At 38.5% G+C, this 117,253-nt stretch overlaps 1 protein-coding gene across 1 annotated transcript; it reads right to left on the minus strand.

The window, feature by feature from the left end:
* Window positions 1-252: 252 nt before the first annotated feature.
* CTDP1 (CTD phosphatase subunit 1) lies at window positions 253-114,704 on the minus strand. Its single transcript, XM_075052092.1, has 13 exons — window positions 114,234-114,704; window positions 97,452-97,535; window positions 94,235-94,328; window positions 92,636-92,764; window positions 91,140-91,290; window positions 84,877-84,967; window positions 83,597-83,763; window positions 80,914-81,999; window positions 70,337-70,478; window positions 67,770-68,000; window positions 61,447-61,612; window positions 37,724-37,911; window positions 253-1,282 (listed from the first exon to the last, which is right to left on the minus strand). Exons 1-13 carry the CDS (start codon window positions 114,557-114,559, stop codon window positions 1,141-1,143), a joined length of 2,997 nt encoding a protein of 998 aa, XP_074908193.1. The 5' UTR covers window positions 114,560-114,704; the 3' UTR covers window positions 253-1,140.
* Window positions 114,705-117,253: the final 2,549 nt, after the last annotated feature.

A 117,253-nucleotide genomic window follows, 5' to 3' on the forward strand; every position in this document is an offset into this window, starting at 1 on the left:
ATAACTCTTACAGCACCTTCAGAGGCCAAAGAGACCTGAGAAAATGTCAGAATGTGAGAGTTCACATGCCAAAGAAAAGGGAATCTTCTGAGCCAGTGTTTCTCTTCTCTGCCTCAGTTACTTGCCAAAATCTACAAATTTGCACTTGCTTTCAATGTTTTTCATTATTTTCATGCAGAGTAAAGGGAAGATAATATGGAAAAGTGCTTTGTATTTGATGGAAGCAAATGAACAGGAAAGGGAAACAAAGCGTACAAAATGAATTTTTATTAAATGAAAGAAAATCTGTTTTGTGGGTCAAATATGAAATAGAATATACAAAAACTTTACATCAGATCTCTTGTCAAAGAAATTAAATCCTATCTAGACTGGAGTAGCACTCGTTCTTTCCAAGACAACACGAATGGGTGAATATGCTTCTTATGGCAGTACAGAATCACACAGTATGCTGTGCTAAATTTCCGGTTACAGAGAAGAAAAGTTAAAAATCTAAACGATGTCCCTAAAGAACCCAACTATTCCACAAAGTAACTTAAAAACATGAGTTTTGATCATTATGTATTCTCTTAGAAGCAAATGACAGGTGGGTCAAGTGCAGAATTCACAAAGCTTGCATACCACATTCTCTGTTTCTATACAAATATAAATCGTTCTTTTTTTTATTTTAAAAATCCTTTTATAGCATTTATTTGTGGAAAAGGATGACCAGTTCATCAGGTTCCTGCTGTACTACCCAGACAATTCCATCTCCTTTATCTCCTCCTTTTTTTTGAAGACCGTTACCCATAAACCACAGACTGCAATATTTTTAAAAAGTTGCTGTGTGTTTAATCACAAATCTTTGTATCACTGTCCTGTATATGAAGGTTCTGCAGAGCTCCTAACATGTCTTTGGCATAGCACACCAAGTCCCATTTAATACTTTTTTTGTTTAAAAAAGTATATTTTCCTTTAGTAAAACACCTTAAAAACATCTATTTCCGATTTTGTAAAATAATGTGTCACCTCTTGTGTTGCTTTGCAAAATATACACACACATTTTGGAAAAACATTGAGTACTGACATAAGGGACTCATCTTGAAGTCCGATCTGTTTATGAGAAGTAAAATATAATTACAAATTCCGTCTTCTGCGTGAATGTCACATGAAGTCATTCAATTCGGCTTCAAGCGCTGCTGCCATTTCATCCGCTTCAGAACTGCTTCCTTCCTCATCTTCATTGCTAGATTCTTTACTGGATTCACTGGCAGCATCATCTTCATCCAGTTTGCGCTTGTGACCCCTGGAAGGGTAGACAGAGATAATGCCCATGAATCAAGGCATCTCATTGCTTATTAACACAGAACACTATTTAACACGAGAAAAAAAATGGGGCTAAAGGACTCAACCTTTTTTCAGGTCTAGACAAAAAGTACAGCATTTGCTTTTAAATGAATGAACAGTAGTTAGCTCACACAATTGAATTTTTAGTTGCTGTTATTTACTGTCAGCTGTAGGTGCAAAGAACAAAGTACTGTTAATTTTGTTTCTCCTACTCTTCTGGACAAGGAATGAAAACAAACTATAAGACTGTTTGAAAATAATGAGTTGATTTACTTTCCTCTCGCCTCCCAAAAGAAAGAAGAAATCCATCGTGTGAATGAAGAGATTATCAACATACATTATAAGTTGTTATATGACTTTGAAATATTCAAGTTCCTGCTTTTTTATAAAAATAAAACCTTAACTGATTAACCAAATCTCACTGCACCAGCTTCTACACTTTCACGCTTCCAAACATAGGGGTCTCGTTCTTCTCTCTTATGTCTCTTTGGATTAGTACTGTCAGGCTGAACAACGTATTTCTTAGCATCTCTGGAGAATTAACCAGTTTAAACAGGAAGCTGGTGTGCACCATACCCTGTTGGAAGAATCGTGTTCCTGGTCATAAAAGATCTCCAAGGAAAAATCTAATGTTTCAACTGGGACATAGCCAAAAGCAAAAGAATTTGGATTTGTGGAATCCTAAAATCTCTTTTCCTTGCCAAAAGGGAATTTTATATCAGACATATACTTCTGAGACAAAAATAAAGTTGAGACTTTGCATTGCACAGAATTCATAATGAGCTGTAGAAACACCTTCAAAATCTTTCCTCGATCAGTTGATCCAATTTCAAGCAGAAAAATACATGCAAAGGGGGTATCTCTTAAATAACCGTCCTTTTCATTGCTAGGTGGGGTTTCATTAAGAAAAGGATGCATCCACTTGCAACCATGAACAATTAATAAAGTGATCTTTTATCTTTTAGCAAAAAGCAGTAATTTAACAATGGTCCCTTTACTTCTGAGAGTATAGAGATGTAGCATATAGCAAGAAAGACCTTTGATAAATACTGACTTGAACTATGTATATCCAAAAGAAATAAATACAAAGATTGTCAAACTGGTGAGCTTGTAAGCAACACTGAAATACAAAGCAATTTTTATTTATACGGACATCCTTTTTGCCATTTTCCCCAGAAATATTAACTCTCAGGAGCCCAGACTGCTTGATTCGTAGGCCGGTTGAGTGACACCTGACCTCCCCTTTCTCAGCTTTTCAGGGAGATGGACAAGACGGGGCATGAAGGCAGGAGGGAAGTCTCAATCAAAACGGGAAGGGAGCGGTACTATGTAACCCTCTTTTTTCCTTTCTGCTGCACCAGTGGGACCAAAACATCCACTGCTGCTGCTTAACCAGTGCTTCCCCTCGGCGATGTTGGGTGGGTTTTTCTGTTCGGTATAGGGGGTAGGAGTAGTACTCCAGGGAGGTACGGCTGAAGCCCTGGGATTCCCTAACAAGGAAAAATGGGATGAGGCTAAAGCATTTCCTGAATATTTTGCGACTGAAACTCAAATGTGCCCTGCTGAGGGAGTTACAGGGCACTAAATGCAGCCTAATACACAATAAAAAGCAATTTCTTGGGCGTAACACTGATTTCCGTGCAGCCTACATTAGCACGCAGTTTGGACAAGGAGACACTCAGACAAAATGTGCCCAGTTGGACGAAATCTTAGCACATTTCCATTACAAGCTACACGAATGCATGGAGCTTGAGTTTCACTTGCTCACTTAGTGATGATTTCAAGCCTTCAGAGATACAGCGCTATTTTAGGCATTAATGATACTATTAGCTAGAAAAAAGCTAATCAGGAATTAAAGAAAGCTGAAAGAGTCTTACTCAGCAGCAGAAGAAAAAAGTTGTGCATATTTAACAAGTAGTGGATAAGAAGTATATACGTAATGCTAACCGAGAAATAAAGATAAGACATAAAGACAGACATGGAGGGATCTATAGCACAATGTTCACAGCTGAAAACATTCGCATTCACCTGTTTGTAACACTGCATCTATGGAAACTGATGGTATCTACCAACTGAAAAATAAAATTAACAGCCTGACAGCTATAATTTACACATATGAAACACGTGCACACAACCATTGCAGATGATGTATTAAAGAACATGGCAGGACAAGCAGGTTTTTAGAGCCAGCCCAGATACTCTTGAGTTTGCTGGGACCTAAATCAATAGCAAAGATCCTGTAGAAAAAAGGTCTATGAAGAAACAGTATGTCACTGCCAGCTGATTATTTCTTAAAAGTGAGGAACAGCTCATTTACTAAGTAATTAAGGCAAAGACTAGCAAAATTACTACTTTATGCAACAAAGCCACCTTTTTATTTAAATCTACTCCATAGCAACTAGATTTCAGTGGGGACAATCAACAAAATACAGGGACCTGAAATACTCAGTGTAACTAGTTAAGTAAAGAATGGAGTTCCAGGCTACAAGAAGACTTTCCAGTAAACTTTAAGGACAGTCCTGACATATTTTCAACCCTCATTCGGTTGTTTTAAACAGTACCTTTGGAAATGCAAAAGACTGAACATGATCTATTTTGTCAGCTCTTGTTCTTTTGGCAAGGCTATAGCGACAGCTCTACTCAATCTAGATATGAAAACTTCCTCACTCACTGGGAAGGTAAAAACCATCAAAACCAAAAAAGAAAACATAGCTAAGTATTAGTCCTCTGCTAGAAGAAAGAAAAAAATCTCTCGAGAATGTGAGTATTGTTCCTATTAAGATACAAACACCTTTTGCTATTTGTGTACTGTAAACTGCAGCTTCATAGCTATTCCAAAACATTTAAATGAGTATTATGAAATCAAATGCAAAGCTAACTCTGATAGAAGTACGGAGGAGGAACATCAGTAACATAGTGCTGCATTTTCTATTTGCAAATTCAGAAAAGACAGATAATATCCCATTAATAATTTCTATCTTCAGAGAAAAGCAGTATATCCCCATGGCAGCATATCTATTAACATATCAAACAATTTAAAATGTATATTTTCCTCATTATTTTGTGCCCACTCCTTGTCATTTCCAGTTTCAGAGCCATAGAGCATAACACTTTTGAGTGGAAAAGTTAAGCACATACAGGATTCCTTCTTAATATTTAGAGAAAATGATTCAGCAGTATGTTGCAGGCTTCCATTAGCCTGATTTGCATTTTAAAAAGGAATTTTGCTTGACTGCTATTAAAAAACAAACGTATGGATAACAACTGGATATCTTTAACCTCATAAACGAACAATTAAACTTTCCAAAAGACTGAATGTAGAAATTTAAATATCTGACAACTCTGTGAAAAAACTTGTACAATTCATATTTCCTTTGCCTTTGCATTAAATATTTTTCCTTTGTAATACTCAGTACGAGGAGGCCCACCAGTTGATGTGATGGAGAAATCTTTTTAAAAGGGAACTACATTTTTAAAAACCGACATATTTAAATGAATTATCAAGATATTTAAATAAACTACAAGTGTAATTCATAAGGATAGAAAAATAAAAAAACCCACTATACTTCTGTAAAAGTTATTTTTAGGAAAATTTAATCTACAGAATGCTAATGAGAAATATACTTTGTGATATTCTGAATGAAGAGACAGGAAGAGAAGACATTACAAAGCTGCAATAGAGCATGGTGTATGCATGTGAAAAATAGCACAGGAAAACTTATTGAAAATAAAAATTTATTCAGCTCTTGATCTGTTAAAATGATCACTCAAATAAATATGATTGCAAAGTACAACTGTAGGTTGAATGAAAACTTCATTCTTATATTTTCAATTTAAATTCAGTTCACTGAAAGAGCCATAGGGAACAAAGCAGTGAAAAAAAGTCCAGCATTTGTTGCTTCTATTATCTTAAGGCCTTAATTTATAGTTAGCTGAAAATAAATAATGTTGGAAAAACAATTTTTGCTATTAATTGAAAAGCAGATTGTCTCTGGTCTGCTTTGCATCCCAATGGCGCCCTTGTAAGAAATACAGTACTGCATTAAAATAGAAACATCTAATAAGTGAAGGAACTCAAAGGGCAACATAACCCTTGTTTTAAACAAAGCAAACATAAACCTTTTCCAAACCTTGTTTTAAACTTGCAAAAGAAAACTACAGCAAGTATTTAAATAAACGTTGACGTATACTTCAAACTCCAAATACCCACAATCCCCATCCCTACTCTGATAAGAAGTAAACTTCTAAATTATTGCAAATTGACCTGATTTTTTTCAATAGCTCCTCAAATTGGTACGGTAACAAAGTAGAGCCTGCAGACTAAATGTGTTTAGTCTTTTACAAGCAATCAGCTTACAGCATTGACATCATAAATCAGGACTTAAATTTGGTACCAAATACAGTCAAGTTACTCTCTAATGAGAACACTCACGTAGCAGCCATAAGCAGTTTGGAAGGCAACGGTTTGAAAAGGGCATTCTGAAACAGCTTGCTGCCTTCCAACAGCATTACAGCCCTGCAAGACTGCCTACGCTGCCCCAGGCACACCTCCGAAGTCCGATGTGGAAGGTCTGTTCCAACTTCTGTACACATCTAGCCCACAGCTTTCTGTGAACTCCTTCCATAAGAGAGAGAAGGCGATGCTGAGTTTGGTAATGCAACAGGAATTTGACTCCCTTCCATAGGAATTTGACTATGAGAACAATTTATTTAGATAAAGTACTTCTGTGGCAATATCCTTCAGTTATTATGAATTAGAGCTGGTAAACCAGGAAACCTGTTCGTCAACCAATTTTGAAGATGCCAGCCCAGTACTTGGCTAACAAGGCTAAAGGACGTGAGATCTGAGACAACGCATCGACTGAAAATCAACGTTGTGGGCGTTAACACATTACACAGGACAGACAAGATGATTAAATTTTCAGGGAGATGTTCCAAGTTTTACAGTTATATTTTCTTAACATAGCATACATGGCAACATCTTATGCACGCTTGATACGACACCGAGCAGTTGTCCACAGCAGGCCTGTAAAACTCAGGTGTCTACCCTCCGGCACCTTGTCCCATACGTCTGTGCAGGAACATGGAATTTTCTGTCTTGGTGCTCCTCTCCAGCCCCGGCATAGCACGCTGCCAAGCACACTGCCTTAAGAGCAACAAATAGCACTAGTCCCATATTGGCGAGCCGGAGCATGTGTTTTTACTTTGTGCTCATGTGATGACAACCAGGACAATATTTAGTGTCGCAGGAACAAACGCCAGACACCTCACATATTTCCTCATGAACTCATCCAATGTTGTCTGTGGGATTACAGCGTGATCCAGAAATCTAATATGCAGAAAAATGCACAGGGAATGTTTATTGCACAGCCCCGGCGTGCAGAAAGAGATCCTGCAGTTGGATGAACAGCATGCTTTTAATGCTCTTCACAAAAACGTCTTCGCAGAAATCCACCAATTCCAACTGACAGCTCCAAAATGTATTTTAACTAACACAACGGTAAAGTGAGAATTCTGTATAGCTTCAGTGCCCTTCTGCTTTAAAATTTAGCACACCTGCTGCACACTATTCTAATGGTGAGAAACTATTCTGGAAACTTTGAAAACTACTTTAACAGCAGCTTTATAATCCTCTGAAGTAAACACTCAATGTGTATGTAAATTGAAAGAAAGTTTTTAAAGTCAGGAAGTCATAAAAAATTTAAAATAAATTCAGAAATTACTACAATGTGTCAACAAGGATATTTTGTAAATTTTGCTTAAATCGTCCATTTGGCAAGGCTGTATTTTCCTGATATTTAGACCAACGGGAAAGTTTAATAACAAAAAACCCACCTCAACTCATTGAAAATGGTTATTTCTTAACAAGTAAACATTTGCTTGGGATATTTAAAAAACAAACAGTGTAGCAATAAAGCTTTAAAATGAAAGACTGTGCCCTAAACTAATTTTCTCTGCACTGAACTAATTAGATACAGATAATAATTAAATTGAAAAATGCAAAACTGAAAAATTGAATCTACAATTTTGCTTATTTAATTAAATCACAGATAAATAAAATATGCCTCTAAAATAGTTATTAACTTCAAGTTGTTTAAAAATAATCCACATAGTTGTTATAAAAAGACGTTTATGACACGCAACACCGACTGTTTCTTCAAAAGGCAAATGCGACAGCGGCAGTTTTATATCACATAACAAATACTCTTGTCACTGATTTGTAGAAGACAACAGAAAATTAAATATCCTTTTCAATATGTGGAATGCCAGACTGCTACCTGATGCTTCCATAATGGAAAACGCACAGATGCATTCTGGCATATCATCTCTTAATCCTATTGTAAACAAGCAGAAACACAATGATCTATTCACCTTTCCTGAACAACCTCACCCCTTTCTAGATGACTGCATTTGAATAACCTCCCAACAGGGGAACAAGCCAATATTCAGACAAAAAATACACGTCCATCAACATATCAATATTTTTAAAGCCAAACCAGGCCTCCGTTGTTTGAATCGAGTTCTCTCTGCAGTTTCTTCCAGTTTACAAATATTGCCCATTCTGACAACAAATGGCACACTGCAGATTTATAGCTCTGTAGAGATTCTGGGTAGCTCTGGGAGGCCAGAACAGGAGATACAAAGGATCAGCAGTGAGCAAAGGAAGCTGCAAACCTTCCTTCACCAGTGCCTAATGGGTACGGTACTGAAGTCTACCTGGATTTGGTTTGAAAAAAGTCCTTGGAAAATGGCATCACTCCAATTAATTTTTGTTACAGGAAGCACTGCGGGAGATTGTCTCAGATAATGATGAAGAATAACATTCTTCACCAGACATCGAAATATGAGCTATTGTTTTGAAAAATGGTAGCACGCAATAAAAAAAATTAAGATGGAAAGTGAGCAAAAAATGTAAGATGTATGGACAATTTAGACAATTCAAAACCGTACATCAAAATAAGGAGTTGGAAAAGAAACAGCATCTGATTTCTCTAAGAAAAGTCAAACTACCTTCATTTTTCTCACAGGAGCCTACTGTGTGTGTGGAGGTACCCCGGTGCCAATAGAGTAGAGTACAACTACAACTTAAAGACCCAGTGCTGCAAAGTAACGCTTGGAATTCACCTGCCCCCTCATCCTGGTCGGATTTGGCAGCATCACCAAATCACTGAGAACCTTCTTCATGATGCGTCATTGGGCATCTTAACTAAAAATGTTGAACTTAAGTTTCCTAGAAATCTGGGCTAGAACTTGGTAGGTTTCCATGAGAAACAGAGGAAAGTGGTGTCAAGGCTTTACAGTTAAGAAAAATTTGAATTAAAGTTGTAAGAGTATCTGACAGAACTATGTGACTTTTACATCAGTTTTATAAGGTTTGTGTAAATGATATATACAGCATACCAATACATGCAATACGTTCAAACCAGAATGCTATCCATCTTTCTTTAACTGTGCAATACTAACAAACTCCCTAAAAAGTGGGTCTACATTCATTAAATTTGGATCTCTAAAATACTGGGTCACTGAGCATCACAAATTCAATCTGGATCAAACTGGCATATGCCAGGCTATCTGCCAAATCAAATCACAGTACTTGATCCCATCTACAGTCTGCTCTACATTTTTTTTCTGTCAATATTTCTGGAAAAAATTTGAACCAACAAAGGGAGTTTATACTTGATCTGTACTTTCTGTTGTGCAGTTGCAAATGTTTTTGATGGTGCTGTCCAATAACCAGATTCACTGTATTGTTCAGCTGCAGCCTTTCCCGCACCTCTAATGAAGAAGACATCTGAAGGAGAAGATGCTTCATATCTATTATCAATCCAGAGTAAGAGGTTGCTACTGAGCTTGGTCTTATCGATGCAGTGGTACCAGCTGTAGGATCATATAAAGTATGATTATCACGGTACCTGGATATATGGATGCATGCAAGAGGAATCTGTGAAAAGGTGTTTTCTGGACCCCAAATGACTACTGAGAGAGCCACAGCACTTCAAACATTTAACAAAAACTAAGACGAGTTGTTCTCTTTCTAGTTGCTATCTGAGAGCGAGCGAGCCCCACTAGTGCAGGGACAGGAGCAAGGTCTGACATGCCAGGCAGTGATCACTGCGTGACTTCAGGAATAAAATTACTTTGCAGGCCCTCTCCAAACTGACTAAGCGTGCTCCACAGCTGAACTGTCGAGCAAGGACTTGCTCGGATATACCCCTGCTCCTTGCTAGCCCGCACAGCCAGGTTACCCTCATGGGGGTAATGCATGGGTGCAGCCGTGGCAGAGAGGAGAAGCCCGGCCACGTACCAAGTTTTTGCAGGCAGTTCTGGCCCCCCAGCTCAGGTGCGGTTTACTCACCCTTGTTAACACCTGGAACACTAAAGACCTTGTCAGGCTTTCAGGTATTATACCATTACAGACACAGTGGTCTGAAGTGAACACCAGTGTCAGCTGGGAGACAAGTCTTCTGTATTTCTGTTGATTGCGTCTGCAAGCTCTACAGGTCCTCTGCCTAGTAGGAATGTATTTTGTATGCGCCTTTAACATGATCGGGTTTGTCTGATGGGTTATTTCACTGTAACTGGCAAAACAAATACTGTCATGCATTCAATTTAGTTTTCCAGTAAATATTTCCTGGGATAGCTAAAGGCACACTCAAGCCACGCTGGTAGTTTGAGAAATGGCAAAACGAAGGTCTGAGCAGGAGACGTTCCCTTCAGTGGAGAGGGAACAACACAGCGGCAATATGCTTGGGCCGGCCACGTGGCAAAGGACACCTTTGCTGCTGGGCCATCTACTGTGGGGTGGTGAATTAAAACATCCATATTCTGCTTTTCATGTGCTTGGCTGGTAACGATGCAGGGACAATTCTCCAGTCAGCTTGATACAACAGACTTCTGAAATAAGTTCAAGTTTTCTACAAAATCTGACTTTGTTTTTTTGCAATGGAAGCACGTACTAGGAGTTCATATGATTAACAGACTACTCACAAATGGGGAGATCTACCCATTTTTAATTCCTGTTCCATACCCCCCCCCCCCCCCCCCAATAAGAAGCAGCACTGCTTCTCTTCTAGCAACGTTTTTAGCACATGCTTCGAGCAGGCATTTTAATTGTTGATATACACTGCTGTTTAGCAGCCATTACAGACTCGCAGGAGTCAAGATTAATGCACATTAGTTATTATGTTTAAATTTAAAGTACTTTTAGAATTCATTAGGGAAACTAGAGGGTTGTAATATATCAGCTCTTCTTCCTGATTGGAACAACGTTGCCTTACAGCATTCCTGCTAATGTCCTAAGTCTCAAGAGTGGCATAGAATGAAGGACTAAAAACCTTCGCTAACAATTGTTAATGTACTACTTCGTTTCCTTATCCTCAAGAGATATTTAGATATCCATACATCTTACTGAGGAAAAACCTAAATTGTTTAATAGCTTATAAATTGCACTAAAGCATTCAGCCTGACTAAAGGAAAAAATGCTGCCTAAATTACTTGAGGGCCAACCCTAGGCTATTCTTCAGAGTCTTCATGCCAGCTTTCTCACTGACATGTAAACTGAAGCAGTATGTTACTAATTTTCCTCACCCTGAACTTCTACCTTACGTCTTCCTTACCCCTGTCTGTTCCTTCAAAGCCACAGATGCAAAACAACATTAATATCTATGGACTGCTGAAACGGGGTAGTGGTGGTGGTGGTAATAACAAGTGCTTAAATATTCACCCAGTACTGGGGGAACTGTATCTCTTATGTGAGCGGAAGCAGGATACTGGAGCCTGGTATTGTTAATTGCTCCTGTGGAGAAACAGAAATAAACTCCAAAACAACCTGATGCTTAGGGTTTCTTATCCGAACTCAGATCCCATCAGAGGGAACTGCCCCCTGTGTGTGGCACAAGTGCTCTGAAGTTGAAGACAGAGTGAAATGTTTTCCTACTTCTCCCCTTGTGAGTGAACTCTAGGAGCTCAGGTTTTTCAAATCCATTCAGGTTTCTAGTTCTCCCCTCTTGCTCTGGCAATCATGGGAGCCAAGCAGGAGCTGCTGATTTGACAAGGTGGCAGAACAGGTAACAGACCCTGAAGCAGATCAAGCCAAGAACCCCCAACTTGTTTCCCATTATCCTTGTTTCTTGCAGCCTTAATTTCTTCAAATTTAAATTGTACTCTTGGCATTTTTTGAATCTAAGTAATACCTAAATAAAATGTTTCATGCAATAGCCCCTCTCCCAGCTGGGCTACAGAGCCAGCATTGGATAACTGCCCTTTGGGTGTTATGAAAACTCTCCACTCATATCCGTGAGATTGTTTCGAACAGTCCCACAGCCGACAATCTCGAGGCGTAGTATTACATATCAAGAGTTCTCCCTGTCTGGGAGCTCCTCGGATGGGGTCAACAGCCAGCTCCCATTTCCCTGGGTTGGGGTTAGGCTGGGATCTCATCCGCATAGGCTCTCCTCCTCTTTCACCTCATGCACCTCTGCTGTAGGCTCCTAGGACTTGCCCAGGGCTCTTCTGACTCCCAGGTAGCTTATGCATACTCCTTCCTCCAGCTCTGACCTCAGCAATGCTGATTTTACAGTTCACTTAATGGTGATACGCTAATTAAAGCAAACAAAACACCCATTCTTGATTCTGAGACAAACTCATCTTTACTACAGAAGCACAAGAAAAACAGAGCTTGATAAAAAGGCAAACATCTTCACCCAATTTCTTCCTCTCACTAATCTGGATCACTCCTTAGGTTTCAGGTCAGGGTCCTCAAGGGGTGCCAGGATCCTCCCTGCTGCACATGGACTCTTCTCCAAACTGAAGTGTTCTTTTCCAATGCTTTGCCCTTTCTCCTTCAAGCTGGTCTCACAGTTAAACAAGAATCCTCTGCTAGAAAGCACATCGCTGTTCTTCCTCTCTGATCATGTGAATGCCTCATCACTTTTCAGCCCTCACTCTTTCTAAAGTGATAGTAATACTTGATTTCTGTAGTCTGCTTCTACAAAATCCACCTGTTGTCAACTGGTGCTTCTTGCAGATATATTACAGAAAATTATTTCCCTCAGGCTCTAGTCACTCCATTGTCCCGGGATGGAAGCTATTATTTAATGGCTCTGCAGTAATAAAAGGCAATGACTGCAGAAAGACTTCTGCCACAAATACATTGACACATTAGTGAGAAATCAATTTCATTACTTCACCCAGAACTGGAAGTTATACACAGATTCACTAAATCATTACAAATGGTAGGAGTTAGAGAAGAAAAATGTAAGAATAACAGCAATTCCTGTATATACTTCAGCATTTATTAGTGCATTTCAGGAGACAAGGAGAACAAGATAAATACTTTTATGCCTGACAACCTACATTATGGTTCCAAACTTTTGCTCCTGTATAAACTAGAGAAAAGTAGCATCTTAGATTCTCAGCTCATTTTGCAGATACCAGCACAATTCTTATGGAAAGTGCAAGTGAAGCCTATTTAGTGTTAAAGTAAATTGAGAAAATAAAGATATATTTTAACAGCACTTCCCTAATTCTAGTAACATACAGACTTCTAATTGCCTGTCTATCCTTCCCCTGAAGGATTAGAACCATTAGACCTTAAATGTCATGTAGACTTACACAGTTAAGCCACATATTATTGAAGTAGGAAAACCCATTAAGAAAAAATGGTATTGATGACTTAGTATATAGAGAATTCATTAAAAATGAACTAAGACACACTAGGTTTCAAACCTGTTACTGAAAACACTTACTATAAGCAAAGTTTATGCTGTTTTTCACTTTTCCAAAGACACTTCTCTTCCCGATCTCAAATGCATAATCACTATGTCAATTGATAGGTATAACCTCAATATCATGTGCAATTCAAGTTATGTTAACTGCACACACAGACACACCTGGACTGGATAATATTGTTTTATTGCATCTAAACACCTTCTAGGTATTTTCACAGCAGACAGTAAAAGAAGCTGAAGGCAGATGGTCACTCTAACTAGACTGTATTTCAAAGCATTTTCAAACTTCCCACCTGATGTGGTCTGACACACACCCAGGTATTATAAACCACCACTTTGTGAGAAAAGCAGTCTTGTGCAGTTTACACGCCTTTCAGCAATTTGCAGTGATGTGAATCCTCCATATTGTGGAGGGAAATGTGAAGATATTACAGAATCATATTAAAATATCTCACAGAAGTTCAAAGTACCACTGTTCAGCTATTTAGTGAACAATGAAAAAATATTTATAGAACTAAACCAACTTACATTATTCTTAATGTAAAATTTATTAGATTTAGGTGATAGTTAAAGTGGAGAATACCTCACTTCTTACACCACCAAATGCTAAAGAAACTTGGCAAAAAAGCAACATCATATCCATATGGAGAGAGACTTAGAAAACAATCTCTTGGAAAAAGGAAAGAAAAAAATATTCAACTGCTGTTTATATTTTATAGGTTTGAGTTGAAAAAACCTCATGTTTTGTGGATATGAATGTTACTGAGAAATAATTTATACAAGTTGTTTAGGAACACTGTACAAGAAAAGTAGTTCAGATATTCTCTCCAGAAATAACCATCCCAGGAGAAACCAGCAAAACCCAGTCAGTCCCCTTGAACTTCAGCTATGGCACCTGCCATGTAAGATTTATGAATATTATGAGTATTAGTGATAATATGGAAGTTTATAAGGACAAGATCACCATCACTGACCATTCAACAATAGTCAGCAGCGCAGTTGCGTGCACTCCATTCTGCTGCTGCAGTCGTGAGCAGACCACAAGGAGCCCCTGGAGAGCAAGTAAGCATTGACCCTGCACGCTAGAGAGCAGAGCCAGCTCTCCTAAGACAGGTGCCATGGATATAATAGGTGTAACTACAACTCTTGTCATTTTAGGACAGTGGGAATGGCCCAGCTGCACCTTAAAGAGGTGCCTTGAGGTTAACCCAGGCTCCAGGGCAGTCCACAGTATAATGAAGCTAGCTGCTTTTCGCATTAATTCTGCGACAAGGTTTGCTTGGTTGGGCCAGAGAACTTTTAGATTGTACAGTTGGCTTTCTAAAAGGCTCTAGGAGGATGAGCATCTCCATCTTAAGAGACGAAAAAAAAGCTGCAACTGAAACTTAGCAGCTTGACACTTTCAGCGAACAGGCACAAGCTGTGCACTTGCTCCCTGTAGGAAACACAGAGAAATACAAGACCATTTCAGTCTCATGATCTAAATGCAAACCAGCACCTTGGTTAATTTTAGCTCTAGTTAATAGTCTAAATGTGTGAAAGTTTACACTCTCACTGGTCTCTCCTGTGACTTTTTTTTTCTTATCCAGTTAATGATCTGAAGCTTTCCAAAATGCATGTTACTCTTTAATTAATAGATATTGTATTAGGCCTTGGCAATAAGTCATCAGTTGGCAGCTCAAAGTATTTCAGAGTCTATAAGCAGCAGCTATGAAGTGAATGATATCGTTCTGTGATTTCTCCTGAAGCAGACCCTGCATCTATCGCTTGTGCTACCTATAGCAATGATATACATGTGCCTGGATTCTTAGAACAAGAACCTTCCTCTTCAACAGTTGAATAAGCATACCTTTGTTTCCCTACTGATTTATGCATCTCTGAACAAACAACAGACCTAGTTAGACCTGTTTTTTCTCAGTAATCTTTCAGCAATTTTGAGACTTTCGATTTTCCTGTAAATGGTGATGGAACCAGTTTGACTATCTCAACTTCCCCCTGCACAGTGAAATCCCATTGTCCTTCCCTTGCACATTAGTCATTTTGACACAGGAAAACTATTTTATCAAGGAGAAAGAAAAAATTTAGGATACAGCTCTGACAAAAAGAAAGAAGATAGACCTGTAGAATTTAATGCAAGAATACAGCACACATGTGAGAGAGATATATATAAAATAAAAATTGTTTCTCCATTTTGACATGAATTGTAAGCCTACTGCAGTAACTGGAAAACTGGAATTTCAGAGAATTATATCATATTTGAAAAGCATCACTGAATAATTTTCCATGTTTTTCGATACAGAACTCCCATTCAAACACATCTTCATTGAACTTGAAGTTTCAAAAACAAAAGTGAGGGCCAGGTGTCAAAGATCAGCTCTGGAGTAATCTGTATTTCATGCAACCACTTTCATTGTGGAGCTGTAACTTATACCAGAAGAATAGGATGAAGATGTTACTTCCCTAAAGTTCTACCTACGACAGCCACTTGTCAGAATCCTTAGTCTCTTGCAAAACTGACTTTGTTACTGCAAACTCTGGATGGCAAAAGCAGCTGCTTTTCATCTGTTCATCAAAATAAAGTACTTTCAAAGCTAGACTAGTACTTTAAATACTGCATGTTTTCCATGCCTTTATTCTGGAATTACTATTATGTATGCTACATAACACCAAGGATAAAAAGTTGGTGTTTTGTTTTTTAAACAAAAGGGAACTTGAGAAAAAAACTATGTCATTCTAAGGTCTGTATCACTCCCTGAAAACTAGTTTACTCCATGCTTACATCCTTCCCATTGCAGCATGGACAGTGACATATTAGAGGGCTAGTTGAGCACACACATCATTTCCATTCCTCCACTGATACTGTACCTTCTGGGTAATAACAAATCTACATTTAAAGAGTTTCCAGCTTTCCACAGGATTAAGAGTGTGCTTTATGTGAAGGAGAAAAGAAATGTACAAATACGAGTAGCATCTAGCTCTGCATGAATTGTAGCTTTGCATCTGCAATGTTGTCTTCCTACTTTCATTTAAAAACATTCTATTTCTTCTTTGAAAACTAGCTGGAGAAACCTGAGATGGCTTAAGGGGAAAAAAATATACTCTATTTTGAATTGATTGTGCTTCCTCATACTGGTTCCTCTCTAGTGACCAGTATTCTTTTTGCTACTTTGCTTTTGAAGATCAGTGAAATCTACACAATTTTCCCACTTGTCAAATACATGCTAAGTACCTCCATCTGAAACATGATGCAATACTTCAGTAGGCACAAATGTGCAGTAGGAAAAGGTGAAGTCATCTCCCCTAAGTATTCCGTAAGGAATCCATGAAGAATTTCTTACAGTTTTTACTTCCCTCACAGAAGAATCCTACCATAAATTTATAACACAAGTTATAAAGATACCTAAGGTTAACAGCTGTCAATGTTGTTGTTTAATCTCTTAATTTACCCCATAAATAAGAAAAATGTCACTATCAAGAATCATACTAGAAGAAAACTGAAGTAATGCATGCCTCCCAAATGAAGATGCAAGCACAAAGCTTGCTTAATCATGCAACATACCTTTCTTAAATCCCCTGATTTTCATACTACTGGATCCTTCCATTAGACCCAGGTTTATCCCTCAGAACTGATGCCTGGCTTTTGATGAGAGTTGCCCAGTTCCTTCCCCCCCCCCCCCCCTTTTTTTTTTTAAATAAGTGGTTAAGATAAGAAGAAACTATGACTGTATATATTAAAAGCTGATCTCTTTATATTAATATCTGGTAGTTTCACTATAAAAACTATCTGCTTCAAAATGCTTTATTTTCACCACATAAGACAGCAATCACCTAAAATTTCTTCTTATAGACATTGTTATTTAAATTTTTTGTGCATGGAACATAGCTTTATGTCCACGATGCCCAGGAAATCATGGGTTTCAAGTCCTCCCCTTCGCATATCTTATGATCCCTAGATGGGAACGACAACCGAGACATCCATAAATATACACATATGCAGTAAGGACTGTGATTTTTAAAAGCAAGCCATTTTGAGGGCATAATAGAGTTGACAGTCTCCTTTTAAAATCAAAGTAGGGTTTTATCAATTGTCCTTTCAAAAAAATCTTAAAATTACCACTCATGTAATGGAAACAGCTGACATCTTTCTGAAGCCTAAGGAAACAAGAAAGGTAACAGATGGTATCGAAGGGAGAAAATAAGCGATCAGGAATACAGAGAGTATAGAAGCTTCAGCCAGCCCATGAGAATTCTTCATTCACATTTTTATTTTTAGAAAGATGGTATAGCATTTTCATCTACAGGAGTGGCTTCAGATAATAGGAAGTCTGATCAATACAGGGCTTTGAAATACTACCAGTGGGACTGACAGAGAATATCTAAGACAGGCACTACAGTACTTGAACTTTTAAGACATTAAGAGTACTATTCAGAAACTTCTCTCCTTCAGCTTGGGAGCCACTGAAAGATGTATCTAATAGAAAATGCAATCATCCCATTATCCCTGAAAGGTTTGTACCACCCATAGTAAGGGTGCACCACAGCAGGAAGAAACTCCAGTGATGACTCTGCCATGTGAGATACGTGATGCTTTACAGCCGAAGTACATGATTTTGATTTACAAGAGCATATTTTCCTCTCCGTTGTCTTCAGGATTTGATTTTGCTGTGTTCTCTTTCCTTTGCTCCCTCCAGAACTGTCCTGGAGCTACCATCCCTGGCACTTCACATCTTTTCTATTAGTTTCCCTAAAACTTGTACCTTCTTTTCTTTTTATTGTACCTTTTCTTCTCTAATTGAAATTCTCCCTCATCATCACAAGAGAAACCCGCCTTTTTGCCGAGACATCCAGCCATGTAAAAATTGAGAAGTGATGAAACGGAGAAGGGATCCCAAGCTCAGAAAAAACACATTTATCTTTCAGTTGCTGGAAAGAAAAAGACATTCCTTGATAAGCAATATGGATGTCATAGGCATTACACCTTAATATTCACCTTATAAATTATACTTGTGCCCTCAGCTTCCGGAAAGAAAGCATCAAGTTTAAGCTTATGTATCTTCTTTTATGAACAGTGAAGAAGGTTAAATCCATATGAGGAGCTGGAAGGAGAACTTAATGAACACAGGAGATGGTAAGGGTTTGCGGGGTTGTTTTTAGTATTAAAAACTTAGCAATGCTAAAACTCTGCAGAAGGTGACAGCAAATATCAAAGAAATTTTAATTGGTAGAGTGAAGGAAAACTTTCAAGGGTTGCAAGCAGTTGTGTCACTGTTGTCAACCTCTTTTGGAAGATGAGCCTTTCTACTGAGGAGAATATGACATTTCCCTTCCTTTCTTCCATACTTCGATGAATTATGTCAATAGCACCTAGGGAAACCTATTTTTATTGGGAACAGCTTTTAGTAACTGGCTGCTGTTGATCAAGTATTTTTACAGAAAACTATCCTTTCAGAGAACATATACAACTGCAATGCTCCTTAGTTTTACAGATGTACAAACCAGGGGCAGCCAGACTCTGTGCTGAGGGTCATTTCCCTCCCCTTCCTTCCAGCAAGATATACAAAGATCAGATCAGTATCATGGGATAAGCTGGGTTATCGTTGACAATAGAAACCTCAGGTAATTCAAGTATTATCAGGTGCAGTGGGAGCACAGTGCAAGAAACATCAAGCAAAATTTAGATCCACTGATAGAAGCTGGGGCACTGCAAGACCCCAGATTTCTGTACTGCAATTCCAGAGAATGTTCTCAGATGGATAAAAAAAAACAGTGGAATAAAGAAAAGGAAAAAAACAAAACCCAACCCAACCCAAACCCTTCACAGAGAGAGCACATTGGAAACATCCTCCTGGAAACATCTAAGTTGTACTGCACGGAGCCACCTCAGTTCTGGGGGGTTTATAAGCTATCTAAAAGTGGCTGCCCTGCTGGAAGTTGTGCTGCTTGGAGGACCTGCACCCAAATTCGTACTGTACTAACTCAGCTTCAGCATTTCAGTGTCCGTGATTATGTGTCTAGCTCTTAGTTACATTGCTCAAATACTTACCCCATGTTCCCTACTCTTTCATTGCACAGTGTGGCCCCAAATGCCTACAACAGTACTGCACAGCACTGAACCCAAGCAATGGAGGAGCCAACGAGGAGAGGCGAGATGCTGATGTTATCAAAGACAAGAAAGTCTTGTACCATAAGTGTCAAATGGAGAACTAGGGAAAACATGAGCCTGATGCTAAATGGGGCAGGGGACCCAGTGACACAGGACATGGAAAAGGCTGAGGTACTAACGCCACCTTTGCCTCAGTCTTTACTAGCAAGAATGGCTTTCAGGAGTCCCAGGTCTCAGAGCAGGGGGAAAGGCTGGAGCAAGGAAGATGTACCCTTGGTGGCAGGGGATCAGGTCAGGGAACACTTAAGCAAACTGGATGTACATTAATGCCATGGGCCCTGACGGGATGCACATGCTGCTGTAATGCAACCCTCAATCTTTAAGTGATCATGGTGATTGGAAAAGGTGCCTGAGGACTGGAGGAATGCAAATGTCACTCCTATCTTTAAAAAGGGCAGGAAGGAGGACCCAGGGAACTACAGGCCAGTCAGCCTCACCTCGGTCCCTGGGAAGGTGATGGAGCAGCTAATCCTGGAAGCCATTTCCAGGCACATGAAGGACAAGGTGATCAGGAGTGGTCAGCATGGCTTCACCAAGGGGAAATTGTGCTTGACCAACCTGATAACCTTCTACAATGAAATGACTGGCTTGGGAGATGAGGAGAAAGCAGAGGATACTTCACTAAGGCCTTCGAAACTGTCTCTTGTAAGATCTTCATAGAGAAGCTGTTCGAGTATGGGCTGGATTAACAGTGAGGTGGATTGAAAACTGGCCGTACCCCAAGGGCAGTGACCAGTGGTACAAAGTCTAGTTGGAGGCTGGTAACTAGCAGTGTACCCCAGGGGTCCATACTGGGTCCAGTCCCACTTAACATCTTTGTTAGTGATCTGGATGATGGGGTGGAGCGTACCCTCAGCAAAGCTGCACATGATACAAACCTGGGAGGAGTGGTGGATAGGCCAGGGGGCCATGCTGCCATCCAGAGGGACCTCAACAGGCTGGAGAAAATGGACCAACAGCAACCTCATGAAGTTGAGCAAAGGGAAGTGCAAAGTCCTGCACCCGGGAAGGAATAACCCCATGACCTGTACAAAGGTGGGTGCTGACCGGCTAAAAAGTGGAAAAGGACCTGGGGTTCCTGGTGGACACCAAGTTGACTGCCTGGTTCATGAACCAACAACGTGCCCTTGTGGCAAAGAGGGCTAGTAGCACCCTGGGCTGCAGCAGGAGTGGTGCCAGCAGGATGATGGAGGGAGGTGGTCCCTCCCCCCTACACTCAGCGCTGGTGAGGCTACACCCGGAGTACTACGTCCAGTTCTGGGCTCCTTGGTACAAGAGAGACACTGACACACTGGAGAGAGTCCAATGAAGGGCCACAAAGATGATTAAGGGACCGGAGCATCTCTCCTACGAGGAAAGGCTGAGAGAGCTGGGGTTGTTCAGTCTGGAGAAGAGAAGGCCTTGGGCGGGGTGTGCATCTCATTAACATGTACAAATTCCTGAAGGGATAGCCTGGCTCCATCTTCTTTATGCTCTCTTCAGTGGTGCCCAGTGACTGGACAAGAGGCAGCAAGCACAAACACAGGAGGTGCCATCTGAACATCAGGAAACACTTTCTCACTGTGATGGTGACTAAGCACTGGCAGAGATTACCCAGAAACGTTGTTGAGGCTTCATCCTTGGAGATACTAAAAACCGCAGCACTACCACCTTGCCTCTCTAGCCCTTTTAACTCCTGACTTACACGTAAGTTTCTTAGTCATGAAACACCAGAAACTTTATGATCATGTGAAGGGACTGACGATAAATGCTAGATTAGACCTGCAGATATATGAAATAATTAATCTCCCCTGTTATGGGAGATGCTCCCAGTGCTGAGCACCTTGGCACCCATCTGAGGGCCAGGAGACTTTGAGGAGACAGTATTCACCTCTGGCACTCCGCTGCCCTTGCCTGTTCTCCCTGTCCTCCACCCAAACACATTCCAAATCTTTTGGAAAAAACAGCAGCGTGCTGGTCCTGTCTCCACCACAACACTAGAGCACAGAGATGGGCAGGCAGCTAGATGACTTGCTATAATGATATCTACTTTGCCCATCATTTTCATCCTCCATTGCCTCAAATACCACTCAAACTCATCCATTACATACTTCCCAGATGTGGATATGCCAGTCATAATCAATCATTGCCTAGTCTCTAGTATTTTACAGACTGATGCATCAGCTCTCACAGGGAAGAAAAGGACTACAGCTAAACAAACCTGAGCTATACATTATACAGACAAGATATTAACAGACCTATCTCTGCAAACCCACTGAAAATTTGAATCCCTTCTCCGCCAACAACTTGTGATACCAGAAGACCACGGAAATGACTGAAAACAGGAATGGCTTCCTGTGGCTGGAAAAGTTTCCAGACTATTATCTGTCCTCATTCTGAATTTGGGAGGGGGGTTCCTTGCAAAGTTCTGGAAAAGAGAAAGTTTTCTCAGGGGCTACTCAAAGTTTCTGGAACAACATCCTACAGAATCCAAGGAGCTTGCTTTCCAAGTGAAACATTCCCTTTGTTCATCTGGACTTCTCTTGCAAATATCTAGCTTTGTGCCTACATTTCTGTATGTGGATAAAACACAATTTCAAGCAAGAACACACAACACTTATACCATTGAAAACACTGAATTTATGGTAATTCATGACTAAGACTCTACAGAGAACAGAGTGAATAAATACAGCTTTCTGATTTTCTCAATGCAGCAGCAGCAGCTCACATATCTAGAACTGAAGACAATACAAACTGCCTCTTAGGTTCTTCCCTGACTTTATAACAAAATGTGCTTGTACACATTACAGATAATTAAGCTTTGTCCAAAAGTAAACTTCAAAAAAAAGGCATAACTATAAAAATGTGTCATGTTATAGTAGTCTTTTTCTCATCTCAAGACACAGCCCAGCTGGTTTCTGATACAGAAGATGTCTGGTAACAGGAAGAGTGCAAGGCATTTATTTGAATGAATGAGCAAAGTACTGATTCTCAATTTCTTTGCCATCTCAGACTTAGGTCCAGTTTCATGCCTTACCCAAATTCTAGGATCTTCTACGAGTTCAATGTACAAAAATCACTTATATGGCTACTATTTGCGACAGATATTTCTCTTCTGGAGCAATGCTGTCATCTGCTTAGAAGCCCATCTATGTACAGACAACATGAATTTGATTTCTAGTTTCTGTTGGGTACATCAAAATTCTGGTGGGTTGCTCACCTTCCTAGGTAAGCATCCTAACCAGGAACTAAGGTTATGGAGAACTGACTTTTAATTATTGCAGCTTTTCACCCTTAAGTCTTCCTGCAGACTATAAATACAATTCATACATATAGCCAAGAGAAGACTTTCTAATATAAATTATAATTTTTCAGCGTAACTGGATGACAGTAGATTCTTACAGACAACATATTATAGGAGTAAAGCCAACTGTAAAATTGGAGAGAAAACTTCTTTCAAAAAAACCTGGAGGTGAACTGCAACCACTTCTATCCTCAACTTACTGAATATTCAGATTCATTTTCTCAAGTATTTTTCTTACAGTTTTATTGACACCCATATGCACACTGTGTACCAACAAGACTAATCAGCAGCTGGAAACACAACTGTAATTTAATCTGCAACTTAACTGAAGTTGTAGTAGGTATATTTTTAGTAACAGCTTGAAAATTTAGGCCATTAAATTCATTAACGAGCTTGAAGATATGAATGTCTCATCTACTTAATTGAGTGCTTTTATAAAAAACTAAGCCATGCATTCATTTAGTTATATAGCTGATTTTGCCATTCATCAGTGCCACTCTTATAATTTAAGTAATTTACCACTTGAAATTTTAAAATACAAGCAGCACAAAAAGCAGCGTACTGCCATGTCCCAACATTTAAGTGATCAAGAAGAAATAACACAAAATTGTGGTCACTGTCTAGATAGAAGAGACTATCAAAAGGGATAAAAAAAGGAATCCAATCCTGAAAGCATGCCAAAGTTTAAATAGAATAATATTCCAGATGACTTATTTACTATTGCCCTGTTGACACTGTATCTACCGAGAAAATACATTTGGCATTCATGCACATGGGCCATACAGCTGATTAAAGACAGAAATAGAGTTTTACTTTGGATGAGCTCTAAGGTCAGCCTGTGAGTTGAAGGTGTGCTAGCGGCTGGAGCACAGCAGGAAAGCTCCTGGGAGTTAAATCCCAGCTTAGATTGACCTAAAGGAAAGGGTGAACTCCAGGACCCCTCTGGGAGGCACACCAAAGCATTGCTGCAAAGGCACACTCCTGACCTGGGCTAAAACGCTAATGTAGACACAACCTCTAAGTACCGGAGCGCGTGCCCATTACCACCATTTACTTCTCTGCAGAGAGCTGGGTACCTACTACATACGCAGAGACTGCTTCTTCATTTCTTACAACTTCTTTCAAACATTTACCACTACATGTGCTATAGTTTCTTCTCTGATTTATTTCCGAAGAAATTTAAAAGAAATCATACATCCATTTATTTTATGCTTTTGCTAATTTTGTTTCCTGCACAGCTAGAGTAGTTCAAACTACGCTTTATGGTTTATGAGTTTTTAGACTTGTCCACATTAATTTTTCCATATGAGATCTTAAAGCTTATTTCCTTTAAATTAGGAATAGAATAAAAAACTTCTTTACCACAGCAGCAGAAGAAAACTAAACACAAAAGCTAAAAGTGAAGGACACAGACCAGCTCTGAAGGTTTAAGATATTAATAGAAAGATAACTTCTCTTTAAAAACCAAGCAAATTGGTATAGCTTATATCTCAAAAATCCCCCTGGGGAACAGTTCCCTCAATCAGATAGCATATAGTAGCAAATGAAGAGGAAAAATATTTTCACTGAGATGATAATTTTGAGGTTTTTTTTTTTTTTACTTGTATTAGAGCATGCCATTCAGTCTTCCTAAAAAGAAAACGTTCAGTGCCAACCTCCCTTTCTAACACTGTTGTCCTCTTTTGTGGCAGATCTCCCAGATACTTTTCATTTATGGAAATTAATTATTTTAGGGGTTTTTTTCTCCTTTCTTTTTTAAATAGAAGTGTAATATTCCTTAAACAATCAATTTAATCAGGCATGCTTGACTTTTTTTTTTTAATGTACTATCAAATAAAATAGCTTATTGAAAACAGCACCACACATTTATGTTCCTTAGACCACATCTATGTACCAATAACTTTCAGCATCTTTCCATCAACTTGTGGGTTTACAAGGGTGTAGAAAACCCACTCCTCTGCACCTTCAGCTGCTACTGGCACAACAATGCTGCAAAACCCCAATAAAACTAACACATACCCATTTTCAACCCAACATTTCCACATGGTTTAAAGTTAGTCCCCCAGGCATAACATACCATAGCTACACCTCATAGCTTTGGAGGAGGAGGAACAAAAACCAACCCTCTAGTTTTACAGGGCACTCATTATAGCAGATTTGAGACCTAATTTAATTTAATATTGGAAAAAAAACCCCCTTGAAAATAAAAATTTTGGCACAGAAAGACCTACAGAGACCTTTCCGTTAGTAAAAATGTTCTAGGAAGATTATACAGAACAAAGCAGAGCAAATTGGGTATAATCCTTTCACAGCAATGGAATTTTGAACCCTCTGTGAAAAGCAATCTATGAAACATTATAACTTCTCCTGTGCATCCGACAAAGAAAAAGACAAGTGAACAAGTTAGCTAAAAGACATAATTCAAGCACAGCAAACGAGTAGAATATGGTTGCTATTTTGCAAATACCATTATTTCAAATATTGTCTATGAAAGAGCTACATGATTCAATCTTAAGGTCAAAAAGATTACTCTAAATCTTAAGAAAAGACAACTCAATCAGTAAAGTAGCTTTGAAATAGCATGTTACATTAACACCTTAAACCTTTAACAAAAAACTATTTTCAAACTAAGCTCTCTATGCATGTATTTTGGCCAAATTCAGAAAGCTTCTGATTTTCTCAGCACATATATATTTCAAATAGAAGAATAACATCAATGTAAAGCTGTAAGATCCTTCGTTTTCATGGAGGGGTGTGTGTGTCTATAAATCAGGCATAGAAATATATATTTAACTCCCTAAGTCACCTGAAATGTAGACCTAGAGAGAGAATCCCTTACTGACTTTTACCACATCTGTGTTCCTTGTACTCCCTTAAAAGGAAGCAGTGTTTCTGCCCAGATAAGAAAAAAAACTCCATAACAAAAGCAGACTTCAAACAGAAGTGAACAGTACTCTAAAAAAGGCTGAATACTGTCTGAGGAGGTGGGAGGAATGGCCCAGGGACCGAAGGAGTTAGTGGGACCCTTCACACCATTAACCCTCTTCACTGAGCCTGACAAACCTTGTCGGAGAGCAAAAAGTTATGTTCCAGGTAAACTCTGGTAGCTTTTTTAGAAGGTAGATGTCTTCCCAGTGGAAAAACGTCAGAATATTATGCTGAAAAAGAAAAATCGATTTCTGCAGTCCCTCCCCACAGGACATACTCCCTTCCCCTCATTTAACTGACTTGCCCATAACAACACTTCTCTTGAACACAAGAGAACCCTTAATTTTCTGATACGAGGAGACACTGAAGAGCAGCAAGGGGTCAGCATAGTAACTGGTTTTCTAAGCCATGAGAAACAAACAAGCCTCACCGTTTTGGTTGCTGTAGACGTGAAAAGTAGTTTTACTCTAACAAAATGATCTTGCATGGTGAGGGAAAAAAAACCCAACCCAAACCAAACCCTCTGCCCTGCTCTGCCTTTGCCCTCTGAGAAAACACAGAGACAGGCACTGCCTGCAGCTGACAGCTTCCTCGGGGCAGAAGTCATGCTGGATCTTCCATTTTGCTCTAATAATCAGAAAGAAAAAAGCAAGCAGTTTCTCTGGCAAAACCGCTTAACAACTATATTCTGTAATAGCTTTACATTAACTGCAGAATAACTCAGCATTTTACAAGAAAAACTGATGATGCTTAACCTCATTAATGAGGAGACAGAACTCCCCATATTTCTGGTCACACTGTTACAGTACTTGCACTATCAGGCACAGGCTGAAAGACAGCAGACCAATGACAACTAAAACAACAAAAAAAGCTTCACATAATATAAATACAGTGGAAATTCTTCCTGATTTGTTAAGAAGCCTCCAGGCTTGCTTCTACAATGATTCAAGACTACTGAGCAATATATGGCAAAATTTAAACATCAAATTCTTTCAGGCAGTTGTTTAAGATGATTGCTTTTCTCTGTTTTACACAGGTAAAATGTAACACTCCATATCATCAAAATGAAATTTTAGAGGCAATATTTTGGTGAAAATATGCATGCAAGCTTACAGATTTATATGACATTCAAATAGTTATTTTTTCTATTGTAGAAGTCTTCAAACAGTCCTTCAAGAGAAAGACTGGCTTAGCAAACTGCAATGTTACTTACACTTGCAAATGAAGCACAATCTGTTATATATATTATTTGTGAGGCCATAGCATAAGAATGATTTTAGAAGTGTGTCTACAGTCTAATGATACGATTGGCATCTTTAAAAAGAAAAAAAGAACTCTAGTTTAAAGATAATCAGTGGGGCGATAAACAGAAGCATGCTGGCAAGTAGGTGCAATTTTACAAGTAAAATTTCCAGCTCTCTTGATCCTTCCTTCTGCGTTTTTTAATTCTCCACTGATAAATATAAAATGCTTCCAATATGGCATTATAACAGTTGAGTTTGTCAGTGACTTCTTTAGACATTTGTAATTACATTCTAATACTGTTGAACTTTTCTGCTTAAAAATCCACTTAAATTTTCAAATTTTAGTTAAAGCTCCACAGATCAACAAGTAAAGACACATTTAGAATAACTCACCAGTATAAACTGAAGCTTTATTGTCAAGATTGCTATAGGGAAGGAATCACTTAAGAGCTTGGACAGTATTTCACTTCAGTCAAATCTACTTTTCATGAAACAAAGCTACTCAAACAAAACAAAGCATAGGTTATAACTACATTTTTCAAGTATAGCTATCCTTTGCATGGTTTGCTCTTAAAACCAAATTTTTACCCCTTAAAACAGACAAGAAGTACCAAAGGTGAGATTTACCTTACTAGGTGTAGATATTCAAAGTTGGTGAAATAAACTATCTCCCCAAACTAACTATTTTTCTCTGAGGAGAGGGGGGAGAGAATGACTGGTTCAGATACACATAAATTTGGAGAGGTCAATTTTACCAGGAACTTGAGAAAGACACAAAGATAAAAAGCTGAGAATCAACCATGACAGTATATTTGAAACAAAAGTATCAACTACCAGAAGAAATAATGTTCTTACTACTTAAAGAATGTGGTTAAATGTTGATGGGATGCACTCCAGTTGCCTAAAGCAATCCTAATGAACCTTTGAAGGTGATCACTAATCAGATCCTAATCTAACCAAAGACTACAGTTGAAGGACTCCTGTTTTTTAGGGTACATCTTCACCTTTAGAATCCAAAGTATTCTGGATTACAGTACTTTTAGTTTCTCCAGCAGGAAATACTTGGTACAGAATACTTTACTAATCACATAAAATGTGAATAAGGATGGGTTAACATATGCTTAACAAACTGTTGGGAGAAACACACATACTTGGAACTTTGCCCTATTTGGACAATTTTCAAGAGGGACTGAAAAAGGCACATCCTTGATACACACAGAACCTGCCACCTGAAATCCAGCACTCCAAAAAATCAAGGGTCACCAAGCCACGAACGGTTTTTCTTTTTCCTTTTTTTTTTTTTAAAACTTTCTCCCCCCAGCTTAAATGGCTGATTCTTTTTTTTTTTTTTTTTTTACTTAATTTTTCCAAAAGCAACGAAGTGTGAAGCACAGATCACGTCTGAGAGTATTTTAGCTCTAGCAGTTTGTCTGGCAAAGTTACAAGCCAGTAAAAGGGAGTTATGCAAGAAGGAAGTGTCAGGGAACTTAATGCTACTGATCCCACCTATTAAAATGTTTACCTGAAGACCATTTCTGCAAAGACAAATGCCTTACATCATAACAACTTATCACTTGCCAAAGCCTTTCTGCCCAGTTTGCTTTTTAGCCCTTTTAAGCTAAGTAAGTCCAGAAGGACTTGGAAAGTAATGGGCTCATAGGCACTACAGCAGTGTGATTTCTGGGTGGTACAACAGCAAAAAGTTTGGGTTGAATAAGTATTTTAGATATTTGCCCCACATGAAAAAATCTTTACCAGGCTGCAGTTTAATAATTATGCAGTAACTCTTTGCAGCCTACCTCCTCACACCACTAGAACACATTTTCACAAGATAACTGTGTGCATATCAGCAGTTACTTTTATATCTGTAAGCATTTCATTACAACACTAAATAAAGTTAATTAGGAATATTCTGGGAATATATTCTGATTCTAACATATTAGTCAAACAGTGTGAATAAGTGGGGTGTAGAGGCAGATAGATACAGTATAAATACTTCAATATCAAGTTTTCGTCATGACAAAATGTATATAAGCTCAAAAATATATCTGTGAGAAGAAAAAACCTATAGTATCAACAATCAAACACTAATTTCCTGTATGTTTTTGATTTTATTGTTTAATTTAAGGATCTATCAATGCCTTCTGCTTGTTTTGTTTGTTTGTTTCTATTTATTCAACCCTCTGGAACCAGGATCTACAATTTTCTAGCTGGCAGTTAAAACGAGTTGTTGCTTCAACACAGCACAGACAGTAGAGCATTTGGGACTAGAAACATTTAGGGGGAAAAAAAAAACCCTCCCTCAAAAGCAAGGGGAAAAAAAAAGGCACCTTTGGAAGAAACAAATTTATTTAATTAAAATGGCTTCAAAAAGCTGTTATTGCCCCAGTATTAATTTTGTTGTGTAGAAATCTTGGATAACAGGAGAGCTTTCAATTAAAAATATTCCTAAATGGAAACTTATCTTTAATGTTTACAGTGGACACTCATTCAATAACGATATTTAAGTACAGAAACAAATTATGCTTTGCATGCCCAGAGCCCTCTTCCTTCTTAGAGCCTTCATCAAAATCACTTTCAAACAGAAGTGACATTAAAATTCTGCAGAACAGCTGGCCCATGTGAAAACAGCAAGATGTGCTGCCAACAGGAGCACTTGTCTTTAGAAGCTGATCCTGGATTTCAGTCTGGAGTGTTTCACCATTGCTTCTGGAAAAAACCTAACTGAAGCTGCAGTAATTTTTTAATCGCTTATGTGTACTACAAGCAAATAGTCTGTTTACTTCCAAATGGATAGAAATGCAAGGGAATTCAATCATTTAAACATACACTTAGCTTGTTGTAACTATGAGAACTGTCATTATATCAGGAAAAATTTGTACCACCAGGAAACACCAAAAATGCCCACTTTGGAAGTTGAATTCAATCAACACTTTTGGGAAAAAGGAAGTTGGTAGAAGTTTCAGTTCTTAATGCCTCAAAATACCCCTCTTGAATAGCCACTTATTCACAAGAGTACTACTGTACAGACTTGAAACATACTAGCTAGGTCAGGTCTTGTATTACCCATACGAGTTAAGTTTTAAACTCAAGAAAAAAATACTTGTGGCAACCTTGCAAAATTTTTAATCAGAATTTTCTGTTATATAAAACAAATATTAATCACATCCTCTTATGAACCTGAAGCATGTTTTCTTGTCCCAGATGTTGAATTTAGAATGTTGCATTAGACTGAATTTATAGGAAATTAGGCTAATTGCGGTAATAACTACAGAGACAAATTTGGGCTGTTCTCTGTGAAACAAACTCAAACTTTTCCCAACAACTTGAAATTTCAGAAGCGTAACAATCTATAAAATCGGAGCCATCACATCATCTATATTGAGCTTCCTTTACTTGCTCCGCCTTAAGAACAGGAATTTCCAGAGAAGTACCTTCAAGCTGACAAACGCCACCTAGCACTGCAAATTCTTAAAACAAATCCACTTTTCCCACAGCTAGGAGAGGAGGTGGCTGCCTGTCAAGGATCTTTAATTCTGCAGAGTTTAGGTCTGGTTTTTTTTCCTCTACTCAACGATTATTCATTGTCTTCAAAGGCTGAGTGGGTTTCCTCCTTTGGTGGGGAGATGTACTGGATCATACTAAAATGGAGTGAGATGCTCATTAAAATGTAGTATTCAAGTAGGAAAACTACGTTTACTTACCAAATTACATCAAGGAACAATAATGAGCTGCTGCTCCTATCAAACATATTTTGTTTCATTGGGTATTCATTATCTCATTGCCAATATCAATAAATGGGCTGTATTTGCTTTCTGAAGTCTTCCAGCAATCTTAATTCCACGCAGAGATCTTAAACCACCCAAACAAGCTGCAAGATTTAACGAATTCACCAATGCTTAACTGAAATGCTGTTTCTGCAACTCAAAGATAGATGTCCTAAGTTTCGAGGGAACACAGTCTTTAAGACAAGATGTTTTCCTCTGTATCCCACAGCCATTAACATGGCAGGCCCACAGCCAAAACTACAGTGCAGTTTTAGAAATGGGCTGATACTCCAGTTCAGGCCAATTCCAATAATTAACTCCTGTTCTTATAGAGGGAGATCTGAATGGGAGAATTACAAAAGGACCTAAGCATTATGCATAACTAAATTCTACTGCTTCAGAAACTGAAGTAGTTCAGAATAACCACACATTACAGACATTCAGATTAAATGTCTGAAGCAATTACTTGGAAAAAGATATATCAATGAGAGCAACAAAGTTAAATTTTTCTTCAGACAAACAAATTTTTCCAATTACCTACAATGGCAAGTAATTGTTTACTTTAGGATTTGTTCACTCTGGAATTAAGCATAATGTTTTCTTGAACATCCAAGTGTTGACCACATACAGAAATATTGATCCCCTTTTCATTTTGCAGTTAGCCATCACTAAGTGTCCCTTTAAATACAATCTACTTCAAGGGAGAGGAGCTAATGAAAGATTTAATTCTTAAAATTAACTTCATAGTGTGTTCTGTCTAGGGTGACCTTACAGAGAAGCTCTGTACCAGACAGACTGCTTGACGATTAAGTGAGCTATGCTGATGCAGCAAGTGATCCAGAAGGCAGAAAAAGATGACTTTAAAACCACCAATATTTCCAAATTTAGATCTTCAGCTTTTCTATATTGTAAAGATCAAATCAACAGTATACTTGCACCATTTAGAGAGGAATTCTGAAAGACTATACAGTGCAATAACACTAAGGCTTTACTCAAGAAACAATGCAATGAGTTGCCTGGATAAGAAAACAGAGGATCACTATTCTTTGGCAAAATGCTTGAATTTCTACAATTATTTTGTCAGCTATATTTGAGATGTGCTGTTGACTATTAAGGGTACTTTCAACAAGACTTTTGACCATATACCAGTTAGTTCCTTAATACGTTTTGAATAGATTGTCACTGAAATGGTTTTTGAAAAAATTTCAGGTGACTACGAATAACAAATGCAAGGCTGACAGCCTCGGAAATATTGAGCTGTAAAAACTTAGGTCCCAAGATTCTCAAAGCTGAGTGTCTCAAGACTGGGAACTGGAACAAAGTTATAGTGACAGTGAATACACTGGTTCAATTAGCGTAAAAGCTGTCATCAACAAAATTTTGCACAGGAGTTTGCAGCAGTCTTTTCTGGCAGTAAGAAAGCAAGCAAAACTATAATTTCTGTCTTCTAGCAGAGTGGCTGTTGAAAGAAAGTGCTATTATATTTGAAAGAAAATAAAACACTTAGAAGAATTGAAATACCACTGTTCCTTTTAAAAGTCTAGTAAATGGGTACAGAAAAGACAATTGAGGGATTTCTGAGACTCTGAGCTCAGTTTTCCTTGATTATGAACTAGCAAGCCCTTTCTATAGATAGCTGAAGTTTTACCTACATTGTGAATCACATAACACAACCGTACTTTAAATTAAACCACTATTCTCATTTGTTAAGACAACAAAGAATAGACACATTGACAAAACCTGTTTTGGAAGAACTCAAAGGACAGCTTTAATATGCAGACTCTTTCTGATCAGACAGCCAAAACTAGTAAAATAATTTGCTTTAGTTCAACCAGAGTTCAAAGATTTATTCTATGTAGAGTTTCAAAGACTGGAGGCTCCCTGAAAGACTTCAGATCAATACCACTCTGTGGCAAAATAACTTTAAAAGCTTCCTTCTTGAATTCAGTAAGAAATATGTATCAGAAACTCACAATGTGAATGTACAAAAGCAGAAGGCATTTCAGATGTTCTGAAAATAAGCTTAAGTCCAAGCATAAAGTACCATTTCATATATATCTTTTATAATTTACACATTTGCTCTTAAAATTACAATTGTTCTATGAGTGAAAAATATAATCTACTTGGGATTGATGCAGAAATTATCAGTAAGAAGTTTTGCTAAAGAAAACATTTCACTGAGCTACACTTTTATAAAGGAAGTTTAAATACTGCAAGAAAATTTTGTTGTTAATAGATTAGATATCACTTCTAGTTATTAGATTTCTTCTCACTAGTTATACAGAGGAGAATACTTCCCTTTTAAGCAGAAAAACATGTCTTAACACAAGAACTGAAATTTCCATTCCAAAGTAAAGAAGTTCTCAGCAGAGCAACCATTAGCCCTTACACCAGATTTACACAAGCTGAAATTACCAAGACTGGAACTAAACACTGTAAAAGCACTGGCCTTGGCACTATGAATTGAGAGCATTCAGAAAGAAGTTTATTAAAAAAAAAAACCCAAACAAAAAAGCCCCCCAAAAAACCAAAACAAAACCCAAACCAACCAAAACCAAACTACAGCGCACTGGGAACCTGAACAAAACCTATGAAAATGAAATGAAAAATCCATACAGGTCTTCAGTGCTTCAGGGAGGCCTCGCACACGAGACCTGGAAGCTTTCAGTAGTCCCAACACCCAGATAGTCTTTCCTGCAACCGAGCAGCACTCCTTTACTTCTCCACAACTTCCCACAGTATAACAAGGCCTTAAGGTTATTAGAAGCTGGAGACCTCCAGGGAAGACTCTCCATATCATAGTGACTATTAACAGCAGATAGAATATTGCTACAACAGTTCAGTTTCCTACTTAAAAGTTATTAAAAATTACAACATGTTGATTCTATGAAAACTAATATTATGGCATAGGTAAATGAACTGCACTATTTTTTACTTTAGTGTCACTGCTGGGCTCATTTCCCCTTGTTTAAAGCACTGCTTGCACTCTGCTTGGACTGCAATTCCTCAGGCACAAGTGAGGCATGTAAGAGGTACTGGATACCGGGGTGTTTGCAGCATGAGCTATCCTTCAAAAATCTGAGGATTCTCATCACGTCCTTTCCCTCAAGAATTAGAACCTGACTGCAAAGCCTGTACTAGAACATACAAACACAGAAATGGAAGGGTTCATCTGGACTATCAGTTCAGCCTCTCACATGAACATAAGTACTCGGAAACTAAATTAGTATTATGTGATTTTTTTTTTTCCCCCCTGCTAACTCCCACTCACCACTAAATACTTCCAATATCTTAAAAGAAATTTTAAGTGTATTATAGAAGACCACATGCCACAGCTATATGCCATGCCACTGGAAGACAGCAATCGAGACAGCACATCTCAAATTTCTGTTTTGTTGCCCCAGTTCCTTCAACATTTCAATTTATTAAATGAAGTGCACTCAATTTCCTAGCTTCAGTAATACAACTGAAGGATTTCATTAACTATTTTCAAAGTCTGCTCTGCATCAGAAAATAGGTAAGTCAATAGATGCATAGCACACTTATACAGGGCTTCACATCTCCACTACAAATTTCCAGGATCTACAAACTGAAAGAGGCTAAACCCCAACCTTTGACATACTGCTTGACTGATTTTCTCAACAGCATTATTTGTTTCATGTGCCTGTCCATCCTTCTACCAAATGTATTCTTTTGAATATTTGCCACAGCCTTTCACCTCATTTTTCCTCTTCCTACAAAGACCAGTATTAAAGCATACTAACATGGAATATATTTGTTCAATACATATTATTATGGCAACTACTTCACAATATGCATGTTTAAGATAAGGGGAAATGAGAACTGCAGATGTGTTCACTATCACTCAAGTCTCAGTGGAAACAGTAGAGTGAAATCAAAATACACTTGAAAAATAAAGCAAACCGTGCAGTGACAACTTAAGGCTTGAAATATCCCAACTAATGAGATACCTCTTGTTGCTAGGTATATACCGTGCTATGGAAGCTAAACATGCAGTTTTCTCTTATGAAAAAATTCTACTTGTACTAGTCTCAAAAGGTTTTTCATATTATGCACCATTAATTGTTACTAACACTTTAAAAACCACCTGTGCACTTTCATGATTTATAACTCCTTACTCATAACTTACAGCAATAAATTTAATGTGTGACATGTTTCAACTACGTTAAGTAGAATTTCACTCCAAGTAGAAAATTTTAGTAGAGCTGTGACAGGGCTCAAGTCCAGCTCCTGCTGACGTCAGGCTCCTGTTTGCTTCACCAAAAGCTGGATCAGAGCTCTAAACAGCAATTCTTTTATTTAAAAAAAATTAGATAAGAAGCATCTCAGAAAAATACTAACTACACAAAGATCAAGATTATTTAAGAATAAGAACTTGTTTACCTCCTTCAGATTTTCTAAAGAAAAGTGAGCTGCAAATGTATTTCATTGTTATGCAGGTCATAATCGCAAGAGGCTGATCAAATGTGAATGGTATAAACAACTATTTTTTTTAATTTACTAATTTCTATTTCAACTTTTTACACATTATGAAACTCACATTCATTGTTTGGTCTATGCAGTACCCTTTTAACATGACACTTGTGAGATAAAGGCAAGCATTTTATTAAGTTGCATAAGCAGCTAGGATTTTAAAACATCTCGTGGCTGTCCAATTGCAACCTACCTGCATGGTAGCTACCAAAAGTCATAAAAATAAATGGATGTAGGAAAGATGCTGCATTTCCCCTCCCCTAGTAGCTGTCAGATTTCTCAAAGATTATGTTTTTCTCCATCCATGAGAATTCGAGAAGTAGCACCAACCAGAGAAATGATCACGGGATGCTGTAGATTTCAAGACTGAGGACTAACATTAAACAGAAGTGCTAGATTTCTGAGTGCTATGGTTCCAGTGTCAGTAACTACTGGAAAGGTGTAATGGAGCAATGGAGCATTGCTCACCCGAAAGCTACTGTCTCTGCTGGCCTCATCTCTGCTAAGAATGAGCTGAGCCAGAACATGAGAGTACTGGATTATATTTGGACTGCCTTCCTCTTGTTCGTCTTTTCTTTTCCGGAAACATTAATAACTAAAATATGGACATCAGGGTGACCATAACAAGTTGCAAAATAATGATTTAAACAGCTGGTCCAGGGTGGATTTACATAATGAATAGTTGCGACTGGCCTTTAGAATACAAAGCGTCTGTTTTCTTAATGTGCCAAGAGGTGATGGTGTTCATGGTAACAAATAACTTGTGACTTCAGGCTATATGAGGGAGCAGAAATAATTGAAAATTATTAAATACAATTTCAGCCTCATTATGCTCCTAACACCGCAAAGACTCCAATTTTCAGAATGGAAACTTCAGATCTTGTTGGGACGTATATGCTTGTATAGCACTTATTTTTTAGAAACGTGGCCCTCAGAAACTGTAGCTAGTATTTGTGTTAGAGTGGATTAAGCTCCTGGAGATTTTAATCCTGCTGTTTAGCAACTGTTCTTGCATTACCCCTCTGGTACGGTATCTCTTTAGCGCATACAACACTGACTGACAACAAAAACATCAGTTTAAAACTTCAAACTTAAAATGGAATGAGGATGATGGGTGGAGGCTCCTTTCTATCTATCATGCAGAATTTCCTGCCTGGCAGACACTGGGTCAGCACTTTGTGAATATGTTTTCCAGCACTCCATTCAGGTTCAATCCTGGATGCAATTTAACAAACTGACAGGGAAACTCTCAAGAGGTAGAAAGGTCAAAAATAGAAAAGTTACTTAAGAAGCTGCTCAAAGACTTTATTCTAGCAACAACGTGACTACCTCTACATGGCTTCTGAGAGCAGAAGTATTGCCAAGCTTACTTACGAATGTTCCTATATGAAGCAAAAGTTAATTACAAACGTACTTGCTCTATCGTAACCCTTACGTGGGGAATAGTATTTAGCAATAACCCTAAGCAATATTTCTTCATACAATTATTTTTGCCTTTTGTTTTTCAGAATTTGGTGCATTTTCTACACAACAAAACATCACAGTATTAGGATGAATTAACAGTGACATGCCACCACCATGCCTTGCTGTTTCAAATAGTATTCTAAAAGTATTCATCACTGGTTTGCCCTTCCTCTTCCAAACTTCATTTAGGAGGGACTTTTTCTTCTAGCTATTTGAGAGAGATTAAATTCTCATACCTTTTAGACTAACATTTTTCTGAAGATGCTCAATGATTAGAGATACCCACAATAAACTAAAAGGCCTGTGCAAGCTTCCCATGTAGCTTTTTCTCCAACAAACCCCTGACACACAGCAACCTTGCTACCCCTGTCAAAATCTCCTCATGAATATTTATTTATTGCATTCTCTGGTGGTTTTTCCCACTTCTCTTATACGTTCTCTGTGCACTAGAAGAAAGACCACAAAAGTTAAAATAATGTAAATAAGTCACTTAAGTCCTACTACTTACATTATCCTCCATTAAGGAAAAACTATTGGAGCTTAAATTCTTATGACTGAGAACAGAGTCCAGTTATGAGAGCAGAAAGAAGCTACAACGCACATCTGAGTCACGTTTGCACTTTTAGCACTTTGTGTTACAGGATGATGATTCCAGCAATTCTAAATTAAAACTGTTATAATCTCCATCTTATATTGTTCTCTTTATATTGTTTGGCTTAAAAGCTATTGAAAGGCTGCAGATTGAGAACCATTCCTTAACATATTTAAAATAAGCACTTAGTTTATCAAGTTCTAGTTTACTAGCAAATTGGTTGATAGTCATCCAATAGTCAATCCTGGGACACTAAAATAATTTTTGCAGAAGAGACTAGCAAGTTTAAATTTCTTTCTAAGTAGAAAACCATCTCAACAACCTCATTTTTATGAATGTCCCATATAAAAGCATCTCAAAAATTCAGGATGAAAAAACATAGCTTTCCAAAACTATGCTTTATTTTACTTTAAGTAACACTGCAGAGGACATTGTCATGTATCTGGCTCAGGATCAAGACTACTTTAAAATAAACGCAGTTCAGCAGCCTTCAGTTCTTTCAAAACAGGCGATATCCTGGTTCTCAACAGAAATTTACTATGACCATTTCCTTTAATCAATCCCAAAACATTGCAGAGGTAAGCATGACAATTTCACAGAGTTACCAAAAAAAAAGTTACCTACATACAGAGGTTAACAATGACATGAAGACTGCATTGACAAAAAGCATGCTGAATAGTGCACAAACACAATGAAACATCATTAACACTTCTTTTTACATTTAAAAACCTCATACCTGGGTACACTGCCCGTTAAGCTTCTTTCGCTTGACGATGATGATGATGACGATGATGATCCAGGTCTTTGATCTGTTTTCATTCCTGGAGTCTCTGTTGCACTCATCTGAGGTTTTTCACCTTCCTCTTCTGGCTTTTTTTTTTCACTATCACTTTCATCACTGCCTTCTCCTAAGATGTCATCCACCTGCCAAAGAGTGGAGAGTCAGTGTACCCTCTAACAGACTATTCTATAATCAGTCTTTCATAATTATTGGATTGCTCTTAAATAATCATTAAGAATATGCTTCAACTTTCCTTGACCTTCTTTGTGAAAGTTCAGATTAACCCCAAATGTCTTCAATGCAGTTTCTGTAACAACTCTCGAAATATTCTATTCAAATTGAATATAATTAGTCTATGTTTAACTTAAGACAGATACACATACTCACATACATCATAGTCCACATTTGAAGGTGTTTGCGCTCTATTATAACAGCTGTTATAATACAGCTCTATTATGAACAGCTGTAAATGAGAAACTGAAAAAGTGCTGTCTTATGAAATTAAAGGGATAGATGTTTCATACTATTGTAACATATAATAGCATATAGTTTATATTATACATACTTTATACTATTGTAACTTATCAAATCACTTGGGCAAGGCATATTAAAATTTCTAACTAATAAGTATTCTTATATTTACAGGTATTCCTTGATAGATATGTAACTTTAAAGAAGTGTATTCCTAAATAATACAGTATGAATGGAGCAGAACACGCAGAACCCCATTCTAACCAGACTGTCTGCTTATGCTAATGAATAAAGGCAAATCTATCAAAACGTTTACACTTTTCATTAAATAGTTGCTTGGCCTTTGCTTCTGAAAAGTTAGCATGGGATTTGATACTCCTCTAAGAACATGCTAATTTTCTCTGACAGGTCTGGAGCTGCTGAAACCATCATTAAAAGCAAATCAAACTCACGAGCTACCCTGCTGAGCTTCAAAAGGTTATATTCTCTTTGAGTCGGCATTCAACCCTCAGAAAGAGATGAAAAACACGAGAAAACATAGGTGAAGATCCCACGGTCTCTCTATTTTTGTGAATGGCAGAGGACATGGAAAGAAGCCATGTGAGAGTATTTCTCTACTGTATTTAAGAATTTTTCCTAAAAGCAGCTTATCTCAGCCTAAGTTAAAATATGCTTTACAACTGCTCTCTGTTCTCACTAATGCCACATCTGCTTTATCAAGAAGAAAAACTCTGGATATGAACATGGACCAAAAGATTTTACACTGCTTATCCACTGCTTTTACACTGATAATCTGAAACACTAGAAGAAAGCTATAAGAAAATCACTTATATCTGGTCCTTCATAAATTTCTTTGTTTACCTTGATATGCACGGAAGGAAAGTCAAAGCTGCCTCTGCTAAACAGATGGATTTGGGGGATTTATTATCTTTCTACAAGCCTCTCTCAGCTATTCCTGTTTGAGGGTAGTAGCAAATATTTTTTCTTCCTAATCTTGTGCTACTTTCCACTGAGGATTCTACCAATCCATATTGTTCCAAAAGAACAACAACGCAGAAGGAATAATAATAATGAAAAAGAAAAAAAAAAAGTACTAAGTACTTCAAAACATCCTAAAATAATAATTTTGAGGAGACTTGCCAGCACAAGGGAAAGCAAAGATATTTTGTTACAAAGTATACTTGTGAAAAACAATATATTTAAATATGAAATTGTTTCAGAGTTCTACAACTCAAGCTTTAAAACTGGATTTAAAAATCCAGGCTATACTATCCTTGGATGGAATGACTTGTATACAAAATGAAAAGTAATTTGAAAGTTTCTTAGATCTACAATTTAACCTGTTTTTCCATTGGCCCTTGTCTTGGTCCATTTTCACTGCCTGAACCATTGCTGTCTAATGCCCAGCTCTTTCACTGTGAAAGCTGTAAAGAGACCATAACAAAAAAGGAACCACATACCAGCTTAGTGCATCTAAACACAGATGACAGTTTCAGGTAGAAACTGTAGGAATTGCTGCATCAAATCAAATTACATTAGTCCAAAAATACTTTTCCCATGACCAGAAGTTTTCATACGTGTGGAAAATAAGAATCGCAGAATGCAATCCAGGGTCAGGGAGACTGACGAGATGGCTAGAGATAAGCCAACAGTGAGCCTGGTAAAAGTGTGCAAAGTAGACAGGGTAGGGATTTTTCGGTGTGTGCAGAATATGCAGAAAGTGTCAAGTGTTTTAAGTATTACAGTTTGGGATGGGATGGCAGGAACACCATGCCTGTAATAGCTTTGTTAGAAGATACTCACTGTACCCAACATGGCCAGCAATTGACAGCCAAGTGGTGGCACAGATCTACAGCTCTAACAACTCCCTTCCAGCAAGTCTTTAAAAGTCTTTAAAATTATTCTTTCATTCCAAAAAGCAATGCTTTTCCAGAAAATCGTATGTTTAAAGCTACGTTCTCACTACAAAATATGTTGAGGTTTTTCAAAGGACAAAGTTAGGTTGATAAACATTCAGTGTTACAGATGTCTCTCACAAACTGAACTTTTATAGTCTTTTAAAGTCTACTTTGTGTGAACAGTTTTGACGGACTAGCAGTCTAGTTATTGCTATGTCTTTTTTTCTTTCATTCTGCACAAACATGACATTATTCTTTTGAAGTCTGGAATGCCATTTAATATTAGAATTACTAAGTTACTTGTACACGTAGATGTCCCATTTCTGTGGAAGGGCATTTAAAATGCACGTATAAATCATAGAAATACAGCAGATTTTGAAAATAATTGCATGTGAAAACAATTAATGTGGGATGGTCCTTACAAACCACTTCAACTACAAAGGCACCCAAAATATGGATTTTTGCCTAACTATAGACTAAATTGCAAATCGTGCTGAAATATAAAAAATTACCATATTAATCTTCCAGAATACTCAGAAGAAATGGAAAACAAACTATTTTCATTGAGGCAGTGAGATTTAAGCCCTTCACTTGAACAAATTAATAGGTAAAAAAAGCACATTAAAATTTAAGTAGCAGCTATCTATCTAGACACATCACTAACTTTAAATAAATAAAAAAGCTTAAAGAACAGTGGAATCTTTCAATCTGGTTCAAACCAGGACAGATACTGATGTACCAACTACAACTTCTGCTTATAACATTAGATTTTATATGATTAATACAAATGGACCACATAACACTTCAGAAGAAAATGGCAGCTAATAACAAATCTTACTGATAAGATACAGTGAGAGGATGTTTACTGCTTAAACACTACCATAGCCGCTATCTTTAAAATACTTAAAGACTTTTATAACACAGCAAGAATGATTAACATTGAAAAAGAAAAATGATTCATCCCTTGAAGACGAGAAATTGTTCTATTTAACAAGAGAATGAAAAGTCTGACAATTCCTTTAAACACCCGATTATAAAAGCCAGAAAAAGTCCTCAGCTGACAAAGCTATTTTATTTCTCATTTAGGAGGAACACAGCATACACTCATGCAGACAAAGTATACAGACCAAAGAGCAATGAGATTTTCAGTCTCATATTCTCCAATCATGAGCTGTAAAGTACCTAAAGCTTTGTTAAAAAGAAAGCCAAAACCTTCTGTAGTATTAACAAACCAGGTCAGCTGGAAAATGTTCTCACTCTAGAAGTTGAGTTTACACATTCAAAATTACTCAAGACTCTGAGAAAACACCAAAAAAAGAAACTGTCAGTAGCAGCCCCAATTAGTTAGAAACACAATTTAAAGGCAATGTTTTGGGACAGCATTATGGATGTGACAGAGACCTACCGTGATGCTTTACATTTTTGGAAGAAGGAATTATATATGCAGTTATGTAAACTACATATTAAAAAAAAAAAAAAAAAGAGCTATGAATAAACTTTAATTCTTGTTTTTAAACTAGCAAGTATTTAAAAATTCAAGTTTTAACAGAACCAAGAAACTAACTACCTCAGACAACAACAGGACAACACGTGTAACTACATAAATGATCTCTCCTAAAAGCAGTAGAATGCTCTGAATCAATTATTCACTGGAATTACAGAAAATTCTACAAAAAGAATAGGTTTGATGGACAGCTGTTAATTTTTTTCTCCAGTTTTGCATGGAAGACACACACATTCCCCGTCCCCCCTCCCCAGTCTTTCCCAAAAGACCAATTATACTTTTGCTCCAATTGATTGTACAAGTTCTGGGAAAACCAAGTATTTACAAAGAGTTCTTTAGGTTTGTTTCCACTGCCACAAAAATGACTGTTCATTGTTAGCAATGGAAACAATTGAACTGGTATTGACAGTAAGCACAGATAAAAATCAACTGCATTTTCAGCATAAAGCCGGTGTCTCCTAAGCACATATTTGACCTTGTGTTGAATACATTGCATCTTAGGAAGAACTTGCAGTTACCAACATAATCTGCCATCTGAATGTGCCAAAAGGTTTCAACGTGTACCTTATATCCCCCCCATGACATACTTTTCATAAAAATAACACTGAAATGAAAATAAGATGGCCAAGTATACCAGTAATTGCAGGTTATCTCCATGTAAAACATGGTATTACCTCAACCTACTCTTTACAAATACTTTAAAATGCTGCCATGTCTAGTGCCAGGGACCATGATGCCCTCTTAGTAGTTATTAAACATAAAAGCTATCAGACCACCAGCTCTATCCAACCAGTGAGTAAACTGATGCTCTGCAAAGAAATACCAGACTAAAAAAAGCAAACAGAAGTTTCACATGTCAATTCAAATTCCACTAGCTTTATCTGCACTGCATTTCTTTTAGTATTCTTTCAATTAGCTGAGTAAGTCTGACTCTCAGTGTTTCTGGTCAGGATGATATACCTACATTGTAAATACAATCAATACTGACTTCTTTTAATGCGTATCTCGAACTGTATGTGTATAATTACTTGAAATGTAATAGGCTAGTAGTCTTGAAAAAATGAATCATGAAATGCATACCACACCTTTTAAAATATACTTAAATACATTGCTGACATCCTGAAATCCCAGTGTGCTCAAAACTGTTCCTAAGAACCAAAACAGTTCAATGTTTGGGGCTGGTTTTGCTTGACATTTTCTCTTTTTACTAAAACATATTTTGGGACTGACCTCATACACAATTGCATGACGTATATGAAGATCTATTATTTGTTATTAAAAAAGAAAAGTAAAAAGCTAGTGTTTTGGTCCTACAGGTTACTTCTAAACTGCAGGACATAAACTGCTCAAGGTTGTAAATATACTGCATGTATTTTAAAAATTATCAAGTAAATGTGCATAAACAGGCAGAGAAGATGAAAGACAGTGCTTTTTAATTCTATCCTCAATTACTTCTAAAGTATCTTAAGCCACATCTACATTAGAAAGCTGTCCCTGAAACATGGGCACCTTCCAAATGCTGCTAACATCCAAATTCCTTTGCAGAGCCTTAGCAATACTGCCAAAAGATGCTCTTCCATGTAATTTATTGTTTCTCCAGCAGAACCGGTGGGCGTGCTGTTTGCGGAATATGAACAGTTTCCCTAGAGGACAGAGAGCTTGCTTTTATAAGCTCCCATAATTCTGTATTTGATCCTATCATCTTTACCCCTGTCTCCACTTCCAACATTCCTTTCTGCTTTGTCCCAAACTATTGCTTTTTAGTAGATCAGGGGAGTTTTTACACATATTTTACATGAAATGTTAGAGAAATCAGCAGACTATTTCAGGAACTTTAACACAGCAGTAAAACGAGAAGTCAAAGAAAGAGTGGATGGGAAAAGTGACATTAAAAATTACAAATTAAAAAGCACTTCTGAGCCTGTGAAATTAACAGTGAACAATGGTATTAAATTGCAAATCAAATCAGAGAGAGTGGTGGCTCCATCTTCCTGGAGTTGTGCACTGAACTTCCTAACCTTCCAACACAGAGGTATGAAAACAAAACTGTTCTGGCAGTGGCAAAATAAATGGAAATAATATTGTAAAAACTTTACTAACTTCACATTATTAAGTAGTTAGCAGGAATTAATACAGTACTGGTTGGACTCGATGATCTTGAAGGTCTTTTCCAACCTAAATGATTCTATGATTCTATGATAACTCTAAAGAAGGTGCAGTTATCTTCTCATAACCCAGCTTACAAGAGGTCACCCAATAGTGCTCCCACCATGCTGCAGCCCTGGAAGACGCGACACCAGCCGAAAGGCACGTGTGGTTTGGAAGCAATGCTTCTGAACCTGCAAACAAGCCACACGCTGTCCCACGGCAGCGTGGGTCACTGAGAATATTTCACTGGCTAAGTATCACAGTCAAAGAAGGTAAGAACGAGAACTCTCTTTAAAAGAAGCAATCTTCTTCAACAGGTTCAAGCAAGGCTGCCCAGCTGCCGACACTGACACAGCATACAATGACCTGACACGTTACTGTTATAGCACGTTCACGAGTGCTTCTCCTCTTTTTCCTCAGGCTCCTCAAATCATACACTAGGCATTTGGTAAAGCAAGGAAAGGTTTATCAAGAGCAGGGCAGGAGAAATGAGATTCATGCAACTGACCTGGAAAGTTTAACCCCTTGGCACACACAAAAAAGCACGTTTGCCAAGAAGAAGAGTGAGAGGCCGTGATGGGACTGATAAAGCACCTTCCTAAGCACACGGCAGAAAGTCAAGCACAGGGTCATTTAACTTTGGCAGGCAGTCATCTTTAATTTCAAATCCTGCTTGGTTCTATGCTAACCAGCATAGCACGGACTTTACCCATATGCAAAACTTAAGCAAGATCAGGTGTTAGTTAAGCAACTTTGTATGTCAGATTAAAGTTTCTACAATGGCTGCCTATTTCAATGTTGTCTTCTACCAAATACAGTGTTAATCTAATTTTTAGGTATCTTTTAAAAGGCACCTGATTTGTGTTACTTTGTATCCCTGACAAAACGGGCTGAGTTCAGCAATATACCTATAAAATCTTTTTCATTTCTAGTGAAGCCAGAGAGCAAAAAAGAAGCAGTATCAACACCAAAGTGTAAAGAAAACGTAGTTGCACCTAAATACAGAGTTCCACTGAAATTCCAAAAGCAAACAAACTTTTTATAGGAAGAGAAAAAATACCTGAAGTCAAGTGAATTTATCTTAATGACTACAACCAACCAGTTATTCACACTGTGAATAACAAAAAAACCAAAGTAGAATCTGTTTTTAATGGTTTACAAATGGTTTTATCTCAAGCATTCAGAACACCCAATTAGTTTCAAAATAAGGGAACTTACTTTTTCTTCATAATTTTTACCATCTACTGTATTTAATTATTCTTGTTCTTTGATTCAGAAACACACTTTTTTGTTTGTTTCTCTTTACCTTTCAGCAAAGCCCCCCCTCAAAACCCCACAAACCCAAAACAACCCCCCCAACCAGTAGTTTCCTCATTAGCAAGTAAAGAATCATTAAAACATTTTACTGTGTTTTTGTAATACAACAGTATTAATGAAATAATCAAAGACATTACCGCTTTGTTCCTCAGCAGCAGAAGTCCCAGAATAAGAGATCTTCATTCTCAGAATTTATTTTTAAAATACACCTTGCTTTTCTAAATATCGTATAGTATATTTTTGAGTGGGAGGCAATTCCTTTTTTCCTCTGTGAAGGGGCATTATCCATGGACAGCTTTTTTTAGTTCAGGCAGTGAACAGATTTCTGAGTTATATTAGAAGTCGGGCCTTTGGAATGAGAGCAAAACCAAACCTGTAATGTGTGCTTCCTGGCACTTGCAGTCTGGAATTCTGCTCATCTACTGTTATTGAATAGCACATAGAAATACGAGCAGCCTATGGTAAAGACCTACAAGTTTTAGGATGAAAAGCAATTATGTGAGAAGAAAAACCTTTAAGCCTTCGCTCTACGCTGAGCACAGCTGCTATGCTCAGATTTGAAAAAGAGCAATTTAAAAACACCACGTGGAAGTTACTTACGGAGGTCCCACTGACAGTCCCTGGAGGCTGCACTGGGACCCTGCTGGGGATCAAACAGTGGCAAACACCAGTCCCAGTACCTGTAGCCCACAACGCTGCTGCACAGCACTGGCTATAAAGCCAGCACGCATTTTAATTGCGGCCTTAGACAACAGTGTGTGCTCCTAAAAGGCAGATACTGCGGGGAAGAAAACCAAACGAACCAAACAGGTTCCCTGTATTAATTTGACCACTTAACTCTTGCAATTGAAAAGGTAAGGTAACTGTGACTGCAACTGTACAATTCACTACATTTGGGTTTTACTACTGCAGTTAATACTTAGACTAGGAATGAAATAAAGTGCCACTTAGAGATTACATACCGATATCGTTATTAAAAGGCAACACCAATAACAATCCTGTATCCTTGCTTATGATTGAGTAAGACCGTTAATCCTTCAAAGAATGCCACTTAGAGGTTCTTAATATCTTTGATTTTCCCATCTAGAAAGCAATGCCTAGATTTGAGTAGAAACCTCATAAACATTCTGAAGATCTTTAGGACAAATACTTGAAAGAGCTAAAAGAAACATGAGGTCAAGTCTTTCCTTGGTAATTAGGGTGCCTCGAGTGCTGACTTACAGATTCTAGGCAGTCCCTCTAAAACATTAACACTATTATTACTATAAGGAAAATTGCTTTCTTCAATTAAATTAGTAACACTTCGTGATGTTGGAAAGAGGAAAAAAAAGCCCATTCCTAACTACCAATTTCTGAAATATAAAATAAATTCACATGGACTAAAAGTTACTAATTGTAAAATTCACAATGATTTTTTAATTCAGTCTCTAAAGAGAAAATGTCTCAACAGAGATAATGGGATGATTTCTCCAAAGAATTCCTGAGTCACTGACATCGCTGCAGCCTGGAAGCTATGATTTTATCCAATTATAAAGCCATCCATACCTCTAATCTTCCTTTCCTTTATTCTGTTTTCAAAAGAAACCCTCTGCCAAAAGATCATTAAATAGTAATAGGCCTGTAAATCTACATTGTAATTTTTATTTTTTTTAAATGGTGAAGTCTGAGAATAAAATCAAAATTACCACAACACCTATGTCCAGAATACAGCTGTTCACCTATCCAGCAGGATAGACTTGATGGGAACCACTGAAAAACAAGAACAGCATTTCGACTCTGAGTAAGACTGCCCAGCATCAAGCAGAACACGAATGAGTACACCTTCAACAAATAGGGGGTAGATTTAAATTTAACTGCAGGGTTTCCTGGTCTTGCAAGATGAGCAGAAGCAAGAAGGAAGGAGGACTGCCACCTCCAGCATCCTGCTGCTAGATTGGTCTATGTGCAACAAAACTATCTCATTGCTCGATAAACAACATCTCAGTGACAGTAACAGCTTAATTATCTCCGACTACCTTTTTAAGCTGGGTTATTGTTTAGCTACACTAGTTCCCTGTCCCACTTCGTTTTATGTCTACACAAACACCCATGCTGTAACAGTACATGACAGCAGCAACAAACCACAGGGAATAGACTTTGGATAAGCATCTCTCTTAAATGTGTAGCCGCAACCTGAATAGTGGAAGTCTGCAACAGGAAACAGACCGATGACTTGGAAAAATAATGTTAAAAGTATTAACATATGCTCTTTCATGGCCAATATAGCATTTCATAAACTGGTGAACCGAACCATCTGCTACTATTGCTGCTTACTGACACCATCAGCAGATTCTCTTATGGATAGTAAAACTTGTGTCACTGGGCAATCTTTCAAGTTTTTCCACACCTGTAAATCTTAAAAAACAAAACCAAAATATCTGCAATGGAACGAAAACTCGAGCTGCATGCTCAAGTTTAAGTGCCACGCTTCACTAGGTGTCCTGATCTCACCTTAGACAACCCTTCATATTAAAGGAACAAGCTAGTGAGTGAATCCACAGATAATAGTCTGTTGTAGTCAAATTCTGTTACGCTCTTTTTGTAGAGATAAGCACTATCTAAATATCCAGACTGGAAAACCTAGAGAGTCTGTTGATGCTACACAAATGGAATACTAATGTACACAAACTCATAGAGGGAAGGGAAAGGCACAAGGAGAAAATTCTTATACAAACAGACCTTCAATGATCTTTAATCCATAGAAATTATTTTTCAGGTGTGTAAAATGAACAAAGACTAACATCAATGTGATTTTGTCCCAGCCAACAAAAAAGCCTGGTAAAGACTAGAAGTATCCATACCTGTTAAAAAAAGGTAACACAGGTGGACACTTCAGGGATTTCAGCCTGCTGCAAACATGTATCAGGATAGCTCCCACCTTGTAAACCTTTATAGCAATAGGTTAAAAAGTTGCAACAGTTTATGGTAGTACTGCTCACCCTTGTTTTAAAACAAGACAGTATCATGATACTGTTTGTTCTCAAAGCCATCCTCTCTACTTTAAAAAAAAGTATATTTTGCTGATATGCAGCAAGAAGCAGCTCTGTTTTACAGTTTTGCTAGTCTCTCCTAAGAGCTGTCAGTCTGGCTAGTAACTGAAGCACAGTTTTGCCAGAAGCCATCATAACTTTCTTCTTATTCCTAGAGATTTAGCAAGAGACATGCATAAACAGTCCAGTGATCAAGATTTTTTTTTTTTACATAAACTAATCTAATTTGCTAATGAAAGAATACTTGCAAAAGGTGTTTAAATACTATCACAAAATACCACTGACATATTAAGTTAGAAATCTTAACATACTATTAAAAATGACACATGGCAATTTTAGAGGGCACAGTGCCTAGGCTCTGAGTGATCTTTCCTGACACATTTCACTGCCAAGGGGAGACATCTGTAGCAAGACACTAATGAAGTGCTGAGGGCAGCACAGTATCAGTATGTTAGTATCAAGGAATTGTATAATTTCTGAGCTTCTAATCTGGTTTTATATTATTTATGTTATAAAAAAAGAATAGATCTTTGGGTACAAATCACTTAGCATAAAAAAAAAATATTTAGTCTACTCATTGCTTCCAATCAGAGCAAGTTTTCTTTGGACATAAGCTTCATTTTACAACAATTCTTTTGATCATCAAAATATATTCAAGTGCCCTCTTGACAGCATCTGCTCTCGTGAAGTTCCACTTAAAAACAAAAAAATAAAAGAAAAAATCCATAGATGCTGAACACATCTATTATGCTGTTTATCTTCATGAGAATTTTGTAGAGGATATTATATTGATTGCCCAAACCTAAAAAGCAATGTTATTCCTAGTCAACAAAGACTAGGATAAAGTGCTAAAACTCACTGCCACTCTGACCCCATTGATATCATTTTTCTTGACATGCAGAGGCAGCTTTGAACAGGTGTAGGCAGGTTTCCTCCATCAATCCAGCTTGTGGTCTGTTCAATTGGTTTTAAAAAGAGGATGGGACAGCTCTCTCCACATACTCACTATTTTATCTGGCAACATCTGCTGAACTGGTAGAAGAGGTTTAAAATAACCGTTCTTTTTTTTCTTTTTTTTTTTTAAATATGAAAAGTGATACAGGTTTTTTGCAGCCTGCATTTCTAAACAGAAAATCTCAGCTTTTATGAAAAAAGCACCAGGATATTAATCTACATATTTTCTTTCAAGTCATCCCCAAAGGCTTTAGCTAATGCTGTAGCCAACCTGCAAGTACACTTAGCATATTATCCTTGAAAACATCTGAGAAACATTTAGGGCTTAACCCATTTGGTAATTCCATTAACATAAGAAATTCAAGAGTGGGAGGGAGCTTGATTTGAACTAATTTCCAATCACTTCAACCTCAATTACAGATTATTTAGATTACATTTAAGGCTCTAATGTGCTTCAGCTGAGACAAACACCGAACTTCTGAAATGCTGCAACCAAACATGCAGTCTGTTATTTAACATTGTCATGATCAGAAAACATTGCCTTTGTAGAATAACAGTCACAACTATGGACTTTACTCCAATAGATATGAGAGCACAAATAATCCTCACCCTAAAAAGAAGACATATACAAGTATGAAAACAAAGAGTTTCTGGTACACACAATATGCACACAAAAAAAACCCCATCTTTTTTGCATCTCAACTGTTTCAAAGCTTTCTCACAATGAATGCTTGTTACCAGATGTTTTAACAACTCTATTACCACTGTGCTAGGTTCTACCATCCCAAGGTTAACTGAAAGCGTATCTTTCACTTAGACTGAATAAATATTCATTGCTACATACATATTTCGGAGAAAAATAAGGTTTTTTCCATTTCAAAGGCTGAACTCCTGAACTTGTTCAGCACCAAACAAAGCTGTTCAAAAGTCATAGTCTACTAAGTGAAATTGAAAATACTAAGGTGAGAACAAAAGACAGGCAAAAAAATGCTTTCATTTATCTGCAAGTGCAGGCTTTCTGCCGGTATGACAGCTGCAAAGGAACTTAAACTACCACTGTGTAGAGCAATTGGGATACAGTAGGGCTTACTAGCTCAAAAGCACCACTCTATAAACACAGATATGCTGTGTTCAGTATAGATTTATCTACACTTACTATGAACAAGCTAGTAAACCCACCCTGATCCAAGCTAGCTATAAGCAGAGCCAGCTTGGATCTGCCACGACTTATTAATTTTAACCTAAGTTTAGCATTAGTATTGCCAGACAAAGCTTCATGGCTTCATGAAGCATTGCTTGGTTGTCAATGAACTTCCCTCTTCAGTAAGCCTGATTAGTTTGGTCTCATTATCACAAGAGCCAAGAGACATTTATCAATGTGCTCAAGCTGACAAAGCCACCTCAAATAATGAGCATTGGAGAATTTCTGTATTGGCTTTACCAGAAATTTAAAGATGACAGTGAAGACAGGCCAGTTTTGAAACTATTTCTGCTGAACTGGGCAATGGGACTGCAAACAGACTCCGTACAATCAAGCATGCAGCTTTCAAGTGAAGTAGTGAAGAAATGAGCACTGTCTATGTGGAATAAGGAAAAAAAAAAAAAAAAGAAAGAAAGAAAAAAGTAAAATACCCAATCCCAAACACAGTGAAAGATAAGCTGGGAAGCTGAAGAGTGGTCAGTTTCTACAACAAGCTCAATATTAAGGTGATGAATACTATGCAGGTTCTGATATGATCTCTGTGTCGTGGTATGCCAGCTATATCCAGTCCTCAATACCTCTGTGATGAAGCAAGTTTGATGTTGGAGCACTAAAATATTTGAGATAGGCAGCTGTCTGTGTTCATCTCCGAGAAAGCAGTATCATCATATTTGCTGCGAGGAGTGACAGAGACACTAACGTCTACAGCTGTGACCCCTGGCAAAGAGAAAGTGCTAGCTCATATACAAAACCCATAACAATATAGAGTAACAATGACATTCTCTCAAAATGTAAAATTAATACCACTGCTGTAGACTTGAAAAAGTTACAGCAGCATGGCCATTTGGGTAATTATGCCTTTTGTGACTGCATTGCAGCAGGGAATTTTTTACATCAGCAGGGGGCTCTAGTTCTGTAGCTTTTCATAATCTCTGTTGAAGTTGTACATGGAATGGAAATACTTCTTAGTGATGCTGACACAGGAGCTAGAACACTTGCAGCTGTAGGACTATCACACGAAGGCAGAGCTGAGTGGCTATATTCAGTGCTCCCTGAAGCTGGTGCTTGACAACAATGAAGACTACCAAAGCAAAAGGAAAGATATTTTATCTCTAAGTTGTCATGAAAGCCAGCAATTACAATTATGCATAATTTAAATTTAAAAATAAGTCACCTTATGATAATTAATCAAGAGCAGCTGATTAAAGAGTAATGGTACAAACTGTCATTCAATGCTGCATTTAGAAATAACCTGGCCTGTATGTCACCAAAATGGACTTGCATTTTTATAACCCCAGAATTCCAAACACAAATTAAATCTGCTAGCAGACTAGCATTATGCAAGCGTTTGTAAAGATTCTCCATAGCGCTTAACATATATTATGCTATATTGCATAGCTGTATTTATTCCTATGTTGAAATACAAGTATCAGGGCATCTCAATAAAACAAAAAAAAATAGTTATGAAGAAACAGTTCAGACTTAGACCAGGACTCAAGCAGAGACTTTTAAATACCAATCACGGAGAATATCAGCTCGAATTTAAATGTAAAAAACATGTTAGACTTGTGATGAGGCTCAATCAGGCCCTATGTGCAGCTGCTCAGAATTATGTTAGGGATCAGCTTGCAAATTGTTTAACATGGCTCAGACAACTCATTTTTAACTGTGGCCAATTAGTGTTGACAGCCTAGCTGCATTTGATTTTGCATATGGAGGTAGACATATATGTTAAAATGAGGTTACTGAACTCTATTTAAAGAACTTTTGCTGCATTTTCAGTGAGCAATCAAGCAGTTGAAAAGGGCTTACAGCTTCTCTTCACTAAGGCCAAGCAGAGAAGGCTGCAGATACCTAATGCACTACCAGTGCTGGTAGAAAAACCAAACAGAATGTATGGAAAAGCCTTCCTCCCTGTAGAATAACCAACCTTCACTTTTTTACATTCTAGAGGTGGAAGCTTTATAGACCTACTCTCCATTTCATATGGAATAACATTAGAATAATGCACTTGCTGTATAACCAGGCATACTTTAAAAGCCAAAGAAGTTGTTCATCATCTGCAGAAACAAGTACACAGAGCTTAGATTCAATCTTATTTGCATAATAATTTTTACTCTATGCTTAGCAGAATGATAGCAACACATAAAAAGAAGCTACTTTTCCAAAACCTCAAGATTCTTTGCAATGAAACAATTTTGAGAACCTCTTCGGAAGAATGGCAGAGGATCTGGATCAACTGTCAATTGCATCAGAAAAGGATGAAGAATATGTAAGATGGCAGAAGCACCTTTGTTGGCAAGTAAATAAAATCAATCTTTGATGTATTGTCAATAGAATAAACAGGGAAATCCAGACAAAATGCAGGCAGTCAATTTTATTACTATAAATTTTATCAGATTCCTCAAAAAGAGGTCAGCTCTGAAGTAAGCATGGCTGCTTCTTTCGTTGATGTCCTTTTGGCGCAGCCCATTAATAATCTGTTGTAGCACAACCATTTGTACTTATCTCATGATAAATTACCTGTTAAAATATCTGGGCGTAATAAAAGTTAATCAGTCTCAATCATACGTTTTCTTTTTTTTTTTCCTCCTAACAATAGCCTGACCAGCCAAGAATTTGACTGATTGTGTTCATTTGGCACAAAATTCTATATAATAATATCACCTTTTAATTAACAACTTGTCATGAGTGCCATCAAACTAATCCTTACATATATTGGTAGTTTCCTTTTTTATCTACAAAATGCAGATTTTTATGCAGTGTGCCATCTGAATGTCAAAAGGTTCCAATATGTTTCCTATATTCCCTCATAGCATATAAATTCTTAAAAATAAATCTAAAATTAAAATAAGATGTCCAAGTACACCAGAAACTGTGCTTAAATAATGTTTTCTAAGCAACCAGTGTAGAAAAATAGAAGCGGTCCAACACTGATTGCCTACTTAAAATATCAAATTAGATAAAAATCCTTTTTCTATTTCGGTAATCAGTTGTCTCCTTGTAAAATGTGTTATTACATAAAAAACTCTTTCCAAACACTTAAAAAAGCTGCTAGGGCAAGCTTGGACCATGATGCCCTCTTAATAAACAAAAACTAGCAGATAACCAGCTCTATGTTATTAGTGCACAGATAAATGGTCTGCCGATAAATATCAATGATGATAAACCATTCCAATCTCACTAGCCTTATCTTCACTGCATTTCTTTCAGTGTTCTTTCCATTAGCTGAATTCAGAGTGTCACAGTTCAGTCAGAGCATCAATGTTTCTGGTCAGGACAATTTACCTACAACTTAAACGTGACCAATATTGATTTTTTTAAAAAATATGTTTATATCTTCTGTAGTTAAAAACAAATAGAGATGCATTGATACTTTTTAGATTTGTTTCCATTTTTCAGTGGGAAATGAATTCTTCAAAGGAAAACAAAGAAAGGCAGAAGCAAACGACTGATATCCAGTTTCCTTTAAGTGCTTGTCTTTGCTCTCTCCATCCCACTGTACTGATATTGTAATTCTACGCTGCTGATTCTCATCACCAAACTATTGAAAATAGCACTGGACAACTTTACGCAGTTTTCTCTACTAATCAGATGAGATACGGGCAAAATAATTGCTTTAACATTATAGTATTTTAATGTTCAATTACTTCTGTGTTATTAACCGTATTAGAGATGGATGAATGTCAAAATCTTAAACAGGGGAAAGCAGTAAAAAGTTTCCTGGTTTTACAACAGCTTTAAGCTATGTTCACTACAAAACAAAGTACCATTTCTTGGTGCATGAGCCCACCACCACACCACAGCAAGAGCCCCCTGAAGATAAACCAGCACCCTCGCTCCCAGCACCACAGCCTCACCGTTTCTCTCCAGAAGACTGATCTCTGAGAGGAGGAAGAAAGCAAGCAACACGTTCAGCCTTGCTGGGTTACGCCATTCCGTAATAAGCCCTCCACACCGAAAATAAAAAGCCGACGGGGCCAGCGAACTGGGAGTTTTTTCCAGCTTCCACGCTGCCCGCTGGTCCGTGTGGGAGAAGCTGCCAGAGCACAGGGGCCAGCGGGGCCGGCGTGTGAGGGGAGGTGATAAGAGGGACGTAGATAAGGAGCGAGGTTCAGCGCCGAGGCCTGCAACGGACCTGGGCCGCCCGGTCCCAGCGTCCCCAGGGCTGCTTATGCCACAAGATGTCCCGGCAAATTGTCTTCATACAGGCTCTTACCGCCCCGTGAGGAGCGCGTTTACCTTTGATACTTCTCCATATGTGTACTTTCACCAATAGTTACCTCAAAAATTATTTTTTTTGACGTTCAGTTCGAGTGGAAGCGGTGTAATAACCGTAAGGCGGACCTCATAACTTCCAAGGGCCAAGGCGCCTGGGTGATGATCACTGGCAACAGCGAGTGTACGCACAGGCTCATTCTTTTAACTTCAAAAAAGGCTACAATTTATAAGAAGAGGCTGCTAACCAAATCTAGTACCCGTACAATTTGCGACATGCTACATATTAAGGTGTCGCACAAGAAATTTTTAATGAGAAATGTAGTTGTGGAAATTCAAAAGAACTGTTAAAGTGCAATGCAGCATCCAAGTGAGCCCCAGGCAGCTATTACTTTGGACTACAGACCACATCCTCCGCATTAAATTAGTATTTTTAAACTAACCAAGAGGCTAACCACTTACTGAGACGATAGCTTTCACTAAATTGAAGGAGAAAAACACCACCTCTTAATTCACTGCACGGTATAGCCACTAACTTAAAATACAAAACAGAAATTAAGGGATAAATCTGCTTGATGAAAGCACAATGCAGTGACAAAATGGCCTTATGTACAAGCAGAATGTTGTAATTTCAGTCTTTATGTATGTCACACAAATTCCAAATTAGTTAAAAGGAAAAGAATGTGCAGAATATATACCACATCAACAGAACCATTTTGATGCAAAAGTAGTTCATTAGGCAATTCCCACTCAAGAAAAATCTGTACACTTAAACGCACTGATGAACAGAACATGCTTTGCAATCTGGTCACTCTGCAGCTGCTAAGTATATATCCGGCCGGATGATAGGAATCTTTGCAGCTCCACTAACTGAAATGAGAGCTAGGAAAGCTGGATGAAGGTCCAACTGGTATCAGATTCACTCCCACTCTTCCCCTCTCCCAAGTCCCAAACTGACAGGAATTTAAACCAGCAAAATATTTTACTTTAGATGGCAGAGATGATGACACTTGACAAGATACAGATGCTACTCTAAAACACCCTGACAAAAACACGGTAATAAACACAAAAGCATAAGGATCTTACAACAAGCAGACTACGTGTGCACGGCTGTTCCAGGACATTAGTAATCCCAGGCCATCTTGGATGAGAAGGCACTGCAAAACGTAATTAGAAATTTTTCTGCCTTACTGAGCTTACTTAAACCTTACTGAAATCTTACTGCCTTCCTGGAAGTTCCTTTTTGAGCTTCCCATCAGTGAAGCCCATATTGGGGATCTGCCCAAGACTGGTCCTGCGAGTGTTGACAGTGACGGATACGAGTACTTACGGCCGTCTGTCTTCCACCGTTACTGCCAGTCCACCATGGACGTGGCAGCAGCCTCTCTATAAGGAAGAGAGAACAGGATCTTGAGCTCAGCACAGGCTCATGATTTACAAAAAAGAGACAAGAGGGTAATGCCTTTTTCCTTTGTCACTGGCATTTTATAAGGGAGCAGCTTGGAATCTTTCTATGCGTTTCTACAGTTTACACAGACTGGTGAATTAGAAAGCACCTGAAAAAATAAAAAAAAGGAACTGTATTGCCAGCCACAGTTAAGAGCCACAGCTCTTAAAGGAACAGGTAAGAGAATAATTTACAGCCAAAAGGAAGAGAGGAATGAAAAGTCTCGATCTTGCTGACTTCTCATGGACAAGTGATTTATCATACACAAGAATGTCAACCTAATTATGAAAGGGAGACTGATTACAAAAGGGAAAAATCTTTAAGATTATACAAAGCTGATTCAAGTAAACATTTTTAAAAGAAGTTAGCACAATGCACGGGCCTAAAAATCACCTTGTGGGTCTGCAACAGATATCCACAAAGAAAGAATAAATTTTACAGAAGAGCAAAGTCAGGGTCCATCAGAAAGCAATTAGTATGTAAAAACAAACACAGCTTATTTATAGCACACAGGACATGACAGCATTAAGATCAGATCAACTTGACTAGGTAACTGTACATGGCACTAGCCTAGTTGCGTAAGGTTCTCTCCAAACATCATTTAGGAGTACAAATTCAGAAGAAAACCATCCTTAATAAAAAGGAATTAACAATAGCTTAAATGAAATAAAACTAATTTCTAAACCAGCAAGATTAACAGAATTCATTAAATATCAATCATAGGACATTTTTGCTGGCTTTCTTTAAACATATAAGTAATTGTATCAGTGCAGAAAGGAATCAATACGCTAGAAGGTCACAGGAGCAGTTCTCAATTCTGAAGAAATGTCCTCACAAGATGATCCACGAGTAACCTCTGGGAGGGAGAACTGCACGTCACCCTGTACTGAGATAATCAATTATGAATGGAAAGACATGTGTATGTCTTCACATGATTTGTATGCCATTACCTTCCTTTGCGCAACTTGCTTTAGCTAATAAATTTTACTTTTGGAAACAAATAGTCATCTGAATCCTGGATTCCACTTTCTGGTTTTTGTCAGTAAACTACAGCATATCTGCACAACATTGTAGTGACTGGCAGGTCAGCAGCTTCCACCTAGCCCAGGGGAAGGACGATGATGCCCCACAATCGCACCAAAAGCACACAATGAACAGTCCTGTACCTCTATGGCAAGTGAGCAAGTGGACCCCTGCTTTCACGGGGGACGGGAATTGCTGAGACAGCCCAGCCTGCTCTCCCTACAGGACAGGCTTCTGCAGCTATCACTTTCCAACACAGTCAATGAAAGGAAAAGTAGATACCTTCCGTGTAAACGAGATCGTTGGTTTTGAGAAAACAAAAGTCATCCTGGAACAGGTATTACGGACAAGAGAGATTTCTAGTTAGTTATTACGGACTGTGTTTAATTGTTTGGAAACCTCCTCTTTAAAGATGGTTTTCAAAACTTGCCCTTTCGTGAAACCAGCAACATACCATGAAGATTACAGGATACTAGATACAATCCAATATAAAAAGCATTTTTATGGAGGAAGTTTTTGCAGGTTATATATCAGATAACCAGTTATTTAGAAATAAAAGTTTATCCAGGCCTTTAAAAATAACTATAAACAAGCTAATTTAACTGGCAGCATTCAATTCTGCTTCTCTTTACCATGCCATAGCAGAGAAACAGCAGCAACCAGTTGCAAAGCCTCTGTGTCTGGCTAGCACAGAAAAGAAAGGAGGAAAACGTTCTCTCAACTGTGAGGCAGCAGCATTAGCAGGCTTTGTATTTCCCAAGTAGGGATCCATTCCTTATGCACTTACTCTGATTTGGCAATTGCCCTTTGAACAGCAGTCCTATTACATTGAATACTCTTGCTCTTGCACTTTCCTGAAGTTCAAACAGTCCCTCATGTCAGAGGGAAAAGAAGCTACCATTGGATCTGGTCTCCCAGATCTTTGGCACTGAAAAAGATACAAAAGGCTAAGTGACCTTAAACTACAACCCAATAGCTGGGATGTTATTCAGTTCCTTTGACTTATTTGGTATCCATAGCACAGCTACAGCTAAAATAATAAGAAAAGGTAAAAATCTATGCAAGATCAAATTTTAGTAGAGATGCCTATCCATGGCAGTTCTTCCCCACGGAATATTGGAACAGATACTGTTTTTTTTTTTACTAGGAAAAGCAACAAACAGATGTTTAAATAGGTTAAGGATGGAAAGGGATTTAATTTGGGAATAAAGCATAATTAAATTCTCTTTATTGGCTTCCATCTCAATTCTTCTAACAAAACTCTCCCATGTATAAACTACATGCAAATTCTGTATTGCTTGGGGCTGTGTGGCCTTTTCAGAGATTTTTGCAAAGAAAAAGCAAGATTTTCTTTCAATGTTAAGTGCAAAGGAGTTATTTATTGCTCGTTATGTCCACAGAAACAGTATATATAAACACTTGAATTTCCTGTTTCATTGAAAAAAAAAAAAATCACAGTGCCTAAAGCTAAAAGTCCTTATCTGAATTTGCCAGGGAATTCAGCAGAAATACTGAGGATGCAGTTTTAAAGCTAGAGGGCTGCAGTTCTGCCTTCACTGCTCACTCACAGCTCTTTGCATCTTCTGCCTGCTCCTGGCACCAGCACTCATGCAAGCAGCAACGGCGAGTTATTTCAGGAAGCTGCTAATGATGAAGATTAACCTGGAAAGCGATCTTTTCTGACCAAACCAGCTCCCTGAATTTGCTTGCTGTACGATTATCAACAGCAGTTTAGGGGCAGGAACACAGTAGTTGAGACTTGTAACTTGCCTTCACTCCTCTTGGACCAGGTACTCCTAACCTCAACCGTCTTAGCACTAGCCCTTGTAGTGCTAGTAGTAGTTGTGTGGTAGTTGTGGAGCAAGACATCACCATTGTGACTGAAACAGACTCCATCACTCCACCAAGGTGGTCTGCAATCAGCTGTAGATCTTGCGGCTGGCATAGCCACTAGAACGGATGCAAATGAAGCAAAAGCATTTTTGTGACAAAAAGCAGAAATTTCACATCTCTTAGTGACATGACTGCAGAAAAGTTCTTACCCTTTAACATGTTTTGATAAAGAATGAGATACAGGCAAACACCTTTCTGTGGAAGTTAAACTAGTCACAGTGTCACCAGAGTGAACTGAGCACCAACCAGCAATGCTTATCAAGCTTATTTTCACTTAATTTGATAATGTTCCTGACAGCAGAGTCTCCTCTGTATGCTCCACTAAACTTTTATATTTTATGGGCTATGTTACCACACGTCCTCCCTCTGTTTCATAAGTGTACTCCCACTCAACACCATATAATCCTCTTTTATTACTTACATTACTTGTACATGAATACATTATCTTTACCAAAGTGATGCCAGCAGTCCCAAGGCTAGTCCACAAAGGTTAGTCTCCCTTGACCGTCTCTATAGTCAGCTCCCAGGAGATGATGACCTGCTGGCATTACCGTGTCCAGTTCAACCTCTCCAATATATGTCCCGTGTGCCCCCTTCTCCATGTCTCAGTGGTAATGTTTGATCCTTGATCAAACCATGTCGGGGAGCTATGATACCAGAAACTCCCAACCCTGTTCCCCACCAAAACAATGCAAACCACCCCCCCCCCTCCCCAAAACAAAACAAAACAAACCAAACCCAAGTGAAGAGTTTCTACTGGTTCAGCTGTCCCACGATCAAAGAAATGTGAATTTAATAAACACAGGGGTGGGAACAGAGGCTGATGGAAGGAAAAGCTTTTGGCAGCAACTATAACCTCAAATCATACTCCTGGAACCAAAGCTAAGTCAACTATGAAAAAAAAAAATCCACTGGAATTTGGGCTTCATTTGTTCTGAAGTTCATGTAGTCTCATTTCCAAACATAAGATGCAGCTTAAGTAAAAGCATAATTTAATCATCACAATGTAAGTTGTTTATATTTGCAGGATAGGTAGAAAAACTTTAATTTCTTTGGTCTAACTGTAGCAGCATAGAGAGCAATCAATCACAAAACGAACAGTGCCAGAATATTCAGATTTTTAACAAGGTCCCTAAATAGTATCTTTAAAAACAGAACAATAAATACTTTATGCAGTAATTCTGGAAAACATGCACACTTTCTTTTGGCTCAATGCACACACTGCAACAGCAATTCATTAAATGTTTTCCAAAAGCCATACAATTAGAAAAATGTTAGTACACAAAAACAACCCATAACAACAATTTGCTTTAAGTACCACTGACAACACAGAAGGAAGAGACAGATGGATTCAGGGGCTGGCATCACGACAAGAAGAAATACTATTTCTTGTGAAAGTCTGAGATCAAATGGACAAAATACTTTGGAACGAAAAAGCAAAAGAAATCAAAAGTCATCAACTCCAAGAGTTACCAGGTACAGTTAGAAGCTTGCACTCATCTGAAATTCAGATTAGATCACCACAGCAGTTGAAAGTTATTGGACTTTACCCTAGAATACCAGCTCAAAGTACCTCCAGGACCTCTCTAGCAACAGCATATCTCAAAATTATGCTATGCCGTACACATAAACTCTTTCTATCCTTGGTGAAATATGCAGTTTCCTTCTCACACTTTTATTATATTTTCTGAAGATAACTCGAGGCCTCTTATAGCTAGAACCTTGTCATTAGCTTACTGCCAGAAGCTAGGAAGTTCTACGCTCCTGTACCCACTCCAGTGAATGATCTAAGCTCAAAGATGAATTCAAGCTAGCGTCCCTAGGTTTTATAGTAAAGTCACACACAGTGTAATGAATTCATAAAAACATGGTGCACAATGATATGTATTTTTTCCTCTACGTATCATTTAACATTATGTAAGATGGTGGCTTCATTTGAAAAAAGCGCACACAAGGATAAGTGACAAATAGGCAGCTGCTAGAGGTTCACAATGAATTTCAAATAATGTGTTTTTGTATGTAAAAAGTACAGTTCACTCTCTAACAGAAAGCTCCCTTCAGCTGCAGAACCATGCTCGCTATGATTTAACAGCACTGCAATTACATGTCTACAGATAATGAGGCCCCACGCTCCCCTTTGGCTCTCTGATCTTGTCTACAGCCTGTGCCTTTTACATCCACAGACCTCTCTTCTCCCATCCCACCACTGATTTTGTCCAGATTATTTGAAGATTTACTTAAAAAAAAAAAGTTTAAAGGGACACCTGGCAAAGTTAAACACACAGCAAATGTGATAACACTTTTCATGTGACAAAGCTATGCATAAATGAAGTTCTACTTTAAAGGCTTACTTACACACAAGAGTACTCCCACTCCTTAATTCAAGTTTGCTTTGCCAAACATAACTGCTTTTTAGCCTGAACTGTACTTCTTACTCTGCTATGGCTTTTATCAGAAGTTACTGTAGTGGTATACAAGGTCAGTTCACACACATGCATAATTTAGCAGAAGTTAAACGATTATGCATAACTAACAATCATTATGTTAGAAACCTGTCAGAATTAGTTAAGCTCACCTCTTTGTCCATACTCTCTAAATCCTCTTTACATAGGGTGTAGAGGGGCATTGTCTCAGACATACTTGGCTGGCGTTTCCGCTTAGATGGACCAGGCTGCTCTTCATTTTCACTTGCTGGTAGGTCATCTTCTTCAAACATCTGCTGCTGATGTGGTTGAACAACTCTGAAAAATTTCAGGGGTCCCACATAAGAAAGATTTACTTGATTTACAGCTTCTCTAGAAATAAAATCCTATAAACAATTGATGACTGCTGAATATCTACAACTTTACTTAATAGGGTTCTGTATTCATCAACGGAGGAAAGATCAAGTCTCCCAATGGTTGCTTTTATTTTCACCCTGATGGCTTCTTAAGTTCTTATTCTACCTTTAACAAGGTACTCGCTCTCCTGCCTTCCCACTGTTCTTGTAAGTAACCATCATGCCTTTCTTGAAGCCAAGAGTTTCAGTAGCTGCGGATACATTGCCCTTAAAAAACTTTACAGTTTGTGCTCAGGTGGAATTCGTCCATCACTTGACATGTTTATCATTCAGGAAACAACCCTTACATGCTAATATATTTTTCCTGACCTACGTTAAGCTTGTATACTTGAGTTTCAAAGTATACTTTTCTATTTCTCAACCTTACAGACAAGATGTTTGCAAGTAGAAAGCTCACTTCTGTGCCTCAATCTTCACACATTTCCCACATGCTAAGCCCGGACAAGATGCAGAACAGACCGTATTTCTTTTTGGCTACTGTATTCAAATATGGTAGCATTTTCTCTTTGTATTGTATTACCTTGTTAGCTACTGTATTTAATCAGAACATGCAGATACAAAAAGGAATGTCAAAATGTTCATAAAAATAGATAAAATAATCAAAACTGCATGGGAATTGCATTATAATAGTAATAAAAAGATAGACTATATCTATAACAACAGCAGGAGACTTCTACCTTTCTTGGGTAACTTTTTTTCTGTCAATATTACTTTACTAAAGGCTTGTAGATGCTAAAACTGCTACACAGTACAGTTTAACTACGAATATTGGGCTGTCACACTAACCTCCTGGAACACATTATAGCTGCTCAGCACCACCCAGAATCCTATTCAAAGATCTCAGGCCATAAAGCTTAGGGGTCTCAAATTATTTATGTTAGCCATAAGATTGCATGTGTGGGGAATGATTACCACAAGCAAGTATAAAAGTGACTGTATTTGAAATCACAAGCCGTTTCAAGCTGTAACCACCAGGTGAGATACCATCAAGCTGTTTCTGTGGGTGGTGGTGATTCAGAAAGGGTACAGTGTGGTCTCTGCTGACAAGAGTTTCAGCGCAGGATGGCTGCTTCTCGTCAAGCCTGGATTTTCAAAAAACAGCTTTAGATCAGCAGCCCCACCCAAAACAGCCATTACTAAATTATGTAATCCAGTCATAGGTAAGGTTCTACAAAATCGTTTCTCCTCTCGTGAACTTGACAGCTTCTTAAAAAGGTTATCTAAATATCAAGATTTTTTCCTACATCAGTACTTCAATCCCAGAATGTAAGAAATGTGAAAGCCACATGAAGCTCATTTTGAGGGCTCACATTTTCCTAAATACACATCTCTCTTCTCTCAGATCCCATGGGTAGGTGCAAGAGATGCGAATTCATTTTTTGAATTGGGGTGGTGGGGGAAGAGAGCCAAGCCATTGCTGTGCTACCCAGAACTGCACTATCTGCTGCAGAAGACCCCCATCAGCTCGGCACTACTCAGCAACACAGCAGAAATGTGCCCCTTCGCAGTCTGTCATTTCTGTATGGTGGAATTTCCCATGAAGCCAAAACAACAATTTGAATGTTGCGGAAATGAACTAACCAAACTGCTTTTCTGTTAAAGTTTTTCATCACAGCGTAACAGTTTTTTGTTTCGTTGTCATCCCCCCCCCCCCCCCCAAATGTTTTCTATTTTACACAACCACACAGTTTTCTTTTGCTATTAAACTGCTCTCAGACAATAATTTTCATAGGTAAAGGAGGAAAAAAATACAGCATTCCACTATATTTTCCAAAAAGGTCTTTTAAAATATGATTTCCTTGCCTTTTTAATAGATACCCTAGCCAAGAGAAAGGTGGTGATGCTATTTGCATTCGTAGTAAAACACAGAATGACCAAACAAAAGGGATATGCATCTTACACAACTGTATTAAAAATATGACAAGCTTGACTATGCCGAGAATTATACACAAGTTATATGTAGCAGGCAGCCAGCAGCTTTTCTTAGACTAGAAATAAATCTAGTATATTTTTAAAGAACATATTATCATATGGGTAACAGCGAGAACTCCCCCTTTTGCAGAATACAATGCAATATCATCCTTGACCACATTATTATACACAAATATTAACTGTAAAATAACTGTATTAATAGCTTCTAAAGGCTTCTGTCAGATTTTTTTTTTCCAGTATTTTCCAGCTGCTACTAGATAAGAAACACTGGGACTTCTCACCAAAGCATTCCAAAAAGCAATATAAAACAAAGACTTCTTTAAGGTTTGTAAGAAACATTTTTATTTTATCAAAGACATTTTTCAGACTTTACATTTTCAGCTGCTTGTTACGTTAATTAAAATTTAAAGACATACAAATGCAGGAATTTACATTTATTTCTAATCAGTTGAGATTCATGAGTACTTTTTCAAAAATAACACCATATTCAACCCTGCACAGGTTGAATGCACAAGGACATGCACGTGCAGGGTGGGTTCGACATTTGTGGAAGTAACAAGCATCTTAACACTTTTTGATACAGCATCAGGGCAAAAGCTAAAATAGCATTATCATCATGAAAATGTTAAAAATATTTAAATTCCATTCATGACTTCAATTTGGTACTTCATATTTTTGCTGTCATAACACGACTGATAACATTAGGTAGGAAAAATTGTAACAATGAACATGTAAATTAAGACACAAAAATTTTATAAGTGAAATTAATTTATACAAATCTTAAAGAATTGCTTCAGCCAACACCACCTGCTTGACACACCTTTTCAAACCAAACATTTGGCGCATCTTAGCATTAGTTAAAACCAGAGTGCCACTTTTAACTTCTCACATGTAAATTATATCCATAATTTAAGCCTTGCCTCATCTGTTAGTGTATTGTTAGTGTTCAGTAGAATTTAACTTGTAATACTGTTTTTTCTTTATTCTAGTCCAAGATGCCATTAGCATTTGCATTCTTCTGGACAACACTACATTACACATCTCACGACCTGTTACAACTGCAGTGTTTACCATAATGTTTGTAGAGTACTGTTTCCATATGAAAATGCAAATTGTTGAGATACGTACAGAGTGTCAAAGCTCTGCCACGCAGGTTATTTTTAAAGAGGAATCCTTCCTGTTCTCAGAGAAGAGCTCCTGCCTGCTGCCAGCAGCCACCAAAAGCAGCACTGCATTCCCTTCCCTTCCAGTACAGCCGCAAACTCTTTGCCACCCTCCTGCTGAGGCTGCAACAGCCATGACAAAAAGCAGGTATTCAAGTCTCACAGAGCCAAGCACAACAGCAAGATTTATGCCTGTCGCATGAAACGTTGACCAAATTAACTGAAGCACCTGTAATTCACTGGTGACAGTTTCACTGTAAATTGCGTGTACGTATTTAAACTAATCATATTCTATTTTAAATTATGTTTCCAGTTGAGTCCCAGAAAGAAACTAAAAATGTCGAACCTAAAATAAAAAAGTGAGAACTGAAACAGTTCTTGTGAGATGGTACTCGGACAACTTGAAGCCCTTTTTAGTAACCAGCCTTGCAAGAGGCTCTCTTCTAAGCACAACAAGGTCTATTCGTACAGTCAGAGACCGAGTACCATTGCCATGCCACGTGCTGCTACCATCTACCCAAGGGTTTCCTCTCACAGCAGTGCAGTTTTGTTGCCTGCTGTCTGAAATTCAGGATCAGATGAAGTTTTGAGAAACTAATCAAAGAAGATTATTGGAGGCTTTGACTACATCTACCCACAACAGGAGCAGCTGTGAGTGTTAAAAGCTTTATCTAACTCTGCTTGAATTCAATGGCTTAGTTACAAATACTCTCATCTTTCTGGAGGACCTGAACATACGAGCACATGAAGTCTGTCCTGCACTAAGGTAATTTTCTCTAAAGTCAAGTATCACATCAATTTTTAAATTGGATGTGAAGCTTTCTTTAAAAGCTATCATTGATGTATGCATTAAGACAAAGTAAGGCAACGATACAGTACTTCTGCCTCAGCTCTTGCTCAATCAAAACACACCAAAGCTGTTCCTATTTGGCTTTTTGTTACTTCTTTACAGCCTTCATGCTCTGCCTGCACTGTACTTCCTATCCATTAAAAGTACTTAAAGTGGTATTTGATCACTGCGCTGCTTTCCTCCTAGACTTTACCAAGACACTCCTCACCATCGTAATTGAAGATAATGGAACTGCTCTGAGGAACACAGACATGCCCCAATTAAGAGATCAGTGTTTACAGGTCACTGATTTTACCACTAGAACCAAATCAACAGGAAATGATGATGAAAATACTATTTTCTAGCATATATTTTATGCTAATCTCTTTTCTTACAGCTGCTTGGTTATGGGGTGAAGTTGCAGCACTGAGTAACTGGATTCACTTTCTTAGATTAAAGCATCTCAACCCTGAGCATTGACAGTCAAAAAAATGTTTAAGTGAAATAAACTAAGGGAGTAGAAAGGAGATAGTCTCACTCCACCCCCAAAACCTGCCTGGGGCTCTGAGAAACTCAACTAAGAGGACAACTGAAGCGTATTTCTCTCTTTTTCTGCAAGATGTTCAAGTGAAGAAGCACCTCTACATTAAAGAAAAATAGGCTTAGGTATGGACAAAATTCTTCATTAAGTTGTTGACAAATGTAGAACAAACATCAAAACCTATTCTTTTTAAAGCACTGGATGATGCATTAATATCAACATAAACCATCATACTGAAGCATCTTAGAAGTGTCATGACAATTACATACATGTAAAACCTTCCCAGCACTTATTTCTAGACAAATTCCTATCCACAAAACCTGACAAAAAACCAAAAGCTTTTCAGCTCCTCTCTGGATACATACTGTGTCTTGATAGTTTAAAGTTTTTCCTGTTCATTTAACATGTCATAGTAAAGTAACATACAGACTTTAAAGACACAGTTAAAAAGGAACTGAGAACAAGACGTCCTCACAAACAGAAGAGACTAAAAAACCCTGTGTTGACAGAAACAAGGAAGCTGAAATAAGAAAAAGCCTATAAAAAGATGACAACTGAAAAAAACACAGGTTGAAATAATTTAGCAACAGGAAGATAGAGTGGAAACATAACAAGCTACACTAATATACAAAACCTTTACAAGTGACACACCGCAAAAGTGGCGGGGGAGGGAGAAGAATGGTAGAAAACTGTGTGCTTTTATAATTGTATTTTTGTGGTTGTTTGGAAAACTGAATTGCTTTATAACAACTGCTATACTCTGATCACATTGTGCAAAGGAATTTTGATCACATTTTACAAAGAGAAAAGCTTTGCCTTCACGACTGAATACTTCTTTACCACTGGAGTCAACAAGCCTTGCTAAACTTGTTAGCATTCCAGAAAGTTAGATCTTTTATGTAGATACTTAGGGATGAATTTTAGATGTTTTATGCATCCTTAAGAGACAAGTGTTGTCGTTGTAGCTAAACCAAATCCACAAATTTTGACGAAGTCCAGATGCTAGCCTTTGTACTTCAAAAAGCAGGCCGCCTCCTCCTCCTGCTGCTTTAGTGATCTAAGGATAATTAACTAGCACTCAGTCATATGGCCTTATTTAATAATACTCAGTGTCCTACACCCCTCTTCCACCACTTCTGATATTCCTCAAAACAAAACACAAAGCTAATGTCCTGTTTGAAGGAATTAGGTGAAGAGGAAAATTTTATAAACAAAAGCCAAATGCTATCAGATGTATTTTATAGACAAAAAAACCAATCCAGTATTCTAAGATTTGTTAAAAAACATTAGGCTGCCTTGCTTCAGAGATGAGTTATTTTAACATTCGTTAGAGTGCACAAACTACACGCTGCATTTATTTGTTTTGAGGTTTCTAGTCACACTTAGGTGAGGCACAAAAAGCATCTGGAATACTAACATCCTAATTTCACTTCAGCTAACTACTCACTTTCACTCGTTTCCTTGGCTTTTTAGAAAGCAACAAAGTAACTAAAGCAAAGACGACAATTTGATCAAATGCAAAGACAACAAAAGTTAAATTTACAACAGCATGTGAAAATACAGTTGAAGTGACTCTTAGCTATGCTTTAGGTACCTGAAGGACGAGTGTTCACCGTGGACTGGTAAGGTGATGGGAGGAGCTGGAGACTGGATGTACATCGACTGGCCAGAGGTCTGGGTGCCTTTCCTGATTAGCTTTCCAGTGTTAGGATCATAAAGTCGAACTTCAGGACCAGGTTGAGACTTTGGATGGATGGGTGTTGGGTGAAAGAGAGCTGTCTGAAATGTGCTGTGTGTGTCAGGAAACGTGGCAGGGCTATTCTCTCTGTTGGAAGAAGTTCAGAAAAAAATTGCTTTAGAAATTTAGATGAGCTATCTAACCAGAATGTATAAAACAAGCATTCCTTTTTTCTAAAGGAGGAAGTGGGTGGGGCAAAAAAAATGGTTTGGAAGATTTCTGAAGAAACATTTCTTCTCCTCCACCCTCATTAAAGCCTCACTGAATTTAAAACAGAAAAATGCAAAGACATGGATAATGTCATATTTACATTATTAAAAAAATTATTCAGTGTACCTTAAAAATTGTCTTAACTTAAAGTTACTGAAATTGCTTCCAGGTAGTAACAACTGCACAGCTAGAGTAGCATGATAATCTGCTTATAGGCAACAAAGAGAAAAGCATGCTATTGTATCAGATCTTAGTATCTGCTCTCCAAATTGGCTCTGAGAGAAAATAAACACACGGTATTAATTTGCAAGTCATCCAAACCCATTTGTTAAAATACCAAGCCACCTATGATCCCCCTGCTGCATTTTAAAACATAATTTTAGAAGTGACAGCAGAAACATTCAGAGATCAGTCTGCAGGAATCACCATTATGACATACTATCTAATTATGATGAAGTGCCACACAAAAAAAAAAAAAAAAAAAAAAATCAAATAGACCAGCATGTTATGTACCATGAAACCAATGCTACAGAAAAAGCAATTTAACTATATTGTAACAGATATCAGAAATGCCACAAAACTAGAGTTTTTACCATATGCCTTTGTGGATGTTTCTGAAGTAGCCTTGCAGCATCAACACTTAAGGTCAACCAATTTCAAGTTTACTTATTCTTTTTTGCTATTCTTAAGCTCATTTTATATGCAAATATTTTCTCAGACTTCATCCCTCCCCTAGTTCATAAGTGCTTTGGGCCAGTAATCACTATATCAAGCAGCTACATTAAGGAGAAAATATTTTTCCAAAGAAGTTGCACATGTTGGGTTAATAAAGTAAAAGTATTTGCATTAAGATAGATGTCTTACTGACTGATGTTTGGGGGAGGGGTGAGGGAAAGTATGAAGTTAAGGTGTGTTGTATTTGAAACACAAAGGTAGGAAAAATTACCATTATGTTTCAATAAAATGGCAGAGTGATTAAGATAGGTAGAAAGACTAAAATTCATCTAGACAGCAAAAAATTATGCTTACAAGTCACTGTCCAGATTTCTACTGAGAATTTGGCAGCATCAGGCCTCTGAGAAAAATTAAACATCCCGTAGAAATATTCCAAAGTTTGATTAAAAAAATCTGATAGCACTTTTTAAAAACAAAGTATTCCAGTCAAGCCGTAAGTAGGCTACACCTCTTTTCTAAGTTTTAGGGATCCTGGGTCTCTGCCTAGTCTCCCCTTTGATAAGTGACCTCACTTCCAGACATTTCTACTTTTGGTGTCTTCGGAGTACCTGAGGATTTACACGTGCACATTCTGCCCTCAAAGCGCTAGCGTCTTCTAAGCAGAAAGCAAATCTCTAGCCTACTCAAGTCGATCACACCAGTATCGGTTTAATACAGAAAACCCAATATGCTATGGCCATGGCCCTCCCTGTCTAAACACAGAAGGGAAGGTCCTCTGTTAGACTTGCAAGACACTATTAGTGTGAGTCTGTCCAAACAGGTAACAAGTCAAGAAGCAGAAGCTGGCTCTACAGTATCTTGTTGTGAGTTATTTTATCCATGGCACTTTCCTAAAGGGGACTGTTCTCAATAGCCCTCTGACTTCCTCTGTGTTAATAAAGTTTTTTGCTGTCCTTTCTATCTGCTGGCATCCTACTGCACTGATTATTTTTAACCCTTTCTCTTTCAACACTTCTTCTTATCCCCCCAAGACCTTCTCTGACTACCTTCTTTCTTCCACTTTGTGCTTCTATCTTCCTGCCTTCCAACCCCTCTTAGATTTTTCTGCTTCTCCCTTCCTCCTCACTACCAAACTTTACTAGTTTTTCATGTTGCAGGAGTGCGTACATTTTTTTTCTTCATTTGGCAGCATGAACGATCCTACGCCTTGGTGGCATTCCCTGTGTTAGTTTGTGGCTGAACTGACAAGGTCAACTGGTACAGCTGAAAATGGCTAACGACAACTGCTAAAGAAACTAGTAGTGCCACAGGTTTCTCCCGATTCTGCTAGTTGCTGACCTATCTCCTGATCCCTTAACAGTCTTCAGTTCAAGCAGCATAGACATAGATGAAAATGGAGGGTTCTTTCCCAAGATGTGTAAGCATTGCACACCATTCTGAATTTGTCAGAAACCAATTTTATAGTTGACTTCACAAATTAGCATAATTGTATGAATAATCTATATTCATGGCCCCTACCCCCCCAGGTTCCCACTTACCTGTGTGTTTTGATGTAGTCATCCTTCAAGGGAAAGAGCTGTTCCTCAACCTTGTCCCAGCGCTCCAGGCAGCTCCACAGCCAGTCGGGGTTTACAACATGGAGGTCCTTGCAGTCCTGAGCTTGCCGTACTTTTTCTGTGCCTATTACAAAGTCAAACATAACATTACAGTGTTCCCAAAAACACAGAAGATAACTTTAAGTACACACTGGTTTAAGAAGAACATTCTGTGATCAGTCTTACAGAAAAAACAAAACACTCCTCCCTAATCCAACAAAACAATCACAACTGATAAAAGTGAGACTCTAAATAAGATGCGATAACCTCCATCTCAAGCTGGATGAAGGCGTTTGTAACATCTCAAAGCACTGGCACCATGGAAGTAGCCCACTAAAATTGATCCATACGGAAAACCTCTACATCTCCATGTTAACTGAACAAACAATACAAATGCACTTTTGTATTTAATTTCCTTCATTTCTACTTGTAAGAGTCTGAACAGCAGCAACTCTTCAATGCCATTAAAGCCTAACGCTAACTTACCATGACAACTTTCTTACGCACAGTCCCCTGTACACACAGTATGCTACCATTTAACAGCCAGCCAGCCAGCCACCCACTCAACCTCCATTTGCCAGAAGCAGGGTCAAAGACGACAAATGGATTATTTTGTGCCAAAAGGGAACAACCAATGTGAAGTTAAATGTGGCAGGCTAGCACAAAGTCCCCATGAAACCATCAACAATGCAGCATGCAAGTAACAGGTGATCTCAAATTCCACCCTCTGGAGAAGACAGAACAAGAAAGAAACTCAGTAAAATTGCCATAAATCTTTGCCAACAAGCATCAAAACCAGTAAGCAAAAAGAAGTGAATAAAATAAAGGTTGAAATGAACGTTGAAGTAGTCTGTTCCCAGAAACAGCTGACTGTCCAAATGTTTCAAGAATGCATTTCTTCTATTTGATTGGAAAAAATTAGTATTACCAATTGTGGTACTTGTTTCAGCATTTATCAAAGAGATCTATGGAGTGACTGAACACTTGGAGACAACACAGAATTGTATAATCTGCCAATAAATCATTAAATATATATGCAATAGAGAAAAACCTGACCTGATATATCTATGCTTGACACTTACACATGGTATTTTTTACACTGCACAAATACTGGTGTAGCTGGAACGTGATAAAAGAACTCTCATCAATCTGACAGTCTGTCTCATAGCTGAAAGCCATCACTCTTCCCTTTTGTTATGTCCTGTAATTTATAGCATTCCATCTTATTTACACATTATTTAAAATGCTTATCAAACCCAATCATTCAACCATATTCTGTCTTGGTGCAAAGACATTTAAATACACTTAATATTGCACTACATTTTTTATGTAGAAATGCAAATAAAAGGAGACCATCAAGAACTAAAGGCAGGAGTTCTATTACCAACTTGGCCCTCTCCTCTAGGTTAAGAGCAGAGCTCTCAGAGCTGAAGGTGAAGAATACATCACTGCAAACACTACCCACTCCTGTTGAAACCCTTCAATTCTGCACAAAGACCCTGGGGTTTCTTCCTGCGGATACTTATATAAAAACACAATACTCCAGTCTAGTTTACCTTATTAACTTAAAGAAAAAAAAATTTTAAAAATTAAAAATTTTAAAGTCAAGTTTTTAACTTTTAAAAAATGTATTTAAAGTTAGAATTTATGAGCCCTTGTCTATTTTCACACATGTGCTTTGAGGAACGAAGACTCCAGAAAAAAAAAAAAAATCAATTTTCAGAACAATTCTGACAAGGAGGCAAGGACAATAAATTAATTTGATGGTTTCAACATAGTTCCCTGGAGTTTTATCTACATGACTGTCATTTAACAACATGATTTTACTTGTTTCAATTAAAATGAAAGTCTTGAAGTACCCATACTTCTCCACATCAATCATACTTCCCATCATCATGAAGATGAGAGGAATCAGTTAACAGCAAATACCTAAAGGCCTGTGTACAAAGTGAACTAGAATCTATTGGGGTAGACAGATCAACTGAAATACAGTTGAGGATTGACCTAACTAGTTAGACAGTTCAGTTTCTAGACTTCTGTAAACTCAAAAGACTAAACCAGAAAGGGCAGAAGATCACTGTCCTTTACCAAAGCGCTGAAAGCTTCTCTTTCCCTACTTTTATTCCCCCAAACCCAAGAGAATACAGGAGTAGAACTACCTTTTCCTCCATCTTTAGATACAAGTACTTTTTTTTCTTGGATTTAGATTAAGATGTTCTGTGCACAAATACGTTTATTCTATTTTCAGCAGCAAATGCAAGCAATTCCACACAGTTCAGGATTTAAGAGTGTCGTGGTTTAACCCCAGCCAGCAACTAAGCACCAGGCAGCCGCTCACTCACTTCCCCCCTCCCACAGTGGGATGGGGGAGAAAATCGGAAGGAAAAAGGTAAAACTCGTGAGTTAAGGACAGTCTAATAGAACAGAAAGGAACAAAATAATAATAACAATAATAAAACAACAACAACAATAATAATAGGATTGGAATATACAAAACAAGTGATGCACAATGCAGTTACTCACCACTTGCTGACCGATGCCCAGTTAGTTCCTGAACAGCGAACCCCCCCAACCCCCGCTTCCCCCCAGTTTATATACTGGGCATGACATTCCATGGTATGGAATACCCCTTTGGCCAGTTTGGGTCAGCTGTCCTGGCTGTGTCCCCTCCCGACTTCTTGTGCCCCTCCAGCCTTCTCGCTGGCTGGGCAGGAGAAGCTGAAAAGTCCTTGACTTGGTCTAAACACTACTCAGCAACCACTGAAAACATCAGTGTGTTATCAACATTTTCTCATACTGAGCCCAAAACAACACTATACCAGCTACTAGGAAGAAAATTAACTCTATTCCAGGCAAAAGTAGGACAAAGAGCTGTACAGTAAATGTAAAGCTTTTCTCTACACTAGTATCTTTGCAATAAAAAAGCGTTAATTTAAAAATCCATGATAAACACAAGCACAAAAATGAGTAAAGATAAAGCCCTTCCCAAATCACAAATTATTTAGAAATGCCATATTTTAAATTTTGCCATGAAATAAAAATAAAACCACTGTCCAACAAAGACTCAATGGAAACAATTTTAGAACTCCAACCGTGTTAATTCCAGCACACCTTTGCAGTTCAAGAGGTTTTAAGTGGCTAAAAAGCAAAACTTTTTAAGAAGGGAGGTCAATGCACCCAGATCATTCATCCCCTGATACAAGAAATCTGTTTTCCAATTAATCATCAGTTACAAAAGTCATCAGCAACCCAGAGTACTTTCATGCAACAGTTGCTGGAAATGAGCCAGTTTACAGTGCCAGAGGGGGCTTCCACAGGAGGTATTATTATTATTATTTATATAATCTCAGTAGGAACTGTAGAAATATCTTTAGAAATAGCTAAGTATAAAGCTGTATTGAATTTATACACAGGGTATGTTTCAGTGGAAAGAAAGCAGAGGTTCTGAAGGAGATTGAGATTAAGAGATCGGGGGGAAAAAGGATTAAAAAGAAAGTGAAAGACTTGGCTTGGAAAATGCTTTCTTTTGAGAATAAAGGAGAAAAGCAATGACAACATAGTAACAAAGAGGTAAGACAACAGCTGTTATAAAAGAGGATGCTGAAATCAGGTTCATAAGGGAAAAGGCAACAAAATGCAAGAAGTCCAGTGGAAGTTTAGGTACTTGTGCCTGCTATTAGATACTGAATCAAATATCAGACATGACTAGCAATACTGTCCTGCACATAACCACTCTGGAGCTGATTGAATACAACATACAATAGCATGTGATTTCATTAGTAAGCATACAGAACAGTTAACCAGAGTTGCATAGATGGACTGTGCTTACAATACCCTGAAGAAAAGCTTATCTGATACTGTAGTACATCCATTCGCCCAACTAAAGATATTGCTGCTCCTTTTGGACTTCATCAGGGGAACCTGAACAAAACCATAACACTGTACCTTCACGTCATGTTAAATCTGTGAAGTTGTTTGAGAAGATGGCTTCCTCCAACTATTTTTAAACCGCGTATTTCCGCATTGATGATTTGTCAGGTGCTTCATCTTGCTGCCCGTTCCGCACACATACACATTCTGCATTCACGCGTATCTGATCCTTTCATACCGGAGGTATGCTGAGGAGCTAAGTAAATTCTTCTTCTAGTCAACAGGATTGCAACAGAAGCCTTTTTAAACATGAAAGTCAAAATGGCACTATTTCGTATGAAACTGTTATGGTTCTGAAACAATAGCTCTGAAAGTTATAAGCCATTAACATACAACTAAAGTCGGCGACACGAAGACCGGTGTGTAACCAAACCCACCTCCCCAGGGTCAAAAGCCTTACCCTTCTCACCCCTGCAGCACCAAGGCTTTCTGCCTCCTCCCCGTTTCTAAAGCGCAGCTGCCAATTGCTTGCTCCAGCGTACTGAAAATCGCATGAGGTAATACACCCGTGTCACCTCAGGGGCTGCCTTCTATTTCTAGCTGACATCTTCACAAATCAAGATTTCACACGTATGATGTTCTTAGAGCAAGATTTGGTGGAACACCAAATTTAGCTGGGTAGGAGAAATAGTACTGCAATACTTAATATCCTTGCCTTCTCTCCCTTTCTCCACTGTAATTTCCCCTTTTGGAAGTATGCTTATTAAGAAGAAACAGCAGAAAAATTTTAATCCATCCAAGCAATAGTACTTACGATGCAGTTAGGAACATCTGAATCATCCAGATTTTAGCTGGGCTAAGAATCACTTAGAGAAAAACTGTTTTTCTGGACTACTTTTTTGCATTATTCTCCTCTAACCACCTTTCCTTAATTCAAATGCTAGTCTAAAATCGTTCCAAAAAGTTAAAAAGGCACACAAGCCTTTCCACATGAAGCTGGTAGGGTCCAAATTCATCACATCTACCCTCTGATGGATACAGCCTAAAGCACATAATATTAGGAAAAGGTTATTTTCAAACCTGGGTAAGGGACTCATCAATTCTACTTTTGAACTTGCAAACAAAGGTTGAAAACACACAAAAAGTCTCCTATTAATCTTGACAAGTCATTACTAAAAAAGTGACCAAAATCAGTAATGCAACAATAAACTTCTACAGCTGTTCTCCAGGACATACAATTTCACTACAGCAAGTTTATTTTGTCTTATCCAAAGTACGGAGCACACTAGGCACTTAAGCAACATAGATAAATGAGACCTAAGCTGTATGTTTACGAAGACTAAGAAGAAATGTTACACCGCATAGTTGGCTAGGTTCACATTACCAAGCAGTGCAGCCCAACAGGGAGATCCGCAGGGCAAAAGGGTGGAGGAGGAACAATGCCCACCCCATGTGGATTTCAGGGAGTTTTGCTTTGGATCAGCTCTGCCCGCTCCTGTGGGCCGAATGCCCGTGAGCACTCGGCTGACGGTGCCCTCCAACTCAATCTCACCCGTGAGGAACCCAGCGTGCGTGCTGGAGGCTGTGCCGGGACGAACCGAAGTACACGATGGGGAGCGAGCACCGGAGTCGCTCGCAAACACTCTCCTGATTCCAACGCACTAAAGTCAACATATCCTTACGGCAGTTCGTAACCAGGTTGCCAGACATTGCTTGGAAAATCTGATCGCTAAAAGTTGATTTCTCTTCAGACCATTATTATATATAAATCTTGATTTATGATCAAATCCTGAAGCTCTTCTCCAACAATGTTAGCCTAAGACAAGTGGTACAGACCTCAGTGCTTTGTCCGACAAGAACTGAGTGATCACAAAATGGTGATAGATGTGCTGTTCCGAGGCTACGGCCAGAGTTCAGCTTTAATGCTGCACTGTGCTTTACCAGCAAAAGCAACGAGCTTACCTACTCAGTACCTGAGTTTAAAAAAATCCAATTAAGCACTGCTCTAAAGACATGGCCCTTGAAAATAATTCTTCGGAAAAAACCACCTGTGGACACATCATAGCTATGTCTGGTGAAGACCTCCCACCAAGTCATGGGACAGACTAACAAGACATCATCAGCTGGCAGCTTTCTCTTCTCTCTCAGTACCTCAAAGCCAGACTCAGGAGTAAGCATTTTTTAAGTAGGTAGATGAGGATGAATAGAAGGAGCCATAGTTCATAATAAAAATCGGTATTTTAAGCAACCTGATATTTATGATATTAAGCAACCAAAGTCACCAAAAGTAAGGAAATAATTCCCATATAGCTTTCAAAGTATAGCAAAAGACACAGAATTAAATATATTTTGAAAAAGAAAAGAAGAATTCAGGGCTTAAACTGACATATTTCCACTCCTACCCCACTAGAATAATTTTTAAGTGAACTGAACAGCTTTATCTGCTCCACCAGCAAAAACTCAATACAAAAATCAACAACAGTATCTTTCATCTGTTCAGGAAGGAACATAACAAGGTTTATGAAATAGTGTGGTAACTGCTTAGCCAAGTGTGTACACAGCTATAACAACTCATCATCCAGTGCAGTTTACTGTTGCTTAAAGCAAACAGCAGATGTTTCAAAAACTGAAGTAAGATTTATGCAGCCCATAGGTAAGCGGAAAGGACTACAGGGTAGCCTTTTCTCAGTCACTCAGATTTTTGCAAGCTGATTAGATGATACAAAGATCCTTGTGTTTTACAGTAATTCAGGTAGGTAGTATTTTCCTCCCTATATAATGAAAAAAATCCTAATAACAAGGATTTATTTATTTTCAGAATTCAGAGTATTATCTGTGTCTACAGAGAAACAAGCTGCCTATCTGCAGAGAGACAAGTATATACAAAGAATAAAAGAAATTTAAATTATTTACTGCAATAGGCTGGCAAGGATGCTATAAATAAAATCCAAAATGGTATTCACTAGCTGTTCATTCCATACACCAAGCTATGATGTGGTCACTTCACAGGGGGAAAACCCATCACTCCAAGACATAGGGGATACTCTGTTTCATACTGACTTCTTTCCTTTTTATTTCCTCTGACAAATTCTTCCTCTGTCTTCAAAACTCAAAAGCTAACAGTACGTACCCCCACCACTACTGCGGATAAAATATATGCCATTTACTACAGCTCAACTAATGCAAAGTAAACATGTAAGTTAACTTGCTTGTTTGAGTCCTAAGTCTGCCGTTGTTAGTGGGGTCATCCAGAAACACTGAACTGACAGGTATGTTTTAAAAAATCACCTTTTCAAAAGCACATTGGAGAAGGGTGGGGGAGAGAGAGAGAAAGAGAAAGAAGGGGAGAGAGAGAGAAAGAGAAAGAAGGGGGAAGAGAGAGAAAGAGAAAGAAGGGGGAAGAGAGAGAAAGAGAAAGAAGGGGGAAGAGAGAGAAAGAGAAAGAAGGGGGAAGAGAGAGAAAGAGAAAGAAGGGGGAAGAGAGAGAAAGAGAAAGAAGGGGGAAGAGAGAGAAAGAGAAAGAAGGGGGAAGAGAGAGAAAGAGAAAGAAGGGGGAAGAGAGAGAAAGAGAAAGAAAGAAAGAGGAAGGGAGGGAAGGAGGGAGGGGTCTTGGGTCATTGACTTCTGAACAAAGCTCAAGAAGGGACATGCCTTTGTTTCCCCCTTTCACCAGCAATTAGACATGAAACAGTGCTTCAGATGTTTGCCAAGGGAGCCAGAGACGCAGTATTTGTATGGCTTACCGGCAGTAATAGAGACTTATAGAATTGGCTTTCTAACCACATGAGAATCAGTATGAAAATCACGTTGACAGCTGAATTATCACAAATCCAGCTGTGACAGGACACAATTTATATCCTTAATATCTCTGATTAAACTTCAGATTTTCCCTCATGAAATCAGGATGATACAGCATAACCACTCCCATCTAACCAGAGATGAGAAAGTATAGTCTTTGGCTGAAAAAATAAAAACCCATCACAAAACCAGAACCACAAGCGATCCATGAGAATCTAACAAAAAATGGTTACTGGAGAATATAGTTTTTTTATTCTAAATCCCCCTATTTCACTGCCAGTGTTACAGAAATAATTAACTAAGTGATGATGAAACGTGACAATAGTCTTGCTCATTAGGCAGAAAAGACTTGCCAAGTTACCTCTTTTAGAATTAGTGCAATTCTTTTCTTAATAAAAGCAGAGGTCAGCTTCTACATACTGACAATAAAGTCTTTTCACCCCAGCAATTCAGGAACAGTATTCTTCTTGTGATTTCTTGTTTTGTTTAGCGGGCAATATTTGAATATATTTTAAGTATCAAGTGCAAAACCAACATTACATGGGTATTTTGAAGGAGAGTCTAGGTCTTGACAAAAAGTCTGGAAAAATATGAACCACCCCTCAATTTATTTATTTTTCAAAAGAACACTGAAAATGTGTTAATAAACTCAATTCAAATACTGTAAAAGCACATTAATGTAATGTAATCAAAACCTAAAGTTAAAATAGTTTTTCTTATTAAGATCACCCTAGTGGATGATTCACTAAGAATGTGCAGATAGTGAAGAATTTGCTTCTAAAAGTAGAACACAAGGATGTGTATATGTATCTATACAAACATACAACCCTCCTCAAACTGTACATTCCAAAAACAAGCACAAAAAAAAAAAAAGTCTCAACTGCTTCTCATTATCCCATGCTGTGGACCTTAACATAATGTTATTCAACATATGTTCCTCTAGAGAAATGCGTATGTTTGGGAGGGTCTCATTTACATTTATCCTACCAATTTTACCACATCACACAACAGTTGCATCCAATGTACAACCTCATTCAGAAGCCATCTAGTGCAAGTTAGACAAAGCAACTTTGAAATGAAGCATTTTAAGATTTGAAACTGGAAAAACATGAAAGTTATATTGACAGCTATTATGTCTCCAACGAAGTATGACAAACTTGTGTAAATCTTTGCTGATAACAGTATTGCTATTCCCGCAGTTCTAAAAGAGCTGTTCAGCAAAAGTGTCATAAAACGATGGAGTCCCAAACTGATGCATCCACTCATTTTAACACTTCCCATTCGCTATTTCAACTATCACACCTTCACAAATCAGAATCCCAACTAATCTCAACAAAACTCACTCCAGCCTATCCTGGTTTTTAGGTTGTTTTTACTACTTAAATGTATATCTACATCAGGACAATTCATACAAACTTGCTACTTCACTGCAGGTCCGTTGGTACAGTTCTCATTCTGATTCCACTTGACAAGGTCAATACTGCAGCCCCTTCTTGCTACAGTTGGCCTTACCAACTGTTTAATAAACGCTACCTGTGCTTTTTGTCACTCGAAGGGTGCACTGAGATAACTGACAAGCGAGGTAAGTTTACACTAGCCTAGCAAATATACAGCCTTATTGTTATTTTGGCTAATAAATAAAAAAATAGCTTATTAGCATATCACAATATAGTGATAAATTGGCTGGGTTTAATCCATAGATTTTTAACACTACTGATGTTCAAAGGGGTAGAAATTAAGGAACTGCAACATTCTCCTTTTAGTCACTAAACATTGGAGGGTTTTTTTTATCACTCCCTTCTCAACAGGAAGAAATGATTCCTGGTCAGCTGTATAAGAAATAGCTTGTTCCATTTCTTAAGTCACACATACTTTGAGAAAAGTACTTGCCTATATAACAGCCAGTGAAAATATACTCCATCCTTTTATAATACAAGCCAATGAAACAAAGCTGCTTCTCATGTACTAAAATCTTACATGAACAGCAAGGAGTCACGAAAAAAATAATCCAATGGGTAGCGGATGTGCATTTCTTTGCTTAGGACATCTTTAGATGTCCTAAAACTACCTAGGAGTTTTAGATGATCTAAACCATACAGTTTTACTTTTGGTTTTCATGGGTTTGATTATCAGGTATTTAGATTCCATGCAACTGCAAAAGGCCAACAATGAGAGAAACAAGGGTCAGGGTGCACACAAAAAATTTGTACTAGAAGCTAGGGGTACCCTGTTAGCTCTTCTATGGCAGCTACCCAATGGTACATTCCTATCCATTATAGCTATGTAAAAACAGGCAGCTTTGTGAAAGACATATCAAGTTAGGCTAAGCTCTCTTACATCTCCCAAGACAAAGATATACAGGCTACACACAGAGCAGTGACAGGGTATAATAAGATTCCAGTCTCTTAAGATAATTGGTTTGAATTCCATACAAAGTGAAACTGAACCACGAGAGGTGAAATCTGAGAAACTGAGAAAGAAAGCACTGATAACTTTATAGCAAGACCACTATAAACTTTTCTCTGACAAATGTTAAAGTTTCTATTCAACATCTTTAATAGTCAAAGACTCAGTATCACCAACTCTTAAGCAAAAAGTGAGACATGACACATTATATCAGAGGTTATTTAGCAGGTCCTCTTTTTAATTTTTAAAAGCCACACTTGATCAAAAAGCTGCAAAAAAGGCCTTTTAAAAAGGCTTCTAAATTGTTTTAGAAGAATCTTCCCTTTAATTTCAATTCTAATCTGAGTTACATTAAAGCCTGTAGGTTATACAAAAAAACAGCTCAAAGCATGAATAAACTGTAACAGGAAAAAAGCTGATGGAAAACTCCAATCTCCTATACCTACCTGTTCTTGCTGCAATGAGATGTGTTGCTTTGTCAGGATCATCAGCACTCAGTACTAGATTCTTCACAATTTTAGCTCCAAGTGCTGTGGCATGATAGTGTTCCCGTGTTTTCTCAATGGGGAAGTTTGTCGGGTAGAGTCCACTAAATATGATGGTTACATCTGCCAACACTTTACTTTTCAGTTCTGGTACTATTTTCCTGATGTCTGGAATTTCCTCAATCTCTTTTTTCAGGTATTTATCATACTTTGTGTAATAATCAGTGTGAACCCGCACAAGGATCTCTTCGAGGTATATTAAATGGTCATCATCATCTGTATCATCCTCCTCCTCTTCTTCCTCCATACTCTGGTCTAAGGACTCACCCATTGTAATTCCAGACTGTTCACTATTCTGAGACTCTGTTTCAGCTTCTTTCTTGTCAGCACAGCCATTTCCTAAATCACAAAGGCTTTCCTGTTCACTTTCTTCTTGTGCTTCAAGATCAGTTTTGTCGTGAATATTTTCACTAGGCAGAGATTGTGTGTCCCCAGAATGGTTCACCAGACCATCCTTTTTCTCACTCACATCAGTGCAACTGCCTTTCTGCAAATTTTCATCCTGAAGAGGTTGTTTGGATTTCTTCCAGCTTCTCTTTTCCTCATTCTCACTATCTGATACAGAAGTGGATGACTTTCTGGTATCCAATCCACCGTCACTTTCACTGTCACTAGACAGTTCAAAGTCCAAGTCATTTGTCGTCTTGTCTTGGGTTTGCTGCTTCTCTATCACTGTTCTATCAACTTGTTCTGAAAAAATCTGAGATTCTTTTGTATTTGTCAAATCATTAGTGACCTCACTGTCCATTTTGTGATCAGTGCTATCACTTAAAGAGTCCCGGGCATTAACTTTATCGCTAGAATTCACATCCCAGTCAGACATTTCACTGCTTACAGAAGTACTTCCATTTGCAGTGCAAGTGTCCTTTGTTGCTTTCTTGAGGCCATTGCTTTGTTCTTCCACACATATAACATTCTTTATTTCTTCAGCATCTTTTGCTGATGTCACTGCTGAATCCAGTGCCTCTGGTTTTGTAGAGTGGTTTACTAAGACACAGGAAAGAAAGAAATAAATAAAATACATACATATTTTCTCAGGTTTTTTTTAAAGCTTAATCAAAATTTAAAATTTGCCTTAAACACACAGTTTACATATGCAGTTAGACTTCACTCTGTTTAGAAGTGACAACTAGGCTTTTCAAAGTTGTTAAGATACTTCAGGTGTCAATGTTTACTATAAAGAACTGGCAAATCTAAGAAACTTTACTTTTGTAAAGAAGCTGTGTAAACAGCTTTTTTTTTTATTTTTAAAATCACACTGGTCATAAGTAATTATTTGTTAACTACGCAAACATTAAAGGATTTATTTTGTAGCATGAGTTTTACGATTACACCTCAGGGCAATGAAATTACTGCAGAGGAGGAAAAAAAAGAAGAAATAAAAATAGCGCTGAATTCACTTCAGAAGGTCCCAATCCAGAACTACGACTACAAAAACTTCCTTTATAAAACGCCATGGCTTTCATGTACTTCTTATTTTTCAGAGCCAAAATAACTGTATTTTAATAGTTGAAAAAAATATACATTTTAGCAATACAAAGACGCTGTTTGAGCTTCATTTGAGACTCTGCTGGAATACAAGTAAAAGGTTAATAGACTCAAAGGCAGAAAAACAGTTTTAGGATGTGTCTTCAGATGTCTGCAGAAGAAGAGAAAGACAATTAAAGAAACTGTAGAGATCCAGAAATTTGCACACAGACATTCAGCAGGAACACTGGATGAAGTCACCCTACTTTGTCTCTCATGTGTGTGCATGTGCCTGCCCTACAAGTAACAATACCAGTCAAGTGTAGAGCTCCCGCATCATAGTGGCCTGATCCAGTTTGAGTACATTATTAGTGTTTCCATATTGGGCATCTCTAGTTTGACAAGGGAAAAAGAGTGATGTCACATATTACATTTAAAAAAATCCCTTGGCTAAACTGGAAAAAGCCCTACAATTCTTTGTTAGACATTTTCTTTTAAATATATTTTGCCCCCAATACTAGCATAGTGATGTATACCTTCTAAATCCACCATTTGTATTACACTGCTGACCCTGCTGAATATAAGGTTCTCACGTCAAATGCCAGAACACCACATTCAGTAGATGCTAGAAATCCCATGCTAATTTTACGAGCATGATTTAGGCAGGGAGGTAAGTAGAGATCAAAACATTCATTTTCAGCAGTATGTTGAGATCAGAGTTTATTAACTATTGCTCCAAAGTGGGGTGGGGAAGGGGACTTAAAAGGGTAGAAAAAACTGCCTTGTTTTACATGGAGGGGGGGAAGACAGAAACTGGCCTCCTCTACATGTTCTTGAACAATTTGGTGTATTGCCAAGTCAGATCTCCAGCCATAACAGCCAAAACGCTATTACCAGTACTCCACTTTTGCTGTGGTCACCCACCAAAAAGAAAGCTATCAACAAGAATAGTCCACTTTTACTAAGCTACTTGCATTTATGCTGCAGGAGCACAATAGTCTAGGATTGCTCATCTAAGCACAACAGCAATACTAATAAGTCACTGTGGTGGTCTTATATCAACCACATTTGAAAAGTGGAAAAGGCTGCAAAAGCAGTTTTAAAACTGTATAATTACCTTTCTTCTTCATTTGAATTTCTCTTGATCCAGGAGGTGCATTAATATCTCCTATCCCCTGAAAGTATACATATTTCTTCACAGTTATCAAATTGGGTGCAAACTTCCAAACATCCTCTCTATCATCAATGATGCAAACCATGGAATCCCCACATGGGAAGAGATCTCTAAGAGACAAAACAGTTGATAAAATGAACCCAGTTTTAGAAATTAATACTATCAATGAAAATAGTTTCTGTTGATGTTCTGGTTTATTATGAGCATGGCTGCAGGACATGCTTATATATGAACTTAAAAAAAAAATCAGCAGTATTAAAATTACAGAATTCAAACTCCAATATTCAAACTAACTAAAGTTAATAAAAAAAAGGAAACAGTTATTTCTTTAAATTTCTATCCCAAAAGCTAGAAATAGGAACCAACAAACCTCTGTAAGAACAAAACATTACAACACTTCGGTCTAGTTTTCACAGTTTATGTCGACAAAAAGCCCAAAGCCAGCTATCACATGGTCAATACACTATATATATATACACGCACAGAAGAAAAAGACACAAGAACAGTTTTTGAAGAGTAGGCTCATTCAATCCAAGACAAAGGAAGCAAAAAGTACTAATACTTGTATTACCTAGAAGGAGGAGGTACAGTACTTAAGATATACACATGCATGTGAAAACCAAGCAAGAGAAGAAAAAAGCTTCTCATTTGCTATGGTCAGATGGGGAGGGGGCAATCATTTTTAATCTAGCTTTATGAAATACTAAACATATCTGTCTTCTAGAAAAAAATCTTGGCTTTCTTCTCTGAAAAAGATCAGAACCTGAATTTAGACTAGAATATGAATTCAAGGCTCTAGATGGAAGCTGCTAGATGTATAGCACATTTGAAAGCCAGAATACTAGATATTATAATATTAATTAGCCTCAAACTGAGAATTTTGGTCTAATTAAAAAATACCACAACATACAAGTCATTATACAAGATCACAAGCCATAAAGTAGAAATATGGTTATTACAAGAATAAAAAAATGTAAGAGAAAACATCATGCCACCACTTCCTACTCTTACTGTTCTAGTACCACAGAACATAAGTAGATGAAATGCTGCAATGCGTAACTTGTCAGTTTTATTGAGATGGCGTTGATACTTAATAGGCAGATAAAGAAGGATTATGAACATGTTGAGTACAGAGGGAGTAATTTTTATTATATTTAACATATTCTGTCTTTGTTGTCCTGTTTTGTTTAATGCATTAAAGACATATATACATACATACATACCTAAGATTCCCAGTTTTAGAAAACGGGTCAATACATTCATCCCTTGACAATATCCGGTGAGAAAAAAGCTTCTTTTCAGGGTCCAAAAATCCTTTTGAAAGAAGAAATTAAAAAGTTAATGGTCAAGATGTTTGTTCCTTGTTTATGTTCTATATAATTTAGCTGTTTTAATTTGTACAAGAGCAGTTTAACTAACAGACCATTTTAAGGTAAGAGATATTATATGGGAGAAAGGGTAAGTACAGTGGATCAAGTATTTGAAACTAATGCAGTGGGATTAATTTTAAAAATCCCATCACATTTTATTTCAACACAGCATCAAAATTGAAATTAAAATAACTAAATTTGTGACAGCCAAATAAATTAGGCTGAAAGAGATATAGCAAGTGATAGACACACGTGATTTTTGCAACTTACATTTATCTCTCTACAGGTGGTTCTTTAAAGATAAATGTTCTCCTTAGCTCATTATGCCTAGGGACTGCAGAGAAGTCTCACAAGAGTCGGCAATGTGCTGCAATACTTAAGCACAATGGGCAAGTTAAGGGACAGTTTCAGCCGGAGCTCTTGCATTTGTAGGTTTTAAGTTGAACCCCTAACAACTACTTTAATATATTTACATATAATGAATATATCCTCCTGGGATTCCTAGAAGTATTTAGGCCCAGTTGCAGTAGCTTTTCTGACTGCACTCTTTAAAAAAAAAAAAAAAAAGACAAAAAAAGACAAACCAAAAACAAAACAGGAGAAGCTGTGCTAGCTGATCTTAAATCAAGATAAAATGCCATTATTTAGGAAAAATGGTAACTTGGGTGTACAAACACACATGCACATGCTTCTGAACCTAGCCTCCAATAATGAAGTTCATCTTCATGAGCAGATGACAGCCACGTAATCGCTTAGAAAGAAACTGGCATTTTACATGCTAATCTGAAGTTTTCATTTTACTGAATTTGTGTTGAAGTTAGCATCAACTTCTCATTATTCCTATAAATAATACAAGTCAATACTTATCTGGGAACAATTTTTTAAAGTTTTACTTTATTTCATTTTAAATGGTGGCCATCTTATAGCCAGAACCAGAGTTCAAAATGACTGCAGACTCTAAGGACCAACTTTAATTTTCTTTCAAGGAGCTTTGAGATTTGCTTAGAACACATGTTCAACTCCTCTTAGAAGTCCAGCTCCCAGGAGCATGTTCAGTTGGGTCTTCAAAAAAAGAGGGTATAAATAAAAAAAAAAATTTTTAAAAAAATCAGTCATCCCTTCTGAAAAGTTGATCCTGTATGTATTTCATATTAATGTGTAATTGGAATAACTTAAAACCCATAAAAGCAAGAAAATTCCGAGTTAAGGACAGAGGTTCAACCTTAACTCACCCGGCTATGCTTAAGAATTGCTGCAAACTCGTAGAATCATCCCCTGTAGTGAGACCCTTGCAGTACCTAGGCATAATGAATTGAGAGAATTAGCTACAAAGGTTTATTGCTGTACACACAGATATTTTGACAAACTACATAAGCTCTCATACAAGTTGCTGTTCTCCCCAACCAACTTCTCTTCTACTAATTAACTGAATACTCAGGGACTCTACACTACATTGGACAGGAGCACACTGATTAAATGGTAAAACCACAATGAGGCATTCTAGTTGCAGAGTTGTCTAGCTAAAACTGTAAGAAAAGGGAAGTTCAACTAAGAAAGCCCAAACACAGAAACCCTGGCTGCCAGGGATTAGAGATGAAGTAGTGTTCTGGAGCTTTTGAATAATGCTTTGGTGAAGACTTAATAATTTTAATACTTTTTCCCCCTAGATAATTCACTAAAAATACACTGAGGATACAGGTCACCAGAAATGCACCCTCAAAGATAAAAGCCCATCTTAAGAGATTTGAGTCTTTCAAAGCTAAGCTACTTGAACAGCAATATGGAAAACCGCACTAGTCTTTTAAAGAAAGAAGGTCTTTACATGATTTCAACTGTTTGGTTTCTTTTGGACATTGCCTAGCCAATTTAATCAATATAACAGACATAATCCTAATGTTTTCACATTTCAGGGAATTGGCAGATAACACTTCATTCACTTTCTTAAACAGTATGTTAATATAATCTCTACATCTTTGAAAAGGCTATATTGGCTATTCACTAACCTATTTAGTGATTCTACTCCATGCAAGAACAAACAAGATGACAAGTGGCTAGATCACATACTGTTAGTTAAAACATTAACTTTTAATTATGATTGCAAATAGAACATAAATCTGAAGAAATAAAAACTTTACATTAAAAATAAGTAGATGCAGATACACCCTCCAAGATAAAAGTAAAGGCTAAGATTTAACTTCTATATTAAAAAAAATTAATCATTATACTGCTTTCAGTAACAAAAAGAAATGGGAAACCCTCATTATGAAAAATTCTACTACCTTCAAAATAAAAATATTTTCAGAACCTATGTATTGCAAGGTTTAGAATTTTATGATAGTACACTTTGGATATTAACCTTTAACAATGAAGCTGCAGGTTTCAAATTGATGATACCTTCCAAAGTATTGGTGGTTTTTTCTTTAAGAAAAGTCAAAACAGACCACCAAAAAAGCTTCTGTTTAGATGATGTCACTTTTCTGTGGGGGCATTTTACTGCAAGTTTGTGACTTCAGAGCAATGAAAAGTTCTATGTATAACCTCACTGAGTAAACAGAAACATGAAAGTGAAATATTATCATGGTCACAGTTTGCTGCCTTAGTGTTGATAATGATTTTTTTCTTAACAGAACTTTTTTTACTGAAGCATCACTTTGAACAAATCATTCCAGCAGAAGGATAAATGTTGATGAATTTCTCATTTTGTAAGCATGTTTAAAAAAATTAAAGCCTTTTGTAAAAGTCAGAAAGATTGAAGACAAAGACTTGCTGTTCCAAAGCAAAACTGAGCTTCCATTTATTATCATAAATTAGACAGTGTGCTGAGTACACCTCTAAGTAGTTTCTTTAACAAACTGAAGACACTATCATTATCCTTTGACTGCCATACTACAAGGGACTATTCAGTAGACTTACCTAGCAGAGACTATTCCCTCCAGTTGTTTGTTTTCCAGTATCTCAGACTGGGTCTTTGCACATACACTCTTATCAAGCTGTGTTACCTGATCTTACATAGAGTCTCTTCAAAAAGCAAACTTGTAAATTAGACTAGTAAAGTTAAGTTAAAAAAAACCCCAAAACATCGTAAGATACAATGCTTAAAAGTAACTAACTCATACTGGGGAAGTCTCAAATCTTAGAGACAGATTGAGTTAAGTAGCAATTCCTAGAAGTGATATAACAGTAGGATCCAATGTGAATTTGAAGAAGTCCTTTTAAAAATGAATCTAAACTTGAATTTCTGAAGAATCAGGTCACCTCCAGTTCTACTTTAGGTCCTACTTTAGAACCTGGAAAGAGCTGTTGATCCCATCTTTCAAGAGCACTGGAGACCTTCACACACCAGCGATTCTGTATATGCACTTATTCTGTCATTTATTGAAATACATACTGTAATATACTTGCTGTAACAAACCATACATATCAATGCCCTCAACTTAGCCCTACTTTCTAAATTCCACTATAAATCTGAAGAGTGATTTCCCATTGAATTAAAGTTGCCTAGTGGCCTCTGAACTCAAAATTCACAGTGGCATGGACTTCTACAACCAGCATTTAAGCTGTCTTCAGTATTAAATACACCGAACTTCTCTTATGCAGAGTAGGAAAAAAAAATAATTAAGTAACAATGGATAAAATAATTACATAGAAGAGAAATACTATAGGAAGCTCTAGATTACAAAATCTAGAACTCATCTTCATAAAAATACTACAAGATACTACTTTGTAAATGTGTTAGAATAAGAAAGGGTTTAGGATAAATGACTTCAGCAGACATAAATGGTGTTTACAAATATCAGCTAATCCCACTTAACAGCTGATGGGAGTCAGGTGGGAAGAGAGAAAAGGACTGACAAGATGCCATCCGTTTGCTAAATGAGGAAAAAGACTTCCAGGACATGGAGGGAGCAGCTTAGAGTTCAGATTTCACAAAGAAATATAGGATGTATACAGAGAGCCTAAGAAAACAACCTTTTTCTTATGAAAAAGATTCCCAGCATTTTATTAAAAGTCCTTCCTTTATGTAACATAGGGATAACGGTAAAATACCAAACTGACAGCTCTCTCTGAGAAATCATTTAACCAATACTGCCATCAAGTGTTCTCTGTATGTATTAGCTATATATTTCTCTGTTACTGCATCTTGGTCACACAGGTAAGTATGGGGACCAAAGGCTCTATCAACTGTTTCTCCATACCAACATATTTCAGCTGAACCTATCATCATCACTGTACAAGTAATCCACTTCTAGTTTGAATGCTTTTGATGAGGTTAGATAGCTTCAGGCAAAAATCCAGAAGTCTGGGGATGTCAGGAAGCAGCAATACCCTAATTTGCTCATTTGGTGGTTATTTCCTCTACAGAACAGATGGAGCAGCTCAAGTATGATGCCCACAAAGAGGCTTGTCACATTATAAGTATCAGTCTGTGCCAGCATGAGGACTGCAGGGTAATCCAAATTTTAGCTCAGACATTAAAATGAGCAAAGACAGGACCAAATCACATGTTGAGAGAAGATCAACCATTGGAAAGCACTTACATATCATGAGTTAACTACCTCTGCAACTCATTCTTCTCCCTGCCTCCAAAGCATATTTGCTATACGTCTTCTGACCTTAGGCCACGTGCAGATTTTGGCACATAGATCCAACTGAGGAAGACTGCCCACCCGATTTGTTACTACCAGGTATTTAGACCTAGTGTACAAGAAAACCATTCCCCTTTTGCTACACAAGAAATAACCACACTCTTAAGGACAGCAGGGTACAAAAAGTGTTAATGCATTAGCAGTACACAATATCTAATCCAGCAGTGAGACTGACAAAGCTTTAGGAAGATTCTTCAAACAACTCAGCCAATAAATATTGAGTAATGTAGAAATGTTCACTTGGATGGGCAGGACAGGACATGCTTCTCCTGAACTTTCTTTCAAGGAGATTAGTTGGAGCCCACAAATAGGTATCACTTTCTGATTACAGAAGCCTCTTGTATTTGCCATTACAAACATCTTCTGTGGCTTATTTAACATGCATAAAGAATTCTCTAATTACACAATTCTTTTCTAAACTGTTCTAGAGCTAACTAGGATAGTTAGCTCCCTAACTATTTTGGAATCTTCCTTTCTTGCCAAGAAGTGGGATTGCTGGCATAGCGTTGCTGGAGGCATGCATGGCAACAAGACACAAAAAAAGCAGATGTGAAAGACAACTTAAAGGTAGGAGACATGGAACAGCAGCAACGACAGTTTGACATGCAGAGTCACAACCTAAAACATTGTTAATTATATTGTCTTAGTCTGACAGGACTTAATAAAGGAAAGTCTGAGGTGAAAATGCTATTCTGTCAAGGAAGACTTAAGATGGATGAAAGCCAATTTTACAGTTTAAACACATGGTCACACTCCTACCATGAATCTGACCCATATGCTTGCATAACAGGGTAGGTTTCTTTTATGCTTGTTGGGAAAAAAAAAAAAATTTCAGCCAGTGACCCACACCATAGACTACTATTGCTATAGTTTAAATGCAAGTTTTCAGTTACTAGGAGAAAATATTTCTAAGTTCGTGAGAAGAACATATGAAAATACTGCTAGATCTGTGCTCTTTCTCAAATAAGTGCATCTTGGCTCCAGGATACACACAGAACTGCTGTGAATTGATTTATAGCAGCCAAACTTCCTTTGGTGAAAGGAAACAGCAAGCGGTGGTGGTAGTGTTCCCCACAGGGGGAGATAATTTCATTTTGTTGATTTTTATGGAACTGTTGCTTTAGATTTCTAAGACAAGTGATGTTGGAAATCATTTTTAGAGCCCATCAGCATAATTTCTTACTTGATTCAATAGGAATGCACTAGTTGTCATGCCACAATCTGATTCTGCAACCATCAGGGAAGCAAAAAAAGCATGTCTGATGGGAAAAAATGGATTGTTTTTAAAATTACAGGCCATACAGGCACTGCCTTGCAAACGAGCCAAGAATTCTGCTTACAGGACTATTTAGGAAGTGTTTTTGCACAAAACAAAGAACAAATATTTGTAAAAAACCACAGAAAGGAAACTAGTTATAGGAGTACGAAGGCTGATTATGTAAATATTGTTAAATGTAATATACTACTCACCTGCAATTGTATGTGCATACAGTCTGCTGCCAAAAGTAAAAACATGTAATTCATACAGCTTGGCAATTTTTTCCAGGAATTCCTTACAATGAGGACGCAACCGAGTATGCAACATAGGCTCACCTCGACCTAACTGGAAATGAAATATTCCCTAGAAGAAAAAGCATGTTTCATATTACCAAAATACCAAACAAAAATGCCAGCATTCCAGAAGTGTCCTCTTCCATCACTTCCACTACTTTTATTTCATCTGACTAGGCTAAAGCAAGTTTCAGCCACAAAGATTATGTGGATGAATAAAATTCAAAGCCCATTCTTGCTCTGTGCCAGGCAGTCCAACACTAAGTTTTTGAAATGCAGGAAGCTGCACTGTTGAAAAGTTTATGATCAAGGTAACTTTCATTCAAATCTTTACTTACAGCAAACCGATCTGAAAAAAGCAACTTGAGAAATTTCTTAGAAAGTTCAGGATCTCACTCCAATCAGTACTACTCAGTCTACTTCACTCAGATAGCTTCAGTACATATTGAGCTCAGATAAAGACTTTGTTGGATGAAAAAATATTATGTCTGTGGAAGAACACCATCAGATAGCAAACCAGGAAGGAAGTTTGCAGATAAAGGTCCCAGTTAAAAATCTCAAAATCTTTTAAAAAGAAGTTTTTCTTCAAACCATGCATTTATACAGATGAAGATGTAGCCTTTCAAATACAGAAGATATTTTAATCTTTAAACTGAATATTCACTGTTCCCTTTCCTCTCAATTGCAAAGTACATTTACAGCTTGGTTTTTGCTAGCAGGTGTGAACACACGCTGAACGTACTGGACATGCGAGAATGGCAAGTGGAAAAAAAGAGGAACTAAGCAACCACAGTTTGCATGACACCGGAGTTTGAATTTGCATCCTCCTGTACGAGACACTGTAGACGCATTCCAATGTGCTTCTTGTTTTAAAGTTTCCAAATTGGAAATGTTACAAGCCAATAGTCCCTATCAGTTCAATGACAAGTGTTTAATGAAGAAATTAAACAGCAACACCCAAACTCCCCCCAAAAAACAAAACTGAAGAGAAAAAAAAAATCACTAGACATATTCATGGAATGACAGATGTAGTAACACACAGGATTATCCCAAAGGGGACTTTGAACACTAATTCACTATAACCACCTCAGACTTGGAGGGGAAAAAAAGTCTCAGTACTGAGTGCTCAGCTTGTGAATCGTAGAGGAAGGAAAGCAGAGATTAAAAATAGCTACCTGAAACTTCTCGCTTAAAGTGACTGGAATGGAAAAGTGCAGGAAAGCATAAATGGAAGAAAACAAACCGTCAATTTAAATGTAGAGAAAAAAGGAACATATTTCAGAAGACTTATTTCTCATTTTCTGTTAGTCTTCAACTACAATTTTACCTAACCACAGAATGTTTTCTTAAAGAACCATCATCTAAATAGTTAGAAATATTGCTGTCATTACTTTGGCTTGAAAGTTATTACTTACCTTATTAGACATTTGTTGGCAGTGCTGTTCTGTAGTATGGATCAATGTCTGGTCCAAATCTACCATGAGCACCAGTTTTCGATTTCGATGTAGTCGCTGTTGATCTTCTCTTCCTAGCTGCTCAGCTTGCTGTAACAAAATACTCACAACTAAGCTTAGCTTAGAAGAACTGAAATCAGGTTTACTGCCTTTTGTGTATTGTAAACTTGAGAAGTTCTGCTACAAACTAACTGCATAAGAAATGATGCTTCAACATAACTGTAGTGATGGCAGCTTTGTCAGCAATTTTTCTACAGGAAAAAAAACAACGTATTCCCAAAGTCTACTCTCAGATCTTTGTGACACTAGTAACTCTTAAAAATGATAAACTCAACACAACAACTTCCAAATTTAATAAATAAGTAACCACCAAACTAATTGAAGGCCAAGAGTCTTGAAACAAAATTGCAGTAGCTTTGGGGTACACAAAGGACAAGTTCATCAGTAGGTCTGAAACCTTTGGCTACTGCGTTCAGCAATTTCGTACCAATTAGGTACAATATGGCTGACAACACTAGGCTGCATATAAAACTGAAGCTGCTAAAGACAGAAATAACTGTAACTGTCAACCTAAGATGAAAGAATACATGACTCCAGACATAAATAGTTAAGACTATGTAGCTCTATGTGGGCACTGACATCAAAGACCTTATACTCCAGTAAATCTGAGCCGAAGTTTACTCCTCTTGTGCATATTTACAAACTTTCAAAGTACCACATTAAGCTCTGTGTTCACTTTAACCACTTCTGATAGCAAGCTGCCGTGTTACCCACGAGACAGGTAAACTTAAAGGCAAAGTTAAGTGGAGCGTTACAAAGCAGCAGGAGTCAAGTGCAAACTGCCCTTTGAAACACTCCTCTATGATGGGGACACTTCTAGCTGCTTATATTTTCATATTTCTTCTCATTGGTGTTCTCTGAAGAGTTACAAAAAAAAAAAAGAACAGAACAAGCAGCAACATGAAAAGGTAAAAAAAAGGATCAAGTTGGTAAGAAAGATAAATAAAATGTTTATCGTCAAAATAAACATACTTTTTCCTCTAAAGAAACTGAGGGATGAAAAGTATCTTTTGATAACTCAGCTGAATGGAATATTTGAAAAATCATGAAATAAGTTTAACATACAGGTAAGTTGCAAACAAACTAGCTTTACTATATCTAGTGGGACCAATTTCAAGGTGAAGGGCGAAGCTAGGGTTCAAAGACATTGCAAACTTTGAACACATTTCAGCTAGTGGAAACTGAATTTTCTACAAACTGCTCATTCTTGGAGACAAAACCATTAAAGTACTAAGTTTTCAGGCTGCTGTCACAGAAGTGCCATCTTTTCAGTGCACAGCTCTAAAAAAACACTATAAAACCTAATTAGCAATCAATCTGCGTTAGGGTGAACACACAAAAACCCTGCGCTACTGATGTTCAACACCAAATTCCTCTTCAAAGGGAAGCCAAACTTTCTGTATGAAGCGTATACAACACTGAAGAAACTCCTATAATTATGCTTCTCAACCGTGGAGCTACAGTGAAACGTATGAATAAAGAAAGCATGATGGTACTTACCTCAGAGCTAACTTTCAGTTCTGGGACACTGTGAACCATAGACACAGTTGCTGTGGATAATGGCACATTCTGCTTTCCATTCTTGCTTCGTATCCTAACGATGCAGGGAAAAGAAGCATCAAAAGAGAGCAATAGTTCAGTGAAAAGTTGAACACACTAAAATCTGTAGTATCAAACTAGTCACCACCAAAAAACTATGACTAAAAAGAGCTATTTTGACTAATACATTAATTCAAATTCTTGTTAATGCAAGTTACTGAACAAAACGGAGAAAGAGATCAAAGCAGCTCACCATAAAAACCTTGCAAGTCACTGTAATTAGTTGTGCTTCCATATAATTATTTCAAGAAAAATGACACTAAGATGAAACAGACAGCTTGTAAGTGTTTTCTAATGCCAATCAATGCATAGATCACTACTAAACCATTAAAATTTAAAAGTATTCCTTTCCTTTTTTTGTAATCACTCAGCATGCAATTACCTACTTTTCTCCAAGCCAGACTATGAAATAAATTTAAGCAAAGGACAGGCAAAGGTATTCTTTATGCATAACAGAGACTTGCATGTGGCTGCCGCTTCAAGAAAAGCATCCAAAAAAATCCCTATACATGCTTTTTCCCTTCAGCACAAACAGAATGAGGTACTACATGTGTGCCTGTATTTATTTTATTTATGTGTATACTATCACACATACAGCCTTACTTGTATACATACCCATAAGATATATAGATGGAGGTATATACAGCTAAATATTAATACATACAGAATAGGTACCATCCTCATAAATATATATATGAGAGAATGTGTCTGTGTGTATGTACACACACAAATATTAAATTCATTGAAAACTGACCAAGTAACCCCACATAGTGTCAGTATCGCTAGCTTCCAGCTTACATAGATCAATTTATTGTGAACTCCGATATCTAATTTTAAAGACATTATTTACAGTTCACCAACATTAAAAATACTACTGTACAAATTTTGTCCTCTGTGACACATGCACATCTTTTAATTCTCCCAAGTACCTGTTCTACCAAGGACAAAATTTGGTATTAGATCTACAACCAGAGTTAAACTTCACCCAGCTTTCACTTCATGACAAGCAAGCTCCTGAGAAAAAATTACTGAGCTGTGTTGAAGCAGACACAATCACAGACAGATATGCTTTTACTGTACCATAGTGTTTGGAAGCACTGATACCCAGAAACGAAAGACGGATTTCATTTGGTACACAGTTTACATACACATTTTAGCATCTTGCATTCTTTGCTTCAGAGTTCAGAACACTTCTTATATATAATACTGAATGGTACTTTAAATGAGCCTTTAAAAAATATGACCTCCTTTCAGACCATTTGTTGAATGAGCATAAGAATTGTTTAACAGAAAGGATGTACCACTAACACCCAACAAGGTGGCAGTGAACTGGCTGTACTTGCTTTTGTTCAATCAAGAAAAGCATTGATGGTTTTGAATTGTCTTCTGATATAGGCTCACCAGACCTAACACATTCTTGCAGATGTATAAGCCATTTTGTATAAATGAAGACAACTGAAGTAGAGGAGTATTAACTGAGAAAACTGAATTCACCACATACGCTGAATTTATTTAAATTTTTAGTGAAATAATAGCAGTATAGCAATATTTAGATGTGACTGTATTCAAACCTCAAATCAAATATTCATTCAGGGCAGGCAAAGCCGTATTCAGTATTATCCTAGCTTTTTGTTAGGTATTTTGTTTTGCCAAATAATACTTGTTTACAAAATGTTAACAGTCAACTTTTCATTAAAGGTTATAGCCAACCATTAACTGGGCTACCTATTGCGTAACATTTTCGATATTCAGTCCACTTGTGCTGGTTTATGCGATAATGTTCACAAAATAATTCTTAATAATGAGTGTAAATTAAAATAAAACCAAAGTACTTCCTTCCAAATGAAATGAGCATGCAACATTCTTTCTAAAATCCAGGCTACTATACAGTGCATTTTGGAAAACAGCTGTTGAATTAGTAATTTGATAAGCCTAAGAAACATTCTCTTTACCAACTGTATTAGCAATGAAGCAGAGCAAAAAAGAAATACAGTCATCTTTTGCATTTGCCTTCTTTTTGGCCAGAGGCTTAAATTCCTTCAGTTCCACAGCAGAATATTTCACAAAAAAATTGAAAACAGTACGGAACGCTTAAACTGAAAGCACTGGAGACAAGCTAGCTCCCATTCAGACACAGTACAAATGAAGCAAGGTCACATAAATGAGACTGGTATTACCTCACAGCTATTTACACCTGCACAGATAAAACTCTTAGGTTTATTAAGTCACTGTTGACACACCTTACAACTCTCAGCCTCAGTTGTAAGTACATAGAAAGCAAAGTCAGATACACTGTGATGATAATTTATGTCTGTATGCATGCTCTTTACATTTTCTACTTAAGGTAGTAAGTTACCCTACATTTATCTCCACAGAAAGAGAGTGTGCGCAGTTATTAAGTCATAAATTTGTAACATGGACTGTAATTCAAGTACCGTCATAGCATCTTATTCACCCATATTCCTAGTTATGAATCCCTGTAATGGCTAAAAGGAAATATAATTCTAAATAATATATCTGTGACTACAGTGACATATAAGGAGAAAGAGGGCACATATCTGAAAATTTCAGGGTAACAAAACAAGTGCCTTATGTAAATAGCAAAAGTAAATTAAGACACTTTGCAACAGCAGCACAGATCTTGCCTATTTCCTCTTCATGTGTTGATTTTATCCACAACGAACACAGATTCCTGCCTACAAGCCGCAATTATTCAGTAGAGAAATACACTTTATTAAATGATTACAATATTAATAATGTGATCAAGAATTAATATATTCAGACCACTCAACTTTAAACAATAATTTCATGAGTCAATCTCAATAGATATATTTTTTTTAAAGCAAATGTGAGCCTTTATGCTGAAATTTAACTTCTAGAGGAAACTCCCTCTCAACTTTCCTTATAGTAGCACTCTGAGTAGACCTACTTATGTTAGGCTGTATGAATACTATTCTCCCTCCCTGCTAGTATCTACAACTTCACAGATATCCTTATAGGTATGATTCACAACTACCAAGACTGAGAACAGAGAAGCAAAGAAGTAAATGACAGAAGGAAGAGCCTGGATCCCTAATTACAAGCAAGGAAGTTGGAAAAGAGAGCTGAGAATACTTACTGAGTCAAGTCCTGGCCACATTCTGCACACAAGCCTTTCATCACAACAGGATGGCTGCATCCTTCCAGTCTCACCAAGACACCCCTGAAAAAGAAGTAGGCATTCCATTTATTGCAGGCTGATTTCAGACACTCTGATTAATGACTGCAGATTGAAAAGAGTTCAAAGAATAATTTCCAGTTATGATTTGAGTGCCAGCCCCCTAAGATACATTCCCACAACATGGGGAAAAAGACACCAAGTATTCAAATTATTCAATTTCACACCTTTAAAAGTCACCAAAACATATATTGATGTCAGTTTCTAACCTTAGTGTGGCAAAGAAGTTCAATGTATTAACAAAACAAGCATTGTTTGTTCAGAAACAGTTTATATTCAATTAGATACAACTCTCCATTAATACGCTACTGAGCTACACAGTAATGAAAATCAAATATGGAAACTTTAGAATCATAGAATCATATAGGTTGGAAAAGACCTTTAAGATCATCAAGTCCAACCACAAACCTAACACTGCCAAGTCCACCACTAAACCATGTCCCCAAGCACCACATCTACACGTCTTTTAAATACCCCCAGGGATGGTGACTCAACCACTTCCCTGGGCAGCCTGTTCCAATGCCTGACAACCCTTTTGGTGAAGAAATTTTTCCTAATATCCAACCTAAACCTCCCCTGGAGCAACTTGAGGCCATTTCCCCTTGTCCTATCGCTTGTTACTTGACAGAAGAGACCAGCACCCACCTCACTACACCCTCCTTTCAGGTAGTTGTAGAGAGCGATCAGGTCTCCCCTCAGCCTCCTTTTCTCCAGACTAAACAACCCCAGTTCCCTCAGCCGCTCCTCACAAGACTTGTGCTCCAGACCCTTCACCAACGTGGTTGCCCTTCTCTGGACACGCTCCAGCACCTCAACGTCTTTCCCGTAGTGAGAGGCCCAAAACTGAACATGGTACTCGAGGTGCTGCCTCACCAGTGCCACGTACAGAGGGACAAGTTCTATAGTGTTTTAATCTTATTTTATTATTTTCTTGTGTCAGAGCAGAAACATATGTTGCTTCAGTCTTCTCAGAAAAGTATTTAATTTTTTGATCCTTAAGCCTTGGATTACCACATTTTAAAATAAAGATGTGCAAAAGGATATTTTATTCTTTCTTCCAAACAATGGCCAAAACAAACCAGAAAGTAGAGCTTGAAATGCAGAGAAGTGTGACATTTACTATTCCAAACTGCTTAGAAGACAAAGTCTGCTTTTCAGTTGAATGATCCAACTAAAGTGCTCCTTTGTTCAAATTCAGTTCTCAAAATCCGGGGTCTTGAAAGTATTGTCGTTTATTTTCTCTCAATTACTTGAACAGTCATGACAAGACACTTCTTCCATTTTCTTCAATACAGTTGAAGAAGTTGATCTTTCAGACTAAGCTTTTTTTTTTTTAAAAAACTCTAATAAGTAGATATAGTTCAACCACTACAAAATTTCCCCAGCCCTGTGACCATGAGCTGCAGCATCTCTCTTAATATTTTAGTAAAAATAAAAAAGTCAATCAGCTAAAAAAAACCCAAATCCAGGCTCTTTCATAAACTGGTTGTAGAGTTTCTCTTTGGCTTCAAGTCTGCATTGCAATAAGCAGACGGCACCAGAAAGAAAACTGTTTCGCACGCTCAAATCTCTCATCCACTTTCCAAATGACACCTGCAACTGCTTACTTCTAGTGTGTCATTTGTTTCTCAATGACCAGAAGACTGATGACTCTACTAACAAAACTGCAGTTGATGCCCATGTGGAAGGTTTTTTCCTCTTTGAGAGTAAAAACTAGATTCAGGTCAGGTTTAAAGAGAAGTCTCCACAAGCTATCATACTACCAGTATTCCCATTTACAAAAGTACAGATCTATTTCCTTCTGACGCAGTCATCATCTGCTTGGAAATTACACCTCCTCTTTCTGTGTAAGCATTTTAGATCTCCTTTTTTAAATGCGGTATGTATTTCACAGAAAACAAATAATAAGTAGTCAGTCTTGTTTTTGTACAAGAACTGCACAAGAGACAAGCTATTTTTGTGGCTCTTCACTATCAGCAATTCGTTCTTTGATTATTTAGTTCTCCTCTGATCCTGCTACATTTGCGTTATTTCATTTAACTCTTCTTCTCTTCCCTCCCTTTGACAACATGTCTGTCTTGCTTTTACCTTGATACATCGCTAAGCTCCTTTTTAGGCTGCCAACTCACACTAAGGACCATGTCAGAATTGCTCATCTTCAACCTGTGTTCAGTGTATTAATCTGAAATTACAGACACCTAAAAGGCCAAAAAACCCCCATGATACAAGCTACAGAAATGTGCACAAGAGTTTACATTGACTGAGCTTTTACCCCAATTTGATTCTTTTTCGACAGTTCAGGAAAAAAGTCTTTCGATGCCAGCTTAGAAGCCAAAACATCTTCAGGCATTCTCTACTTTGGATCCGAGGTAACGTCACACTCCAGGAATGTGACAGGAGGAGCTGGTATACTCCTGGGCTGAGGTATGATTCAAATTAGGACATGCAAGAGTTTCCATTCATGTATAGGTACACATCATCTCATCCTTTTGATTTTAACAGAGCAGAGATTCTTACAAGAAAATTAGAGTTCTAAATTATTCATCCATATTGTTCCTAAACAGCACCTCTATACCTTAGCACATACCAAACAGCACCACTAAGTATCGGTTCTGCCCCTGCACATTTAAATATGATTAGAACAACTAATTTTATGATGCCTGCTGGAGATAAAAAGTACATGATACCAGGCCCTCTGTCATACCATTCTCTGTGACGATATCTAACCCAAAGGACAAGAAGAACTCCAGAGCACCGGCGGACTTCTGAGCACCGTACAACCAAGCTGGTCAAGTTTTAAGTACAACTGTCAGAATCTTAAGCAGACTTCTCCCAGGGGAAAAACCCAAACAACTGACATACTACTTAATGCTGCAGAAAGGCCTGAACTCTACTAAGGTTTAAGCATACTTAAATATTTTACTCACTTTAATTTTAGCACATATGCTTTAATTACTAAAAAGGAATATACTGTAGAACAACAAGCATGGAACTCAAAGTAAAACGACTTTTGTACATTTCAGAACTGGAAACACTCCTTTTACTGTTGAAATGAGGGATTTTCAAAGTATAATGGCCAAGATCCAAGACAATTATCAGACAAGAGCAAGCTGAATCAAAGCATGCATGTCTGTTTTTAAATGGCTGCATATACCAAATAGGGGTTCAGGTTTCTGCTTGTACTCTTCTCTGGGTCATGAGTGAAACCCGCTTAAAGAGCAGAGCCACTCCCTACTCCATTTCTGGAGAGAAGAAACAGATTCCCCCCACCCCATCCCCGAATCTGAAGAATTACAATGCATTCTACTGCTGGCAGCATTAACAGCATCTCCTTCTCTCTCCCCAAACTTCTCCAGGACCCACTTGGGTCATCGACAGAGCAGCAGAGCTCATCGGCTACTTCAACAATAATCTTCCAAGGAAAACTGCCACAAAAGATGCAAATCTTTTCCCAGTTTTACAAACTGTCACAACTGTGCAAGTGAGCCAGGCACTGGGGAAGAGCCGTCGGGCTGTGAAAGGCACACGTTTTTTGGGGGGTGGCCGTGGAGGGGGTAGGTCATCGCAATACCCACCCTGATAGCCAAAGGACTGCAATGGGACAGCAACTGCCCACACGGTTTCTTTTAAGTAACAAAATACAATGCGATTTAAGTGAAACTTGAACAAGTAAATAAGGAAACCCACTCTAGGATCTTATTCACATTCTTTCCAGATGTGCTTGTAAATAAGAAACAGAGACACTAGGTGTGCCACTATAGCAAAATTTAATTTTTGTTGCAATGATCATGGATAAGGACAGACATTTACTAACGGCCTCAGGATGCAGATGACCATAAGCCTGTCACTGTTCTCCCAGCAATTCCACATTTCGACCGTTTTCAAAAACAAGTCTTTTAACAATATCTGCTTTTAATCAGCAGCATGGGAAAGAAAAAAAAAAAAAGGAAAGCTTTCATGAAATCCAATACAAGCATTTTGCTTTTATTAACAGAGGAAGTCAATGCCTTTGCTAATTCTAAGGCCTGGTCATTAGTGCTGACTCCAAATGTAAGAACTTTGGATCAAGCACAACCAAGGCTGTGGTTCCTGGTAGGTTAATTACAGTGGGAAAGCCAGCACATAAAGTTCTCTTATCTATGCTACAATTTGCTACTCCTCAGTTGTAGTAACCAGTTAAATGGATCACTGGAGTCAACCCATGACAAACAAAAAGGTTTTATTATTTTTTAAATCTGTTTTTTCAGCATGATCTAACAGTTCCAGCACCAAAGAATGATGGCAGCAAGCACAGGAGTTATAGGAGTCACAGGAGCAAGAACTTCTTGAGCTAGCTTACCATGGAGGAGAACACCTACCAGCAGCTGGGGGGGCCAGCCAGCTGCAGCACACAAGTACAATGGCCATGAGATGGCTTTTCCGAAGAAAACTACAAAGAGCTGTACCTTAAGGGTACTCAGCACAACATGATAACAGGTAGGTTATCTCTGTTATTCAAAAGTAGCCTAACTTGAGCGTACATTATCCATGGCCTTCTATTACAGCTTGACTCCACTTCCAGAGGCAACTGCTCCAATGGCTTGCTGCCAAAGAAAGGCAATGGCTTACTTTCTTTTTGTCCCCACCCTCATGTTTCCTCTGAAAGCCCAGCCCTTCCTTTGGCACTTCCAGAAAGGACTATTTCAGTACCTTGGGAGGTAGAAGAGCTGACCAGCCCCATCCAGGTTTGCTGCTGGGTTTATAGAGTCAAAGCAGCTGATAGAGGAGTCCAGCAAGGGTGACTGATGGACTGTCCTGGTTTCAGCTGGAATAGAGTTAATTTTCTTCCTAGTATCTGGTACAGTGTTATGTCTTGGGTTCAGTATGAGAAGAATGTTGGTAACACACTGATGTTTTCAGTTGTTGCTAAGTTGTGTTTAGACCAAGTCAAGGATTTTTCAGCTTCTTGTGCCCAGCCAGCAAGAAGGCTGGAGGGGCACAAGGAGTTGGGGGGGGACACAGCCAGGACAGCTGAGCCAAACTGGCCAAAGGGGTATTCCATACCGTGTGATGTCACATCTAGTATATAAACTGGGGGAAGCGGGGGTGGATGGGATCACTGCTCAGGGACTAACTGAGCATCGGTCAGCAGGTGGTGAGCAATTGCATTGTGCATCACTTGTTTTGTATATTCCAATCCTTTTATTATTGTCAATTTATTATTGTTACTATTATCATTATTAGTTTCTTCCTGTCTGTTCTATTAGACTGTTCTTATCTCAACTCACGAGTTTTACTTCACCCCCCAATTCTCTCCCCCATCCCACTGGGTAGGGGGGGAAGTGAGCGAGCGACTGCCAAAGTTACTGGCTGGGGTTAAACCATGACAGATGGGAAAAGATCAACGGTGCAAATGTTTTTACAAAGAGGGCTAAGACTGGGGGAGGACACAGGCAGCTTCAACAAGTCACATTTTCTCCCCACATTGTAAAGAGGCCACTTTGTTAGCATTTATCTTATCTATGTGTTCCAGACTAGCTTGAACATCTCCATCCATGGATACATAAGTATCATTTATTATCTTAAAGTCTGTTTCAAGGAACCATGCACTGGCATAGAAAATACAGTACAATTTTCCAAATGTGTGAATGGGAAAGTAGACAAAAGTTACAAGACAAAGCTACTGCCCTGCACTTGTATCTCACTGGTATCTGTCAAAAGCCAAGAGACTGCTGGATTTCCTCAGATCCATTTGGGATAAAGAAAGATATCAAATACCACAAGAGTCACATACCCCAATTTGTCATTGTGATCACTTAAAGCCGCTGTCCTCAATCTCATGCCATATGCGCCTGCAATTAGTTTTAGAAGATGTAAAACCATACTAATGCAGCAAAATGAGATTCTGGTGTACAGGTGAACAAAAGCCACCGCCCAGGTTCCGGAGCATGCTCAAGGCAGTGTTACTGGCAAATTGTCAAGGGGTAAAAATACCAAATGAACACACCTCAGATCAATGATCATTAATACCAACTATTTTTTAATCAACCAACTGATCTAGAACAAATACAAGTACACAATCTTTTAGCTGTCATAAGACTAGAATGGCAGACAGATTAAGTCCAATTCAACTTAAAGCCTGCTTCTACAGTTTAATTTACTCAAATTTGTGAAACACTTGACATTTTTGTTGGCTTATACCAGAACAACATTTTGTGGTATGTGGCTGCAGCATTTAGAACCACTACAGAAAGCCCTCAAGCCCAATTTACATCAAACCACAGCCTCTGTTACACAGGACTCCAGTTTCATAGCAAGGATTTTTCAAAGCCTTAATCACCTTGAAATCACCACGTAAGAGTAAGTAATTCCTTAGATATTTAGCCATTGGAGTTATTTATTTATTTAACCCTCATCAATATCTGTGAAGAAGCAGAGAGAGTCCTTGAATAATTGATTAAAAATACCAAGGATGACAAGTACAGATGGCCCTTGCTGCTACAGGCAACCCGTGGCCTACAGCCTCTTCCAGATGTTGCAAGAAACTTCTCTCATCAGTTCTCTACAGAAGCCACTTGACTTACACTCAAGGACAAGCAAGTAGAGAAGGCTGTATTTGAAATACGTGTAAGCCCCAAAGGCCTCACCCAACCAAGTCAGCCATTTTGATAAAAACCCCCAAACCAAACACAAAACCTCCAAAACCCACACCCTACCCTAGCATGATGCAGACATCAGGGTAAAGACGCATTTGTAATTACAACCATATAATAACAACTGATGCAAGCAGTAGGTCATAGAAAGCATAGTTCACACCTCAAGGCATCATTTCAACTCTCCAAAGCTAATGGGGAAATCATGGGCCTTGAGATTTTTTTTTTCCTGTTAAGCACAAACTATTCACAATTATGAGTTAAAATGTGCGTGAACTTCAAAACATTTTGGAGAAGAAAAGCTGAAAAATCATTTTTATTCTACTCTTCAGGCAAGGTATCTGTTCAGGTTTAGACAGATGTGGTTATGAATGCCAAGAGAAACTTAGGCCCAGAGCTTCTGGATTTTATTTATAATCCAAAAGATATCTTAAGCGCAAAGTAAGACTACTTCCATGATTTGCAAGCCTTTAAGAAGCATTTCTGTTTATTTCTGGAGTTTGGCATTACAAGGAAGGAGGTGACCCTCTCCCACCTTCCATGCACAACACTATGGGCAGCTTCTTACATGTTTCAAAAAGCCACTGTTAAAAGTTAACAATGTACAATAAAAAGGTCCAAAAAAAAGCAGATGAGTTTGCAGTGCCTTTTACATAAAATCTAGTAAATCTTTTGAAGATGATTTAGAACTTACTTTATTTTATTTAGAACATTTTAAACTAAAATCTTATTATTTGGGAGAACTCAAAACTACTTTTTTTTTTTAAAGGTAAAGGTAAGTATATAGTTCTCCATACTTTTACATAAACCCCCCTCAAAACAATGAAGTTCATACAGAATGAATTCAGAAGTACAGGGTTAAGAGCTCACGTCTTTCTAACTTGTTTCTTTAGTATTAAGTAGTACTTCTAACAGCAGCAGAAGAAAATAAGCTGTCACATCTCAGTAATTCACTGAAGCAGCAAACGGTTCTGCAGTCTGTCCCCCCCCATCATTACTGTCAACTATTGACATTACTGTTTTATCCATTTGCGTTTCTATTGCCACCTCTCTCTGACTGCAGTGTTAGCAGTCACGCAGCACTTCCCAAATGCATGCAGCACAACTCCAGCTGAGAGTTGAGGAACTGCATCTAGCAGTGCACGGCCAGAAAAACTGGAAAATTACTTCTGTGTTCACACACAGGTTACATTTTCTTAACTGAAGAGATGACTATCACTTGAAGCAGTAGCAATCAAAGCGAACACAAGTCCTTTGACTCCTCGACTACACTCAACATCAGAACTTTACACTAACCATAGAAGCATTATTGGAAGAGCCCCATGGGACTTCAAACTGCTGACAGCATCTCTAAGAGGTATTTACAAATTCTACACACAAACATCACAGCAATAGTCTAATCAATGCCAGTTACAGCTGGAAACATAACACATATCATAACCAGCTTCCTTCTACCACATAACGCATCTTAGAAAAGTAGGAATTATGCAGAGTGTAAAAGATTAACTATTAAAATTTAAAAACAGTGAGCCATAACTGTGGTTTTAATATGAATACCCAGGATTTTCATTGTTACACTAAAGAAGGTATTTCATTTTTCATGATTTCCCCTCTCTTAGCATTTCATGAATCCCCTGCCATCAGCACCTGCTTGTATAAGAATCACGGGGCAAAAGCAGTTAAGTGAAATGGGTTTAAAAAAAAAGGAAACTACTTCACTCACAAAAAAAGCTGGCAAGGGAAGAATGAGGCATGGTACAGCTCCTAAGAAAATCTACCTGCAGCTTTCAAAGGAAACATATTTACAAGCGTACTTTATTCCAGGGTCCATTTTCTAAACCACTCAGTGTAGCTTTTTAGCGTGCACACACACACTTCAAGACGAATTCCTTGGTTCAGCAACATCCATCTGACAGCAGGATCAAAAATCTAAGTCATCCAAATCTATACATGGCATATATACACATATATGTGATGAACACTGCCAACCTAATTGGCATCCATCCAAAAAGTTAAAGTGGGAGAGTGGTAACTGTACATCCTTCTAATTGACAGAATAATTAATCTAAAACTGCAGTTTTCTCAAACCACACTTGAACTTTCACATCAGTTACTAAAGAACAGTAGTCACAGCTGAACTGCTGCAAGGCCAAGTGACAACAGTCTTGGACTAATCCCATCTCAGACTCCTTTTTGTTCTTTTCAGGTGTATACCTTCTCAAATCCCCCAACTCTCCTTCAGATAAAGGCACATAAGTTCCCCTTATCTCAGACCAACTTATCACTGCATTCCTCCTACCCCCAGCCAAGATCACCTGAACAGACTTGGTTTGCCTTCTGCATCTGCAGGCCTGCATCTAGAGAAACAGCTACAGATGAACACCAAAGCAGTCTGGACACCAAAGCAGAGAAAGATGACTGAGAAAGAGACAGTTTGACACACACACAGAGCCGGCAAAGCTATATACGCATTTTTGGCGGCTTCTTGTGCCTAAGAAATCTGGGAGGATCCTGTGATCTCTCCCTCTCTGCCTCAGAAAGCTGCATCTTTTAATAGAGAACATTAAACCTTCTCCAAACATTTCATCAACTTCTCCGTAGAACAAGACACTTAAGCAATCACTGTCCCTTTGTCTGCAACAAATAAAATCGAAGAGGTTTACCTTAGGATGCGGAATCCTCAAGTCTAACAGCTTCCTCCACTCCTTTCCCTATTTGGATACTGTGGCAAACAAAAGATCCAAAAAACTTTTATCTTGACACTACCTTCTGCATATGTTTTCCTCTGGGACTTGCTGTTAAGCCAAACGAACACACTTATACAGGAAAATTTAATAACTCTTAACACCCTTAAAAGTAGTTAAGAACAGGACCATCATAAGTTGCAGCAGCATTCAAACCAAGGAGCAGCAGCTCCACATTCAGCAACAGCCACGTGGCATCGCATGCTGTCGGGACACCCAACAGCGCCAAACGAGCCCAGAATCCCGACGAACGCTCTGAAAGCAAAGCACAACAGTTTAGAAGGCTGCTCAGCATATAAAGGGGAAGTATTATGAATAGCTGTAGAGTTACCTGGAAAGTTCAGAATTAAGTTCCCTTCTTGTTCAGCAATGCCTTCTTTGGCTGCAACTGCTCACCCCCCCTCTCTCCTGCGAACAAGGATTCACGCAGTTCACTCCACTAAGCTTGGACCAAGACCTTTTGCCTTACACACCAGCTGAATGCTGCAAAGTTTCAGATGTAATTTTTAAACTAGGAAGCACTACAATGCAAAAGCACTACAAAGCAAACAAATGGGCATTATTCAGTTCTACTCTAAATGTCTAAATTGCTGTCTTATTCTACAGTTTTTCTCAAAACATTTGTAGAAAGGCAATTTTTTTTTTTTTTTAAGTTTATTAGTGAAATAGTGGCCTGGCAATATCCCATCCTTCCTGTAAAAAAGGACATGCTATAAAAAAATTGATGTGTCTGTAAGAAGTAATCTACATGGTATACTGCCACCTTTTACAGTAATGCACAAAGTAGAAAAGTCCTTCTGGATTTAGATAGTTCTCTTGAATGGTATCTTGTATAAATCATCCAGCATCAGCCCAGTTACCTTAATCTAAATCATTTCAGTCCCATCAGATGACTAAAGAAAAATTCCCTTCCCATTGCACTGGAAAGAACACAAAACCTTTGCTCTTTGTTTCGAAAATCAGGTTTTATATTGGCGCTTTTTTTCCTTTCTTTTTTTCAATGGGACCAGTGTTTCAGAAAACATCAGAAAAGATACAGTGTGCTCTCACAAACGGCATATATATTTCACTCAGGCTAATTCCTTTTCATCAACAGGCTAGTCTGAGGCCAATAGTAGTTTCTACTGACTGGAAACAATGGTTCATCCTTTTGGACAAGAAGCACTTCTTCATTAGGAGTAGGGATATAGATTCTGAAGGAAAACACACAGTTGTTGAGCACTGTTGTAACATCCTACAAAATACAGTGAGAATTTCTCACCCGAGTTTCACAGTACACTCTACGTATGGCAGCACTTTCTTGTCCACACCAAAAAAGAGGAACCTTTCCATCTTCTGAAGTCTTTTGAAGACCACTACGTCTCTTCTGTTAGTGACGGTGCCCATCCTTCCCCTACAGTCCAAGCGTGAGATTTCCAATTCCATTAAGTCTAGGTTCAGCAAAACAAAACCTAGACAAAATGTATAATCAAGATCCTTGAACTGTAACCGGTAATGCAATACTACCTGCTTTCCAGGAAGTCATTTTACACTCCCCTATATATTTTAAAAGGGAACTGCTGCAAATTCAACTGTCCACATGTGCTAGGTGACCTTATATTAACTTTTAATTAACATTTAACTACACAAAACAGATATTCATAAGAATATTTTATAAGTGACAACTTGCAATGAATTGTCTATTATCATTCTCAAAAAGAGATCCCAAAATGAAAGGCTGGTAGCTCTTTACTGAACCTTCAGGCTAGAAAGTCCCAACTATTTTGGGGACTATTTTTATATACTTTTGGTAATGTTTAATAATTTGCAATACCATCGCCCCATATTCGTTTTTATTTAGTGAGTTCAAATGTTGGGTTATCAGATTACCTAAGGGGGGGTCTTCCACTGGGTCAGACTGACTTTGGAAATCTGAACGTCTGGGATCCCTACTAGGGTCAGCCCTTAAGTTAACACCAAACATGCAGTCATCAAATCGGAAAGGTCTAGGCAGGCATGCAAGTTGCACTACTAAGATTTCTCAAAGGAAAGAAGCCTCTTGGGTCAAGATAGAAACTTCTAAGACAATTCAAAGCAAAAGTCTTGCCTCTCTCTTCCTTCCTCAAACTATTCCAATCCCTTCCAGTTCAAAGGGCTAGGTATCATGCAGCACAAAACTAAAGGTCTCATTCCAGTCCTCCAGTCAGAATTTTTGTCCATGCATTTTCTCTTCAGAAGGCTATTTGTTCTACAATTAAGGAAAACCATGTGGCAGTTTCACAAAAGAAATAACATGCACGTGTGCCTTTGAAAAAGACCGTGGTTTTCTAAACAACTCTAGTATTGAAGTAAAGCTCATAAATACAGTAAAGAAACAAGACAGCAATTAAATAAAAATCCATTACAATTTGGGTAAAAGCAAAATCAATTTCCAGGACAGACATCTGCAAACACACACTTTTTTTTTAAAGACAGCTATAACCAGCTTGTAGTTCTACAACGGGATGCATCAAATAGTTCCATGAGCTATCTCACTCTGTCTGCTGGCCCATGGGATTCTGCACACACTCGCATACAGCGGCAAAGTCCTCGTGCTCAAGATGAGCAACTTATACTAAGAAGTCCGACAGCAGAAAATCCCCCGGTTTGAGAGAAACCTTGTAAGGATAAAAGTAATGTGTTACTAAAGACTATCATACAGAATGCCATATGGGACATATACAGCCTCAATAATGTTATTTCCTGGTGTTAACATGTCATTTATCCCCCTAATGACCCTACTGGCATTTACACAACCACTTTGATCTGACCTAAATACAGGCTACTGCTGAAAGGATAAGTCACCCTCCCCTTCCCTGCACTACACTCCTGTTGGAGCAACATGAGGGAATTGATCAGTACGGACCGTTTCACAGTGGGTGGGAAGGATGGAAAGGAAAAAAAAAAAAAAGAGACCAAACCATCTTTAGCTACATGATTTCCAACACCCAGCTCAATGCAAGCTGGAGACACACCAAAGCGTGAGCATCCCTTCCAGCCAACTCCTGCATTGGCCCGAAGGAATCACGAAACCATGGCCTAAGGAAGCCGCACCGAGAACTGCAGGCACAAGGCTGCTACAACCACACTACTGGCAACTTCTGAGCCTGACGCCTGTTTCCAACCAAACCTGACTGAGCAGCTTGATTCTCTTAGATAAGGAAGTTCCTACAAGTTCTGTGAAAACAGACGGTCACATAAAGAAAGGAGATCTTGTACTCTACCATTCAGCACTATTAGCTATAGTGTGAGCTCCCAACTTGTTAGGTGCTGGAGAACTAGGAAGAGGAGAAAAAGAAGGCAATGAAGGACAGAAACCCCTCATTTAGAGCTTGGATCTTTTTCAATATCAAATTGAACCAAATGCAAGACAGATGCATTAAAAAGGAGGCTTCCTTAGTATCACAGTATATGATGGGAACAAGGCAGGGGGGTGGTGGTGGAAAAAGACACACAGGAAGCAGCTCGGAAAGATGCATACCAAAACTTACGATAAAAAAAATAATGGAATGAATCCAAGGGTAAAAAGGAATTAGGCGAGAGGTGTAGTAAGCTGGGATCTTTAAGTGTTATTCAACAATCCTCAGCGTCTGGCAGTAAGTTTTTTTTTGTAGACTCTAATAAGCTCATTAAATATTTGACAGGATATTATGAAACATTTGTGTCTAACTGAAACGGCAAATTGTTTTTCCTGTAGTTTATTACAAGTGTCATCACTTCAAAATAAACTGTAGTTCATCAGCATTTTATTCCCCTTGAAGACTGTAAGATGAAAGGTATTGGGGTCCAGGGTTAAGTGTCCTCATCTTGGGTGGTAAACTAGGTCCCGAGGCTCTGTGACATTATATAGCCAAAGGAAGATATGTTTTTTCAAGATACAATCAAGTTTCCAATAAAATAAAAAATGCCAAGTAACACTACAAAAATTCCCACCTCTTTCCTGCTGTCTTCTCCAAAAAGAGAAAATACAAGTTTTGCTTCACTAGAATCTGGGTAGGTTTAAACAAGATTTTTATTACAACACTCATATACTTTATGTTCTGTAGAAGAACACAAGTTTTAGCTATTAAAGCTATGTAGTAAAACACAACAATACCCAGTTTAAATGTACATCTAATAAATATTTTTGAAGACTCTACCAAAGTGAACCAAACAAAAGACTTTCAGTAGTCCATCCCATCAGTAGGGCCTGAAAGGGGACAATTGTTTCATATTAGAAACACTCATGTAAATATTCACATGCAACAAAATACTGACCCAACCCAGAATCCTGACATACCTGCAGCAGCCTCGGAATGATTAACCTTGATGGGCAACTGGCATTAATAATACACAGAGCAGCGCAGCAGTTTTTGACATTTGTTGCTCCTGCCACCCATAGAAATTATGCTTCATTAACATCAAAGACCTTTCATTAACTGCTTACTGTCATCCCTGCTGTTTACAGTCCTAACAGGTCAAACACCTTCCTTTCTCGAGTCCTGGTTTGACATTTGGTACAAGCCTACCCCTGCTAGTCTAAGCAAAAGCCACCTCCTGCCTGCCTTGGGCTGTCACCCCCATCCCATCCCATCCTCTCCCCTGTGGGCCATTTACACCACTGCCAATACCAAAAAGTGGGTAATCAACCTACAAGAAAATTAAGCACTACTTGTAGGTGGAAAATTACTTTCATGTACCAAAAGATTTCATCTCATGCCTGATCTAAAAGAAAAAATAACCCCAAGTTAGAATGTGTTTTCTTAAGAGGGAGAGACTTTTGCTAAAAGATGTCATTATTTTCAGAAATAATGATGACCAAATTGACATGGAAAAAAAAAAATTAGCCAGTCACATTATTTATCCTCAAATAAAAAGGTTTCATCAACTTATGTTCTCATGTTCTAACGAAAAGGAAAAATATTTGGAATAGAAACAGTGTTTAAGTGCCTGACAAATATTTGCACATATCTTTGGTTTACAGAGAATTTGGGGCTAAACTGACCAAATCCACTTTTTTGAAGGCAGCAAATGGCACCTACCACCCTGGAAAGTTTGGATTAAAAAAAAAAAAAGTGTATCCTCTGGAGATGCTGAATAAATTTCAGCTATGTCACCTACCTTTATCACACCTGTATTTTAATACTGCACAACCTTAACATATATTTAAATATTGCTGATAGGTAGTGAAATATTATTTCCATTCCACAAAACGGGAAGCCACAGGCAAGAGATTAAATGCTGACCAAAAAAAAAAGCCCCACCTTTTAAGTGACCAAAGAAATGCAGATACATCTCCAACTGCTGACCAGCTCTACTACCCTTAGGTCATGCTTCTTCCACCTCTTCGCTTGAACTTTTCTTTTACATTCACCCGGTAAATACCATTACAGCACGCAACAGAGAACGCAGGCTGAAAAGTGAGAATTCCAGAAGCGTAAAGTCTAGCAATGGTCAGTATTAAGAACTAACTTCTAGCTGTGTAAGACACAAATGTTTTAGAAGCCAAGAACAACAAAGAACAGTATTTATTTTCTATTTGTCTCAAAGCAAGGACTTGCTAATTATAATCCGAGTGAATCAAGACCAGACAAATCTAATAAAAGCATTGTATAAAAATTGGTGCACTCAAGTCCTAAAGTTCACACTGAGCAAAGCTAAACCTAAAATGCTGCTACATCAGACCCAGCATATTTTAAATTGTTTACTTTTACAATTTAAAATCTTTTTTGTTTTCGTTTTCCTCCCAAGTACTTAGCTAACATAATGAAAAGATAACTAGATAACTTTATCTCCTCTTCTACTCAGCACTATCAAGATGAGTTTCATCACGCAAATGGTGTTTTAAAATTTTAGTCTGTATTTTTAAGATGATTTTAGTCTGACCTAGCATTTACGGTACCTTTGTTCTAAATCAGATATAAAAGATTGTCCATGTTGCACCAGATGCAATAGCAGAATGCTGATGTGGCACGAAAGGAAAGCCACAGTCTTATCTCAGAAAGAATAATGTAAGCTGTGTTTTTCTTCCTACAGAGAGCATCTCCTCTGTAGCACCTTATATTACTGACTGATAAAAAAAGAATCAGATTGTTTTTTTCCTGAACCTTACAGAGCACGCCCATACACAGATGTTTTGCATGTACTGGTGATTTTCAATCAAGAAAGTTTAGGCCTGGCTGCACCCACCCCCGCCCCCCAAAGAAAAAAATCAAGAGAACTGCAATAAAAGAAAATAACTTGCTGTCATAAAACAGAGGAAGTAGAGTGTTTCAATGGTTTCCTGTTGAGAAAAAAAAAAAAAAATCTGCTTGAAGTCCAGGGTAGCAAGCTGTTAGCCCAATTTCACCTAGAAATCTGAGAGGCCCTACCTAACTATTAGCCACTTAAGAGTTTGAAAGTCGGCCGACATCCAGTCTTATCGAGACAAAGCCATCGTTAAACTATGGAAAACCTCTCTTATTTAATCGCTTGCTCTTCTGAAAGTTCAAACGACACCACCTCGTTTATATCTGCGAAGCCTTATACGTTCAAACGTCTACGGTATTAATAGCGTTTAGGCTGCCAGTATTATACGTACAGTATCTAGTAATTTAAAAATGTCTTGCCGCAGCGCCGATTCCCATTAGAATCCCTCCTATCATGCAGGAAATGATCCCTTTGCTACTCGAGTTTTGCACCAACCTAACAGCGAACTGCCAAACTAAAAAAAAAAAAAAAAGTACTTCCAAGTGTTTTTTTGCCAGTAAGAGCAGTTTTCAGAGAACCCTGAAACATGCAAAGGGGAAAATACTTCCAAGTGTTTTTTTGCCAGTGAGAACAGGTTTCAGAAAACCCCAAAACACGTGAAGGGGAACGTACTTCCCAGTGTTTTTTTGCCAGCAAGAGCAGTTTTCAGAGAACCCCGAAACACGTGAAGGGGATGCCCGGCTCTTGGAGGCAGAGCTCACAGCGATGCGCTCGGCTCCGAAGCGGGGGACTAGAGCGTGATCTCTTCCTCCTCCTCGACGCCTCCCTTGATGCTCAGGCTTCATCCTCCTCCTCCTCCTCCTCCTGGCAGGGCCCTTTCCCGCAGCAGCCCAGCGCACAGCTCCGGAGGAAGGCCCTTTCCCTCCACGGCAGCGAGACACAGACCCCCCAGGCACGGCCGCGGCTTTATCACCCGCGAAGGGCCGGCACAAGGCTCCCGGGGCAGGAACGGGCCCACACCGGCCGCAAGCAGCGCCCGTAGGGTCGGCCGGCGGGGAACGGGGGAACGAGGGACCCCCCCCCCTTAAGGAGAAGCGCCAGACCCGGCGCCCCGCACTCACCCGGGCGCGATGACCTGTCCGGGCCTCGCACACAGCTCCCTCACCACACCGGGCCGTTCGGCTTTCAGCTTGCGTTCGGGGCCGGCCCGCTGCGGCCGGGTGCTGGCGCCGCTGGCGGAGGGCGGCGGGGCGGCAGCGGCGGCGGAGGGACGAGGCGGGGGGGGCAGCGGAGCGCACAACGCCAGCACCGACCCGATCTGCACCGCCGTCCCCACCGACACCTTCCACTCCAGCAGCCGCAACGGCCGAGGGCCGGGAGCGCGGATCTCCGCGATCACACCCGCCGGGCCCTCCGAGCCGGGCCCGCCGCCCGCCGGCCCCTCCATCGTCCCGGCCGGGGCAAGGGGCGGGGGGGGGGGGTGTCGCTATGGCAACGCCCGCCGCCCCGCGCTGCCGCCGAGGCGGGAGGGGGAGGGGGGGGAACCCCGATAGTCACCGGCGGCACCGACAGGCAGCGAGGTCACGGCGTCTCTGCGCAAGCGCCGGGCGCCGGGCGTCCGGCCGGGCTTAAAGGGACAGGCGCACCCCAACGGGCGGGAAGGGGAGGAGGCGGGAGCGGGGACGCGCGGGGCATGCTGGGAGTGGTAGTTCTTCACTCCCCGCCGGGGAGCGGGAAAGGGGGAGGCGCGGCTGAGGCGACCGAGACGCTTCCCTCACGGGGGGAACCGGCGGCGGCTACGCCGGTGTTCGCCGTTCATCTCCCCGGGTCGTGAGCGGGGAGAGGCGGAGGGCGGCCGAGGAGGGACGAGGTGCCCTGAGCGACCCCGGCCGCGGGATCTCCGGTGCCTCCGTGGCGAAGGCAGCGGATCCTTGTTCTTCGTCGTTGGCGCTCCTGGGCCACGGAGCTCAGAGCAGGAGGCCGAAGGGCCTTCAGGAGAGGGCCTTCCCTCAGAGCGTCTGACTGGCTTGCTAGCAGCCAGGGTTTTGACGGGAGAAACACACAGAGTCTCTAAAAAGCAGGCTCTCTGGGGTTTTTTCCTCCCAGCGTGTCGGTAGAGGTACCTTAAAACGAGAACGGCGTGGACCGGTTGGGAATTTGGCCTGCAAGACGCTGCTGTGAGCTTCACGACAAAGATTGGGTTGTCAGGCGGCCACCGTCACCCACAACCAGAGGGAGGGAAATTCTTGAACGAAAAGTTGCCATGCATCGTTTATCAGCTCCTTGTGCGCTGGCGTATTGACACATTGCACGAGCACATATGCTTTCTAGATCCCTCTCTCGCACGCTGAACCGAAGGGAGCTGCTTTTTGGGAAGCCTCAAGGCTACATAATAAAGGAGGCTCTTGACCATATAGTTCTCCACTCGTTTGCTACAGAGGTTGGAAGGTGGGTTATGAGTTAGACTAAGGAACCACAAGAGGAATAGTTTGGTTTCGCGGTGAAGGCATTTGGACGCTGCTTAGGAGAATGGCGTTTACTCTTTCTGCTCCAGAGTTCTTGTCCAAGGCAAGTGTCTTCAGCCACAGTTTTAAGAAAGTGTTTGTGTACATACGCCCTCCTCACAGGCTGCAGGACAGAGTAATAGCGCCTTGCCCTTATTGGTGGGATTTACTCATAAGAAATTTTGTCATTATAGCAATTAACAGGGTTTAAAGAGTGGGAGATAAGTAGAGGCCACACACTGAACACTGGACTTAAAACTGGATACTGAACACTAGCTATGTGAGCCCCAGCTGTTCTTTGTATCTTGATTAGAAGCCTTAATTTTTATGTTCCCTAGCGTGTATTATTCTTAGTAATATTCTTTTAATGTTGTTGTGTGCATGCAGTAAAGCTACATCATAAAAGGTGAGTTGTTTCCTTTTTGCATACTATTCCTTCCTTTACGAGGCTGCACAGTTCTCATTGGGGAGACTGGTAGTATCTCTCTACTACATATGTTGCTCTATTTGCTCTTTCTTAATCTGAAATAATAATAATCAGCACTGAAGAAACATGTCCACATCCTTTTGCACATGAAAACTGAAGTTTACACCACCAGTGACCACTGATGAGGCCACCGCAGAGTTCCACCAGGAAGTGCTGACTTGCGGCATTTCTCCTCAACTCTCATCTGACCAGTGGTTTTAGCTCGCACCCAGGCTTCTTTCTTTTGCGGGTTGGATTGAGAATGTTCTGCTCGGGGGCAGCAGGCTGAGGCCTGCCTCCAGAGCGCAAAGGAAAAGAGAGAGCCTGAAAGAGCAGGAGAATTCATCAGGGATATCCCCATTGTTAAAACTTTTATAGACTAACAAGTCTGGCAAAACTCAGTTCCATCAAAAGTGGTAGTCACAATAGGCAAGGAAAGCCTGAAACAATAGCTGAGGTGGGAAGGGATGTCTGGAGATCATCTAGTCCCAATCCCCCAGCTTAAAGCAGGGCAACTAGCTGGTTGCTCAGGGCTGTGTCCCATTGGGTTTTGAATAGCTCCAAGGATGGAGATTCTACAGCCTCTCTGAGCAACCTGTGCTGGTGTTCCGCCAACCTTGCAGTGAAAAAAACTTTTTCTCCTGTTGAAGTGGAATTTCCTGTGTTTCAGTTTGTGCCTGTTGCCTCTTGTCCTTTCACAGGGCACCACTGACAAGAGTCTGGCTCTGTCTTCTTTATCAACCCTCCCCTACCTCCATCAGATGTTTATACACATCAGTAAAATCCCTCTGGAGCCTTCTTTTCTCCAGGCTGATCAGTCCCAGCTCTCTCAGCCTCTTCTCATATAACAGATGCTCCAAGCCCTTTAATAACATTTGTGGCCCTTTGCTGCACTTGCTCCAGTACGCCCCTGCCTCTCTTGCACCGGACCCAGCACACCCCATGCAGTGTCACTAGTGCCGAGCACAGGGGAAGGAGCACCTCGCTCAAACCTTTTGGCAGTGCTCTTCCTAATGCAGCACCAGCTGCTGTTGCTTTCTTTGCTGCAAGGGCTACATTTGCTGGTTCATGGTGAGCTTGGTGTCCATCAGCATCCCCAGGACCTTTACTGCAGAGCTCCTTTCCAGACACTTGGTCCCCAGCCTGTCCTGATGCGTGGGGTTGTTTCTCC

This window comes from Buteo buteo, chromosome 20 (genome assembly GCF_964188355.1).
Source record: "Buteo buteo chromosome 20, bButBut1.hap1.1, whole genome shotgun sequence".
NCBI classification, from domain to species: Eukaryota; Metazoa; Chordata; class Aves; order Accipitriformes; family Accipitridae; genus Buteo; species Buteo buteo.

Bases quoted from the DNA above. Each gene is read 5' to 3' on its own strand.
- CTDP1 (XM_075052092.1), bottom strand. From the start codon at position 114,559: ATGGAGGGGCCGGCGGGCGGCGGGCCCGGCTCGGAGGGCCCGGCGGGT. The intron at 94,329-97,451 runs GTAAGTATTCTC...CTGCATCGTTAG, and splicing joins TGTGGCCAGGACTTGACTCA to GATACGAAGCAAGAATGGAA. The intron at 1,283-37,723 runs GTATGAGGTTTT...CTACCCTTCCAG, and splicing joins TTAACGGGCAGTGTACCCAG to GGGTCACAAGCGCAAACTGG.